Consider the following 144,179-nt stretch of genomic DNA (forward strand, 5'->3'; position numbering starts at 1 on the left):
TGTGCCACCCATCCATCGCTTAGGGATGAGCAGAGCCTGGAGATGGTTATTTTCAGTCCCGCTGAGTCAGGTAGACCAGCCTTTCCAACGACACCTTTTCCCAGCTTGTTCCCCAGTCTGCATAATGTATCTCATCATGGGCAGAGGAACCAGGAGGAGGAGGACTATAGAGGAAGGCGGGAAGGGATAGACAGAGGGGCTTTCCTTTACTGGCTGCGTGTTGGAAGTGGGAGGGAGACAACATTCTTTAAAGGAGCTAGGAGGATGTCAGGACTTCCTTCTCTTCCCCAGCACCTGCTTTGGGGTTTAAAGAAGAATAAACAGGACACAGCACTCAGAACCCTAACTTCGGGTACCCAGAATCCAGAATCATTTATAATCCAGGATCAAGATTGTAGAATCCTAGACCTCAGAGTTATAGATTATAAAACTGTAAACCATTGAACCTAGAAGTAAAGACCTCAGAGTCACAAAATTCTAAACTCAGAATTCAGAACCCAGAGTCACAGGATCCAGAACCATGGAATCTAGAGCAGAGAATAAGGGACCCTGAACATAGAATTATAGAGCTCAGATCCCAGAATTACGGACCTTAGAACACTAGAAACTTTCCCTCTCACTGAAATGCCCTCTGCCTCCTGTACCGTCTGAAATCCTTCAGCACCCACCCAAATACGTTGCCCCACAGGAAGTTTCCCTGGTGCCCTACCTTTGGCAGGCCTCTTTCCTTCGAGTTGTCTAGGCATTTCCTAGATCCTGTGATGCTGTCCACACCTGCCCTCTCCTGCCGCTCCTATTATATTGCCACCTGCATCCACACTGCATCCCTGCATTGGGTCTGACCCATTTCCATGCTCCTGGTAAACATTTGAGGCATGTTTGCGGAGAGAGTAAATTCTTGAATCATTTAACCTGAACTCCCTCAAGTTTCACAGGACTTGCCTAAAATCCAGAAAGGGAATACATTTTTCCAATGGTCACACAATATATCTGGAAATCTCAGAGAAGATCCTAGTCCTTCTTATTATAAACCTAGAGCTTCTTCTCCACCCCAGGTTATCTCTGAAGAACTAGAGAGTTGATATGGAAAGCTGTTATATCTCATTGCTTTATAATATCGCCAGTGTTGTTAATTTCATGCTCAAAAGCCTCAAAAACATTGGAGAAACTACTCAGTCTGGTAATGGCAGTGATAGCAGTAGGAATGAAAATAGGCTTCCTGGAGGGAAGGGCGGGGTAGGGGGCGGGGGAGCGGGGTGGACCGGACCTTGTGGGTGTGCAGGAGTCTATGCCAGTTAAAGAGCAGTGAAAAATCCCAGAGCTAGACGTATCCTGTGTTCAGAGACTACAGGTGGAGGGTAATCATAGGTCATATTACAGGAGACCCTGTAGGGTTTTATATGCCATCCTATGGGCGGAGGAGCCTGGTAGTCCATGGGGTCGCGAAGAGTCGGACACGACTGAGGGGCTTCACTTTCACTTTTCACTTTCATGCATTGGAGAAGGAAATGGCAACCCACTCCAGTGTTCTTGCCTGGAGAATCCAGGGACGGGGGAGCCTGGTGGGGGGCCGTCTATGGGGTCGCAGAGTCGGACACGACTGAAGCGACTTAGCAGCAGCAGCAGCAGGATGGTTAGGCCTTACCAAATGTATATCTTTTGAGGGTTTCCCAGGTGGCGCTAGTGGTAAAGAACCTGCCTGCCAATGCAGGAGACCTAAGAGACATGGGTTCAGTCCTTGGGTTGGGAAGAGCCCCTGGAGAGGGGCATGGCAAACCACTCCAGGATTCTTGCCTGGAGAATCCCATGGACAGAGGAGCCTGGCAGGCTACAGTCCATGGGGTCACACAAAGTCAGACACAACCATAGCAACTTGGCACACACAATGTATATCTTGTATATATTATATCCTTAGATTGTATATAAATTCTTTGAGAGCAGGGACTATGTTTTTCCCCCTAAAACTCAAGGATAAACACATGTTTGATCAAGAGAAAGATCAGTGAGGGAATACTGCTGGTCCAAGACTCAACTGAAGCAGCTCATAAGAAAAAGACTGGATGTCAAGTTAGAGCAGGTGGGTATTTATCAAGGGTAGCCTGAGTACGCTGAGGGGTAGGGATGAGTGGGGGGTAGGAAAAGGTGGGTGAAGGCCAAGAGAGTGGACAGAGTACATCTAATAGTCCTAAGCACTTTATGTGCATGAAACTGATGGCTTAGCATGTAAGAGGCCACTGAGTAATTACATCTTGTGTCTATAGGAGTCTCCATGTGAGTTTCAGGACCATGGACAGCTAACGGGGGGGCATTTAGATGGCTTTTCAGATTCCTGGGATCACTCATTTCCCATGGTTTTCTAGATGGACTTACCTGGTTGATTTTTACTTTTTCATAATTTGCTCCTGCAAATTGTGCATTTGACCAGGAATGAGGGAATGGGCTCTGAAGCCAGACTGCCCAAATTCAATTCCTCACTCTGCTCCTTACTATTAATAGTTACAAAATTTGGGGCATCCAGCACCCAACTATGTGTAGAATGTAGGATTTGGTGCATTTTTTTCCTCAGTGGGAGTAAAGAGCTGATCCAGCATCGCCCTCCTTGCAAAGGGCATTTAGAGAGTCAAATCCGAACTTGAGTCCCATCTCATTGCTTTGCCTCCTGGCTTATCCCTTTCTTTCCTTGGTCTGCTTCCCTCCTTTCCACCCTCCCTCACCCTCCTGCTCTCTGTTTTCTCTGTCTTAGCCCCGGACTATCTCCTCCCCTCCCCACCTCATCCCTGTTATTAAACGGCATTGTGGGATGCACTTAGTTTGTATTTGGTTCAGGGGCCAAAGAGGGTCAGCGGTCCTGTGTTCATTAAACTGTTTGTGTAGAAAGATGTAATGAACAGGTTTTATTACAATCTTGGCTCATCCTATGAGTCAATTTTGTTTTCATTGGAGGGGGGAAGAATCACAAGCCTTAGCCACCAGTGTTTGAGACTCGGGAGTAGGTGAGGAGAGGAAGGCTCAGATCTGAAACCAGGAAGGGCCTGGGATGCTAGGCACTGTGCTTGAGTGGGGAAGCAGGGAAAGAGAGGAAGCTGAATCCAGGTGAGTCCTGGACTTTTACTGCAAGGCTGTCATCACTGTGCCGTCAGAAATCCCTCTTGGTTTTAACTAGAACAAGGTCAAAGTCAGAGTGTGGCCATTAAATTCCTAGGGGTGATAATTGCAAGGAGTCCTCAAATCTGTCTCTTGTGCACCCAGTACTTGATAGCTCCAAGCACTTTTTGTACATGGAATTATAGGCTTAGCACATAAGAGGCCACCATTTTATTATATGTGTGCTACAGAAATTATAATGATGGAGAAATTCATTGAAAGCATTTCTGAATTCCTAGTGACTTCTGCCCACTATGTATTTCTTCAGTCACTGGTGTTGCACAGTTGTCATAGTGATATAATGAGAGCAGCCACCATCCAGTGAGCACTTAGTGATTTAGTAGACAGCAACTCTGGTGGAGGAGATAGTTATTAATATTATGCATCTTTTGTGGCTAAGGACCTGAGGCTCAGGAGTAAAGTGCCAAGACCAAGACACTGAGCATTAGACAGTGAAGGTCAGTGATCCCTCAGAGGCAGGACACAAAAAGCTGAGACCAGTGATTTCCCAGCTTCCTGTCCTGAGAGAATTCCCAGGCCAAGATGCTGAGAGGACTCAGCTAGAGCTGAGTTAAAGGGATGAAGCTGAGAAACCGGGAAGAACAAGAGGAGATAGGAAGAGAATTGTGGCAGGTCCCTCGCAGGTGTTCAGCGGAAAGCTGGTGAGTGACCCATTGGAGGAAACTGCCAACTCTGGGGAAAGAACCACCCAAAAGGATTCGAGTAGCAGTGCCAGAACTCACACAAGGCTGGGAATAATACCTGCTCCCGCTAGGCAGACTGGAAAACCTCATGGTTCACAGGGAACTGAGAAAAGTACATAGAGGGGCCTTGTCCAGGTGGCAGGAAGTAAGTTAGTCGGGGTGAAACATCTCTTCAGTTCTTCTAGTGTTAGTTGCTCAGCCTTGCCCGACTCTTTGTGACCCCCATGGACTGTATCCCGCCAGGCTCCGCTGTCCATGGAACTTTCTGGGCAAGGGTACTGGAGTGGGTTGCCACTCCCTCCTCCAGGAGATTTTCCCAACCCAGAGATCAAACCCGGGCCTCCTGCATTGCAGGCAGATTTTTTTACCATCTGAGCCACAAGGGAAGCCCTCTGTTCCTCGACCATTCTTAAAAACAAGACCTGAAAGGATCGAGTAATTTTTGCCAAAAAGTTCGTTTGGATTTTTCCATCAGATATTATGGAAATTAACAAGTAACTTAACTACACCCCAGAATATAGCTTAGGAAATTTTATAGAAATACAAAAAAATCAGCGTCCAACAAGGTAGAATTCATGATGCTTAGGGTTCAAATAAAAATTAGCAGGCTTTCAAAGAAGCAAGAAAGTGCAAGCCATAATGAGAACATTAAATGAATCAATCAAAATGAACTCAGAATTGACACAGATGATAGAATTCATAGACAAGGACTTTAACGGTTATTATAACTGTGTTCCTTATGTTCACAAAGTGAAGTAGAGACATGGAAGATATTAAAAAGATCAAATGGAACATTGAGAGGTGAAAACTACAATGCGTGAGATGAAATATACACTGGATGGAACTGACACAGATTAGAAATTGCAGGGAAAAAATCAATAAACTTGATACCATAGTAACAGAAACTATTCAAACAAAAACAGAGAGAAAAAATAATTTTTAAATGAAAAGAAAAAATAATATTTTTAGTAGATTGTGAAACAAATACAAATCCTCTACTGCACATGTATAACTGGAATCCCCAAAGGAGGGAGGGAAAAAATGCTTCAAATAACAATAGCCAAAAATTTATCAAACTAAATGAAAATGGTAATCCTAGAGGTCAAAAAAGTACAATAAAGCTTAAGCAAAAGAATCATGAAAAAAACTATAGGTTTTTCCTAGAAATTCATAGATTGATTTTAAAATTCTTATGGAAACACAAAGGTTCTACAATAGCCAAACAACCTTGAAAGAGAAGAATAAAGTTAGAAGACTAATATTTCATGATTTCAAGACATTATAAAACTATAGTAATTAGGACAGCATGCTGTTGGCATAAAAAAATAAAAATAAATCAGTTAGTGAAATAGAATAAAGTCCAGATATAGACCCACAAACATAAAAATACAATTGATTTTTGACAAAGGTACAAAGGCAATTCAGTGGAGAATGGGCAGTCTTTTTATCACCTGCTGTTGGAACAACTCAATATCCATATAGAAAAAAAAATAAAGGAAGTCAATCCATATATTAAAATGCCATATGTAAAAAATAACTTTTAATGTATCATAGACCTCAACATAAAACCTCTCCCATAAGATAATGCAGAACAGTTTTGTGATCTTGGGTTAGGCAAATGTTTCTTTCATGTAACATCAAAAGCAAAATTCAAGAAAGAACTAATTGATTAAATTGAACTTCATCACAATTTATAACTTCTGCTCTTCAACATAGAAAACTTATGGTTACCAAAGGTGAGGATGTGGGGAGATAAATTTGGAGTATGGGATTAAAAGACACAAATTGATATACATAAGCAAAAAGGATTTACTGTGTAACACAGGAACTATATTCAACATCTTATAATAACCTATGATACATTTATATGAACTTATATATATGTGTGTGTGTGAATCACTTTGCTCTACACCTGAAACTAACACAGTATTTTAAATCAGCTATACTGCAATAAAAACAAAAAGCTAAAAAAAAAACAAAAAAAAACTTCTGCTCTTTAACAGACTCTAGTAAGAGAATTAAAAAGCCACAAAATAGAAGAAAATATTTGTGAATCATATTCAGATAAAGGACTTGTATCCAGAATATGCTAAAAACGCATACAACTCAATAATACAAATAACCCAATTCATAAATGGGCAAAATATATGAATAGACATTTCTCCAAATGATAGACAAATGGCCAATAAATACATGAAAAGATGCTCAATACTATTAGTCACTAGGTAAATAGAAAATGCACATCAAACCACAATGATACATCACTACAAACCTATTAGAATGCCTGAAACAAAGCAACACTGACAGCAGCAAGAGCTGGCGAGAGTGTGGAGAAACTAGAACTCTCATGCTGCTGATGGAAGTGTGGAACAGTTTAAGCACTCGGTAAGGGTTTGGCAGCATTTTAAAATGTTAAACGTATGATCCAGGCATTCCACTCCTAGGTGAGAAAACAGTCTCAGGAGACAGCCCGTGGTCTCTGGTGGCCCTGCTGGGTTCCGGCTGGTCTGACTCCAGGGGCCCTCTCCTTCCAACAGAGAACCCAGCTGGCAGTAGCAGCGACTTTGAGATTGGAAGGGCTTGTTTTGGGATCTCACTCCAAGGAGCCCACAGATCCCTTCAGAGGGTGTGGAGCTGCTGCCCTCCCACTGCCTTCAGGGGTATGACCTCCGCCAGTCAGACCCCGGGTTAGATGCCTCATGAGGCCAGTGCCCACCACTCTTCTTACTTATTAGAAGCCAGACAGGTTAAAGAGTTCTGCTGACCCCTTGGATCAGAGCACAACCTTGGCCCCAGAGGCCCTTCCTCTGCCAGGGGCCCTTTGTAGACAAGATGTGTTAACTCACCAGCAGGGAAACAGCCGCACTGCTAACCATCCCTGGACATGTGAGCCATCTATGCCCGGTGTCCTGACATGCAGCGGGACCCATCCTGCCCATGGGACCTTGTCCTTTTCCTTCCTGAGCCACAGGAACCTGAAACCTGTGAGACCAGAAGGGTCTGCTCTCCCCCAGGACTGAGATGGGTGCAGGAGGGCACTTAGAGGAAAGCAAGGACAGAGACCCAGAGGAGGTGATCTGGCAGGAAAAGGGAGACCTCAGTGGCTAGAGAGGAGAATCCAGCTTTCCTGAGCACCTCCTATGTGCCTAGCGTTTATACATACCCCTTGTTAAGCCTCATCATCTTAGAGGCAGACGTCATCAATGCCATTGTGTGATTATATCCATTTTGCAGATAAGGAAGTCAAGGTCCACTGAAGGTCACAGAGTTTTGCTGTGGTGGGGCAGGAATTCAAACCCAAGACCCTGTTGACCCCTAACTTCATCTTTGTTCCAGCCTCACTGTCTTGGTTCGCTCCCCACTGCATGGGAGTCCCTGTGGCTACTCTAACTCTGCTGCCCCCGCCCAAAGCCACCAGGAAGATCCTTGCGAAAGAGAAGCCTCAGTAAATTTCAGCCTTCAACCAGAAGGGGCCAAGACCATCCCTCAGGAGGAGCCAGCATTTCCCGGCAGAGTAAATCACCGGCCTCTTTAGTCATGGCAGGTACAGACACTACCCTTCTTCCCCGGGAAGTTTGTAAATCAAACCTTAGACCTGGATTTGCAGAGTCTGCTGGGGGGATGAGTGAGGCAGGAAGCAGGGGGAGGGCTACGGGGAGAAGAGCAGCACCCAAGCGAAGCCCTGGGGGCTTTCACGGGGTGGGGGTGGGGGGTGGGCACAGCGTGGTTCTGAGGGGCCACTGCTCCCACCTGGGCCCCCAGGGGTGGTCCTGATGTTCCTGGGGTACTTGCCAACCCTGACCTTCTGTGGGTCCCTGACCTGGTGTCTGCATGTCTGGGGGCAGTTGGAGCAAAGGATCTGGGGCTCAAGGACGGAGACTAAAGGGGGGGCTTGGGAGGGGGCAGCAGCTCTGAGCTGAGCTCTGGGTAGGGGTGTTTGATGAGAAGAGGGGGCTGATGGTTAAAGAGGACAGGTCGGGAGAGGGGTTGGCAAGTAGGGCCCTGGGCCAGGAGGGGAGCAGCCAGAGGGGCAGGACTCAGCACCCTGGGCTTGAAGCCAGGGCCTGGCTCAGTTCTGGTACTGTAGCTGCCTCACCTGTAAAGTGAAGGTGATTATTCCTGCACTGGATGTGGGGCTGTTGAGAGAACTCAAGGAGGTCAAGGGACAAACAGCTGGTGGGAGGGACCATCGTGACCACTGTAGGCAGGCCTGGCTCTGCTCCACCTGCCTCTGCTTCCAGCCTCCTGGTGATTGGCCAGGTCCTGGTGTTCCTGTCCCTGAGGGCCCAGCTGACTGGATAAGATGTGGCCTTTAGGCAAATGAGGCTGCTCCCTCCCTCCTGCCCCTTCTCCCCTAAGTCCACGGGTCACTGGGGCTGGCTTGATTTTCCCCAGGAATGGCTACAGCTTTGTAAAGCATGTGATTTGTTTTGTCTAAATGCACAACAGCTCTGGCCCCCTCTCCCCAGGATCCATGCTGCTCCCCGAGGCCCACCACTCACCCTTCCCTTCCTAATCCCTGCCCCTCACCAGCTGTGTGACTTTGGGCAAGCACCTCACCTCTTTGAGCTTCAGTCTCCTTCCTTGTTAAATGAGGATGAGAATGTGTCTTGATTATTTACACTCTCCCGTGGTCCTTAGACAAATGTTTCTTGGGAGCCCCCCATGTGCCAGGCCCTGGTCTGGGCATTGAGGACACAGAAGTGGGCAGTGGAGACCAGGACTCTGCTCTTTCAAACTTCCATTGTGGTGGGTTGTTGGGTAGCCACAGTGAGGAGCTGGCAGGGAAGGTGTTTGCAATGGCCAAGAGCCAAGGCTATGCAGTGTGCATGGGTAACACACCCAAAATCAGGGGTGGGTTGTCCATGGAGCCCAGGCCAGGCTGGCTACAGAGCAGGCACATGACACACCTTATAATGGACTCACCATACGGATTTCCATTACTTTGCCAACAAAGGTCCGTCTAACCAAGGCTATGGTTTTTCCAGTGGTCACGTATGGATGTGAGAGTTGGACTATAAAGAAGGCTGAGCGCCAAAGAAATGGTGCTTTTGAACTGTGGTGTTGGAGAAAAACTCTTGAGAGTCCCTTGGACTGCAAGGAGATCCAACCCATCCATCCTAAAGGAAATCAGTCCTGAATATTCATTGGAAGGACTGACGTTGAAGCTGAAACTCCAATACTTTGGCCACCTGATGCAAAGAGCTGACTCGCTGGAAAAGACCCTGATGCTGGGAAAGATTGAAGGCAGGAGGAGAAGGGGACGACAGAGGATGAGATGGTTGGATGGCATCACCGACTCAATGGACATGAGTTTGGGTAAACTCCGGGAGTTGGTGATGGACGAGGAGGCCTGGCGTGCTGCGGTCCATGGGGTCGCAAAGAGTCGGACACGACTGAGTGACTGAACTGAACTGAACTGACGTGGATTTCCAGACCCACGTGTGAGGTCACTTCCTAGTGCAGGGACATCAGGCCTCAGCTCATGGTCAAGGCTGAGACCTTCTGGGTCCCCTTGTCTCCTTGGGTCCACCCAAGGGCTCACAGGCCACACAGGTGAGGATCACCTGGTCATGGGGAAGCACCTCTCAGCTTCCCTGTCCTGAACTCTCCGTCACCCTGTCCACCAGCTCCAGAACGCCCAGCACACTTACCTCAGGACTTGGGAGGCTTTTGAGCTGAAATCTTGTTATCAGAACATTCTGCTTTGCTCATCAACCCCCAGCCAGCTGTACACCCAGCACGTTCCTCCACGCAGAAGGTAACAGAATTTTTAATTATTATAATTATCACTTGAAATATTGCTTTACTACCACTGATAAATAAAATGAGATTTGGCTCCTCTTTGCCTGTCTCTCCCTTCAGCTTTAAACCTGACAAGGAGTTTTGTCACATGTCCAGAAACAAGAGTGGGTAAGAGAAAGCCCCCGGGGAGACTTTGTGCAGAAAGGATTTTATAGTAGTGAGTGTGAACGTGGACGTGGAGCCATATCTGGGCGTGAGGGCCCCTCGTGTTTGCCTGAGTGTGCACGAGGGTGTGTGTGCGGGCATGTGCTTGTGTGCACATGCAGTGATGGGGGTGGGCAGCGGCAGGGAGCACCGTGTCAGGGGCAGCGCATGGGATGGCGAATCAAGTGAAGGTACTTGGGGATGGGTGATGGAGGCAGCTGCAAGTCTGTGCCTAGGGGTAACAGTCAGTGTCTGGAGGAAGGTGGGCCCTGTGCCCACCTCCTGGTTGTTTCTTTCCCCTCTCCAAGTCTCTTCTTCTTCATCTCGAACTGGGCACAGTGACTGTTCCTCCTGCACAGGACTGTTAGTTGTGAGAATTATGTGAGATGGGCTGTGAGTGCCCTGGGAGGGTTAGTTATGAGTACTGGGGGCATGGTGAAGGGACAGTGTGATGACAGGTGACGGCATGACCATGGGTCGTGAGGAGTCAGGTCCGAGGGTCCAGACAGCAGGGCCAAGGAATTAGACTCACCTGAGCTGGGGGCACAGAGGCCCTCCATGGAGACACCTGTCCATCCTCCCAGGAGATAGTTTGTGGGCTTTAGCCAGGCCTTTTCTCCCGCCCCCAGCACTCCCCAGTGGGAGCTTAGGACCACAGCAGGGGCCATCAGGCCCAATGATGGAGCCCACCCTCCAGGAACCTCAGCTCCAAGATGGATGGGAAGTTACAACCGTTCCTGAGCACCTACTATCGCTCAACACCTGTGCCGGGGGTAGGTCTAGCTGGGCTAGGAATAGAGTAGCAGCTTGGCTCCTGAAGACAGTTTCCAGTCTCCCAACAAGCTGCCACTGCCCTGTTTTACAGAGAAGGAAACTGAGGCTCAGAACAGTTAAGTGACTGGCCCAGAGCCACAAGCCAGAATGGCAAGAACAGGGGTCCTCTGGAGAACAGGGCCCACTCCTCCCCCATGGTTCCTCCACTGACCACCCACTTGGGGGTCCTGGGGTGAGCCCTTGAGCCCCCTTCCCTCTAAATGTCAGGCTGGCAGAGAGAATACAAGGAGGGCAGGCACCCCCTCCCCAAAAGGGTGCAGATTCCACTGTGGGACTTTCCAGTAGGACCTCAGGCTGGTCCTCCCCTCCCCCTTAGTCTCACTCTCCTCACCTGTCATATGAGAACAAGGACCCCACCTGGGGGGCAGTGGGGTCCACATGGAGACGGCGCAGCGCAGTGTTTATACGCAGGGTGCTGAGTCCAACAGCCTGAATTCAGATCCTGCCCTCAGCACCCACGAGCCGTGTGAAGTAAATCGCTTAACCACCAATTTTCTCATCCGTAAAGTGGGAGGCCCTAATAAAATAATAGGTGTCTTGTAGAGGTGTCATGAAGATTAGCGAAGTCAGGAGCCTTGGAGAAGTTACAGCAGGGCCGGGCGCAAGGTAAATGCTCAATAAATGGGAGCATATTTTAATGTGATGATGGGTAATTACAAAGATTAAACATAACAGTAATAGCTGACACCTAGACAGCACTTCGAAAAAAGGATATGATGGTGAACATTTTATTCAAGACAAACTCAGGGACTGTCACTGTCCCCATCTCTGCCTGCCCACCCCAAGCTGACGTCTCCCTGGGCCTCGGGGGAGCCTGCCCACCAACCTTCTTTCACAGGCCCACACCCACACCCTCAGCCCTCAGAGCTCTGCCCACCTCCTCCCAGGACCGGCACACTGAATCCCGGAAACAGAGCAGTTTCCGTCTAATCATCCATCCAGTCCGACTGCTCAGCAGAGCCCGCCTCCCTGAGGTTTAATTACCCAGGCCTGCGGGGTCCCAGCTGCCTCCGTCTGCACCATTTCTGAGCCCAGAAGGCCCACAACTGCACAGCTGTGCTGGGTCACCTGGGCTGAATTCTCTCCCTCTTCGGGAGGGGGAAGATGAGGGGAGATGGAGGCGGGGGTAGGTCTAGCTGGGCTGGGAATAGAGTAGCAGCTTGGCTCCCAAAGGCAGAATGTTTGCTTTGGAATGAAGCATTTAAATGATGGAATTCTGTCCCTGCCCACCCCTCTGCTTTCAGATGGGGAAACTGAGGTCTAGGGAGAGCGAAAAACTTTCCCAGCGTAACATTAAGTGTCAGCTAAAAGCAGGGATTAGCACTTAGGTCACCTCCTCAGACCACTCTGACTGGGGGATTAAAAGACATATATGAGGGAAGAAATGGATCCGTTTGCTGCTATGGGGGAGAAGACGAGAAAGGGAGGCCCCGAATGTCAAGGTGAGGAGGGTGGACTTTTGTTACTTAGGCAGTTGGGAGTCGTGGATGGTTCTTGAGCAGGAGAGTGACATGGTCAGAGCTGGCTTCAGGACACTGTCTCTGGAAGCAACATGGGGACATGATTAGAGATGATGAGTCTGGAGACAGTAGTCCAGGAGGACTAGTGATGAGGACTGACCGTAAAACAGTGATGTGACCCTAGTGACCACGGCTATAGCACCTTCACACATTTCAGTGTACGCAACCTTCAACACAGACCCATTAATAACAGCCCTGTTTTTCACAACTCTGAGGCTCAGAGAGGTTAGTTGCTCCCTGGGATTCACACATGAATTAAGCGGCAGACCCCAGGCTTGAACCCCGTGCTGGCTGCTCCACGTAAAGGTGACATGTCTGAGACTGGCAGTGAGGGTGGGGAGGAGGGATGCTGCCACACACCTGACCTGAGGGGACAAAGTGACAGGGGAGGTGGCAGGGAGCTGGCAGGGAGCTGGCAGGGTTGGGTGAGCTTTAGAGGATCAACCTGGGAGTTTGCGCTTCGGAGGGGATGTTGGAGTGGAGCCTGGGTTTCAGGGGAAGATAGTGACCCCATTGGGCAGATGTGTGATAAGAGGCAGACAAATCAAGGGGCGTTTATCTCCCTCCTCTCGTTACTGGTGTCTTTGGTTCGTTTTGGTTTCGGTTTCGCTGGGTCTTCCTTGCTGCTCCCAGGTTTTCTCCAGTTGTGGCCGGTGAGGGTTACTCTTTAGTTGTGGGACACGGGCTCTAGGCACGCGGGCTCAGCTACGGTGTATCAGCTTAGTTGCCCCGAGGCATGTGGAATCTTCGTGAACCAGGGATTGAACCCATGTGCCCTGCATTGGTAGGTGGGTTCTTAACCACTGAACCACCGTCTAGTCAAGGCTATGGTTTTTCCCATAGTCATGTATGGATGTGAGAGTTGGACTATAAAGAAAGCTGAGCACCAAAGAATTGATGCTTTTGAACTGCAGGGTTGGAGAAGACTCTTGAGAGTCCCCTGGACTGCAAGGAAATCCAACCAGTCCACCCTAAAGGAGATAAGTCCTGAATATTCATTGGAAGGACTGATGTTGAAGCTGAAACTCCAATAGTTGGGCCATCTGATGCGAAGAACTGACTCATTTGAAAAGACCCTGATATTGGGGAAGATGGAAGGCAGGAGGAGAAGGGGACGACAGAGGATGATATGGTTGGATGGCATCACTGACTCAATGGACATGAGTTTGAGTAAACTCTGGGAATTGGTGATGGACAGGGAGGCCTGTTGTTCTGCAGTCCATGGGTTCGAAAAGAGTTGGACATGACTGAGCGACTGAACTGAACCAAACTGAACCACCAGGAAAGTCCCCCACATCAGTATCTTAAAATCTGAAGGAAGAAAAAGGTTTTAAATCAGTCACTAAAGACTCCCAATTTTACAGGAGCACTTCACTGAGTTCCAAACTCTGAGCTTCACATCAGTCAGATAAAGCTAGGATATGCTGGGGTAACATATATGCCCCAGATCTCAGTGCCTTAAGACTAAACGGGCTTCTTCCTCACTCGTGCCACCTGTCCTGCTTGGTTGGCTGGGACTTCTGATCCATGTTATTTTTCCTCCTAGACCCTGGATGCTGGGCCTAAATGGAGCACTTTTGGTCATTCCAGCAGAGAGAAAAAGGGACGGGGGAAACTGCGCACAGATTCTTAAATTCACACCTGTACATGTTACTTTCAGTCACACTTCATTGCATAAAGCAAGTCAATGGCTTCATTCGAGGGATGGTATGGGGAGGGAGGTGGGAGGGGGGTTCAAGATGGGGAACATGTGTACACCTGTGGTGGATTCATGTTGATGTATGGCAAAACCAATACAATATTGTAAAGTAATTAGCCTCCAATTAAAATACATACATTTATATTAAAAATTTTTTTTAAAGTTCAAGTGGACAGCCGAGTGCAATTCCAAGTGTCTGGGACCTGTGTGTGTGTGTGTGTGTGTGTGTGTGTGTGTGTGTGTGTGTGTGTGTGTGTGTGTGTGTGTGCCTCTGTTAGTTGCTCAGTCGTGTCTGATTCTTTGTGACCACATGGACTGTAGCCCACCCGACTCCTCTGTCTATGGAATTCTCCAGGTAAGAATACTGGGGTGGGTAGCCATTCCCTTCTCTAGGGGATCTTCCCAATCCAGGGATCAAACCCAAGTCTCCTGCATTGCAGGCATATTCTTTACTGTCTGAGCCACCAGGGAAGCCCACACGTCTGGGAGGAGACCAGGAAAATGTAGTGCACTGTACCAAAGCCCACCACAGCATGTTTGATATCCCCTGTTGTGCATCTAAGAGGCAGCTGGAACCCAACATATCCAAAATAGATACCTACCCCAAGCCTTCCCTGAGCCTGCACACTGCACCTCCATCCACCAGTTCATCAGTCTGAGAACCTGAGAGTCGCCCCTCCCACTACCTGTGTCAAGTTCATCGTCCAGTTCTGTTGATTCGACCTCCGTGGTGTGTCTGAGCTCCACCTGGTTCCGCCCACCTGCACTGCGGGCACCTGGTCCAGGCCCCCAGCTCCCCGCTGGACACCTCCAGTGCTTCCGCATCCCCCTGCTCCTTCATGCTCTCTGCACCCCACTACCCACCACAGTGAGCGTGGCCTCATAGAAACGTGCACAGCTGCTAACTCTCCTGCCTGAAAACCTCCAGGGGCTTCTGCTGCTCTGAGAATAAGTTTCAGAGTCCTCACTGTGGCCATGAGGTTGTGCGTGAAATGACAGCCATTCCCTCGGCCTCTTACAGCTCTGCAGCCCCTCATATACCACAGCTCAGCCACCCTGACCCCTGGATGACTCCAAGATGACACTGAGGTCACTGTATTCACCATTCTGACACTTGGGACAACCTCTCACCCACAGAGCTCAGCCTAAAGTCTGAAAGTCTTCCCAGACCCCTGGAGAAAGAATCCCCCACCCCAGGCACTCTCTACCACATCATCCTGCTTATTTATGTCACAGCCTGGGTTCAATCCCTGGGTTGGGAAGATCCCCCTGGAGAAGGGACTGGCTCTCCACTCCAGTATTCTGGCCTGGAGAATTCCATGAACTGTATAGTCCACAGGGTCGCAAAGAGTCAGACACGACTGAGCGACTTTCACTTTCACTTTCATCCACCACTTCAGAAGTTATCTTGCCTATTTGTTCATTGGTGTGGCTGCTGTTGTTTAATCACCAAGTCCTGTCTGACTCTGCAACCCCTTGATCTCCAGCCCACCAGGCTCCTCTGTCCATGGGATTTCCCAGGCAAGAATACTGGAGTGGGTTGCCATCTCCTTCTCCAGGAGATCTTCCCGACCCAGAGATCAAACCCACATCTCCTGCACTGCAGGTGAGTTCTTGACCACTGAGCCACCAGAGAGGCCCTGTTTGTTCCCTGGTGGACTTATTATCAATTTCCAGTACAAGGATGCAAGCTCTGCAGGGCAGGAATTTTTTGGTGCCCTTGCTGCACCTGCCTGCCCTGCATGGTGCCAGGCACATAGTAGATGCTCCAGAAATACTTGGCGAGTGAATGAACGAGTGAATGGGCCAGAGCCCAGCGCTCCTGCCTCCAGGGCTGGGCTCTCCCTACCCACAGCAATCAGGAAGGAGGGGGTTTTAAACACTGTCAGGGTCCTGGCCCACTCAGTACCTCCAGGGCTGGAAGACACAGTGGGAGCCTGTCTTCATGTTCCCTGGGCTCTTGGGGGCCCTTCCCCTCTTGACAAGGCCCTTCCCCTTCTCCAAGGGATCTGAGAGTCAGCAGGCAGCCTCCCCTCCATCTCCAGCCCTCCTTCCACATGTCTGCCAGGTCTGCGCAGAACCAGCCCGACCCCTGAGACTTCAGCAGAGTCCACCCACCCCCAGCCTGTTATAAGGACTGAAGACAGGATGTCTAATGGGGGAGGCTTGACCTCTGCCTTCAGGGAGGCCTCAGGTGGTGGGAGAAGGGACAGTCCTGACTTTAGGAACCCTCTCTGAGGGAGGAGACACACATTTCTCTCAGCAGCCACCAACCTGGGGACAGATTCAGAGACCTGCCTCAGGGAGTCTCCAGCCTCGTGGCAGCATCAAGGCTTGTCCTAGGAGACACTAACTCACTGGAGGACACGGCCCACCTTTGGAAGCCCGCTGTCAGCTAGGGGAGCCTAGTCCCCCCTGGTCAGGAGCCTCTAGAGAGTCTGGGAACTACTGAGGAGACCCGCTCCCTGCAAACTCACAGAGACGTGAGCTCACTGAGAGAGTCAGTTCCTCGGCAGGTTGATAAGTCCGGGGTCCCCAAGGAGGAGAAAGGGGTCTAGGGCTCTCCAAGCAGAGATAGGGGTCTGGAATTCTCAAGGAGGAGGAAAGGACAAATGTCTTTTATTTTTTTCTCCTCTACATTCCTTAGTCTTCAGTTCAATCCAGTTCAGTCGCTTAGTCGTGTCCAACTCTTTGCAACCCAGTGGACTGCAGCATGTCAGGCTTCCCTGTCCATCTTCAACTCCCAGAGTTTACTCAAACTCATGTCCATTGAGTCAGTGATGCCATCCAACCATCTCATCCTCTGTCATCCCCTTCTCCTCCTGCCTTCAATCTTTCCCAGCATCAGGGTCTTTTCCAATGAGTCAGTTCTTGGCATCAGGTGGCCAAAGTATTGGAGTTTCAGCTTCAACATCAGTCCTTCCAGTGAATATTCAGGACTGATTTCCTTTAGAATGGACTAGTTGGATCTCCTTGCAGTCCAAGGGACTCTCAAGAGTCTTCTCCAACATCACAGTTCAAAAGCACCAATTCTTCGGCGCTCAGCTTTCTTTATAGTCCAATTCTCACATCCATACATGACTACTGGGAAAACCATAGCCTTGACTAGATGGATCTTTGTTGGCAAAGTAATGTCTCTGCTTTTTAAAATGCTCTCTAGGTTGGCCGTAACTTTTCTTCCAAGGAGCAAGCGTTTTTTAATTTCATGGCTGCACTCACCATCTACAGTGATTCTTGAGCCCCCAGAAATAAAGTCTGCCACTGTTTCCACTGTTTCCCCATCTATTTCCCATGAAGTGATGGGACTGCATGCCATGATCTTCGTTTTCTGAATGTTGAACTTTAAGCCAACTTTTTCCCTTCCTGAAAACCTTCTGGCTAATCCCGTTATCTTAAAATGTATCTTGTGGGAGTGGGCCTGGGAAGACCTTTACAACCTTGAGACATTCTTTTGATTTATTGTAGTAACCAACTGAAAAAGTATATAACTCCCTTTACTAAGACTAGCGAGGGAGGCATTCTCTGTCCCTCTCTGATGTCTATGTCAGAAACATTTTCTGTCCCTTTTCACTTTAATAAAACTCTGCTATACAAAAAGCTCTTGAGTGATCAAGCCTGGCCGCTGGTCCTGAAGTTAAATCTTCTTCAGAGATCACGAATCCGACACCGTTCACCAGAAGCTATCATCACCATGTCCCAACAGAGACCCCCAGTGAAGTGGGCCCTCTCACTGGTGGGCCCTCTGCCTGAAACAGAGGGGCAGCTGGAGGAGGTGGGGACTACCTTCCCCAGATGAGTGGACCCTGGATCAGCTCTGCCAAGACCACTCTCTACTGGGAAACCAGACCCTCAGGATCCTCCCCAGCCCGGCAGATGGGAGCCTCACAGTGCCTGCCCCGACCCCCGCATCCTGTGTCATCACAGTCGGGCCTTGCCCTTCTCTCACCTCCCTGCCCCCTAGCCTCCCCACTTACCCCCTTCACCCCTGGTTCCTGATCCTACAGTTGCAGAAACAGAAACTTGGCTAATTTCTTGGTCCCATAAATCGCCCAATGGGGAGGCCGGGTGGGCAGCTCCCGCTCCACTCCATCACCCACCCTAATGCATCGTCTGACACTTTCAATTTATTTTTCTATTCCTTCACCATCAGAAATGACGATTAAATTTCCAGCGTAAATGCCGCTTTACCAAACTGAATTAATCACAGGAGAGGAGGAACAGACAGGCCAGCAGCACCATCAGAGCACCTCACGCATTAACCCTTCCCCCTAACTGAGGCCACACCGGGAGGGCGGGGTCTCGAGCCTCCCTGGGGCCACCTGACCCAGACCCCTTTGCCCTCTTGCAGCCGTTCTCCAGTGGGGGTCTGGGAGGAGAGTCTTGCCCAAGGTCACCCTCCCCATCAGGACAGGAAGAGTCAGGACACCAGTCCCTCATCCCTGCACCTGACTCCTTCCTGACCCAATCCCAGCCCCAGAAAGAGGACCTCCATATGGGTAGTATCTAGGATCTGCCGTTTTTCAAGCCACATACGGGGCCAGGGTTCCTGCAGCATGAGGGTGGGGGCCAACGTGATCCCAGAGCCTGGGCTGACAGGAGTCCTGGAGGGACGGGGTGGGGCAGCTTGCCATCCCCTCGCCCACGACCATCACCATGCCCCCGCCATGTCATAGCCACCCGTCAATCCAACCAACAGCTGCATTTGACATGCCTCCCCTGTTGTCCATCTCCCACCTCCACCCCCAGCCCAGCCTTCCCTCCTGGGACCCCCATGGCCTCCCCACTGATCTCCCCACTTCGACACCTGTCCCCCATCCGCCATCCTTCCATAGAGTCATCTGCTCTTAGTACCGCCCCATCATTTCCTGGCTGATAACCCTTCCCTGCGCTCCTCTGCTGTCAGGTCAGGTCCCCTCCCTTCACGGCCATGGATATTAGAGGTGCTGACTCCTTCTCCCTCAGGCAGTTCCTCCACCTGGAGGGCCCTTTCCTTCCTCACATCAAATTAGGTGTCATCTCCTTAGAGAACCTTCGCTGACCACCATCTCCCACCTAAATGAGGTTTTATCCTCTACCGTTCTATATCTTTTCCTCAGAGTACATAACACAAATGACAATCATGTATTTATTTGTGGGTTTATTTGTTCAATAGACACTTTAGGGAAGAGAATTTTTATTGAGCAGAGTTCCATGTGCCATATATTGTTGGTTATGCATTTTAAATATAGCAGAGTGTGCATGTCCATTCCAAACTCAGTAACTATCCAGGGAAGGGATTTTTGTCTGAGTCACTCAGCATTGCAGCTGAAGCCCCTAGAAGCTGCGCTGGGATGTACCAGATGATCCATGCAGACTTTCAGCTCATGATGACAGATGATTCCCCATCTCTGAGCTCCTCCTCCCTGGGGTTGAGGGGACAGACCCATGCACAGTTCAGTTCAGTTGCTCAGTTGTGTCCAACTCTTTGCGACCCCATGGACTGCAGCACGCCAGGCTTCCCTGTCCATCACCAACTCCCGGAGTTTACTCAAACTCATGTCCTTGAGTTGGTGATGCCATCCAGCCATCTCATTCTCTCATCCCCTTCTCCTCCTGCCCTCAATCTTTTCCAGCATCAGGGTCTTTTCAAATAAGTCAGTTCTTTGCATATTGGAGTTTCAGCTTCAACATCAGTCCTTCCAATGAATATTCAGGACAGATTTCCTTTAGAATGGACTGGTTGGATCTCCTTGCCATACAAGGGACTCTCAAGAGTCTTCTCCAACACCACAGTTCAAAAGCATCAATTCTTTGGCACTCAGCTTTCTGTATATTCCAGCTCTCATATCCATACATGACTACTGGAAAACCATAGTTTTGACTAGACAAACCTTTGTCAGTAAAGTAATGTCTCTGCTTTTTAATATGCTGTCTAGGTTGGTCATAGCTTTTCTTCCAAGGAGCAAGCGTCTTTTAATTTCATGGCTGCAGTCACCATCTGCAGTGATTTTGGAGCCCAAGAAAATAAAGTCTCTCACTGTTTCCTTTGTTTCCCCATCTATTTGCCATGAAGTGGACCAGATGCCATGATCTTAGCTTTCTGAACGATGAGTTTTAAGCCGACTTTTTCACTTTCCTCTTGCAGTTTTTCTTGCCTCTTTCACCCACACACAGACGGGGGAAACTTCAGGCAGAGAAGCGCCCTAATGGAGGGACAGAGTAGGAGCTCCTGGGAAAGTTCAGGAAGCTGCTTGAAGGAAGCCTCTCCCGCTTCTGACCCTCTTTCTGCTCTGTCTCCTCACCAAACCCCTGCCCGATTTTGCACCATAGATGCCCTCTGCCCTGACAGAAGGGCCCCCCACTGCCCTCCATTATTCAGCCAGGCTTGGGCAGGAAGGAGGAAAGCTAGCAGTGGCCCTCCTGCAGGAAGTGAGCCTGGAAAGCAGCAGGGGTTCCACAGGAAGCCTGCGACTCTGGGCTCCTTCCTGCCTTGACATGAGATGGAGCAGGCACCTGTGAACCTCAAGGCACCATGTCACCCCAAAGCAGGTGGCCATCTCTCTGGAGGCCTTGGTCTCATCTCTTGTAAACTGCAAAGAACTTCTCGGAGGCACCTTCCCAGCCCACCTGGGCCCCAGTCAGTCCTGCACAAGGGGAGAGCAGGCTGCTGGCAGAGGGGTGGTCATGCACTCATGGGAAAGCCAAAGTCAGCCCCTTCCCCTCCCAGAGCACTGAGCTGTGAGCCCTGGTTCAAAGCAACCCCACATCCCTTCCCACCACTTCACTTCATCTTCAAAGCAGCCTTGCAGCTGGAACCCCCGGTGAGGGCAATGCTGTTTACTCCTGAAAAAGAGGCCCAGAGGGGGAGGTGACAAGCCTAGGGTCACACAGCTGTTAGCGGTGGACCTGGGACCTGCAACCCCTCCTCTGATGCACCCGCATCCTTCCCCCTCTCCCTCCTCCCCAGCTCTGTGAATGGTTGAAGACCAGGCTCTGGCTTTCAAAGTCCCTGAGCATTTCCTGCCCTCTGGCCACCCTGCGGGGCCCTCTGCCTGCCCACCAGCCTGCCTCTTAGACTGAGCGGCTCCTTCCCAGGATCTGCCCTCCCTACCACCAGCCTGTGAAGTGACTGAGATCATAGTAGATTCCCCCAGAAGAGCTGTCACCCTGGCAAAGCTCACAGAGAGGAAACATTGACTTATATGCCAGTTCCTCTGGTATGCGTTAAGGACAGTGAAAGTGTTAGTTGCTCAGTCGCGTCCGATTCTTTGCGACCCCATGGACTGTAGCCCACCAGGCTCCTCTGCCCATGGAATTCTCCAGGCAAGAATACTGGAGTGGGTAAGCCGTTCCTTTCTCCAGGGGATCTTCCTGACCCAGGAATTAAATCCAGGTCTCCTGCATTGCAGGTGGATACCATCTGAGCCACCAGGGAAGCTCATGAGTTAAGGAATGTTTGAGTTAACGAATGTTTTTCTTAAATTCATTCACTCACCCACCCATCCACCCAGCCTCCCATCCACCCATCCTCTGATGAGCAGCTACCATGGGCCGGCACTGATCTAGACACTGGAGTGCATCAGCGGACTGAAGAGATGGGCACACAATAGGCTGTCGGGACACAAGAGCTGTGTCACCGTTACTGTTACACTTTGGTTATTATTGTCTGAAGACGGCCCCAGCTCTGAGGTCTCAGAAGCCATCAGCTTGAAGGGTGTGGGGTAAGCACTACCTCCCCTGGGTGAACCTGCTCCTCTTTGGCTGCCAGGAGCCACGGAGACCCCTGAGCTCCCACAGGAGGGGATTGCACCCAGGCACAGGGTCAATCCCTCCCCATCCCCTATCCTTGCAGAGGAGGCAGGTGGCTCCTGCTGACAGGCATGGCACCAGGAATCTGGGAAAGGTTTAATTAACCATGACAATTGACACCTTCACCAGATGTCTGCTGTGAGACTCCGGCTCTGATGATAAAATGTTCGGATAATTCTGTTGGAGCAGCACTTTCCAAGCCGTATGTTTTTCATCTGGGTCACCAGGAAACTCGGCTTGTTTTTGAGGGCACCGCCCAGGGAGGGCTGGCTGGTCTCTTGCTTCCCCTGCTGGAGGGTCACAGAGAATGCAGGGGCAGACGGGGCTGGACAGCAAATCGGCACGTCCACCAGGAGAACCACACCCTCCCTGGGCCTCGGGGCAGTTTCGCTCAATAACTCCCTCACCTCTGCCTTGCTTTTCACAAGGACTGCACAGTCACATAACTGTGGGATGCAGGGACTTCACCAGTTTACCTTCACTTTCCTCCTGCCCCATCACAGGCATATCTTGGTATGTTTGTTTCTGATGTGACGCCAAGCTCCTGGGACACTATCTGGCACATAGTAGGTGCTCAATCAATCGGTAAGTACATCCTTTTTTATTGAAATATACTTGATTTGCCACGTGGTTTTAATTTCTGCTGTACAGCAAAGAGATTCAGTTACACATATACACACATTCTTTTTCATATTCTTTTCCATTATGGTTTATCACAGGATATTGAATATAGTTTTCCTGTGCTGCACAGTAGGACCTTGCTGCTTATGCATTCTAGATAGACTAGTTTGCATCTGCTAATCCCAGGCTCCCAGTCCATCCCTCCCTCACGGCCCCTCCCCCTTGGCAATCTGTTCTCTGCTTTTACGAGTCAGTTTCTGTTTTATAAATAGGTTCATTGGTGCCATATTGTAGATTTCACATAGAAGTGACATCATATGGTATTCGTCTTTCCACCTTCAATTAACATGGTAATCTCTAGATTATCCATGTTGCTGTAAATGGCAATATTTCATTCTTTTCTATGGTGGTGGTGGGTTTAGTCGCTAAGTCGTGTTTGACTTTTGCGATCCCATAAATTGTAGCTTGCCAGGCTCCTCTGTCCACGGGATTCTCCAGGCCAGAATACTGGAGTGGGTTGCCATTTCCTTCTCCAGTATTCCATTGTATATGTATATAGCACGACTTCTTTTCATGAATGTGTGTGCTTTCTTAAAAAGATTTATTTATTATTTATTTTCGGCTTCACTGCGTCTTCACCGCTGCACGCAGGCTTTCTCTAGCTGTGGTGCACGGGCTTCTCTTGTTGCAGAGCACAAGCTTCAGTAGTTGTGGTATGCAGGCCTCATTGTCCCTCAGCATGTGGGATCTTCCCGGACCAGGAACTGAACCCACAACCCCTGCATTGGCAGGTGGATTCTTAACCACTAGACCACAAGGGAACTCTATATCATCTTTTTTATCCATTCACCTGCTGATGAACACTTAGGCTGTTTCCATGTCTTGGCTCTTGCCAATAATGCTGCTGTGAACATAGGGGTATATGTATCTTTTTTGAATTAGAGTTTGGTCTGGATATAGAGTAGTGTCCTTATTGACAACAGCACATGTACACTGAGTGCTTCCTGGGCACCTGGCCCCACACGCTTTAATTTAACCCAGTCATACATGTGACTCAGTTCACTTCAGTCGCTCAGTCGTGTCTGACTCTTTGCGACCCCACGAACTGCAGCACGCCAGGCCTCCCTGTCCATCACCAACTCCCGGAGCTTACCCAAACTCATGTCCATCGAGTCGGTGAGGCCATCCAGCCATCTCATCCTCTGCCATCCCCTTCTCCTGCCCTCAATCTTTCCCAGCATCAGGGTCTCTTCAAATGAGTCAGCTCTTCACGTCAGGTGATAGTGGGTAGCAATCATGGCTAGCATCTATTAGTCTGAGATATAGGCTGGCACAGTTCCAAGCGCTTCAAATGGATTAGCCCTTAATCCCAACAAAGCCAAAGGAGACAGGCACTAATACTAACTTCCACTTCCAGGTGCTGGAGAAGACTCTTGAGAGTCCCTTGGACAGCAAGGAGATCAAACCAGTCCATCCTAAAGGAAATCAACCCTGAAGATTCACTGGAAGGACAGATGCTGAAGCTGAAGCTCCAATACTTTGGCCACCTGATGCAAAGAGCTGACTCATTGGAAAATACCCTGATGCTGGGAAAGATTGACGGCAGGAAGAGAAGGGGAGGACAGAGAATGAAATGGTTGAATGGCATCATTGACTCAAAGGACATGAGTCTGAGCAAACTCTGGGGAGATAGTGAAGGACAGGGAAGCCTGACGTGCTGCAGTCCATGGGGTCACAAAGAGTGGGACACAACTTAGCAACTGAACAACAACTTCCAAGTGAGATGGCCCTTAAGTGAGCCTGATTGGTGCCGAGTGGCAGAGCTGAATCTCAAGTGTCCTCAAGTGTCTGACTCTGACTCCCCAGGGCTGTGTTATCTCCCGCATTTTTACAGATGGAATGCCAGGTTCGTCCAGGTGTTCTGGTTCTCTGTCACTATGAAACAGACTGCTTTGAAGCTCAGCAGCTTAAAAGTTTGCTCACAGTTTTCAGGCCCAGGAACCTGGCGCATGGAGGACAGCACAGGCGTCTGCAGTGACAGGCCGCAGCCAGCTGGCCAGCAGGGCTCAGTGGGGCTGTGTGTCTGGGCCTCGGTTCTGGTTGTCAGCAGCTTCAGTTCTTCCCCCAGCAGGCCTGCTGGGGCTACAAGGCGCCAGACACCACCTCCCCTCACCAAGCGTGTCACCTGAGATGGCTCAGCAGCCACAGCCGAGGTCAGCGGGCATCACTCTCCCCAAGCCGTCCCTCCCGCGGTTTCCTGGACTTCCTCGCAGCCCGTCAGACATGAAACTCTGGCCTCCCCCAGAGGGACGGTTATGAGAGGCAGGAAGAGGGAGCTGCTTGGGCCCAGAAACCAGTCCAGCATCACTTCTGCCATCTCCTACTGGTCAACGCAGCCCAAGATTGCCCCCGACCAGATTCAAAGGGGTAAATCACACAGAACCACCGCTGGTCTGTGAGTTCTGTGTAACAGATGTCACCCAGAGGCAAGCCCACCTGCCCTTCCAGTAAAGCCCTCTTCTCCCCATTCCATGAGCTCTGCACCTCCTCACACTTTCACCTGTGGCCTGCCAGACCCTGGCCCACTCAGGGTCCTCCAGTTCCAACCCAAAGCCCAAGAAGACACCCCAGGGGCCACCAAAGTGTGGTCTGCAGCCTCCTGAGTACGGGAGGGGCTTGTTTACATGCAGGTTCCCAGGACCCTCCCCAGACCTGGACACCAGAACTTCTGGGAAGGGGTGGGGCCAGGGAATCTGTATTTAACCACCTCCCTGGGTGAGTCTGCCTCACTCCAGCCTCTGGGAACCACTGTCCCCGTTAGTTCACTCCATTCCCACCTCCTCCTAGACCCTCCCATTAGTGCCAGCCCTGGCCGATCTCCACCCTGGGCCCCCTATCCCCTCCTCCCAGAAGCCCTGCAGCCAGAGCCAACACTGTCATTCTCGGGGTGTCAGGTGAGGCTCAGAGGGGGATTGATTGTCCAGTCTCTGCTCTCAGCTCCAGCCCCACCCCCTTTTCCTCCCCCTGGACCCTAACCCAGGATAGAGGACCCTGATGGGCACAGCCTCTGGGGAGTCCTGGGTGGGGAGGGCCCTGCTGACTCACTCACACTGGCTCCCCAGGAGGGACTCAGCTTCAGAGTCCTGCGGCCCCAGGAAGGAATCCAGAAGCCCTGGGTGTTTGTGACTTGGCCACCCCAGAGGTGCTCCACCACCCCATCTACAGCCCCCACTCTGTCCACACCTAGCCTCAATCCGGCCATGGGACCCGCATGCCCACAGACACATAGGCGCCCCGGTCAGTCAGGGCCCGAGCCTTGACTCTACTTTCTCCCGTTACAGCCTCCAGATCTCACCCCAGCGCCCAGGTTCATGGTTCCGTGAGAGACAAAACCACTGCCGAAACTTGCTTCCTAACTTTGCACCCCCAGGAGACTGAGGGGCTGATGGAAAGTTATGGAGGCCCTGAGCTCAAGGTCCCTGGAAGCTGACTTGTGCCGGGCTTATGGACTCCCTCTTCGTTGCCTCACTGAACCCTCGCTGCAGCCACGAGGGTCCTAGCTAGGGACACTGAGGCCCAGAGGGGTCTGCATCCCAGCCACAATGCACACGGCCTCACTGGGCACCGAGCAGGCAGTGGACACGGAGGCCCTCACCCTCCAACCCCTCACCCCTGCGACGCTGCCCTCCCTCCAGCCCCTCTGCCTCTGCCAGAGCCTCCAGCAGCCCCTTGGCCGTGATGGTGCCCCGGGCTCCACGCTTATCGGGAAGAGAGAAATCACAGCCCCACCCGTACACTATGTCTGCCACCCGGGTCGGGTCAGGGCTGTGGGAAGAGCAGGTAGAATCAGTCCAGATGGAGCCGCTGAATCAGCCCCACGTGCTCCATCCTGAGCCCCGTCATTTATTCTAAAGACCATGTTGTGCTTCCTCTTCACTTGGTAAATTTCAAAGTGGCCTTTGGCCAAAGCAATAAAATTCTGACCTAGAAAAGCGAAAAGGCCTTTGAAATTATGAGCCCGGAGTGCTGGCCTGATGTGTGGGTGAGGACAAGGTGGCTGAGGCTGCAGAGAAGGAAGAAAAGGGAAGCCACAGTTCTGGCTCCTCCAGGTCTGCACGGATGTCCATGGACCCGGAGCCCCAACCAGTGAGGAAAGGAAATCAGGGGATGGTGTCGGGGGCAGCCAGCTCGGGGAGGTGGGGGCATGTAGGTCTCTTTGTCCCTCCAACCAGGATGGCTGTGCAAACCAGCAGCCCATATGTAAAAGGGAGGTTGCCCACCTGCCAAGGCCAGGATGGTTCTCAATATATGGGGTTCACAGCACCACGGAATTTTTGGCAGCCCACTTAAAGGTGGCCCAGCAATCCAGCCATGATGACAAGGCCACGTTTTGCCAAGCCCACGGTTTCTCTTGCCCTCTGCTCTGGGTCTTTCTGTGCAGGCTGTTCTCCCACATCCTGACTATGCCTCTTGTAGGTGTTTTTAGCTTAGGCTCAAAACTTAGATGAGGCCTCTTTGCTCCCATGTGAGTTTGAGGGGAGTTTGGGGGGTTGTTTTGTTTTGTTGGCTGCATTTGGGTCTTCATCTGCTATGGGCTTTCTCTAGTTGTGGCAAGTGGGGGCTACTCTTCCTTGCAGTGGCTTCTCTTGTTGCTCTAGGAATCTAGGTTCACAGGTTCATTGTTGCGGGTGGAGAACTTAGTTTCTCCCAGGCATGTGGAATCTTCCCAGACCAGGGATCGACCCTGTGCCCCCTGCATTGACAGGCAGATTCTTAATCACTGCACCACCAGGGAAGTCCACTCATATGTCAGTTTTGAGATTAGTTTACATTTGGCTGACTATACAAGAGGGAAGGACGTTCAAGAAGGGAAGGGGGACATAGGACCAAGCTTGCAGTCTCTGACCTAACTTTTGGACAAAGTAGAGAGGGAGAGGTAAGCCCTGCCTACATCTGCCCACCACATGGGAGTTGCAGAAAGTGGAAGGGAAAGGCTACATGGGCTTGGCTGTAGCACAGTAGCCCTGTCCCCAGTGAGTGTGGTTCTGATGAATCAACTTCTCCTCCTCTGTGGGGTAGGGGTGGTCAGGAAGAGGTGGGTGAGGCTGGAAAGGAGAGAGAAGACTCCCTCCCCCCTCTGTCAATCATACACTCAGCAGATGCTGCACAGGTCCCAGGCACAAGCCCTCAACATACCCCACCCCAGATCCTGCCACTAGGATGGTCCAGCAAGCACCTGCAAGTCTCCATCTGAGGCCTCCTCTCAGCCTGCATGCCAGGCACACAGCCTTCCACCCAGAATGGGTTAGCCTTCCACCTGGAGGACCCCTGTGGGATAGCTGGCAGGCATGTTCTAGAATGTCTCCTAGCATTCTTCACTGGGACTGAGTTCCAGTTACCTCCAGCGGTAACTGTTCTGAAATGCACCTGGGTTGCTGACTTTGAATTGTTCTGGCTATGCCTTAGGTAGGTCACCTTCTGCTCTGACTTCAGTTTCATCCTCTTGAGGATGCCCACCTGGCAGCTTGCTGGGGAGATCTGTGGTCCTGGATGCCAAGTACTTAGACCGACATCTGTGGCAGCAGGTGCTCCACCCAGTGTGTATACTCCAGCAGGTATCAGTTCTTCACCACTTCAGTACTCGTGTCCTTTTATGCCAACAACAGTCCTTGAGTTGGGAGGGACCAAAGGTAACCCCTCCTTCTACTCTCAGTCTGTGGTTCTGGGTAGCCCCAACCAGTTAGAGGTTTATGTTAACTTGACCACAGTTATTGGATCAAGGATGGTCACATGGCCTTGATAAGATCCACGGAGATGCAATGAAACACTAACTGGGGGTGCTGAGACTGAAGCAGGTGCTTTGCCTCTGAAATTGAGCCTTAGGGGACAAAAAGGATGCTGCAACATTTTACCACCATTCAAAGTCTGAGGATGGAGCCGACGGGGCAGAACCAGAGCAGGGAGAGAGTGAGGCTCAGACCTTGTTTGACCTCTTGATCAAACCATTCCTGAAACCCTCCTCTTTGACTTTTTAGTTACTTTTGTCAACACTTCTCCTTTGTGCTGAAGTCAGTTTGATATGAATTTTCTTCTCATCATCTGTAACTGAAAGCAATGACATGGGTATTTTATTATTATTACTATTACTATTCACTCTCAGGCCTCAGTTTCACCATCAGCACAGTGAAAGTGAAAGTCTGACAGAATCTGAATCCAGCTCTGACGTGCTGGGATTCTAAGGAACCTGAGGGCCTGGCAAGGCTTGGAGCTCCCAGAAGTAGGAATGGGTTTTCCTTACTCAGGCCACAGGGAGGACGGCAAGCAGTGGGAGGGATATTGATAAAGATAAGTCATTTAGCTTTCGCTTGCTCACCTGCTGGGGGCTTTGGTTTGGAGAATCGGTGCCAGGGAAATAAACAAGAGCTTCCTGCTGAGCCCAGGATGCTCAGTGGTAACAATGATGCCCATGCTCACAGTAATCTCTCTCACCTGTCAGGTGTATAAAACGTATCCTAAGCCACTTGAACCTCTCCATTGCACCATGCAAGAAGCAGACCCCAGGAGAGGTTAAGTGTCTCACCCAAGGTCACATAGTCACTACAGAACTAAGCCTCTACCAACTGGGTAGTGATCCAAACAAGTGACTTCCCCTCCCCAGGATCAGTTTCCACATCTGACAGGTGGACATAGTCATGGACCTCACAGGGCCTGCGTGAAGAACAAATGAATTTGTGGTTGGGTGGAACCACTCTGAGATGCCAGAACAAGGCATCAGAGCACAGAAAAGGAAATGGGGTGCCCAGGAAGGCAGTTTCCCACTGCATTAGGTTCACACTCCATTCCTGTCCTCTCTCTCCCTCTAGGGCACAGAAGGCCAAGCTGAGGTCAGGGATTGTACAAATGCCAAAGGCTGTCATCAAATTAGCCATTTTGTACCCCGTGTGTTTGTGCAAACATTACATGGCTGTTGAGGAGGTGATTCTGGGGGTCAGGAGGGCTGAGCGGGAATTAGGCATGTGTTTCTCCAGGGGCCCCACATCTCTGCCTCCCAGGGCACAGCAGCGCCGAATTCCAACTTCTAAAGCCTGGAGTGGCTGAAGGACCAGGCCCCAGGGCTGTCTGCCCCAGGCCAGCCAGGAAGCAAAAAGGAAGGCAGGAGAGTTAGTTAGAAACTGAACCTCCATGAAACCTCCTCCCACTGGTTCCTCTCCTGCTTCCCACCTCCCACTTCCGCCAGGCAGCCTGGGTAATGTTCTAAAGAGTAAATCAGATCATGTGCTGTGGCCTCCCACTGCACTTGGAATAAAATCCAGCCTCTCACCACAACCTCCACGGCTTCCTGTCTGTCCACAGCCTGGAATGCTCTTCCCCAGCTCTCCAACCCAAAAGTTCCCCTGTCTTTGAAGTCTCAGCTGAAACAGAGTCAGCCCCACCTGTTCATTCATTTCATTTCATTTCATTTCAGTCGCTCAATCATGTCCGGCTTTTTTGCGATCCCATGAATCACAGCACACCAGGCCTCCCTGTCCATCACCAATTCCCAGAGCTTGCTCAAACTCCTATCCATTGAATCAGTGTTGCTATCCAGCCATCTCATCCTCTGTTATCCCCTTCTCCTCCTGCCCCCAATCCCTCCGAGCATCAGGGTCTTTTCCAATGAGTCAACTCTTCACATGAGGTGGCCAAAGTACTGGAGTTTCAGCCTCAGCATCAGTCCTTCCGATGAACACCCAGGAACAGTCTCCTTTAGGATGGACCGATTGGATCTCCTTGCAGTTCAAGGGACTTGCAAGAATCTTCTCCAGCACTACAGTTCAAAAGCATCAATTCTTCAGCACTCAGCTTTCTTCACAGTCCAACTCTCACATCCTTACATGACCACAGGAAAAACCATAGCCTTGACTAGTGGACCTTTGTTGGCAAAGTAATGTCTCTACTTTTTAATATGCTATCTAGGTTGCTCATAACTTTCCTTCCAAGGAGTAAGCGTCTTTTAATTTCATGGCTGCACTCACCATCTGCAGTGATTTTGGAGCCCAAAAAAATAGTCTGACACTGTTTCCACTGTCCCCATCTGTTTCCCATGGAGTGATGGAACCAGATGCCATGATCTTCGTTTTCTGAATGTTGAGCTTTAAGCCAACTTTTCACCCTCCTCTTTCACTTTCATCAAGAGGCTCTTTAGTTCCTCTTCTCTTTCTGCCATAAGGGTGGTGTCATCTGCATATCTGAGGTTATTGATATTTCTCCCGGCAATCTTGATTCCAGCTTGTGCTTCATCCAGCCCAGCGTTTCTCATGATGTACTCTGCATAGAAGTTAAATAAGCAGGGTGACAATATACAGCCTTGATGTACTCTTTTTCCTAATTGGAACAAGTCTGTTGTTCCATGTCCAGTTCTAACTGTTGCTTCCTGACCTGCATACAGGTTTCTCAAGAGGCCCCACCTGTACCACTCACTTATTCTCCATCCATGCCCCTGTGATCTGTCTCCCTGGCTGGTCAGCACCCTGGGAGAAATCACCAGGGCCCATGACAGGGGCCATGAGTGAAAGGAAGGATCAGCTAATTAATACTCTGAAGCAAAGCTGTTTTACTTACTTGAAGTCACAAGACTCAAATCCTTAACTCATCACTCCCAAGCCAGTCTCTCACTACCAACCGCTCTTAACTTCACTGTGAAAGTTGGGGGTGGGAAAAAAGAGGAGAGAAGGAGCCAAAGCAGAGATGTCAAATCCATCCGTGTCTTCCAAAATGAATTGCCCTCAATCCATGCTTCTCCAGTGTGAGAGAATTGGGGCCTGTTGGCTAGGTGGGCTGGGGGACATGACACACTCAGAGCCTCTTCTGCAAAGCCCATGGACTCTGGAGCCAGAATGACCAATATCCCTCATCTTCCAGTTACTAACTGTGTGACCTTGGCCAAGTCATCTGACCTCCTGTTGGGCTGAGAACCAAAGGAACCCAGGGAGGGGTTTCAACAGGAGGAGACTGGGTGGTGCAGCTGGGTTTGCAGAGAAATGGATTGGAAGGAGCCAACTTGGGTGTGAAGAGCTGTCATCTGTAATTATAGTCCTGACCTAAATAGGTTCCTACAGAGTGGGCTTATAGTGAATGTCAGCTAAGCTGGAGTCCATATGTCCCATCCTTTTCCCACACCTGGATGGCAAATACAGAGATGAACACCACCTTAGTCATGGTGTTTAGGCAACACTGCACTGTGCCCACTGTCCCCATTATCACCTCAGAACTGGCCATCTGCTTCTCACCCTCTCAGAGAGGCCTTCTCTCAGCTCTTCCTCCCTGCGGCCCTCTGATATCCTCTTGTAGTTTCTGCTAAGATAGCACCTAAAACCCCACTTTTGTCAAAACACCAGCTTTGATTTCATAGAGCAAGACACAATCTGAGATCTGATGGATGCCATCAAAATAATTCTAAAAGAATGAATTTTAATTTGGTAAAAATGGTAAATGTATAGTGTATACATTTAAGCAATATAGACTATTACAAAAAAAAAAAAAGACCAAGATTTGATGAATCTCATTCTAGGCACCTCTCTGTGCATATGTGTAGCCTAGAAGGAAAAACAGTTGAGGAAAAATGAAATTATACACTCTATTTTTAATAAAAGGTTATTAAATACAATTTTACTTAAATTGAACAGAATAATTTAAAATTGAGGTTAAATTGAAATAAGTATTAACTTCAGAGAGATGTTGCTTCATATTTTTTTTTCCTAAAAATATTTTTATAGTTAAGAAGAAAGTTAGTAAAAATATTAAGATGTTATGGTCATGCTTTTAAAAAGAACTGTATGTTTTTATTTTAGACTCAGTGTGTTGATTCCCAGTAATAAAAGTTAGGAAATTAGTGCACTTCTACTATATCTTAAAACATTATTATTACCTTGTCAGGGTTTACAACTGCTTCATGCTGTTATGGAAGCACAGTTCTCATGGCAATTTAGAATGAGCTTTGCATTTAAATAGAACCATTTCTCAGCCCCAATCCTTTCTTCCTTCCTTCTTTCTTATTTTAATTTTTAACTATATCCTTCCCTTTCCTTTTTTCTTTTTTACTTTCAATTTTTTGTTAATAGAATATTTTTCTCCAGACTCATGAATGTTGTTTCCTTAGCTCCACACATGTGAAAATGTCCCTGATACCTTTTTACTTGAAAGACAACTTGGCTGGGTATAAAATTCAGGACTTGTATTTTCTTTCCTTCAGAGTTTGTAGACATTGTTCCACTGTGTTCTAGCATTACTGTGGAGCTCTTTTGTGCCAATTTGATTTCTGCCTACATTGCGATTTGATTTTCCTACCTAAATGAACAGATGAACTTTTTATTTCTGAAGTTCAATTATTTCATTCAGATTTGTCTTAGAGATGTTATTTCTCAGTAGTTTTTCTGGGAAGATTGTGTGTGCTTTGGACCTGCAGATTCAGGACTTTATTTCCAGATTTTTATTTTAGTATAACTTTGAATATTTCTATACCATTTGTCTCATACAAGGTTCATTTGTTGGCTAACCTTTGTCTGTCTTTTATGCCTGTCATCAATCTAATCTTTGGCTACCCTCAAACGTTCTTCTTTTCTATTTAATGTTGCATGACTTTCCATAGTTTATCCACAATATTTCTTAATATAGGTTAGTCATATCCATTTTATTTGTTGGTGTTTATAATGTGGTTTAATCTCCTCTGCTTTTTTTTCTATTTCATTCCTGAGAACCACCAGCTTGATCTTCACTATTTTTACCAGCTTAATTTTCACTATTTTATAATCACTTGTTTCCGTTATTATATTTCTTATTTGCATCTTTTTTTTAAATTTTTAATGAAATGCAGTGTGGGAGACCTGGGTTCAATCCTGGGATTGGGAAGATCCCCTGGAGGAGGGCATGACAACCTACTCCAGTATTCTTGCCTGGACAGTCCCCAGGAACTGAGGAGCCTGGTTATCTACAGTCCATGGGGTCACAAGTAAAGAGTGGGACACAACTAAGTGACTAAGCATAGCACAGCATTGCTGCCCTAGGTCTTTGTTGCTGCTCACAGGTTTTCTCTAGCTCTGGTTTGTGGGGGCTATGCTTCATCTGCAGTGCATGGGCTTCTCATTGTGGTGACTTCTTTAGTTGCAGAGCTCTAGGACACACAGGCTTCAGTAGTTGTGATACATGGGCTAAGTTGCCCCATGGCATGTGGAATCTTCCCAGACCAGGGATCAAACCTATCATCCCTGCACTGGCAGGCAGATTCTTAACCACTGGACCACCAGGAAAGTCCTTATTTGAGTCTCTTAACGAGGCACTACCTGTTACTCCAGGTGTTTCTTGACTTCCTACTTTTGCACTCCAGTCCCCTATAATGAAAAGGACATCTTTTTTGGGTGTTAGTTCTAAAAGGTCTTGTAGGTCTTCATAGAACCGTTCAAGTTCAGCTTCTTCAGCGTGACTGGTTGGGGCATAGACTTGGATTACTGTGATATTGAATGGTTTCCCTTGGAAATGAACAGAGATCATTCTGTCATTTTTGAGATTGCATCCAAGTACTGCATTTCAGACTCTTTTGTTGACCATGATGGCTACTCCATTTCTTCTAAGGGATTCTTGCCCACAGTAGTAGATATAATGGTCATCTGAGTTAAATTCACCCATTCCAGTCCATTTTAGTTCGCTGATTCCTAGAATGTTGACGTTCACTCTTGCCATCTCCTGTTTGACCACTTCCAATTTGCTTTGATTCATGGACCTAACATTCCAGGTTCCTATGCAATATTGCTCTTTACAGCATACAACATTGCTTCTATCACCAGTCACATCCACAGCTGGGTATTGGTTTTGCTTTGACTCCATCCCTTCATTCTTTCCAAAGTTATTTCTCCACTGATCTCCAGTAGCATATTAGGCACCTATTGACCTGGGGAGTTCCTCTTTCAGTATCCTATATTTTGCCTTTTCATATTGTTCATGGGATTCTCAAGGCAAGAATATTGAAGTGGTTTGCCATTCCCTTCTCCAGTGGACCACATTCGGTCAGATGTCTCCACCATGACCCGCCCATCTTGACTGGCCCCACAAGGCATGGCTTAGTTTCTTTGAGTTAGACAAGGCTGTGGTCCTAGTGTGATTAGATTGGCGAGTTTTCTGTGATTATGGTTTCAGTGTGTCTGCCCTCTGATGCCTTCTTGCAACACCTACCGTCTTACTTGGGTTTCTCTTACCTTGGACATGGGGTATCTCTTCACAGCTGCTCCAGCAAAGCACAGCTACTGCTCCTTACCTTGGACGAGGAGTATCTCCTCACCGCCGCCCCTCCCGACATTGAATGTGGAATAGCTCCTCTAGGCCCTCCAAGCGAGAAGGCAATGGCACCCCACTCCAGTACTCTTGCCTGGAAAATCCCATGGATGGAGGAGCCTGGTAGGCTGCAGTCCATGGGATCGCAAAGAGTCGGACACGACTAAGCGACTTCACTTTCCCTTTCCACTTTCCACTTGGAGAAGGAAATGGCAACCCACTCCAGTGTTCTTGCCTGGAGAATCCCAGGGACGGGGGAGCCTGGTGGGCTGCCATCTCTGGGGTCGCCCAGAGTCGGACACGACTGAAGTGACTTAGCAGCAACAACAGCAGTAGCAGGCCCTCCAAATTTGGCCTTGGAATACGGAATGAAACAGGGAAAAGGCTAATAGAGTTTTGCCAAGAAAATGCATTGGTTATAGCAAACACCCTCTTCCAACAACACAAGAGAAGACTCTACACATGGACATCACCAGATGGTCAACACCAAAATCAGATTGATTGTATTCTTTGCAGCCAAAGATGGAGAAGCTCTATACAGTCAATAAAAACAAGACCAGGAGCTGCTGTGGCTCAGATCATGAACTCCTTATTGCCAAATTCAGACTTAAATTAAAGAAACTGGGGAAAACCACTAGACCATTCAGGTGTGACCTAAATCAAATCCCTTATGATTATACAGTGGAAGTGAGAAATAGACTTAAGAGACTAGATCTGATAGAGTGCCTGATGAATTGTGGACGGAGGTTCATGACGTTTTACAAGAGACAGGGATCATGACCATCTCCATGGAAAAGAAATGCAAAAAAGCAAAATGGCTGTCTGAGGAGGCCTTACAAATAGCTGTGAAAAGAAGAGAAGCGAAAAGCAAAGGAGAAAAGGAAAGATATAAGCATCTGAATGCAGAGTTCCAAAGAATAGCAAGAAGAGATAAGAAAGCCTTCTTCAGCGATCAGTGCAAGGAAATAAAGGCAAACAACAGAATGGGAAAGACTAGAGATCTCTTCAAGAAAGTTAGAGATACCAAGGGAACATTTCATGCAAAGATGGGCTCAATAAAGGACAGAAATGGTATGGGCCTAACAGAAGCAGAAGATATTAAGAAGAGGTGGCAAGAATACACAGAAGAACTGTACAAAAAAGATCTTCACAACCAGGATAATCACGATGGTGTGATCACTCACCTACAGTCAGACTTCCTGGAATGTGAAGTCAAGTGGGCCTTAGAAAGCATCACTATGAACAAAGCTAGTGGAGATAATGGCATTCCAGTGGAGCTATTTCAAATCCTGAAAGATGATGCTATGAAAGTGCTGCACTCAATATGCCAGCAAATTTAGAAAACTCAGCAGTGGCCACAGGACTGGAAAAGGTCAATTTTCATTCCAATCCCAAAGAAAGGCAATGCCAAAGAATGCTCAAACTACCGCACAAATGCACTCATCTCACACACTAGTAAAGCGATGCTCAAAATTCTCCAAGCCAGGCTTCAGCAATATGTGAACCGTGAACTTCCTGATGTTCAAGCTGGTTTTAGAAAAGGCAAAGGAACCAGAGATCAAATTGCCAACATCTGCTGGATCATGGAAAAAGCAAGAGAGTTCCAGAAAAACATCTATTTCTGCTTTCTTGACTATGCCAAAGCCTTTGACTGTGTGGATCACAATAAACTGTGGAAAATTCTGAAAGAGATAGGAATCCCAGACCACCTGACCTGCCTCTTGAGAAACCTATATGCAGGTCAGGAAGCAACAGTTAGAACTGGACATGGAACAACAGACTGGTTCCAAATAGGAAAAGGAGTGCGTCAAGGCTGTATATTGTCACTCTGCTTATTTAACTTCTATGCAGAGTACATCATGAGAAATGCTGGGCTGGATGAAGCACAAGCTGGAATCAAGATTGTCAGGAGAAATATCAATAACCTCAGATATGCAGATGACACCACCCTTATGGCAGAAAGTGAAGAGGAACTAAAAAGCCTCTTGATGAAAGTGAAAGAAGAGAGTGAAAAGTTGACTTAAAGCTCAACATTCAGAAAACGAACATCATAGCATCTGGTCCCATCACTTCATGGGAAATAGATGGGGAAACAGTGGAAACAGTGTCAGAATTTATTTTTGGGGGCTCCAAAATCACTGCAGATGGTGATTGCAGCCATGAAATTAAAAGACGCTTACTCCTTGGAAGAAAAGTTATGACCAACCTAGATAGCATGTTGAAAAGGAGAGACATTACTTTGCCAACAAATGTCCATCTAGTCAAGGCTATGGTTTTTCCAGTAGTCATGTATGGATGTTAGAGTTAGACTGTGAAGAAGGCTGAGCGCCGAAGAATTGATGCATTTGAACTGTGGTGTTGGAGAAGACTCTTGAGAGTTCCTTGGACTGCAAGGAGATCCAACCAGTCCATTCTGAAGGAGATCAACCCTGGGATTTCTTTGGAAGGACTGATGTTAAAGCTGAAACTCCAGTACTTTGGCCACCTTATAAGTAGAGTTGACTCATTGGAAAAGACTCTGATGCTGGGAAGGATTGGGGGCAGGAGGAGAAGGGGATGACAGAGGATGAGATGGCTGGATGGCATCACGGACTTGATGGACGTGAGTCTGAGTGAACTCTGTGAGATGTTGATGGACAGGGAGGCCTGGCGCGCTGAGATTCATGGGGTCGCAAAGAGTCGGACATGGCTGAGCAACTGAACTGAACTGAAAGAGGCATTGTGTCATTTGAAATTGATGAAGACTATAAAGAGCAATTGTTTTTCTCTGATTCTTTGGGCAATTCCTCTTGTAGAGTATTTTCCTCATCTGTTTTCATTTATGTTCATTTTCTCCCTTTTTGCAACATCTAAGCACAGTTCTGGCGTTGGTTACTTCTTACCTCAATTTTGAGTGGGGCCAGCTCTTTGTGGGAGGGAAGCATGGGAAAGGGTGGGAGGGATGGCTTGGGGAGACCACAGCTTCCATTTGGGTTTGTCATCTTAGACTATTTTACCACATCAGTTGTTTCCTTTGCTGTGGGAACACAGCTCAGTGTTTGACACCCAGTGATCAATGTGGCCCCTACAAAGCCATTAAGAAAGCTATGACAGTTCCAGTGCTCTAAGCCAAAGATTTTGGGGTAAAGTTTTCAGATTTGGGATATATCCTTCGAAGCCTCAACTTTCCTATCCATGAAATACGCTAGGGATGTTTGCATAGATTCTGTTTCCTCTGGGCAATGGTCTAGACTTCACAGTATTTGGGCAAGAAGGCTTCAGTGTGTGGTTTGGGGCTGTGGCAATTTCTGATTTCAACAAAACTTCAGGGGAAAAATTCCCCTATATTCCAGTTTTGGTTGTTGTTGTCTTGAGCTGATCTTGAGAGAGGAAAGTGATTCAAGTGTCCTTTAGCCATCATTTTTGCCTGGAAATTAAATGCTTTTTCATCCATTATCTCTGTTAATTCTAACACCAATCTTAAAAGGTGAACTATAAAGGTCATCGCATCCGGTCCCATCACTCCATGGGAAATAGATGGGGAAACAGTGGAAACAGTGTCAGACTTTATTTCTGGGGGCTCCAAAATCACTGCAGATGATGATTGCAGCCATGAAATTAAAAGACACTTACTCTTTGGAAGAAAAGTTAGCATAGCTAACTAGATAGCATATTCAAAAGCAGAGACATTACTTTGCCGACTAAGGTCCACTAGTCAAGGCTATGGTTTTTCCAGTGGTCATGTATGAATGTGAGAGTTGGACTGTGAAGAAGGCTGAGCGCTGAAGAATTGATGCGTTTGAACTGTGGTGTTGGAGAAGACTCTTGAGGGTCCCTTGGACTGCAAGGAGATCCAACCAGTCCATCCTAAAGGAAATCAACCCTGGGATTTCTTTGGAAGGAATGATGGTAAAGCTGAAACTCCAGTACTTTGGCCACCTCATGTGAAGAGTTGACTCATTGGAGAAGACTTTGATGCTGGGAGGGATTGGGGGCAGGAGGAGAAGGGGACAACAGAGGATGAGATGGCTGGATGGCATCACTGACTCGATGGACATGAGTCTGAGTGAACTCCGGGAGCTGGTGATGGACAGGGAGGCCTGGCGTGCTGCGATTCATGGGGTCGCAAAGAGTCAGACACGACTGAGCGACTGAACTGAACTGAACTGATGTTTTATTATCCTGGGCTGGGTGGCAGTGGCAGCAGGGCTGACAACTAGAAGACATTGATCCTGAGCATAAAACAAGAGTGCATGGTCATCTTAGGTAAGAGCAGCCTGCTCTGCCTCAGGGACAAATCCTGATATGTCAGATAAAATTCTCTCATAACATGGGTTTGGGCATCCACAAGACTTCCATGAAAAATGCATAGCACTCACTGCTGCTTCTTCGTTCATCATCCACAGCAGACATCACTAATCAACCAAGGTAATAATCTATTTTCTTTGCATCTTATCCACACTACATTGCAGGCAGACATTACCAGCTAACATTGGCAAGTGAAATGAAGCATATTTGCCACCCCAGTATTAGAGATTCTTTAGCTATATCAAAAAATAACAGAGGAGTCAGAAAAACCTGAGTTGAATTTTAGCTCTGGTATTACTAGCAGAATGACTTCAAACAAGGCTTTACTTCTTTGAGCCTCAACTTTCCCATCTATAAAATAGGGATCATTGTTATTACATAAAATTATTAAAGAAACCACATTAGATAGTGCAAGTTAGTCATGGTTACATTTTTTAAAAAAAATCCAGGCTTTCCCAGCGACTCAGTGGTAAAGGATCTGCCTGCCAATGTAGGAGACACGGGTTTGATCCCCGGTCTGGGAAGATCTCACATGCTGCAAAGCAACTAAGTCCATGTGCCACAACTATTAAGCCTGTGCTCTGGAGCCTGGAAGCCACAACTATTGAGCCCAAGCGCCACAGCTACTGAAGCCCTCACACCCTAGAGCCTGTTCTCCACAAGAGAAGCCACCACAGTGAGAAGCCTGAGCAGCACAACTACAGAAAGCCAGCACAGCACTGAAGACCCCGCAGAGCCAAAACTAAAATCAATGAAATCATTTTCAAAAGCTCCAAAACCTGTAACTTAAAACATAAGCACCTATTTATTTCCTGCATCTGCAACGTAGCTGAGGAATTCTTTCGGTCTGGAAAAACTTGGCTGACCTTACCTGGACTTGTACATCTGTCTGTGGTCAGCTGGCAGGCTAGCTTGAGCTGGATAGTCTAACGTGGCATTACTCAAACGAATGATAGTTATCCGGCTGTCATCCAGGGTAAGGGAAGGTGGGTGATTAGGCCTGAGGGAGTCTCTCATCTTCTAGGAAGCTAGCCCAGGCTTGTCCCGTGGTAGCGGCTGGATTCCAAGAGATTGGGTAGAAGAAGGCAGGGTCTCTTGGGGTGAGGCTCTGAACTGTCACATCCCTGCTTCCATCCCATTCTATTGGGCAAAGGAAGTCACAAGCCGGCCCAAGTACAAGATGGGAAGAAATAAACTCCACCGCTTGATGAAAGGAGCTGCAAAGTCATATCACAAAGGGCTTGATTACAGGGACAGGTGGAGAATTGCGGCCATTCTCACAGAGAGTCTAGCATAGCCCTTCACGCACTAATGGCCACAGTTGAAGCTCACTAGTGGGTTTGAGAGAAAAAAAATCTAAAGTCACAAATTGCCTACTTTTTCTCTTGGTTGATGGAGCTTATAAAGACTGGATATGGCAAATAGCTTTTATCTCATGAGTTAACTCCCATATTGGATAAGATTGTGAGATCCACGCTTAGTGGGATTGGTGCTGAAATCCATCAACAGCGTCTCGTGTCAATATGTGATAGGAGGCAGTGATGAGTGTGCCACGGTGTGCTGGGCAGTGAGACTAGAGCTCAGAGGAGGCAGCCCTGCTTTGCTGTGCCCTCCCCAGTGTGGGTCACAGGTGCATGCAAGAAGAGTCTTCTTTTGACAATGTGGCATTTTTTTTGCTAACCTGACGGCAGTGTGTTAGCCAGCGGTCCCCAACCTTTTAGGCACCAGGGACCAGTTTTAGGGAAGACAACTTTCCCACAGACTGGGGTGGGGGATGATTTTGGAATGATTCAAGCCCTTTACTTTTACTGTGCACTTTATTTCTAATCTAATGCCGCCACTGATCTGACAGGAGGTACTGACCCATGGCCTGGAGGTTGGGGACCCCTTCATTAGCTCACATTTTTTCACCAAAGCTGATAGGGGCCAGGACTACCAGGTGCAAGGTGAAAGTCACTGAGGATGGCATCAGAAAGCCTGTATTCTTTTCTTTTTTTATTTTCTTCTTTTTAAAAAAATCTTTTTATTTTGTATTGGGGTATAGCTGATTAACAAACAATGTTGTGATAGTTTCAGGTGAACCGTGAAGGGATTCAGCCATCCATATATATGTATCCCTTCTCCCCCAGACTCCCCTCCCATCCAGGATGCCACATAACAGTGAGCAGAGTTGCCTGTGCCATACAGTGGGTCCTTGTTTGCTATCCATTTTAAATATAGCAGTGTGTACATGACCATCCCAAACTCCCTAACTATCCTATCCCTTCCTCCCTTTCTTCTCCTCAGCAATCATAAGTTCCTTGTCTAAATCTGTGAGTCCCCAGAAAGCACACGTCCCATGGACCAGCTGTGGGATGTCAGTATGAGTCTTTTCCTACCTGGGGACTGAGGACATTAGGAAAGGGACAGTGGAGGAGAAGGAAGGCTACCTGCCTGAAAAATGGGATGAGCCCAGATGAACTCTGAGATGTGCAATGAGTCAGCCTGTTAAAGAGAAACTGCCACCAAATCACCCCACTCAACCCCAACCTCGACTCCCTCCTCCACCCTGCTCCCCCATTTCCTAAACAAACCCTAGAACATCACTGTTGGTCCCATGGAGTTAATGGGCACGAACCTGCCTCTTTATTTAATGCAAATCCCAGCTCACCTTATTGTGAAGGAGTTTCTGTTCATTTGTACTTTCTTGGTGACACAATCCATTCCTGTCTCCAGTGGAGCCTCTAATCCCTGCAATTTCCATGGTGTTAGTAATTATGAGGAAAAAGTCTGAAGCACAGAAATTCTGCACCCTGTCTATAAGACTGCACACTTTCTGGAGTTTATTAAATTTATTTTGCAGGAACTGAGAAGATTAAACTCACTGTGCAGCTCCAGAGGGCAAAACAAGGACCAGCTGGCAGAATTTTCCAGGAGGCAGGTGGGATTCAAAGGAAGAAGCACTTCTGATAATCAGAGCTGGTTGGTAACAAGCAAACTGTATCAGGAAGCCAGGGGCAAGGCCAGCAGTGTCCAGAGCCCAGTGTGGTCACTGTGGGGACAGTGAGGAGTGGGGACTGTGGGCTATGGTGGTGGTGGTTTAGCCACTAAGTCATGTCCAGCTCTGTGACCCTGTAGACTATAACCCACCAGGCTCCTCTGTCCATGCAGGTCTCCAGGCAAGAATATTGGAGTGGGTTACCATTCCCGTCTCCAGAGGATCTTCTTGGACCAGGGATTGAACCCATTATCTCCTGCGTCTCCTGCATTGGCAGGCAGATTCTTTACCACTGAGCCCCCAGGGAAGCCCACTGTGGACCATACCTGAGTCTATTTCTCAACTCATACTTCTCAGGAGTTTGGAAGAGTGAGTCAGCTTTCCTAAGCCTGTTTTTGCCTTTCCTCCTCTGTAAGAAGCTGACCTCCCTGCCTAGCACAGGGCTATATCCAGTGAGTGGCCATGCTAAAATGTCATCATTTGGAGTTGGAGGGGGGAGCTTTCCTCTCCCCTTGAGTTTGCCCATTAACAGTGTGGAAACTGAGGCAGAGAGAGGTTTGGTAAATTACCAAAGGTCACACAGCCAGCTAAGTGGTGGAAGAGGGGTTTGAGCTAGGGCACTCAGGTTGTAGAACCCATGTTCTTAGCCACTACACTGTTTTTCGGCAACAGAGGGGTGGGTCCATTTTGCCTTTGGGAAGAGTCTTCCAACAGCCAGTCTAGGTGGTCAATACAGGGACACAAAACCGGAACCTGGTGAAACAGGTTTAGAAACACACAACCACTGTCCAGTGAGCTGGTCACATCTGCTGGATCGTGGCACCATCTCTGGACCCAAATATGAATGTGTCAGGTTCCCATGCTGGCCTTAGGCCAGACTACCGGGAACCCCCCGAGTCAGTGATTAGCGGCAGATACATCACAGGGGCCACATGTGCTCCCCAGGACTGCTGTTGACAAAGACTCAGATGCAGAACAAAAGCTGGAAAGGCCTGGGTCACAGGGAAGCAACAGCCGGAGGCAGAGCGGCATTAGCAGATGCAGCCAGACTCTCAAACACGAGGACCCACAGAGCCTGACCCAGGCCAGCAGGAAGGGAGGGACGGAGACCCACACCCGCACCTGGATGAAGGGTTGTCACCAACTGCCTAGTGAAGAATTATTGGAAGCTCAGAGGTTTCATTCAGCCATTCCTTCTTGGAGACTTATTAGCAGCTTCTACATACTTGTTACGTGCTGGTGGTCACCACGGGAGTGGTCAAGACTGACCAGGCTCTACCCACAGGGAGCGTGTATTCTCCGGGACCCCCATCAGTCAGGATACTGAATGCTGGCCAACCCCATGGACACACCCGCAAGTCTCAACGGTTTACTAAAAATGTCCTTTGCATTCACATCACAGTATGATGTGGGTCTGTTGACTCTTCTCCACCTTGGAGCTTTGCTGTCTGGAACAGGTGGCCCCTGAGGTCACTCTGAATGGGAAGAGTAGCATGGAGTCACATTAGCTCTTTGCCATGTCAGCCTGCAAATGACATGTTACTTCTGCACATGGTCCATTGGTCAGAACGAGTCACGTGGTGAGGACTTAGCTGCAGGGGGGATTGGAAAATTCAGGACAGCATCTGGGTTTCAGCAGATTCAGAGCTAGAAAGACACCATCATAATGAGGAGCACTGCCAGGTACTGGAAAAGGGGCCATCCGGCAGGGATCAAAACTCCGCATCCTGGGGCCCAATCCACCATGAGCAAGACCCCAAGCAAGCTCTGGAGTGCTGCCAGCATTTCCCCACTCTGGTCCAATGATGTTGGTAACATCCACAACTCGGCAAGGCCTCGACCACAGGCTCCATCGAGTGTCATTCGAAGTTGCATTTAGTTTTATAGTTCATGTACTGTGACTTCTTAACAGTTCTCTTCACAGAGGCTGACCTTTCTCAAGGAATCATCCAGTCAATGTCCCAAAGCTCTTGGGTCTAGGAGCTCCTGAGATCACACCACACACAGCCTAATGGAGAGGCAGGCACCACAGGACCACAGTCAAGTTCAGGAGCCCAGAAAGGGCCACACCAGAAAGACAGCCCCTAGAGAATGTCACCTCAGCAAGGCATCACTTTTCCTCTGGCTGACAGACAACTTGAATGCCAATTTTCTCCTCGGTGTGACAAGAAGGGCAAAGAGAAACAAGATTGGGGTGAGGACTGAGTCTCTGAGAAGGGCCTCATTAGTGGGAAGGGTGTGGGTGCTAGCTCTGGAATGTTCCATGGCAGGCTTCAACCCTTCATTAAATGTGACGGCAGGAGAATTGGGAGACACAGCCAGCTCATCATGTCTCCTCACCTGAGCAATGCTAATGTTGCTGCGTGACCAGGGTCCCCTTCTCAGGAGGCTGCAGGAACCAGGAAATCAAAGGTCACAGAGCCATGGGCCTGGCAGGGACCCCAGCACAGTTGCCAGTCCAGGCCCATGCTCCTGAAATGCTCCCACATTCATTACCTCAAGAACCTGTGTGTGTGTGTGTTGGAGGATGGGAAGAGAAAGTTCTAATTATCTCCACATCTCTGAAAGAAAATTGATCCACAGAGAGGACATGCCTTGTCTAAGGTCACACAGCTGTTGTGTGGAGGAGTTGGGTGTGAAAACCAGGTCTCTGCTGGTTTCCATGCTGCTATTTCTCTCTGGGAACCAGAGAAGTGATGAGGCCTGAATTCACCCAGCAACAACAAGCCGTAATTTATCCTAGAGATATTGTTCGGATATGTGATTGAGGGATCCCCTTTCCAGCCCCTGAAACTTCATCAGTCAGGACAAGCAAAGCTCTGCTGCAATAACAAATAGTCCCCAAATCACCACATATCAAAAATCTATCACTCAGGCTTTGTGTTCACTGAGGCCCAGCTAGAGGCCAGCAGAGGCCCCTTGTGGTCTTCACTCAGGGACTTGGGCCTATGAGTGGCCACCATTTGCTACATTGCAAGTCCCTGTAGCAGATCAACAGAAAACTCTGGAGGGTCTCCCATCGATATTAAATGCTTAAGTTCATTGTCGGAACACTTCACTGTCGCAGTCAAATTAAGCTGCCATAACAAAATACTAGAATAGTACTGGGTAGCTTAAACAACAGGAATTTATTTCTCACATTTCTGGAGACTAGAAGTTCAAGATCAAGGTGCCGGCAAAGTTGGTGTCTGGTGAGAGCCCTCTCTCTCTCTCTCTCTCTCTCTCTCTCTCTCTCTCTCTCTCTCTTTCCCTCTCTCTTTCTATCTCTCAGTTATAGATGGCTACCTTATTGCTGTGTCCTCACATGACCTTTGCTCCTGCCTGAGTGTCGGGAGAAGGAGAGGAAACAAGCTCTGGGGTTTCTTCTTATAAGGACACTAATCCTATCACAAGAGCCTCACCTTCAGAACTTTATGTATGTATGCTCAGTCCCTCAGTCACGTCTGACTCTTTGCAACCCCATGGAATATAGCCCACAAAGTTCCTCTGTCCATGGGATTCTTCAGGCAAGAATACTAGAGTAGGTTGTCGTTTCCTCCTCCGGGGAATCTTCCTGAACCAGGGATTGAACCCATGTCTCCTACATCTCCTGCACTGGCAGGCAGGTTCTTTACCACTGAGCCACCTGGGAAGCCCCTTCAGGACTTCACCTAAAACTTATTACTTCCCAGAGGCACCATCTCCAAACACCATCATATTGAGGGTGAAGGTTTCAACCTATGGACTCTGGAGGGGACACAATTCAGCCCATAGTAAGCACTTTTGCTCACAACAAATTAGCCAGAATGAGTTGCTCGACTGCTCCCCACAAACCATAGGGGGCTGGGAAGTCCACCCTTCCTTGTGGAGAGCAGGAATCCTGGGCAAAAGGTGCTGGTGACCCCCACATCTAGCTTTCCAGCAGGGGTGACTAGGTGGCTGCTGCGCTGCCTTTTAGCAAAGTCACAGGACCCTGGAGCAGGAGAACAACTGAGGGAAATTTCATAATAATAATTTTCATTGAGAAACTGTCCCAAGTCAGGCCAGTGATATGTTCTATACATGACCTAATACAAACATCACATGTATGGGGAAGTGTGGTCACTCCCTTTTACAGGTTGATTTGCACGCAAATGGTTATTGAGCATCCTCTCTGTGCCAAGTTATGCTCTAGACAGCATGAAATAGCAGTGAGCAAAGCCAGCCCAATCTTCGAGTTTACATTTTACCACAGAACATGGATAATAACCAGATGAACAAGTGTGCTTATGATCCTTGGTGTCACAGAGGGACACCTACTAGAGAAGAATAAAGCAGAGGGCAGAGGGAGCCATGGGGAGGCTGTGGCCGTGGGGTAAAAAGGCCGGCTGGTGGGGGCACCTCTGAGCAGAGACCTGAGCGAGGCGGGTCCTGTGAATCCAGGCAGAAGAGCATCTGGGGCAGAGGGAAGGACACATGCCAAGGGCCCAGGGTGGGAACATACTGGGTGTGGTCACAGGACGGCCAAGAGATCAGTGGGGCTGGAGCAGAGTGAGGAAGAAAAGGAGGGGGGAGAGGTCACAGATGATGGGGATCGGGTCAGGTCAAAGCCAAGGAGGCCTCGAGAGGAGCCTTGGACATCATTCTGGGTGTCGGCTGACCTGGGGGTGATCCCGGTGGGAGGGCACCTGGGCAGTGTAATGTTGGCACTGGGCAATTCTGCTCCCAATCCTGGCTCTGCACTCCCCAGCTGGCTGCACTTGAGCAAGTGTGTCTCGGGTTCCTCATCCTCAGAGAGGTCATCCCACCAGCTTCAGGTGACAGCAGATTGAAAGTGAAAGTGAAGTCACTCAGTCGCTCTTTGCAACCCCATGGACTATAGCCTGCCAGGCTCCTCCACCTATGGGATTTTCCAGGCAATACTGGAGTGGGTGGCCATTTCCTTCTCCAGGGGATCTTCCTGACCCGGAGATCAAACCCTGATCTCCCACACCAAAAGCAGACTTTTTACCATCTGAGCCACTGGGGGAAGGACATTTAAATGACTCAGCATGGGCTGGCACACCACTGCTGGGGCCACTTCTCATGATGCTATTTCTGCCCCGCCCCCATCTCCAGACCACCTCCCGTCTCCAGAATTGTCACTGCCTTGTCGCTGCGAGTGACATTCTCCCCATGAGGGGTTCCCGGGGGCTGCCTTCCTAGTTAGCTTCCCGCTCCTGACTGTCCCACCACCCAGCAGGGAGACCCCCACAGTCTTTTTTGTGCATCACCCTGCTCCCAGCACAGGCGGCTGGACCTGGAGTGGTCACCTGACCCAGGCTGGGCCAGGCAAGAGTTTGGTAGCAGACCCACGAGTTAATTTTTCCCTTGGCCAGAACTGTAACGTGTTAACTGCCTAAACTCAAGTGGTCTGTGGTGGGGCTTTGTCATGAGCCTGGACAAGCAGGATGCGGGGGCCGGGGGGTGGGGGGGAGGTAGGCGGGGCATGGGGAGCCGTGGGGAGCACAGTGTGTGAGAGGAGCAGGGATCCAAAACTGGGAGGGGGAGCCCTAGCTCTGCCCACTCCCTGGCTCTCTGTTTTGGGGTCTGACCACACTCCTGCCCTTGGATCTGGGGGGCCACCCCAGGTCCTGGACCCTTCAGGTATAAGTCAGCCTAAGTGAGTTTCTGATTCCCGCCACCAAGAGAGCTTCATGGCCTACGACTGCACACCCTTCTTTCAAGGCCCCATTCATCTGTGGCCCCTCCATGGAGCCATCCCGACCTACCCCAGCTGGGCGTCTCCTGCCAACTCCAACTTCAACACCTTGAATTCTCCATGACCCTCTTGCTCATCAGTGGTGTTTGGCCATGTATCTCATCATTGCTGCTGGACTGTCTCCTCCTAGGGGGTCTGTGAATCCCATTTCCTGATTCAAACCCCCAAACCCCAGGCCCCAGCGCAGGGGCTCGGGGCCAGTCTCTTGAGCCAAGAGCTCATCAGAGCAGAGATGACTTCACTGGGCTTTCTCTGTACAGGCATTTGCACTTCCTGCCTCCATCGTCCCACTGAATCCTCATGAGGAGCCAGACCTCCTAGGTTCAAGTCTCAGCCCTCTCACCAACTAGCTGTATGACCTGGGCAAGTGGTGGGCCTCGATTTCTCATCTGTAAATTGGGAATAATCACAGTGCCTTCCTCATGAGGTTGCTGTGGGGATTAAATGAGTTAACAGAGGGGTGGGCTTGACTTGTCCCTGACACCAATAGGTGCAAACATCAGCTATTTTGAGGTTGACACAGACAGGGCAGCCTGAGGCCTAAGGTTATTGGGAACACGACTGCACATACCCTGCTCGGGAAATCTGGAGATGCTGAGCCCATCGCTCACTACCACTGGCACCACGCTGATGTCCAACTACAAGGCTGGTGTCCTGTGGGCCAGGCTATTGTGAACAGTAGCACACATGTGTTAATAAAGAACTAAGGAGGAAGTGTGCACAGACAAGCCTGAGGATGCTCTAAACCCCCGTGCAGATGTTGACCAGAAAGAAAAATGTGGGTGTTCTGGGCAGAGCAGCAGTCATCAGGGAATGTTCACCAGGAGGCACTGGAACAGCCAGAGCAGCTGGTAAAAATGCAGAAATGTGCCTTTAGTGGTAGCTATCAGCTGCCTTTTCATACTGTTCATACTCTTCATGGGGTTCTCAAGGTAAGAATACTGAAGTGGTTTGCCATTCCCTTCTCCAATGGACCACATTTTGTCAGAACTCTCCACCACGACCCGTCAGTCTCGGGTGGCCCTACACGGTGTGGCTCATAGTTTCATTGAGCTAGACAAGGCTGTGGTCCATGTGATTAGATTGGTTAGTTTTTTGTGACTGTGTCTGCTCAAGCTGGTTTTAGAAAAGGCAGAGGGACAAGAGATCAAATTGCCAACATCCTCTGGATCATCAAAAAAGCAAGAGAGTTCCAGAAAAACATCTATTTCTGCTTTATCGACTATGCCAAAGTCTTTGACTGTGTGGATCACAATAAACAGTGGAAAATTCTGAAAGAGATGGGAATACCAGACCACCTGACCCACTTCCTGAAAAATCTGTATGCAGGTCAGGAAGCAACAGTTAGAACTAGACATGGAACAACAGACTGGTTCCAATTAGGAAAAGGAGTACATCAAGGCTGTATATTGTCACCCTGCTTATTTAACTTACATGCAGAGTACATCATGAGAAATGCTGGGCTGGAAGAAGCACAAGCTGGAATCAAGATTGCCAGGAGAAATATCAATAACCTCAGATATGCAGATGACACCACCCTTATGGCAGATAGTGAAGAAGAACTAAAAAGCCTCTTGATGAAAGCGAAAGAGGAGAATGAAAAAGTTGGCTTGAAGCTCAAGATTCAGAAAACAAAGATCATGGTATCTGGTTTCATCACTTCATGGGAAATAGATGGGGAAACAGTGGAAACAGTGTCAGAATTTATTTTTTTGGGCTCCAGAATCACTGCAGATGGTGATTGCAGCCATGAAATTAAAAGATGCTCACTCCTTGGAAGGAAAGTTATGACCAATCTAGAAGCATATTAAAAATCAGAGACATTACTTTGCCCACACAGGTCAGTCTAGTCAAGGGTATGGTTTTTCCAGTAGTCATATATGGATGTGACAGTTGGACTATAAAGAAAAGTTGAGTGCCAAAGAATTAATGCTTTTCAACTGTGGTGTTGGAGAAAACTCTTGAGATACCCTCAGACTGTAAGGAGATCCAACCAGTACATCCTAAAGGAAATCAGTCTTGAATATTCATTGGAAGGGACTGATGCTGAAGCTGAAACTCCAATACTTTAGCCACCTGATGTGAAAAGCTGACTCATTTGAAAAGACCCTGATGCTGGGAAAGATTGAGGGCACGAGGAGAAGGGGAGAACAGCAGATGAGATGGCTGGATGGCATCACCGATGCAATGGACATGAGTTTGAGTAAGCTCCAGGAGTTGGTGATGGACAGGGAGGCCTGGCATGCTGCAGTCCATGGGGTTGCAAAGAGTCAGACACAACTGAGTGACTGAACTGAACTGGACTGAACTGTTCAGCTGCCACCCTGAGTCCCTGTGCACTCCCATACTGCCCCAGCCCCTCTCCAGGTGCCCTCCCCGCACCTACTCCAGTAACTAAATAGTTACCATCCAGCCCAGCAGATGTCTTTGGGGCCCCACCCAGCTCTACCAGCCTTCAAACCAATTGGTCAGAGCCTTGAGTCTACTGGTTGGTAAGTATTTTCAATCTCTCTTTTGTCTGTTTTATATATATATATGTTTGTTCACTTGTTTACTTATGGCTGTGTAAAGCTCAACATTCAGAAAATGAAGATCATGGCATCCGGTCCCATCACTTCATGGGAAATAGATGGGGAAACAGTGGAAACAGTGTCAGACTTTATTTTTGGGGGCTCCAAAATCACTGCAGATGGTGACTGCAGCCATGAAACTAAAAGATGCTTACTCCTTGGAAGAAAAGTTATGACCAACCTAGAGAGTATATTCAAAAGCAGAGACATTACTTTGCTGACTAAGGTCCGTCTAGTCAAGGCTTTAGTTTTTCCTGTGGTCATGTACGGATGTGAGAGTTGGACTGTGAAGAAGGCTGAGCGCCAAAGAATTGATGCTTTTGAACTGTGGTGTTGGAGAAGACTCTTGAGGGTGACTTGGACTGCAAGGAGATCCAACCAGTCCATTCTGAAGGAGATCAACCCTGGGATTGCTTTGGAAGGAATGATGCTAAAGCTGAAACTCCAGTACTTTGGCCACCTCATGAGAAGAGGTGACTCATTGGAAAAGACTCTGATGCTGGGAGGGATTGGGGGCAGGAGGAGAAGGGGATGACCGAGGATGAGATGGCTGGATGGCATCACGGACTCGATGGACGTGAGTCTGAGTGAACTCTGGGAGATGGTGATGGACAGGGAGGCCTGGCATGCTGCGATTCATGGGGTTGCAAAGAGTCGGACACGACTGAGCGACTGAACTGAACTGAACTGCGCTGGGTTTTCATTGCTGTGAGTGGACTTTGTGTAGCTGCAGTGAACAGGGCAGAGCAGGGGTGGTACTCTCTAGTTTAAGTGTGAAGTCCTCTTGCTGAAGCAGCTTTCCTTGTTTCAGAGTACAGGCTATAGTTGTGGCACACAGGCTCAGCTGTCCCGCAGCATATGGGGTCTTCCCGGACCAGGGATACCCGTGTCTCCTGCATCGTCAGGCAGATTCTTAACCACCAGCCCACCATGGAAGTCCCTATTTTTGCCTGCTTGAAACCCACTCCCTCTTTCTTTAGAGTATCACCTCCTCCATTTTCCTTTGGGGACCCTCTGACACCACATCCTAGGTCCTTGGTGGCTTGGGTTCAAGAAGATGAGCACATTATGTCAGTCTGGCCAATCAGTAATTAGAAACACTGCACATAACCTCTGGCCATAGCAAATAGCTTAGGGATAGGTGTATACCTCAGGACTGATCAATGAAATTCCATCCTGAGACTTTTTTGGAATTACTGAGCTAGTGAAGCTCTCCCTTCTGTTGAAACTTATGGGGGCTTCCAGAAAGAGAGGAGTTGTGTGGTTAGAGAAGGGGAAAATGAGAGCAGTAAGAATAAATTTACAGGAAGAGATGAATTCCTGAAGACCTCATCTGATCCCCTGGATCCAGCCATACCTGAAATTCCCTTGGACTTCTCACTTAATAAGCTTATAGTTCCTTTTCTGCATTTCTTTCCCTTATAATCAAAAGGATATTATTATTCCCATGAAATATTGTCCCTGGGAAGTAACTTACCTACAGTCATGCACGTGGTGACACAGAGATTCAAGTCCAAATCCAGCTGTCTCTACTGGTGATGGTCTTAGAAGAAAGCTTTAAGAGCTGGGCTGAGAGGGGACTTCCCTCCCTGGTGGTCCAGTGGTTAAGAATCCACCTTCCAATGTGTGGGATTCAGGTTCAATCTCTGATCGGGGAACTAAGATCCCACATGTCTCGGGGCAACTAAGCCATCGTGTGGCAAGTAGAGAGAAGCCCACCAGCCACAGCAAAAGGTCCCACAAGCTGCAACTAAGACTTGATGCAGCCAAAATATAAAATAAATATTTTTCATTAAAAAAAAAAGTGGAAAAAGAGTTGGGCTTCAGGAAGCAAAGTAACAGGCCCTGCTCAAGATGCAATTTGCAGAGTCTGAAATTACTCAGCGAGGCAATCTGATTTAAGGAGACCGAAATTGCCAGCAATCTCCACAATCTCCTGGAATCCTCACCACTCACCTCCCAGGGTCAGTCTGTCCATGTACCATGACAGTTCTGTTATCAGGCTTGGCAGGACACAAGCTGTTGCTGTGACTGCCAGTCCAAATAGATGGTGACGTACAGTGGAAGGTAATTTTCCTCTCTCTCACTTCCTGGAGAGCAGTTCCTCGGGTGTCAGCAGGACAGCCTGGTGGGGGATGGGAGAGTCTCCAGGAGGCCAAGGGCTCAAATGAACCCTGACAGGTAATCATTCCCCAGAGCAGCAGGTGAGTCGTGATTAGCGCTCCCAGGAAGAGAAAGAGATGGCCGTGCCTCGCCAGCTCCCTAGGACTCCAGCCTGGAGGTTGAGTGGATCCAGTGCAGGGGAGGGGAGACCCCTGGTGTGATGGGGTCATCTTCCTGGTACGGCCCAGGATCCCCCACCAAAGGGCTCCTCTAGGTTGGTCTCTGCTCGGGGATGTGAAGTTAAAGGTCAAGGTGAAGAAGAGACCACCATCATCTGTGTCACCTGTCTGGTGACCCCCTTGAAGATGGGGAGGGTCTCATCCCACTGTTGGCTCCTAAAGGCCCAGCACAGTGCTAGCACCTAGGAAAGCTTTGTTATGTATTTGTTGACTGATTGAATAAGTGGAAAAACAACTGAACTGAGAGGCCCTCACTTCACAGACAGGGAAATTTTTCAAGGTCCCTGCCAGGGTGGCTGTCTGGAGAGGCAAAGGAATCAGCAGCAGTGGAAAGTAACTGAGCTCAGCTTCCTTCTTTTAATTTTTTTTTTTTCTTCTTTTAAAAAATTTTGGCTGCACACACACAGCACATGGGATCTTAGTTCCATGACCAGGAATCAAATCCACACCCCCTGTATTGGAAACACAGAGTCTCAACCACTGGACCACCAGGGAAGTTCTCAGCTTCCTTCTTTTAATCCTCATGACCTCCTCCGATTCTCAACAGCTTCCCCACTCATTGAGCTTGCAGATGTTCACAGATGCTCCATGACAAAGGTGTCCCATGGCCAAGTAAGTTTTGGAAAAGCTGAGCTAAACAACCACAAACTGACTTTCTCACCATAGTGTTTCTTAATGCCCTTCCTACACTAACATGAGCAGCAGGAAGAAAGAAAAGACACTCTCCCAACACCGCAACTCCAAAAAGGAGTCAGCATGGGTTAAATCGTTATGTTAGTCCCCTTTGGTTTATGTCTTCACCCAGACAGGTAGTTCTCTGTGGCTCAGAATATTATTGAGTTAACAGGATGGAAGAAAAAAAATGCACAAGCATTTTATGAAGCTAAAGAGAAGCTCAGAATAAATGGCTTTTTGCTCTGTCAAGCAAAGCAAAGGGTTTTGATTTTGCAAACATAAGCCCTAAGCATACTGTGGGGTGGAAGTGGAGGTGGAAAAAGAAGAACAGACACTCAAGGCAAATGGATAAAACTGAGAAGGAAAAGGAAACCAGGAGAAGCAGTGATCAGGAGACCCTTAGCCCCAGGAAATTTTAGACCTCTTTGGGAACTCCCTGGACTTTGCAAAGAGCCTGAGCTGTGGTTCCAAGATGTTAAAGGAAAGGTGATCTGGACCAGATATCTGGAGGACAGGGGGCATCCCAGCTGAGCTACCTGAGACCTGGGTGTTCTCTGATTCTGAGTCTCAGCATTACAGTGGTAGGCTGGACTTTTGTTTCCCATCCTTTACTCCTTTCCTCCCTCTGTGATGTGGATTTGTAGAGCCCTAGAACAGGGAGGCTCACGATCTTGGCTTGGCCATATGACTTGCTTTGGCCAACGTAAAGTGGGTGCGAGTAACCACAACACTTTCAAACTGAGGCCTTAAAAAGGGCAGTACTTCCCTGGTGCCACAGTGGATAGGAATCTGCCTGCCAATGCAGGAGACACTGGTTCGATCCCCGGAATCTGGAAGATCCACATGCCACAAAGCAATTAAGCCCATGTACCACAACTACTGACCCATTGCTCTAGAGCTGAAGAGCCGCAACTACTGAACCCACCTCTGCAACTACTGAAGCCCATGCACCTCAAGCTTGTGCTTCACAACAAGAGAAGCCCCCACAATGAGAAGCCCGTGCACTGCAACAAACAGTAGCCCCCACTTGCCGCAACTAGAGAAAGCCCACACAAAACTAATGAAGACCCAGCACAGGCCCCCAAAACCAAATGTTTAAAAAAGCAAGTCAAAAAAATGATGTATCTTTAAAAAAAGACAGATTGGAAGCAGCTTGAGACAGTTGCCACTGGTCAAACCTGAGACCACCTACTGTCAAAGAGTGATGGTAACAGATGATAATCTGGGGGTCGGGGGTGGGGTGGGAAGTAAGGGGGCTGGGACTTCCCTGGTGGTCCAGTGGTTAAGAATCTGCCTTCCAATACAGGGGACATGGACACGGGTTTAATCCCTGGTCAGGGAACTAAGATCCCACATGCAGTGGGGCAACGAAGCCCGTGAGCCGCAGCTAGAGAAGCCTGTGCACCACAGTGGAAGATTCCACATATGGGAACACACCCACATTCTGGCACGAAGATCCTGAGTACCATAACTAAGACCGAATGCAGCCAAATAAATATTTTTAAAAATAGTAAGGGGGTCCTTGGGAGTCAGAGAGCATGGGAAAAAATGTGAATATGTGATCATATTCACAGGGAAGTGGGGAGTTTGAGAAAGCCATCCAATAATGAATGTTGGATATGTAGTCCTGGGCACAAGCTGGGCATGTATAGAATGGGCCCAAAAAAACTACTAAAGTCTTGGTGAGCTGAATTACAATGTAGTGTGCCCTAGGGAGAGGGGAGGCAGACACAGGGGGAATAATCTGATAATATTGCAAAGTCTTTGAAAACTTGGCTGAAATCGAAATGGCAGCCCACAGAAGATGGGTAAGGATTTGTGGCCCATGTCCTCCCAGACTGACTGCCTGCTTGAAAAAAAAAAAAAAAATCTAAATTCGCCACAAAAACTTTGAAAGATTTGAAAGAATCCAAAGTTACAAAATGCAGGATATACTCCAAAACTATTCAATATACAAAGAATCAGAAAATCTCAACAACTTGTAACAGGAAAGACCAGCAGTAAGAGCCAAACCTGAGATGATAGTAATGTTGAAATTATCAACAAAATTTTTAAAGCAGCTGTGATTATGACTGGACACCTACCGACTGGACACCTACAGACCTTGGGTGCTCATCTTCTGGTGTCATATCTTTTTGCCTTTTCATACTATTCATGAGGTTCTTGAGACAAGAATCCTGGAGAATACGTGATTACGATGTTTCAGGAAATCAGAGAAAATACTCTTAAAACAAATGGAAAGATGAAAATTCTAAGAGAAATAGAAGCTTAAAAAAGAATGAAATGGTATTATTAAGCCTAAAAAAAAAAAAGAAAGAAAGAAAATCCTGACATACTACAGTGTAAAGGAACCTTGAGCACATTTTGCTAAGTGAAATAAACCAATCCCAAAAGACAAATTCTGAATGATTCCACTTATATGAGGTACTTGGCACAGTCACTATCATAGAGGCAGACAATAGAATGATGGTTGACCAGGGCTGGGGGTAGAAACAAGGAGTTATTATGTAATAAGTATAAAGTTTCACAAGATGAAAAGAGTTATGAAGCTGGATGGTGGTGATGGTTGTACAACATTAGGAATGCATTTAATACCACTGAAATATACCTTTTTAAATGGTTAAGATGGTAAATTTTATGTCCTGTGTACTTCACCACAATTTTTAAAAAGGAAAAAAATAACAAAATGGAATTTTAGCGCTGAAAAAAGCGTAACTAAAGTTTAAAATGTCATTGAATGGGCTCCAAAAAGGAATGAATACGATAGAGGAATGAGTCAGTTAACCTGGGGCTAGATCAATGGAAGTTATCCAATATAAACAATAGACTGGGGGAAGGGGAAGATGACAGAATAACGAACAGAGCCTCAGGAAACTGAGACAATATCAAAACATCTAACATTTGTGTCTTTGCAGGCTTTCCAGGCAGACAAAAGAAAGAGATTTGTGTGTGCAGAAAAAAAAAGCATTTGATGAAATAATGGCTATACACTTCTCAAATTTGTAGAAAGACATAATTTTATGAATTCAAGAAGTTCAGCAAACCCCAAATGGGTACACTTAAGTAAAATCATGCCTTGATATATAATAGTCAAATTATTGAAGACCAAAGATAAAGAAAAAGTCTTGAAAGCAACTATGGAAAAACAACATCTTACATATAGGAGAAAAGTCATTCGAATGGCTATGGATTTCTAAACAGAATTCACAGAGCCAGAAGACAATAGAACATCTTTAGAGTATTAAAAAAAAAATTGTCAATCTACTATTCTATAGCTACTAAAAAATATATACTTCAGGGATGAAGACAAAATAAAGGCATTCTTACTTCAAATAAAATTAAGAGAATTTGTCATCAGCTGCTGCTGCTGCTGCTGGTAAGTCGCTTCAGTCGTGTCTGACTCTGTGCGACCCCACAGACGGCAGCCCACCAGGTTACCCCATCCCTGGGATTCTCCAGGCAAGAGCACTGGAGTGGGTTGCCATTGCCTCCTCCGTTGTCACCAGCAGACCCTCTCTAAAAAGAAATGCTAAGGGGAGGTCAGATGGAAAGGAAATGGTACCAATGAGAAACACGGAGCTTTAGGAATAAAGCTAGCACAACTGAATTGGTAAACACCCAAGGAAAAATAATAGACTATTTTTCTCCCTTTAGTTCTTATAAATATTAATGGCAGTTGAAAACAAAAGTCATAACATTATCTGGTGGGATTTTCAATTTATATACATGTAAAACATGACACCATAACACAAAGGATGGAGAGCTAAAGAAATAATGGATTGTAACATCTCTACATTTCACTTGAAGAAGTAAAATATTAATTTTAAGTATACTGTTCAGTATGTATATTGTATGTTAAATGCATATATTGCAATCCCTAGGGAACCACCAAAAAATTGTATATAAAGAGATGTAGTAAAAAAAGACCAAGATATAAATTAAAATAGAACAATAAAAATATTCAAATAATCCAAAAGAAGCTAGGAGAGGGGAGATCAAAGAACAAACACATAAGAAACAGGTGAAAACAAATAAAATGTCCGTCTTAAATCCAACCATACCAATGGTTACATTAAATTCTAATGGTTGAAAACCTCAATTAAAAGACAAAGCTTGCTAGATTGGATTTCTTTTAGACCATTCTACATGCTGTCTATAAGAAAACCACCTTTTAGATAAAAATATAGGTAGATTAAAAGTAAAAAGCTGGTCAAAGATGTACCATGCAAACACTAATCAAAAGAAAGTTGGCTTGGCTATTAATATTAGAAAAAGTAGATTTCAGAAAATGGAAAGTTTCCAGAGATAAAGCAAGATGCTACATAATGACAAAAGGGTCAGTCTACCACGAAGACATAGCAATCCTAAATATGTATGGAGCTAACAAAAGACCTTCAAAATACAGTGTAAGGAGAAATGGACAAATCTGCAGTTGTAGCTGGAGACTCAGCATTTCTCTCTGTATTTGGTAGAAAAAGTAAACAGAAAAATCAGTAAAGGTAGACCTCAACAATGTGGTCAATGTAACATAATTGTCATTTTTAAAACACCACAACCAACAACAGCAGAAAACATTCTTTTTAGGTGCACATAGAACATTCACTAAGACAGACCATATCCTGGGTCATAAAATGAAGTAACAAATTTAAAAGAATTGAAATCATATAAAGTAGTTCTCTGGCCATAATGGGAATAAACTATAAATCAATAACAGAAACATATCTGGGATATTCCTAAACACCTAGAAGTTTAACAGCATACTATGAATAATCTACAGGCCAAAAAAAAGAGTACAAAGGTAAGTCAAAAAAATTTTTGAGCTTAATGGAAATTTGTGAGAAATAGCTAAAAGCTGTCCTAGTAGAGAAATTTATGTTAAACACTTATATTAAGGGGGAAAAAAAAATCTCAGGCCAATAATCTAAACTTCCATGTTAAGAAAGTAGAGAAAAAAGAGCAACATAAAAATGCAAACAGAAGGAAGGAAATATTAAAAACAAAAGCAGAAATCAGCAAAATTAAAAACAAAAACAGCAGAGAAAGACAACAAAATCAAAATTTGGTTAATTTTAAAAGTCAACAAAATTGATAAAATTATCAATAAAGTGATAATTGATTTTCTTTGTCAGATTGATCAAGAAAAAAAGTGAGACTATACAAATTACCAATATCATAAATGAAAGTAAGGACTTCACTATTGGCTTCACGGACATTAATATGAGAATAAGCAAATATTTTGACCAACTCTACACCCATAAATTTGACAAGTTACATGAAACGGACCAATTTCTTAAAAGGTATTAATAATACCTTCTACCAAAGCTCACTCAAAAAGAAACTGATGATCTGAATAGCCCCATGTCTTCAAAAATTAAATCTATAATTACAAAACCTTCCAAGAAAGAAAATTTGAGGCACAGATGGCTTCGCTGTCAAATTGTATCAACATTTAAGGGACATAATAATACCAGCTCTACACAATCTCTTCTAGAATGTAGAAGAGGAAGGAACACTTCTTAACATACTTTATGAGGTCAGCAATACTATGATAACAAAATCAGACCAAGACCATGTAGGGGAAAAAAACTAAAGATTAATATTCCTTGTGAATATCGATGAAAAAATTCTCAATAAAATACTAGCATAAAAAATCCAAGAATATATAATCAGAATAATGCATTATGGCCAATGTTGTTTATTGCAAGGATGAGGATTGAAATTTGAGAGTTGATCAGGATTATCCACCATATCAACAAACTAAAGATGAAAGCTATATATAGTATACATATCTGTATGCTATATATATATATGTATGTGTATATATATATAATACATATGTATATATATAAACATATATGTGATATCAATGGATGGGGCTTCCTGGGTGGTGGTAGAGGTAAAGAATTTGCCTGCCAATACAGAAGACACAAGAGATGTGGGTTCAGTCCCTGGGTCAGGAAGATTCCCTGGTGTAGGAAAGGGCAGCTCACTCCTGTATTCTTGCCTAGAAAATTCCATGGCCAGAAGGAGCCAGGTGAACTACAGTCCACAGGGCCACAAAGAGTCGAACATGCTGAGCAACTGAGCACATATCAATGGATACAGAAAACATTTTGACATTTGACAAAATTTAACATATACTCATGATTTCTTTTTAAATCTCTCAACATACTAGGAATAAAAAAGAACTTTCCTAACCTGATAAAGGGCAACTGCAGAAAATTTACAGCTAACATCATACTTGATAGGGAAATATGAAAGACATTTCTGCTAAGATACAGACCAAGATAAAGATATCTACGCTCACTATTCTTATTCATCATTGTACTAAAAGTCCTAGCAGTCTAATAAGGGAAAAAAGATATATAGATTAAATGATTTCACTATGTGTGTGTGTATATATATATATAACACATATATACAAAACTTCAAGCAACACAGTTTAAAATATACAAATTTTGTTTGTCAGTAATCTCAATAAAGTTGAAGAAATGAATAACTCTTCTTATTCACAGGTGACTTGACTATCCCAAGGAATCTATTCTTAAAACTTTCCTAGAACTAAGAAGTTCTAGCAAGGCCACAAGAAACAAAGTTAACATATAAAAATCTCTATAATACTACAAAGAACAGCTAGAAATCAAAAATTTTTAAATAGCACCATGTATAATAGCTCCAAAAAATTAAAAAATCTTAGGTATAAATGTAGTGAAATGTGCTAACAACCACAAAAATAAAAATGATGAAAGAAATCAAAGACCTAAATAAGTGGAAAGACATATCATATTCATGGACTGAAAGACTCATTATTGTTAATATGTCAATTCTCCCCAAATTATTCTATAGATTTAACATAACCACAATCAGAATTGTAACAAAATATTTTATCATAGATAGATTAATCTAATTTTAAATTTTATATAAAAAGGTAAAGAACTGGATTAGTCTAAACAATTTTGTAAAATAAGAACCAAACTCTTAAGACTCAACCTTCCCAATGTTAAGACTTACTATAAAGCTATAGTAATTAAGTGTGGTATTAGTAAGAGAGTAAGCACCAGATAAGTGGAATGGAACAGAGAGCTCAAAAACAGACTCACAAGAAGATGGTCAATTGATGTTTGACAAAGGTGCAAAGGCAAGTCAGTAGATAAAGGATCACCTTTTTAACAAATAATGATGGAATCTGTGTGCAAAAAGCTGAACCTCAAAGCATACCTCACACTCTACACAAAAATTAATTCAAAATGGATCATAGGCTTAAATGTAAAATGTAAACCTATAAACTTTAGAAGAAAACATAGGAGAAAATCCTTGTGAACTTGAGTTAGGCAGAACTCTTAGATGTGACATCAAAAGCACAATCCATCAAAGAAAAAATGGATAAATTGGGCTTCATCAAAATTAAAAACGTACTCTGAGAAAAACACTGGTAATAGAAAGAAAAGACAAGCTATAGATTAGAGAAAAATTTTGCCAGTCACACATCCAGCAAAGAACTTACGTTCAGAATATATAAACAACTCTCAAAACACAGCCATATAAAAATGTACGGCCAATTGAAAAAATGGACAAAAGATTTGAAGACAAAAGTTGCTTCACCAAAGAAGGCATGTGAATGGAAAGTAAGCACATGAAAAGATGCTCAACACCATTAGCCATTAAGGAAATGTAGAATAAAACCATAACAAGACACCACTACCCATCTATCAGAATGGCTATTGATTTATTTTAAATTGGCGGTACCAAGTGCTGGCAAGATGTTGAGCTCTCAGTACAGAGTTGGGTCAGCGTGCAAAATGACGCAGTCCTTTTGGAAAACAGTCTTGCAGTTTCTAAGTGCATTCAGTTGAACACGCACTTGCCAGACAACCTAGCCATACTATTTCTACGTATTTGCACTAAAGAAATAAAAACTTAGCTTCACACAAAAACTTCTATATAAACGTTTCATTATTTAGTCGCTAAGTCATGTCCTTCTCTTTTGAGACCCCATGGACTTGTGTAGCCCGCCAGGCTCCTCTGTCCATGGGATTTCTCAGGCAGGAATACTGGGGTGGATTGCATTTCCTTCTCCAGGAGAACCTTCTCAATCCAGGGATTGAACTCGCGTCTCCTGCGTTGCAGATGAATTCTTGACCACTGAGCTACGGAGGAAGCCCATGTAAATGTTTGCATGCTAAGTCACTTCAGTCGTGTCTGATTCTTTGCAAACCTATGGACTGTAGCCCACCAGGCCCCTCTGTCCATGGGATTCTCCAGGCAGGAATACTGGAGTGGGTTGCAATGCCTTTCTCCAGAGGATCTTACAATGCAGGGATCAAACCCGCATCTCTTATGTCTTCTGCACTGACAAATGGGTTCTTTACCACTGGTGCCACCTAGAAATCCCATGCAAGTGTTTACAGCAGCGTTCTTAACCATTGCTGCAAGCTGAAAACAACCCAAATGCTCTTCAACAGGTGAACAAATAAAAGCTCCAGTAGAGTCAGCCCTGCAGATCCCTGGGCTCCACATCCATGGATTCCATGCGAATCAAAAATATTGGGGCGGGGGTGGGGGGGAATGCTTGCCTAGAACATTCCAATAAGCAAAACTTGAATTTGTGGTACACCAGCAAAGAGGAGCTACCCCGCTACCGAGGTCAGCGGCGGCCGGGAGGAGACACCCCGCGTCCGAGATCAGGGGCGGCCAGGAGAAGCCACCTCGCGCCCGAGGCCAGGGGCGGCAGCTGGGAGGAGCCACCCACGCCCGAGGCTAGGGCCGGCGGCCAAGAGGAGCAACCCGAGGAGTGGTGACTGTGCAGGCACAGGAGGGCCTAGAGGAGCTATCCCACGTTGAAGGTCAGGAACAGTGGCGGTAAGGAGGTAAGGAACAGCGGCTGTGCTTTGCTGGAGCAACCGTGAAGAGATACCCCACACCAAGGTAAGAGAAACCCAAGTAAGATGGTAAGTGTTGCAAGAGGGCATCAGAGGGCAGACACACTGAAACCATACTCACAGAAAACTAGTCAATCTAATCACACTAGGACCACAGCCTTGTCTAACTCAAAGAAACCAGCCCATGCCTGTGGGGCAACCCAAGATGGGCAGGTCATGGTGGAGAGGCCTGACAGAATGTGGTCCACTGGAGAAAGGAATGGCAAGCCACTTCAGTATTCTTGCCTTGAGAACCCCATGAACAGTATGAAAAGGCAAAATGATAGGATACTGAAAGAGGAACTCCCCAGGTTGGTAGATGCCCAATATGCTACTGGAGATCAGTGGAGAAATAACTCCAGAAAGAATGAAAGGATGGAGCCAAAGCAAAAGCAATACCCAGCTGTGGATGTGACTGGTGATAGAAGTAAGATCCGATGCTGTAAAGAGCAATATTGCATAGGAGCCTGGAACGTCAGGTCCATGAATCAAGGCAAATTGGAAGTGGTCAAACAGGAGATGGCAAGAGTGAACGTCGACATTCTAGGAATCAGCGAGCTAAAATGGACTGGAATGGGTGAATTTAATTCAGACAACCATTATATCTACTACTGTGGGCAAGAATCCCTTAGAAGAAATGGAGTAGCCATCATGGTCAACAAAAGAGTCTGAAATGCAGTACTTGGATGCAATCTCAAAAACGATAGAATGATCTCTGTTCATTTCCAAGGCAAACCGTTCAATATCACAGTTGTCCAAGTCTATGCCCCTACCAGTAGTGCTGAAGAAACTGAAGTTGAATGGTTTTATGAAGACCTACAAGATCTTTTAGAACTAACACCCAAAAAAGATGTCCTTTTCATTAAAGGGGACTGGAATGCAGAAGTAGGAAGTCAAGAAACACCTGGAGTAACAGGCAAATTTGGCCTTGGAATGCGGAATGAAGCAGGGCAAAGACTAATAGAGTTTTGCCAAGAAAATGCACTGGTCATAGCAAACACCCTCTTCCAACAACATAAGAGAAGACTCTACACATGGACATCACCAGATGGTCAACACTGAAATCAGATTGATTATATTCTTTGCAGCCAAAGATGGAGAAGCTCTATACAGTCAACAAAAACAAGACCAGGAGCTGACTGTGGCTCAGATCATGAACTCCTTATTGCCAAATTCAGACTGAAATTGAAGAAAGTAGGGAAAACTGCTAGACCATTCAGGTGTGACCTAAATCAAATCCCTTATGATTATACAGTGGAAGTGAGAAATAGATTTAAGGGTCTAGATCTGATAGATAGAGTGCCTGATGAACTATGGAATGAGGTTCATGACACTGTACAGGAGACAGGGATCAAGATCATCCCCATGGAAAAGAAATGCAAAAAAGCAAAATGGCTGTCTGCGGAGGCTTTACAAATAGCTGTGAAAAGAAGAGAAGCGAAAAGCAAAGGAGAAAAGGAAAGATATAAGCATCTGAATGCAGAGTTCCAGAGAATAGCAAGAAGAGATAAGAAAGCCTTCTTCAGTGATCAATGCAAAGAAATAGAGGAAAACAACAGAATGGGAAAGACCAGAGATCTCTTCAAGAAAATGAGAGATACCAAGGGAACATTTCATGCAAAGATGGGCTCGATAAAGGACACAAATGGTCTGGACCTAACAGAAGCAGAAGATATTAAGAAGAGGTGGCAAGAATACACGGAAGAACTGTACAAAAAAGATCTTCACGACCCAGATAATCATGATGATGTGATCACTAATCTAGAGCCAGACATCTTGGAAGTCAAGTGGGCCTTAGAAAGCATCACTATGAACAAAGCTAGTGGAGGTGATGGAATTCCAGCTGAGCTGTTTCAAATCCTGAAAGATGATGCTGTCAAAGTGCTGCATTCAATATGCCAGCAAATTTGGAAAACTCAGCAGTGGCCACAGGACTGGAAAATGTCGGTTTTCATTCCAATCCCAAAGAAAGGCGATGCCAAAGAATGCTCAAACTACCACACAATTGCACTCATCTCACATGCTAGTAAAGTAATGCTCAAAATTCTCCAAGCCAGGCTTCAGCAATACATAAACCATGAACTCCCTGATGTTCAAGCTGGTTTTAGAAAAGGCAGAGGAACCAGAGATCAAATTGACAACATCTGCTGGATCATGGAAAAAGCAAGAGAGTTCCAGAAAAACATTTATTTCTGCTTTCTTGACTATGCCAAAGCCTTTGACTGTGTGGATCACAATAAACTGTGGAAAATTCTGAAAGAGATGGGAATACCAGATCACCTAACCTGCCTCTTGAGAAATCTGTATGCAGGTCAGGAAGCAACAGTTAGAACTGGACATGGAACAACAGACTGGTTCCAAATAGGAAAAGGAGTACGTCAAGGCTGTATATTGTCACCCTGCTTATTTAACTTCTATGCAGAGTACATCATGAGAAACGCTGGACTGGAAGAAACACAAGCTGGAATCAAGATTGCTAGGAGAAATATCAATAACCTCAGATATGCAGATGACACCACCCTTATGGCAGAAAGTGAAGAGGAGCTAAAAAGCCTCTTGATGAAAGTGAAAGAGGAGAGTGAAAAAGTTGGCTTAAAGCTCAACATTCAGAAAACAAAGATCATGGCATCTGGTCCCATCACTTCATGGGAAATAGATAGGGAGACAGTGGAAACAGTGTCAGACTTTATTTTTTGGGGCTCCAAAGTCACTGCAGATGGTGACTGCAGCCATGAAATTAAAAGACGCTTACTCCTTGGAAGAAATTTATGACCAACCTAGATAGTATATTCAAAAGCGGAGACATTACTTTGCTGACAAGGTCCATCTAGTCAAGGCTATGGTTTTTCCTGTGGTCATGTATGGATGTGAGAGTTGGACTGTGAAGCAGGCTGAGTGCCAAAGAATTGATGTGTTTGAACTGTGGTATTGGAGAAGACTCTTGAGAGTCCCTTGGACTGCAAGGAGATCCAACCAGTCCATTCTAAAGGAGATCAACCCTGGGATTTCTTTGGAAGGAATGATGCTAAAGCTGAAGCTCCAGTACTTTGGCCACCTCATGCGAAGAGTTGACTCATTGGAAAAGACTCTGATGCTGGGAGATATTGGGGGCAGGAGGAGAAGGGGATGACCGAGGATGAGATGGCTGGATGGCATGACTGACTCGATGGACGTGAGTCTGAGTGAACTCCGGGAGATGGTGATGGACAGGGAGACCTGGCGTGCTGAGATTCATGGGGTCGCAAAGAGTCGGACACGACTGAGCAACTGAACTGAACTTAACTGAGCAAATTTTTACATAGCATTTACATTATATTAGATATTACATATTACAAGTAATCTGTGTGTGTGTGTGTGTGTGTGTGTGTGTGCATGCCCAGTCGTGTCCAACTCTCTGAAACCCCATGGACTATAGCCTGCTAGGCTCTTCTGTCTGTGGGATTTCCCAGGCAAGAATACTGGTGTGGGTTGCCATTGCCTACACCAGGGCAACTTCCAGACCCAGGGATGGAACCTGCAGTCTCCTGCATTTGCAGGCGGATTTTTTACCACTAGCACCACTTGGGAAGACTGTAAGTAATCCAGAGATGAAAACGTGTATGGGAGAATGTGCATAGGTTCTAGACAAATACTATGCCATTTTACATAAGGGACTTGAGTATCCTCAGATTTCAGTATTCACGGGGACCCTGGAACCAATACCCCTCAGAATCCAAGGGAAGCCTGTGCATCCATTCAATGTAACACTACTCAGCAGCAAGGAGGACCAAAGTACTGACACACACAACATGGGTAGCTATTAAAATAATTATGCCAAGTGGAAGAAGCCAGATGTAAAAAGCTACATGGTATGTGATTCCACTTGTATGACATTCTAGAAAAGACAAAAACTCTAAGCATGGAGAACACACCAGGGGGCGCCAGGCTTAGTGGTGGGGAAAGAGTATGACCAAAAAGGGGCACACAGGGAATTTGGGGGTGATGGAACTTCTGTATCCTGGTGCTGGCCGTAGTAATATTAATCCATGCATGTATCAAAACTCAGAGACCTGCACACTGCCAAAGGGTGGATTTTACTGTCTGTAATTTTGTTTAAATGTTTCAGACAAAATATTTGAAAAAGAGCCACTGAAGGTTCCTACTCACCCCTCTTAAGGTCTCTTCATTCTCTCTGGAGGAGCATGCCCAGGGGAGCTGCTGGCTCATAAAGGACTTAAGAATAGACCTGGAGCCCACCCACACCCTGAAGAAGAGCCATCTCACCTGCCGTGATCAAGAAAATACATGTTTGCTATTAACCCACTGAGATTTCCAGATGACTAACTACATTGCAAAAAATGACTAACAGTTACGCAAGCTGATTCGATCATGGGAACACCTGCTGGCATCTCTCAGCACTGCATGTCCCTTAGACCCTGCTGCTCCAGGAAGGGTAGACTGTTCTCCTTGTGATCAGAATGCCTCAGAGCAAGAAATAAAGGGGCCACATTAACGTCAGACAACAGTCCCTCACCCACCTGAGGATCACAGAACCTCCTGGGTCTCCCCAGGTGGCTCTGAGAATCTGTGGTGGGCGGGGCACATGCTCAGGGCTCCGCCCATCCTCAGCGTCCACTCTGCCTTCCTCCTGGACTGCTGGCCCCTGCAGGCCATCAGTGAGGCCTCCCACCTCTGCCACCAGTGCTGGTGTCTCCGGGAGTCTGAGCCTCTGCTGAGCGCCGGGGTCTCTTCCTGCTCCAACAGGCAGTGACTCTGGAAGGCACAGGAGGTGCTAGGCAGGTGGCCTGCCCTGGGGAGAATCCCTCATCTCTTGTCTGGATGCTACCTGGGCCCCTGAGTCACACTACTTGGGAGCTAAGGTTCACACAATGTGTCATAAATATAACCAAGCTCTGGCCTTCACTTGTCTCCCTATGGAACTGGAAAACTGTCCCTGCAGCCAGGAAAAGGAAAGAACACGATGCAGGCAGCCACCTCTCCCTCCCCCCATCCACCATCATCACTTCCCTCTTTTCCTGCAGGCACCTGCCTCCAGAAATAAATTCTCTGTTAATCTAATGTATTTGAATAATGAAAAAAGATACTTATGAAAGGGATGATCCCTAAGTTTACTTGCCAGGAGAATCTGGACCCTAGTTCCTATTCATCCAAAACACCTATGCCCATTTAACAGATGAAGAAACTGAGGCCCAGCAAGGCAACACAAGCTGCAGAAAATATGCCCAGCTGCTGAAAGGTAATGATGGGAATGAGCCAATAGTTCTATGCTTCCAAAGATCTTTTACATGTAGAAGGTTCAGGAGAGTGAAGCTGAAGGTGGGGGTGGAGGCAGAGGTCAATGAGTCATAGGCAATTTGAATTTCTGCTTGTTTTCAAAATTTTTATGATTCCATTGCATATCTATCTTGGTTTTAATAAAACATATGTCATATTTGTCACAGAAGGAATCACAGGGTTTTATCTGTTTATTAACGTCCTTCTGTCATGGGGCAGATCCACAGGGGTTAGCCTGCCCTGGATTGAGAATTCCAGAAGTACACACTCTGAAGGACTGATGCTGAGAAGGGGGTGACAGAGGATGAGATGGGTGGATGGCACCATCAATTCAGTGGAATGAGTATGAGCAAACTCTGGGAGAGAATGAAGGACGGGGAAGCCTGGCGTGCTGCAGTCCATGGGATCGCAAAGAATCAGACACGACTGAGCGACTGAACAGCCACAACACGCCCTGCTGACTGCGCATGGGCGGGGGGGAATGTGCCGGGGGCAGAAGGCACGGCTGATTGACCTGCAGTCAGAGGCTCAGGGGAATTAGGCTAAGGGGAAGGGGCAGGGCCTGGGTGTCATATGCCAGCACCGGGGGCAGAAACGCAGGAATTCAATCTGGAAAACTAGTGAATAGTCCTGAACTCTGATGCCTCCATTTTACAGATGCGGAAATTGAGGCCTGAACTCTGATGCCTCCATTTTACCGATGGGGAAATTGAGGCCCAGGGAGGGAAGGTGACCTGCAGAGTCATCTAGAGAAGTGGGAGCTGAATCTAGGCCAGATGGGGTCTTCTGGAACCCACTCCATGGAGTCCCGAGTTTGGGGCCACCTCCCACATTCCCTAGGCCATACAGGAGGGCCCTGGTGACCTGGCTGGTGTTGGTGCTAACCAGAGGTGAGTGGATTTGGGCTCTGTCCTCCAGGAGCTCCCAGATCAGAGGTGGGAGGGAGGGAAGCAGGCCACCTCCCCAGGCCCTGCTCAGCCACCTCCCAGCTGTGTGACCTGGGGCAGCAGCAGCCTCTCTGAGCCTGGGTCTCCTCGGGGTCTCCTCAGCTCTGACAGTGATGGACAGTGATGGTTGTGTGGGGGAAGGACCAAGGGACCTGGGGCAGGGGTCGCTGACCACGGCCCGAGAATGGCTGCTCTGCACAGGTCACTGTTTTCTTTCCCTATGACGTTGACAGTTGTCATCACGGTCACTCCTGGAGGCAGATTCAGGCTAAAGGAGAGTCTGGACCGCGCTTCAGAGCCAGAGGAGGGCTGGTGTGGTCGGAGTCCGGGTGAGTTTTACGGAGGAGCGTCTGAGCCAGGTCTGATTGGGCAGAAGCGAAAAACCTCAGTTCACAGGATGGAGGGCCCTAGCAGGCGGGGAAAGCCCTGCTTTGAGCCCGGAAGTAGTTGGTGGGAGGCTGGGGGAGGGGCCATATATCCCGGAAGTGAAGATGGCAGTGTGACCTGATGCGGGTCCAGGGCCTGTGATGTGCAAAGCATGATCTCCTCCTCTGCTGAGAGCAGCCATGAGGCAAGCATCATGCTGGGGCTCAGGGCAGGACACCCCAAGATATGCCAAAGTAGCAAATGCGTTAGTTTGAATTAAAGACCTTTGAGGAACAACCAGTGCAAGAACACTCTGACCCCCCTCTTTGTACGCTGAAGGCAGAAAATAAATCTCCCACGTGAAGGATGTACTCCTTGTGCCAAGAGGTAGAGAGACACCCTTATCACCAGATGCAGGGAATTTGGGGCCAAGGAGGCTATGTAAACAAACTCTGCTTCGAGAATTCATTAATTAGTACCCAAGCACAAGTTCCCTTGTCGAATCAGTTCTTCACAAATATTAAAATATTGTTTCTATGTCTAAAAGGCATAAAACTGCCTACTTTGGTCATTTTCTTTGAGTCTCACATTTCTATAAACTCCTGTATGTACAAAATTAGAATTTTCTCCTGTGAATCTGTCTCACATCAATTTAATGACTACATCAGCCAGAAGAACCTAGAAGGGTAGAGACAAAAATGTTTTCCCTCCCCAAATGTTGGCATAGTCAACTTAGATCCTGGGACCCCTGATAAGTGCAGGCAGAAGGTAGGAATTCTTACTGCCTCAGCCTTCTGGATCTCTGCCTACAGCAGCTGTTGCAAGCAAGAGCGGTAAGAGGCCTTTTCTTTATAAAAATTTTGATTATCAGAAGAAAATGTTTGTGGAACTATTTCCTTGAGACGTAGCAACTCTGGTCAAAACTCGGGAACAAGGACTCTCGATTTCCATTGATATTTTTCTTCCCAGAGATGGTTACTGTTTGTCTTTGTCTTCGTTGTGTCATTTGTCATCAGGAGGAAAAACCACAGAACAAAACACAGGCAGAAACCCTACAAGCTACTCACAGACTGGTAAGCTCACAGTTCTCAGCAGACTGGAGTTTGTTTAGGCAAACTCTTCTGTTTGTCTAAAACAATCCCCATGTAAAAACTGGATGATTTTTTCCTTTCTTCTTGTTTCATTTTCTGCGAGCTTGCTTTGCAGCCAATCAGAATATTCTCTCTGGTCTCTGCCATCCAAATAGACTGAGATTTCAAGACAGACTGTCTAGCTGTGCAGCTCTCAGGGGAGCTTGTCATGAGGGGTCCCAGTCCATAAGGAGACCTTGTCATCTCAATTTTCATTACTTCGTTAGTGCTGGGAAAATCCCATTCCAGCAGCACTCGCTTGGTGTCACAGACTCGCACATTTATAACTGGAGGTGTCTCATGCTCCCATGAGAGACAGAAAACAACATTCTCGCTACACCATCCTCACCACCTGTGCAATGAAGGCCTTTGCTTTCTTTGACTATCTTTGAAAATGAACTTTCTGGATCTAGTGAGGGTTGTACTTTCTTATGGGAAATCCCCTGCATCCTTGTTTATCTATAAAGGCTTATCCATTTGAGTTGCTAATAAGATTCTACTTCTTCTTGATGGCCAGACAATGGATGCTTTAAATTGAAAATCTAAATTAAAAAAAAAATTTATAGACAGTTGTCTTATTGGTATATATGGAAAGACTAAATTAAAACGTATAATGACCAAACAAAAAAATACATAATGGCTAGACTTTGTTGGTGGTGGTCAGACACTAAGTCATATCCAACTCTTTGTGACCCCATGGTGTGTAGCATGCCAAGCTTCTCTTTCACTATTTCCCAGAGCTTGTTCAAACTCAATTCCATTGAGTCAGTGATGCCATCCAACCATCTATCCTCTGTCACTGCCTTCTCCTCCTGCCCTCAGTCTTTCCTGGCAACAGGGTCTTTTCCAGTGAGTCAACTCTTCACATCAGGTATCCAAGTACTGGAGCTTCAGCTTCACCATCAGTCCTTCTAAAGGATATTCAGAGTGGATTTCCTTTAGGATTGACTAGTTTCATCTTCTTGCAGTCAAACTGCAAGGGACTTTCAAGAGTCTTCTCCAACACCACAATTGAAAACATCAGTTCTTTAGCCTTCTCAAGGTCCAACTCTTACATCTAGAAAAACCATAGCTTTGACTATATGGACCTTTGTTGGCAAGCTGATGTTTCTGCTTTTTAATATACTATCTAGGTTTGTCATAGCTTTCCTTCCAAGGAGCAAGCATCTGTTAGTTTCAGGGCTGCTGTCATTGTCCTCAGTGATTTTGAAGCCCAAGAGAATAAGATCTATCATTGTTTCCACTTTTTCCCCTTCTATTCGCCATGAAGTGATGGGACAAGTGTCATGATCTTAGTTTTCTGAGTGTTAAGTTTTAAGCCAGCTTTTTCACTCTCCTCTTTCATCAAAAGGCTCTTTAGTTCCTCTTCACTTTCCTCCATTAGAGTGGTTGTCATCTGTGTATCTGAGATTGTTGATATTTCTCCTGATAATCTTATTCCAGTTTGTGATTAATCCAGCCCAGCATTTCACATGATGTACTCTGCATAGAAGTTAAATCAACAAGGTGACAAGTTGATACAGCCTTGACCTACTCCTTTTCCAATTTTGAATCAGTCTGTTGTTCCATTTCTGGTTCTAACTGTTGCCTCTTAACTTGCACATGGGTTTCTCAGGAATCAGGTTAGGTGGTCTGGTATTCCCATGTCTTGAAGAATTTTCCAGTTTGTTGTGATCCACACAGTTAAAAGCTTTGGCATAGTGAGTGAAACAGAAGTAGATGTTTTTCTGGAATTCCCTTGTTTGTGATCCACTGAACGTTGGCAGTTTGATCTCTGATCCCTCTGTCTTTCCTAAACCCAGCTTGTACATTTGAAGTTCTTGGTTCATGTACTGCTAAAGCCTAGCCTGAAAGATTTTTGAGCATAACCTTGGTAGCATGTGAAATGAGTGTAATTGTACAGTAATTTAAACATCGTTTGGCATTCCCCTTCTTTGGGATTGGAATGAAAACTAACCTTTTCCACTCCTATGGTCACTGCTGAGTTTTCCAAATTTGCTGGCATATTGAGTGCAGCACTTTAACAGCATCAGCTTTTAACAACTGAGCAACTGAACTGAACTGAACTGAACTGAACAAGATGAAAGAATAGGAATCAAATTTAGAGCAAAATTTAAGTCCACATCCAACATTAATTTACCTTCTTAAAATCCAACTACATGTCCTCAACAAATTCCCTTAACTCCCAAAAATCCACCTTCCCCAGAAAATCCCTTAAACACCCAGATGTTTAATTTCCCTTTCCCTACAAGATTTATAAAGAGCACTCCAGCCTAATCTCCAGGCCTAGAGCATACAGGTTACTCATGTAAATATTAAAATCCAGGGGAAAAATTTTAATAGAAGCATCCAGGCAGAGAGTAAGGCTTGTTTTGCTGTCAGGCTTTGCCAGCTTCAGGTCTTCTTATGCAATATCCTTTGCAGGTAGAATCCTAGAATTCCACCCCAAAAATTCATGTTTCCAGGATCCCAGAATTTAGAAATCCTTTTAGTTCCATCTTCAGTTCATTTCAGTTCAGTTCAGTCGCTCAGTCATGTCCGACTCTTTGCGACCCCATGAACTGCAGCACACCAGGCCTCCCTGTCCATCACCATCTCCCAGAGTTCACTCAGACTCACGCCCATCGAGTCCATGATGCCATCCAGCCATCTCATCCTCGGTCGTCCCCTTCTCCTGCCCCCAATCCCTCCCAGCATCAGAGTCTTTTCCAGTGAGTCAACTCTTCGCATGAGGTGGCCAAAGTACTGGAGCCTCAGCTTTAGCATCATTCCTTCCAAAGAAATCCCAGGGCTGATCTCCTTCAGAATGGACTGGTTGGATCTCCTTGCAGTCCAAGGGACTCTCAAGAGTCTTCTCCAACACCACAGTTTAAAAGCATCAGTGGGAAATTTTCTCTCTGATATAAAAGGGAAAGTTCAAAATAATGTGATGGAGTAGGCAAACCAACTTCTAAGTAGTATAATGGAAAATCAGTTCAGTCGCTCAGTTATGTCTGACTCTTTGTGACCCCCATGAACCGCAGCATGCCAAGCCTCCCTGTCCATCACCAACTCCCGGAGTCCACCCAAACCCATGCCCATTGAGTTGGTAATGCCATCCAACCATCTTATCCTCTGTCATCCCCTTCTCCTCCTGCCCTCAATCTTTCCCAGCATCAGGGTCTTTTCCAATGAGTCAGCTCTTCACATCAGGTGGCCAAAGTATGGAAATGGCTACCCAATTCTTTGAAGATTGCTTGAAGGAATGGAAATGAAAGAGCTAAAATCAGCAATTCTTGATCTACAACTTGACTCTAGAAAAACAAATGTGTAACTCTGAAAAAAACTCAAAATCCATTCAGACATTTTCTTATTTCTCTTCAGAAATTTGCAGATATTTGAAAAATCAGGACATGAAATACAATTGTCCTGCACTTAAGAAAAGAAAAGGAAATTTTTAATAACAATTATTTTAAGTTTCTAATAATAGACAAATATACCTCAAAACTCTTAGGGGGAAAAAACTTGCATTCTTTCTCTGTCCCTTGAAGTTATACATCTTATCTTTGAAATATAAACAGAGCCCACAACTGCCTGAGACTAAAGGGAAGGAAAATAAAAGGGAAAGAAATCTTTTTAAAATAAAAAATGCAAAAAAAACTCTCTTGCCAAACTCTAGACCACAGGCTCCTTAAGATTACTTCAGAGACAAATACAATTCTTAAGTTGTCTCCACAAATAGTAAAAGCCTTTAGCCATCTGAGCAAGTAAATTTAATTTATTCCAACTTGCTGACTGAGAAAAAAGAAAAATTAACAACCTATGAGTTGAGTTGTTTTATTTGGCCAACAAAACTGAGGACTTAAGACCAGGACATAGCATCTCAGATAACTTTGTGGAACTGCTCCAAAGAGGCAAGGGTGGAGCCAAGATATATAGGAATGGTTCCAAAAAAGACTAGGTAGTTGGAACATTAAAAGATTACTGTTAATTAAAGAAAACCAGATATCTCCGAGGAAGAAATGTTTGGATAGCTTCACCAACTCAATGGATATGAGCTTGAGCAAACTCTGGAAGATGGTGGACAGGGAAGCCTGGTGTGCTACAGTCCATGGGGTCACAAAGCATTGGACACAACTTAGCAACTGAACAAGAGCAACAATAAGATATCTTAAGGAATTTAACATTTTTTATGAATGGGAAGTCTGGTCTCATTGATATTTTTCCCTTGATGTACACCTCACCTGTCTGGGCCCAGTATCCTGTATCTCATCTCACATCCCCTCAGGGGGCATATGGCGGGGGCAGGGGGTGGCTGTAGTGGCTGACTGCTAGATGGCAGGCAAATCCTACATCCATCCTGAGTTCCCTCAGAGCTCACTATTAGGCAGCTGTAATGTAGTAATTTGGGCTTCCCTCATAGCTCAGTTGATAAGTCATCTGCCTGCAATGCAGGAGACTCAGGTTTGATTCCTGGGTCGGGAAGATCCCCTGGAGAAGGAAATGGCAACCCACTCCAGTATTCTTGCCTGGAGAATCCCATGGACAGAGGAGCATGGTGGGCACAGTCCATGGGATCACAAGAGTTGGACACAACTTAGCGAATAAAACACACACAGCACAATGTAATACTTTGACGGTTGCAACATCCTTTGTTTACTGATATCATAGGCTGCATTTTTAGTGCACAAGCCATTACTTATACACTGCTGCTGCTAAGTCACTTCAGTCATGTCCAACTCTGTGCAACCCCATAGATGGCAGCCCACCAGGCTCCCCCGTCCCTGCGATTCTCCAGGCAAGAACACTGGAGTGGGTTGCCATTTCCTTCTCCAATTCGTGAAAGTGAAGTCGCTCAGTCATGTCCAACTCTTAGAAACCCCATGGACTGCAGCCCACCAGGCTCCTCCATCCAGGGGATTTTCCCGGCAAGAGTACTGGAGTGGGGCACCACTGCCACACTAGTGCATTTTAAATTGTTTTACAACAGAAGCTATAAGACCTCTGTAGGTTTGTGTTATAAATATGATATTTCTACCCCTAGATGGTATTGCCAAAATTAATTTGTAAAAGAGCTCTATTTAACCAACTTAAAAATAAACATTCATATAAATTTAGTATTTCTAAATTCTCAGAAATATAGAAATTAACCCAAATGCCTTCAAGTTCATGTGATCTGAGAAAAAAACCTTTGGTAAATAAAAACTAAACATGTTGTAAATGTTGGCAAAACTAATATAGACATGTCTTTAGAGTTATCAGCATTAAATATAGAACTTTTATTCTACCTAGGTTTCATCAAAAGATCATTTGAATGCTGAGCAACTTCCACAAAACAACTTCTGAATGCTGGTGGAGGAAACCAGGCACCCAGAAAGGCAGCCCCTTCTCTTCGAAAGGAGATAGACAAAATATAAAGACAAAAGAGAGACAAGAGTTAAGGACTGGAGACCTGTTCTGGGGAGGGAGTCGTGAAGGAGGAGGTTTCCACACAGTAGGAAACACTCTCACAGGTGGATCTGTGGAGAGTTTTAGAATCTCAGAAGGCAACATAACCAGGAGGGAAAAAAAAAAAAAATCGACAGAATACACACCTAACCACAACTGTGGAAAAGAGAACTTTCCCACCAAAGGCTCTAAGCTAACAACCTAACAGGCAGCCTGGCCCGCTCACAGAACAAAGGACTGAGGGAATACCACAGGAGAGCTAGCTGCTGTGACCCGGCTCCTCCCTGCCTGAGGCAGAGAGGCAGACTTACCACAGCCAGGGCCAGAAGGTGAGGGGCATCTGCATCTTCCACCAAACTGTGAGCAAGCTCCCAGCTGCTTACCACGTCCTCCTGAGAGTCTGTATGGTTGACATCCACCAGGAGGGTCACAGCCTGAGACCAGCTCCCCAGAGGAGACACACAGCACACCTGAGTTGATGCTCTCCCAGCGTACCCAGGAAACCAAGCCACAGGGACCAGGGAGGTGATTAAGACGCACGGCCCACCTGGGAGAGTGCGTGCACCAAGCACCTGGTCGCCTGAGCAGCTCAGACCTGGGAAGGGCACAAAACGCAGGCCCAACCCACAGAGACTGACCTGGAACTCTGTCTGAGTGTCTCCTATGGAGGTACGGGTCAGCACTGGCCTGCTGCAAGGGGCAGGGGCTCTGGGTGCAGCAGACCTGGGTATGGCATAAGCCCTCTTGGAGGAGGTCACCATTAACCGCACCATAGAGCTGCCAGAACTTGCACAGGACAGGGGAAACAGACTCTTGGAGGGCACAAACAAAACCTTGTGTGCACCAGGACCCAGGAGAAAGGAGCAGTGACGCCACAAGAGACTGACCCAGACATGCCCAGAAGTGTCCAGGAGTCTCCTGCGGAGGTGTGGGTCGGAAGTGGCCTGCTGCAGCGTCGGGGGCACTGAGTGCAGCAGTGCATGCCTGGGGCCTTTTGAAGGAGGTCGCCATCATCCTCCTTAACTCCACAATAGTTTGGCCTCAGGTCAATCAACAGGGGGGGAACACAGCCCTGCCCATCAACAGAAAATTGGATTAAAGGGCTACTAAACATGGCCCTGCCCATCAGAACAAGAACTAGTTTTCCCCTCAGTCAGTCTCTCCCATCAGGAAGCTTCCATAAGCCTCTTATTCTTCTCCATCAGAGGGCAGACAAACTGAAAACCACAATCACAGACTAACCAAATTAATCACATGGACCACAGCCTTGTCTAGCTCAGTGAAACTATGAGCCATGCCTTGTAGGGCCACCCAAGATGGACAGGTCATGGCAGAGAGTTCTGACAAAACATGGCCCCCTGGAGAAGGGAATGGCAAACCACTTCAGCATTCTTGCCTTGAGAACCCCATGAACAGAATGAAAAGGCAAAAAGGTATGACACTGAAAGATGAACTCCCCAGGTCAGTAGATACCCAATATGATACTGGAGAATAACTCCAGAAAGAATGAAGAGACAGAGCCAAAGAAAAAACAATGCCCAGTTGTGGATGTGACTGGTGATGGAAGTAAAGTCCAGTGCTGTAAAGAACAATACTGCATAGGAACCTGGAACGTTAGGTCTGTGAATCAAGGCAAATTGGAAGTAGTCAAACAGGAGATGGCAAGTGTGAACATCTACATTTTAGGAATCAGTGAACTAAAATGGGCTGGAATGGGTGAATTTAACTCAGATTACCATTATATCTACTACTGTGGGCAAGAATCCCTTAGAAGAAATGGAGTAGCCATCATGATCAACAAAAGAGTCCAAAATGCAGTACTTGGATGCAATCTCAAAAAGACAGAATGATCTCTGTTCATTTCCAAGGCAAACCATTCAATATCAGAGTAATCCAAGTCTATGCCCTGACCAGTAATGCTGAAGAAGCTGAAGTCAAATAGTTCTGTGAAGACCTACAAGACCTTCTAAACTAACACCCAAAAAAGATGTTTGCTTCATTATAGGGGGCTGGAATGCAAAAGTAGGAAGTCAAGATATACCTGGAATAACAGGCAAATTTGGCCTTGGAGTACAAAATGAAGCAGCTCAAGGCTAACAGAGTTTTGCCAAGAAAACACACTGGTCATAGCAAACACCCTCTTCCAACAACACAAGCGGAGACTCTACACATGGACATCTCCAGACAGCCAACACCAAAATCAGATTGATTATATTCTTTGCAGCTAAAGATGGAGAAGCTCTATACTGTCAGCAAAAACAAGACCAGGAGCTGTCTGTGACTCAGATCATGAACTCCTTATTGCCAATTCAGACTTAAATTGAACAAAGTGGGGAAAACCACTACACCATTCAGGTATGACCTAAAGCAAATCCTTTACAACTATACGGTGGAAGTGACAAATAGATTCAAGGGATTAGATCTGATAGACAGAATGCCTGAAGAATGACGGATGGAGGTTTGTGACACTGTACAGGAGGCAGTGATCAAGACTATGCCCAGAGAAAAAGAATGCAAAAAGGCAAAATGGTTGTCTGAGGAGGCCTTACAAATAGCTGAGAAAAGAAGAGAAGATAAAGGCAAAGGAGAAAAGGAAAGATACCCATTCAAATGCAGAGTTCCAAAGAATAGCAAGGAGAGATAAGAGATCAATGAAAAGAAATAGAGGAAAACAATAGAATGGAAAAGACTAGAGATCTCTTTGGAGAAGGCAATGGCTACCCACTCCAGTACTCTAGCCTGGAGAATCCCACGGATAGAGGAGTCTGGTAGGCTATAGTCCATAGGGTCACTAAGAGTCGGACACGGCTGAGCAACCTCACTTTCACTTTTCACTTTCATGCATTGGAGAAGGAAATGGCAACCCATTCCAGTGTTCTTGCCTGGAGAATCCCAGGGACAGAGGACCCTGTTGGGCTGCCGTCTATGGGGTCGCACAGAGTCAGACACAACTGATGTGACTTAGCAGCAGCAGCAGCAGCAGAGATCTCTTCAAGAAAATTAGAGATACCAAAGGAACATTTCATGCAAAGAAGGGCTCAATAAAGGACATAAATGGTATGGACCTAACAGAAGCAGAAGATATTAAGAAGAGGTGGCAAGAATACACAGAAAAACTATACAAAAAAAGATCTTCATGACCCAGATAACCATGATGATGTGATCACTCACCTAGAGCCAGACATTCTGAAATGTGAAGTCAAATGGGTCTTAGGAAGCATCACTACAAACAAAGCTAGTGGAGGTGATGAAATTCCAGTGGAGCCATTTCAAATCCTAGAAGATGATGCTGTGAAAGTGCTGCACTCAGCAAATTTGGGAAACTCAGCAGTGGCCACAGGACTGGAAAAGGTCAGTTTTCACTCCAATCCCAAAGAAAGACAATGCCAAAGAATGCTCAAACTACCGCACAGGTGCACTCATCTCACACACTAGCAAAGTAATGCTCAAAATTTTCCAAGCCAGGCTTCAACAGTATATGAACTGTGAACTTCCAGATGGTCAAGCTAGATTTAAAAGCTAGATTGCAAAGGCAGAGGAACCAGAAATCAAATTGCCAACATCTGTTGGATCATTGAAAAAGCAAGAGAGTTCCAGAAAAACATCTACTTCTGCTTTATTGACTACATCAAAGCCTTTGTGTGGATCACAAGAAACTGTGGACAATTCTTCAAGAGATGGGAATACCAGACCACCTTACCTGCCTCCTGAGAAATCTGTATGCAGATCAAGAAGCAACAGTCAGAACTGGACATGGAACAACAGACTGGTTCCAAATACGGAAAGGAGTAAGTCAAGGCTGAATATTGTCACCCTGCTTATTTAACTTCTGTGCAGAGTACATCATACGAAATGCTGGGCTGGAAGAAGCACAAGGTGGAATCAAGATTGTGGGGAGAAATATCAGTAACCTCAGATACACAGATTGACACAACCCTTATGGCAGAAAGGGAGGAGCCTCTTGATGAAAGTGAAAAAGGAGAGTGAAAAGTTGGCTTAAAGCTCAACATTCAGAAAACGAAGATCATGGCATCTGGTCCCATCACTTCATAGCAAATAGATGGGGGAACAGTGGAAACACTGTCAGACTTTATTTTGGGGGGCTCCAAAACCACTGCAGATGGTGACTGTAACCATGAAATTAAAAGACACTTGCTCCTTGGAAGAAAAGCTATGACCATCCTAGACAGCATATTAAAAAGCAGAGACATTACTTTGCCAACAAAGGTCCGTCTAGTCAAGGCTATGGTTTTTCCATGTGGTCATGTATGGATGTGAGAGTTGGAGTGTGAAGAAAGCTGAGCACCGAAGAACTGATGCTTTTGAACTGTGGTGTTAGAGAAGCCTCTTGAGAGTCCCTTGGACTGCAAGGAGATCCAACCAGTCCATCCTAAAGGATATCAGTCCTGAGTGTTCATTGGAAAGACTGCTGTTGAAGCTGAAACTCCAATACTTTGGCCACCTGATGTGAAGAACTAACTGATTTGAAAAGACCCTGATGCTGGGAAAGATTGAAAGTGGGAGAAGGGGACGACAGAGGATGAGATTGTTGGATGGCATCACCGATGTGATGGACATGAGTTCAAGTAGGCTCTGGGAGTTGGTGATGGACAGGGAAGCCTGGCATGCTGCAGTCCTTGGGGTCGCAGAGAGTCAGAAACGACTGAGCAACTGAACTGAACTGAGGTTTGTGTATGCATGCTAAGTCGTTTACATTTGTGTCCGGCTATTTGCGACCCTATGACTATAGTCCACCAGGCTTCTCTGTCCGTGGGATTCTCCAGGCAAGAATACTGGAGTGGGTTGCCTGCCACACCCAGCCAAGGGGATCTTTCTGACCCAGGGATCAAACCCGCATCTCATGTTTCCCGCATTGGCAGGTAGGTTCTTCACCACTAGCACCACCTGGGAAGCCCATCTACCTAGGTCTGCTGCTGCTGCTGCTGAGTCGCTTCAGTCGTGTCCGACTCTGTGCGACCCCATAGACGGCAGCCCACCAGGCTCCCCCGTCCCTGCGATTCTCCAGGCAAGAACACTGGAGTGGGTTGCCATTTCCTTCTCCAGTGCATGAAAGTGAAAAGTGAAAGTGAAGTCGCTCAGCCGTGTCTGACTCCAAGTGACCCCATGGACTGCAGCCCACCAGGCTCCTCCGTCCATGGGGTTTGCTAGGCAAGAGTACTGGAGTGCGGTGCCTTCGCCTTCTCCCTACCTAGGTCTCCCTAAAGTCAAATAAGCTTATGTTATCTGTTACAAAATTTGTCATCAGGAAAAATATTTTGGAATGATGGATGACTTTGTCTAATGTCTCACAAAGTTTTCATGAGTAGTCTAAACATAAATGCTAGGAGCAAATTTTATATATAAATGGGATAAGTGTTTATAGCTGAACTTTTTAAAGTAATTGTGTGCTATGGCATGTATATGTCTTCAAAATCTTTTTGGTAACTTGAAACTTCAAAGCTTTATTAAATTTAATGATAGGAATTCATTGAATGTCTTGATCATTTCCAAATAAGATAAAATACTGAAACATTAATTGCTAAATTAGTCTAAGTTTACCTACTTTTGATGCCTTATTACAGAACCTATAGACATTTTAAACATTAAAATGTTTCATTAAATGTTTTAAGCATTTTAAACATTAAAATATTTTATTAAACATTAATAAACATGTTTTGTGCCACATTTGAAAAAATGTGCTATGAGGAAATATATGTTTCTAGAAATTATTTAATGTATTCATAAATTTTCAAGTCTAAAAAATGCCAGTGTAACACTTTGCAATTGCTTGCTGCTGTGTGGCCGCATAGAAAAATCACTGGAGGTGTTCCAACTATGAGCCAGGAGAATCTCAGGTTGCTACTGCCTGCCCGTACTCCATCTAAAGATGCTTCAAGTCTGACATCTAGAAATCCTCTTGACTGGCTACCTTCTGAATTCAACAACTGGCTTATAATTTGCTTCAATAATTAACATTTGTTCTTTGTTTCCATAGCAGTGGCTCTTATTAAGCACCTCATCTCTTGTGCAAAATAACATAGGCCTAACTTTGGGAGCCCACTTACATCACCACCTCCTGAAATGAGTGTAACTAAACTGACCAGTTCTCAGGACTTAGTAATTGGTTCAGTGAAATATGGAATAAACTACCACTCAGCTACTAACCCGGCTTCTCGCCACTGCTGCCAGATCAGCTGTTAACATGCAGAACTTCCAGAGACATTTCAGAGGAGGCATCTGTTGGAGCTCAAGGCAGGTCACCCCAAAGTGGCATATTCATTAGTTTGAATTAAAGCTCCTTGAGGAACAGCCAGGGGAAGAAGAGCATACTGATCCTCCCCCCTCCTTTGTCCCCAGAAGGCAGGAAATAAATCTCCTGTGTGACAGGTGCCCTCCCCGTACCAGGAGGTAGCAAGGCGTCCTCATCACCAGAAATAGGGAACTTTGGAGCCAAGAAGGCTGTGTAAACAAATTCTGCTTTGGTAATTCACTAATTAATGACCCATCCTGAGTTTCTTTGTCTTTGCCAATTCTTCACAAATTTATTATTCCTTTGTTTAAAGCATACAAAGGCTTCCTGCTTTGATCATTTCTTTGAGTCTCACATTTCTATAAACTCCTGTACATACAAAATTAAAATTTAATTTTCTCCTGTGAATCTCTCTCGTGTCAATTTAATGACTAGACCAGCCAGAAGAATGTAAAAGGGGAGCAGAAAATTTTTTCCTCCTCAACCATTACATGTGGGGAAACTGAGGCTCTGAGAGAAGAAGTCCATGTACACAGTTTGAACTAGAGTGTTTGCCTCCGAGTCTTGGCCCTTTGAACAGGAATCCCAGGCTCTCTCCACTAGCCCAGATGTTGAAAATCAGTTGCCTCCAGCAGGAACCTGATCCTTGATGGAATTTGACATCCACAGTATAATAAAAATTTGGAAAATTTCATAGAAAAATGTAAGATTTCTGATTTCTCTTGAAAAATCAGGGAATTGAGACACTGCAAACTTTGGGAGATAGTGGAAGACAGGAGCCTGGTGTGCTAGAGTCCATAGGGTCACAAAAATTTGGACACAACTTAGTAACTAAACAACAACAACGTTCCAACAGTCCTACCTGGCAACAATTACAAGGAATCAAGCTCATCTTCAGGCTGAGCTTTGGAGTCCAGGTACCAGGGCGACCTTGGGCATCATCTTGGGCTCCAACTGTATTGTGTATATGATGAATATATCACTGATGCCTACCTCAAGGGCTGTCCTGAGCAATAAGTGAGTTTAACACATGTAAACCCAGGCAGGATCATAGTTAGGGTACCCTTGTGTTCACTCTGGCTCTCCTCTGATGGGACCCACCCTCTCCTGGTGCCCACAGTTCCCCCCTCTGCCTTTCATCTCCACTGCCTTCACCCTCTCACTCATGTATATGACCTGCCACCTGCCCCAAGCCATCAGATCTTGTGAACCCCGCACTCCCAGAGCCACTTCCCAACCCAATGTGAGAAAGACTTAGGCTGCAAAGGGGCAGGACTCTGATATGGATCAGAAGTGTCCAGGCCAGAATGCTCTCAGTGTGAGTTCCAAGCTGGATTCTGCTCTCAGACTGCGTATGTGAAACTGCGTCTGCACGTGGGGTTCCTTCACTAATCCACGCATCTATACACAGGTGGTATAGAGAGAATGGTCTGAAAGGGGCAAGAGAGCCTGGGAAATGTCAGTGTGACCTTGACGACAGGCACATCCCCTCCTGCATCCTTCCACCTGGGGCTTCTCCAGGCTCCGCCCACGTGATGCCTAGGATTTCCCTGAGCTCTCACTAGGGGCTCCAGGCCAGTGAGGGAAAAGAACCCCGGCTTCACTGTCCTGAAAAACATCCATCACCACCAACAGGATGGTATGAATGGTCCATCAGCTCCCATGGACACTGTCAGCGAAACCAAGCAGGGGGTCTGGGTGAACTTGGAGGGAGAAAGATTGATTTTCAGATTATCTCCCAATCCATAGTTGTCAAGGAAGAAAAAAGACCTGAACAATCGTAAAATTAAATCAAACGACTTTCTGGATGCTGAATCCTTTTTCTCCCGCCCAGGGACACCTCCCACTCATCCCTAGGGAGGGGATGATGAATGGGCTTGCCATGTGTCTATGCCCCTACTGGTCCCTCTGACCATCCCTGCATCTCTGCAGTGAACAGGGATTGATTGTGCCCCTACTGTGTGCTTGGGATTCCTTGGTGGTTCGGACGGTAAAGTGTCTGCCTGCAATGCAGGAGACCTGGGTTTGATCCCTGGGCCAGAAAGATCCCCTGGAGAAGGAGATGGCAACCCACTCCAGTTTTCTTGCCTAGAAAATCCAATAGAGAAGGAGGAGATGGGCTACAGACGGAGGAGCCTCGTGGGCTGCAGTCCACGGGGTCACAAAGAGTCGGACACGACTGAGCAACTTCACTTTCACTTTTCTCTACTGTGTGCTTGGCCCTGTGCTTGGTGCCAAGAATCTGGGGGTGAACAGGCAAACACCGCCCCTTCCTCATGGGTCCACTGACCAGGGGGCAGTGCCTGGCATTCAACAACCACCACACGTCCCAGAGGCCCTCCTCCTCCTCCTGTGAGTCTTCCTTCCAGAGTCTCCTCAGTGAGCCCACCCTGACCACCCAACTTGAAACTTCAGCCCCCACCCCCAGATCTTTCAAGCCCCCAACCTGCTCTTATCACCTTCAAACGTAGAGTATAATTTACTTATTCATTGTGTTTATTGTCTATCTGTAATACACACACACACACACAGGCATGTAAGCTCCAGATTAGTGAGGACTTTGTTGTGATTTGTTTCTGATATATCACCAGCGTCTGCAATGGTGCCTGGCGTGAAGCAGGTGCTCAGGAAATAAATGTGAAGTGAATGAATGATCATTGACCTAAGTCACTATTCTCATCACCTCATCACCCTCCAGAACAGTGACAGTGCTTGGCCCAGTGCCTGAGCTCAGCCCAGAAGTGGGTATCCTCTTTCTCAGTTGCCCCTGGGGGTCAGTGGTAGAAGGTGCTTGCAGCTCCAGAGGGGAGGGGAGAGGTGGGGAGGTGGTTTTAAGACTTGGGATACAATTGATGGGATGTTTTACTCTGTAGGAAGGGGAGTGAGTTTCAAAGAGTGTACTTGAGGGGTGAATGGGGAAGTTGAGAACATGCATGCAGCTGACGGTGGTGGTGGATTCAGGGAGGTGCTAGGTCTAAACTAGGCCCAGACCAGGACAGAGGAGAAGAGGAGCAGGGTTTGGGTCCAGGCCAGGCTGGGGAAGGGGCCAAGAAGGCCAGCAGGAAGCACCCAGCCTCTCTGTGCGATCCTCACTCCCCCTGTCTCAGGATGAGGTGGAGGGTGGCCGCCTGTCCTGCACAGGGGCTCGGGCTCCAGCACAGCCCTCCTCCCTGCCCCTTCCCCCTCCCCTCTGTTGCCTGCTTCACTTGCCCCTGGTCTGGGCTTAAGGGCCAGCTGAGGGCAGAGTGTGCATCACCTACCTCCAGGCTCTAAGACTAAAGTAAAATGAAGTGAAATTCGCTCAGTCGTGTCCGACTCTCTGCGACCCTATGGACTATACAGTCCATGGAATTCTCCAGGGCAGAATACTGGAGTGGGTAGCTTTTCCCTTCTCCAGGGGATCTTCCCAACCCAGGGATCGAACTCAGGTCTCCCACACTGCAGCAGATCCTTTACCAACTGAGCTATTAGGGAAGCCGAGACTGGCCTTTGGGCAACCCTAGTCTACCCCTATTGTACCTACCAGGAAACTGAGGCCCAGAGAGGGTGAGAAGCACCCTGGGTTTTTATCCTCCTTTCCCTTTCCTGCCTCTACAGAGTGGATAGACCTCAAATGGGAGACCAGGAGACCTAGATCTCTTCCTGCTGTCTGTCCCTTTTTACCTGTGCCATTGAGCAAGATATTACGCTGCCCCAATTTCTCTATCTTTAAACTGACCCCAAGAGGCAGTGTCTTCCCTGCTTTGAGCTGCACAAAATGGCACACTCCAATTTCTGCTCACACTAGATGATAATATATCTTTTGAATTGAACAGAACAAACCTCTTGCTTCTCCTTTGCTGGAGGGGAGAGGAACTTGGAGTTACTGAGCAGCTCCTACACACCAGGCTCATTCAGGCACGTTATCTTACTCACCACAGTCCTAGGAAGGTCTCCCACTTTACAGATAGAGAAACTGAGACTCAGAGGTATGAAGCAACTTATTTTGTTTAGTCGCTAAGTCATGTCTGACTCTTTTTTGCGACCCCATGGGCTGTGGCCCACCAAGCTCCTCTATCCATGGGATCTCCCAGGCAAGAATACTGGAGTGGGTTGCCATTTCCTCTTCCAAGGGATCTTCCTGACCCAGGGATTGAACCTGCATCTCCTGCAGTGGCAGGCGGATTCTTTACCACTGAGCTACTAGGGAAGCCCATGAAGCAACTTACCCGGCCACCCAAATCCAGTGGGTGGTAGAATGGGGCTCTGAACCCAGCTCTGGGTCAGGCCAAGTCCACTGTCCTCTTTGTGCCCACAGCCTCTGACCTCCTGTCCCACCTCTATTCCTACTCTAGGGAGCCTGGCTGCCTCCTCTGTTTCCTCTGCCTAACAAAAGTGAAGGACTAACTTCTCCCTGTCAGGCCCAACCCAGCTAAGCCCTTCCCTCGCTGCGGTGAGCATTCCTTTCCTCTGATCAGGTCCCTAAGCTTGCAGCGTCTTTGCAAATAGAGCTTAGAGATCTGTAATTTGGAATTGTGGTCAATTAGAGCCTCCTGACCCTCCCACCTGTGGCCAGTCCTTGGATGCCAGACTCACTTCCTGCCACCTCGAGTAATGTGGGCAAACAGGAAAAAAGTGAAAGGAGAAAGGATTTAAAGTCGTACATGCAAGACAACACCAGTTGAAAGTGCACACACATGGGTATGAGCACATACATGTGGATGGGCACATGCCCACACGCACACACCCGGCAGCCGCTGGCCACCGGGGCGTCGCTCAGAACAACCAGCTGTGGCTGGAGAAACGTCTGGGATAGGGAGGAAAGATGGCAGAGGGCAGGGCGTGTGTGAAGCGCCTGCTGCATCGGGATGCCTGTGGAGGCCCACCTAAGCGCACACCCAGAGGCTCTGGTCTCTGGTTTCAACTTCACCGCTTGGTGGCAGTTAACTTCTCTGTGGTATCCCCAGTGTAGGTTTTTTTTTTTTTTTCCTTTTTTTTTGGGGGGGGGGCCACATCCTGTGGCATGTGGGATCTTAGTTCCCCGACCATGGATCAAACCCATGCCCCCTGCAATGAGAGTGCAGAGTCTTAATCACTGGGCCACCGGGGAAGCCTCCTCAGTGAATTTGAGATGATCTTATTGCTTTTAAGTCAGACCATCCAAATGAAGCCTCCACGTTTGGTGAAAACCTTCGGAGCCATTTTCATCTGCTGGGATGACAGACAGACAGAAATTTAATTTGATTTACAGTCATTGGCAACCCATTCCAGTACTCTTGCCTGGAAAATCCCATGGACGGAGGAGCCTGGTAGGCTGCAGTCCATGGGGTCGCTAAGAGTCGGACACGGCTGAGTGACTTCACTTTCACTTTTCATTTTCATGCATTGGAGAAGGAAATGGCAACCCACTCCAGTGCTCTTGCCTGGAGAATCCCAGGGACAGGGGAGCCTGGTGGGCTGCCGTCTATGGGGTCGCACAGAGTCAGACATGACTGGAGCGACTCAGCAGCAGCAGCAGTCATACATTGGCCTCCCTGATGGCTCAGACAGTTAAAAATCCACCTGCAATGCGAGAGACCTGGGTTCTATCCCTGGGCAGGGAAGATTCCCCGGAGGAGGGCATGGCAACCCACTCCAATATTCTTGACTGGAGAATTCCCATGGACAGAGGAGGCTGGTGGGCTACAGTCCGTGGGATTGCAAACAGTCAGACACAACTGCGTGACTAAGCGCAACACAGCAGCATAGTCAAACACATAAAAGGAAACCTGAAATATGCCACAATATGAACAGTGGTCACCTCTGAGAAGCAGAGTATGGGTAACATCTTTCTAGTGTTTTCAAGAGACATGTGCTGCTTTCAGAGTCCTCTCCAAGCAAACCACACAAGAAGAGCTTGCCCTGCAGCTGGCAACTTCCTCTACCGAGTCACCTGCTCTTCCCCACCAGGTAATCAGAAACAGTTGATAGCGGTGCAGAGGTCAGGGCTGGGTCTGGATCAAGATTGGTACCCAGGTCAGGAACTTTCCAGAAAGGCAGGTGTTGTTACCTGCATCGTCACAGAATTGCTGCTGGCCTCTTTGCCCATAAACTCCACAGTTCCTGCCCCAAGTGGGCAGAGGGAGCAGGTGAGCCCTGGGGATGCCTGCAGCCAAGGCCGCAATGGCTGTGACTGGCCATATTCAGGTGACCCCTATAGCCTTGGCCCTACAATAAGCCTGCGAAGTAGACGGTGCTGGTCCCATTTGGCAGATGAGGAAGTTAAGGATCAAAGAAATGAATTGACTGGGCTGCGGTCACACAGCTAGGATGTGGCAACGTTGAGATGCCAATGTAGTGGCCACCAAGGCCTGATTTAAGGCTCAGAACACCCCGATAATCTCCATCATCCCCCGCAAGCCTCCTAAAATAAGAGTACTCATTTTTGTTGCTGTTGTTTAGTCGCTTCAGCCATGTCCAGTGCTTTGCGACCCCAGTGGACTGTAGCCCACCAATCTCCTCTGTCCATGGGATTTTCCAGGCAAGAATGCTGGAGTGGGTAGCCTTTCCCTTCTCTAGGGAATCTTCCTGACCCAGGGATTGAGTCCGCATCTCTTGCACTGCCAGAGGATGTTTTTTTTTACTGCTGAGTCATCTGGGAAATCCTAAAAATAAAAATATGGCCTAGGGTAAATGCAGCTCTAAGGCCAGAGCCCCACCCCATGTCCAAATCATGGAGCAGCCCAGGGAGCCCTGCTCCAAAGCCCAGATGCCCCCTCGTCTCTAGACAGATTCTCAGACTTGACCTTCACCGGCCTGGAACTTGACCGCCCCGAGCTCACTCCCTTTTTGATGAGGCTGGCAAGAGGGGAGGGGACCGCTGGCCGGACAGTAAGCCCTCAGCATGTCTCCAGCCATGGCCTCACTGAACTCTTCCCTCTTCACCCTTCCAAAGACTCTCTTGGGGAAAAGAAGGCAGCCCACCTCGGTCCTCTCTCTTGCTTCCATGCCGAGGATAGAGCCAGAGTCCTGGCACTTGCAGTGAGTTCTATCTCCCCGAACCCGCACTTTGGCTGCCCCTGGAGATTTTAGAAACTAGAGCCGATGAAGAGCACAATAATTTCTATGCCTGGAGGGACAGAGGATTTATGTCACCTGTGCTCTTGTACCTCTGTCTCATTAAACCTCATCATAACTGGGGCAAGGGAAGGGATTATTATCTTACTATCTCCCTTTTATTCAGTCCTGAATATTCATTGAAAGGACTGATGCTGAAGCTGAAACTCCAATACTTTGACCACCTGAGGCGAAGAACGGACTCATTTGAAAAGACCCTGATGCTGGGAAAGATTGAAGGCGGGAGGAGAAGGGAACGACAGAGGATGAGACGGTTGGATGGCATCACCAACTCAATGGACATGAGTTTGAGTAAACTCGGGGAGTTGGTGATGGACAGGGAGGCCTGGCGTGCTGCAGTCCATGGGACCACAAAGGACACAATTGAACAGGTGAACTGACTGATCTCCATTTTAAGGATGAGGAGCTTGAGGTTTAAAGGGGCCTGTCAGGTCACAGCAGCAGAACTAGCCTTAGACCCCGGCCAGAGTGATTTCTGGTGCCCATCCAAGAGTGGGCCTAGGATGTCTACACTGCAGGGCTCTTGGGGATTGCCATCATGAAGTTGCTCTCTGTGCAGGCTCTATTCTCAGTGCTCAATACGCCTTATTACCAGAGGCCATCTGCAGCCACTGTCACCTTCATGCTTGCACGTGTCCAGAGAGGTGGGCCATGTGGGGACATGATCCCCACTACACGGACAGGAAAACTGAGAAAGGACAGCGTGGGTGAGCCGTCCAATGTCCTGCAGCTTGTTTGACGCCAGGCTTGGACTTCCCCGATGGCTCAGACGGTAGAGCGTCTGCCCACAGTGCGGGAGACCTGGGTTCGATCCCTGTATTGGAAAGATCCCCTGGAGAAGGAAATGGCAACCCACTCCAGTACTCTTGCCTGGAAAATCCCATGGACAGGGGAGCGTGGTAGGCTACAGTCCATGGGGTCACTAAGAGTCGGATGCGACTGAGTGACTTCACTTTCACTTTCATTTTCACTTTGCTCTGCGTCCCAGAGCTCCAGCCCCACTGCCAAAGACGCTTGCAGTGAAGAAACCAACCACATCGTCCTCTACATCTCAGTCTCTCGGTTACTGAAGCACCACCCGGGGGTGAGGGTGTCTGTTAGAATACATGCTCTGGGGCCTGACCCAGAGAGTCTGACTTAGTAGAGATGGGGATGGAGCCAGGGAATCTATGTTTTACACATGGCATACCCCTTCCCCAAGGTGCTTCTGGCGGGTCAAGCACGTGTAGCCTACCCTCAGAGAAACACTGGCTTAGCGGGTTCAAGGCCCCATTCTCAATTCTGTATGGACAGTTTATAGCCCAGCGTTTAAGATCTAAGATCTAGATTCATCCAGTTTGGACTCAAGGACCACCTGTTCCACTCACCAGCTTGAACCCAGGGGAAGTTACCTCACTGCGCTGCATCCAGGGTCCCCACCTAAAAGCAGAGAGAATAATAGCACCTCCCTCATAAGGTCTTTGCAGAGTACACTGAGAAGTTGGAAGAGAGCCTGCGAGCCTGCACAGAATGAAGCCTGATGATGCAAAGCCCAGCATTCTAGGCCCACTGCTGGAGGATGCAGGCTTCGAGAGGAAATCAGTTGTATAAGGACACGCAGCCAATGAGTGACAGAGCTGGGACTCAAGGACCAAAGTGCTCCTGAGTGCTAGGTGACCCTGCTCGGATGGCACAGACTCCCCAGTCCCGCCCTTTACACCTGCGCCTGTTAGGGAAGCACACTGATTGAAACCGCCCACCCCACCATAGTAACCATTTGCATGAGTTGTTTTACGACAGGAGGTCCTGGTATGGGACATGGAACTAACAAGCCTCCACCAACCAGAAGAGTTCAGGAAAAGTCAAAAGGAGACACCACATGTCCAGCCACCTCCCAGAATCCTCTCTGGCATCCATCTTGGCTGAACAAGGCGTGCTCCACCACAAAGGACTCTGAGTCAGAATGATTGGCTAAAGACCACCTGGAAACTAATCCCATCACCATAAAACCCGAGACTGTGAGTCACATGGCAGAGCATTTCTTCTGGGTTCCCTTACCCTCCTGCTCTCTGCCCGGGTGCCCTTTCCCAATAAAATCTCTTGCTCTGTCAGCAGACAATTCATTTCCGAGTGTTAGACAAGAGCCCGGTTTCGGGCCCTGGAAGGGGTCCCCCTTCCTGCAACACACCCACAGGGCAGTGCCACACAGGAGGGAGTCAGGAAAGGCCCCTTGGTGCTAGGTAGAGATTTGCTACAGAGACCATGTTCTTCTTACCTACACCAAGCAACCAGCCCCTGGTGCAGCCTCTGCATTAGGTAAACAGGGAATCTGAGGTCCAGAAAGTAGGGAGAGACATGCCTGAAGTCACACAGAGAGAGGGCGCAGAATCAGGCCCAGGCGGCCCATCTCAGCCATCTCTGGCTAGGAGGACTCCTGGAGGCAACCGTAATCCTGGTAACCTGTGCGAACGTGACCCTGTTCTGCTAACATTCCCTGCAGCTCCCCCTCCTTGTCTAATGTTGATTTAACCTGTGGTTTTATGGTTAATCATCTCGTAGTAAATCTCTGCTTTAATCTCCCACGGGGCCACCCAGGCTGTCCTTTTATTAGGAAATAAATAGTGCGGGTATTTTGTGCCACATTGCGGCCAGTGAGGGGAGCTCGGTGGTGGGAGGAGAAGCCATGGACCCTGGAGGAGCTTTGAGGCCCTGAGAACAAAGAGAGGTGTGAGGATAATCCCCAGACATCGGGTTTGGGGGCATGGCTTGTGCGAGACACAAAAAGTGTGGCAAAGGACTTCCCTGGTGGTCCAGTGGCTAAAAATCTGTACTCCCAAGGCAGGGGGCCTGGGTTCTATCCCTGGTCAGGGGACTAGATCCCACATGCCACAATTAATACCCATTGCAACCAAATAAACAGAAAATACATTTTAAAATATGTTTAAGTTGTGATAAAATTGGCTTCTGCTCCAAAGCTCTAGGTGAAATTTTTAAATGAAATATCGGCTGACAGATAAGCCCCCCGCACTGCTGCTCATGTGCTGTGCTGCCTGAGGCTAGCCAGGCCCTCTCTGGGCCTCCTGGAGCCTGAGGAAGGGGTTTGGGAAGTGTCACTCAGGGGTCACCCACCCACCCAGTGTAGTGAGAATGAGCAGACAAAGGCCAGATCAGAAGGAAGGTCCCCTGACACAGCTCTGAGTAGCCCTGGGGTCAGTCTGGCCCCACCCAGCTTCCCTTCTCCCTGACCCTCTGCACAAAAGGATTATTGGACAGCAAGTCAGAAACCTAAGCCTCTTTCAGTTATGGATTTCTCAGGGTGTATGCCCAGCAGTGGGACTGTTGGTTCTATTCCTAAATTTTTAAGGAATCTCCACACTGTTCTCCACAGTGGCTGTATCAGTTTACATTCCCACCAACAGTGCAAGAGGGTTCCCTTTTCTCCACATCCTCTGAACCTATTTGCAGGACAGCAATGGAGATGCAGACATAAAGAACAGACTTGCGGGCACAGTGTGGGAAGGAGAGGGTGGGACAACGTGAGAAGTGAGACAAGTGAGGGAGTAACATGGAAACATACACACTGCCAAATGTGAGATAGATAGCCAGTGGGAATTTGCTGTGTGACACAGGGAACTCAACCCAGGGCTCTGTGACAACCGAGAGGGGCGGGATGCAATGGGAGATGGGAGGGGTGTTCACCAGAGAGGGGACACATGTATATCTATGGCTGACTCAGGTTGTATATGGCAGAAACCAGAAAAAGACTGTAAAGCAATTATTCTCCAATAAAAAATTACAAAAAAAAAAAAACTGAGCATCTGAAAAAATGCAGAAGTCTGCAAAGAACAGAGCTTATTTAGAGTCTTAAGAACTACAGTTAGGGAAAAAGAGATTGAGTTAAAACAGAGTATTCTGGGGGAGAGAAAGAGTCAAGGGCTTATTAAGAAAAAGGCCACAAGGCTGTACTCTGACACAAGAAAAGAAATATTTTTCCTGAGATGATGGCTATCAGGAGCTGTTTTAGGGTAAGGGTCCCAGAGTCATCTTGAGTTTCTGGCAGATGCTCTGGATGCTTTCCTAAAGATGGTAAGTGGTCAAAAGGTCAGATTCCCTCCCAGCTGGGATGAGCATAAGTCACCCTTCTTCAGCTGCAATTCAGAGAGCTCTCTTAGCCGTGCAAGTGGAAGTGAAAGTCACTCAGTCGTGCCTGACTCCTTGCTACCCCGTGGACTATATAGTCCATGGAATTCTCCAGGCCAGACTACCGGTGTGGGTAGCCTTTCCCTCCTCCAGGGGATCTTCCCAACCCAGGGACCGAACCCAGGTCTCCAACATTGCAGGCAGATTCTTTACCAGCTGAGCCACCATGGAAGCCATCTCGACCCCATTGTTATTTTCCTTTCACAAGCTTCAGCCCAGCCTGTATGAGATGATTTGCTGTGTCACCTTGGAGTAGGGTCTTCCTCTTTGGTGTCTGAGATATTGTGATATATATATATATATATAAGAAATATATATAAGAAATTTTATATATAAAATATATATAAATCTTTGGTCTTTACTGTTTCTGACACAGAGCTCCTAAAACTCTGGGAATTTCCTAAGCGTTGAGAGTAATAAAGGTGTCATGTTGTATGAATGAGATGACTTTTTTGGAAAGCACCTAGGTTAAACCTCAAGATGGGGACTGGTTGCCAGGGGAACCAGCCAGGTGATTAGAGGGTTAGAACTTTCAGTCCCTCCCCTTCCCCAACCCCCACCAACCTCCAGGGAGCGAAGAGAGGCTAGATTCCCAGTTCAATCACCAATGGTCAGTGATTTAATCCACCGCTCCTGTGTAATGAAGCTTCTTCCCACACGCCTTGCCCTGTACAATTCCGGAGTATATCTTTTATAATTAACCGGTAATCATTAAGTGTGTGTGTTCAGTTGTGTCCACTCTTGGTGACCCCCATGGACTGTAGCCTCCCAGGCTCCTCTGTCCATGGAGTTTCCAGCCAAGAATACTGGAGTGGATTGCCATTTCCTACTCCAGGGGATCTTCCCGACCCAGGGATCAAACCCACGTCTCTTGTGTCTCCTGCACTGCCAGGCAGATTCTTTATCAACTGCACCACCTAGAAAGCCCTCGAAATAAACTGGTGATCTAGTGAGTAAAACGTTTCTCTGGGTCCTGTGAGCCACTCTAGCAAACTAATCAAATCTGAGGAGGAGGTCTTGGGACCTTCCCATCTCTAGGCGGTTGGTCAGAAGCACAGGGGACAGCCTGGACTCGCCATTGGCATCCGAAGTGAGGTGGGCAGGGAGTCGAAGGAATGAGCCCCTCATCTGTGGGACCTGACACTGTTTCTGGGGAGATAGTGTCAGAACCGAGTCCATTGCTTGTGTGGGAGAAAGCATTTGCATCGGATGGCTCATCTGTAAAACGAGGGACGTGCTGGGGATGTGCTGGACCCCTGTGTTCCCCCTAGTGGTCAGGTGCCGAGATCCGCTGCAGGGTGGTCCACTCAGTGGGAGGAAGGTTTGGGGACTGGATGAGGCCTCTCTGCCCAGCTACCCACCCCCTCCTCTCCGTGCCCCTCCATCTCCCTCCCTCATCTTGGGGACCCCAAGATGCAATGCTCCCCAGATGCAATGCAAAGACTTCAGCGCAGCTCAGCCAGGATTCAGAGAACTGAATCTCTCTCTCCAGATGGCAATGTCCTCTCCTGCTCCAAGCCCTAAACTTAGACGTGTGAGAGCTGAAAACCAGAAGCTCTAGCTGCTCCTTCCGGTAGCTGTCAGCCCACAACCTGTGCTTCAAAAAGCGGTGCCTCAGAAGAATTGGAAGCAGGGTCGGGAAGAGCTCTCTGCACACCCACGGGCAGCATTACTCACAACAGCTAAAACGCAGCCCAACCGGCCATTGGCAGATGAGCAGATGAGCACAATGTTGTCTATCCCTGTGATGGATAGGGCCCAGAAAGGTCTTAAAAAGGAAGTTCTGACACATGCTATGACCCGGATGAACCTATGCTAAGAGAGACAAGCCAGAGATAAGCCTGGGGGAAGTGAGGGAAGGAGGGATGTTATTTAATGGGGATGGAGTTTCACTTTTACACAGTAGAATTATGGCAATGGATGGTAGTAAGGGTTGCACAAGGCTAAGAATGCATTCAGTACCACTGAACTATACCCTTAAAAATGGTTTAGATCAGGCTTCCTCCGTGGCTCAGTGGTAAAGAATCCGCCTGCCAATGCAGCAGACAGAGGTTCTATCCCTGGTCTGGGAAGATCCCACCTGCCTCAGAGCAACTAAGCCCATGTGCCACCACTTCTGAGCCTGCACGCTAGAGCTTGTGCCCAGCGAGGAGAGAAGCCATCCCCATGAGGAGCCGGGCACCGCAACTAGACATCAGAGCCCACTCGCCGCAACTAGAGAAAAGCCCACACAGTAACAAAGACCCAGCACGGCCAAAACTAAATAACATTATACTTAAGAAAATGGCTAAGATGGTAAACTTTACATTATGTGTATTTTACAACAACTTTTAAAAATTAAAGATTAATAATAATAACAACCACCTCTATTAACTAGTGGACATTTACCGCCGAGGTACTGGGCACCACTTTAAATAATTTACATGCAGGGATTTATTTACTGCTCACAACAAGCCTGTGAGAAAGAAACTTTTATTTCCATCTTACAGATGAGGAAACTGAGGCAAAAAGAAGCTAGGTAACTTGTCCAAGGTCATGGGGGCTGGTAATGGCTGACCAGAACTGGACCGGAGACTCAGACTCTTGCATCCTCACGGTGACCCATGGGACAGCACCCACTAGCCCTGATTTCCTGGACTGTTTGTGCATTTACCCAATAAGACCCCAGAGGGAGGCTCAAGGGAAGCTGGGGAGTACGGACGTGGATTCCACAGGAGGATGAGGATTGGCCCCCATCAGCTCCTTCCCCACGGTCCCCAGAGCCTCTCAGGGAAGCCCTATGGAGAGTGAACCACACTCAGCCCGGCCTCTGGAGCCCACGTCCTACAGCGTGGGGAGCGTCAAGTACTCGGCACTGGGGAGTCTGGTGGCTACTGGACTCACCCAAGGTTGGGGAAGCAGATTCTGCATTCAGTGGGGCTAGACCAGGAGCAGCTTGAAGCGTCCACAAGCCCTGAGAAGGAAAGTCACTGAGAGACTCGGAGATTTCCTGCTTTTAATAAAGGGAGTGACTAGGGCTTTCTGGGTAAGAGAAAGTTCCCGAGTTTGGTCACCTGCGAGGAGGCCAGAGGCAGTTCTGGCCGAGCCCATGGAAGTCAGATGTCAACTCTGGCCTCCCACCCTCAGGAAGGTCATCAGGCCTGGCCCTGGTCACCACCACCTCCAGGAAGTGACTGCAGCAGGGACCGGCTTTCTTCCCTGCGCCTGGTTAGTGCGCCCAGACCTTCCCACCCTGCTTCAAAGATTATTACTGTCTTAAAAAATCAAAAAACATAAGAGCTGCCATGGGACAGAAGGGAAAGAGGAGGGCCTACGGTCAGGCGAGTCTCAGTCATTTTCTAGCAGATGAACTTGTGGCCTCAGACAATTCACGTCTCACTTCTGAGCCTCCATTCTTGGGCTGCAAATGGAAACAATGACCCGACCTAGCAGACCACGTGAGGCTGAAATGTGATCACAGCCGGTGAGAGTGAGGGCTGACCCGCGCTTCCATCACCTCTTTGCCCTTGATGGAATGTCTTTTCATGACCCAGGAAGGGAGGAGATACCAGCCAGTGAAAAGGAACAAGAAAACATTTAAAAGTAAAACATTCCCCCATGCCTAAGCTTTGAAAGCCAAACCTTCCCTCCAGGTTCAGGAGAGGACCCCCCTACTGGGTCCTGGCTCTCTGCCACCTTCTTCCCACACTCAGGGGTTCCTGCTTTGCTTCTGTGCCTGGACCAGAGCCAGACAGACACTTGGAGCCAGGCCAGGCACTGAGCCGCTGCCCAGACAAGGGCCAGGCGCCCAAGCAGTGAGAAGGAGCCAGGAGAGAGGCCAGAAGCCAGCGGGGAAGATGGTGCATACGGGTGTGTGCATGTGTATGTACTCATGTGTGTGCATGAGACGGAGACAGAGAGACGGAAAAGAGAGAGTGACAGAAACGGAGAAACACAGAGACAGAGAATGACAAAGACAAAGAAGGAAAATTAACTGTGACCCCCTGTCTTGGCCTAGCACGCCCCTCCTCCCTGACGCCTTCCAACCCCATCTTCACTCCACCACCCCAATCCCACCCCCAGCTCTGGTAAGTCAGCCATTCTTCTGTAAAATAGTGGTGTTGATAGCACTGCCCCTGGGGTCCAGTGAACCATCGCACAGTAGGTCTTCAGCGAACATGACTCTTCCCACACCCCTCACTCAGGGGAAGATCTACTGGATGGAACCTGGGCTGCACGTCCCCAGGGAACAACTCACAGTAAGTAATCAGGATCCATCTGACGCCTCCATCACCTCGTCCAGAAAACCGGGACGGCTTTCAGTTGTTTATTTCTTAAATGTTTTGATGTTTCATTCATGAAATACAGTTTTTCCTGAGGCCTCTTGAAATACAGAGGCTGGAGTGAAGGATGTAATGAGAACTCAGGCCTGTGCTCCCTAAACGCTGCTCCCAGGAGGCTGTGTCTGTTCTCAGAGCAGGAGTCCCCATCCTAATTCTGCAAGGGGAGGAAGAGGGGGAGAACCCTCAGCTACAGGATGGAGTGGGGGTCATGGACCCATTTCACAGGGAGGCAAAGTGGAGTCACCTCAGCATACATAAACACACACAGTAGCTGGAATGTGGGTGATAGTTCAGACTTTTCAAAGCACCAGGAAGTGCACAGGGAAGACTGACAGAATGAATGAAGGACATCCATTCACAGATTTGACTTGGGGCCCAGAATGTCCCTGAGGATGGGGGAGGGCAGCTGTCAGTATCTCATCTTTCTGGACAAAGTAGCAAAGGCTCAGAAAGGTTAAGCTACTTTCCCAAGGACACACAGTAGCAGCATGTATTCCTGGCTTCTGGGGAGTACTGAGTCCAACTCTCCTTTGACAGACAGGGAAGCTCAGGTTCAGAGAGTGATGATGATGAGCCCGAGGGCAGTGGCCAGGGTGGTCAGGACCCACCCGCAAGGTTTCTCTAACTCAGAACAGGCTGAGTCCCTCAATCCAGGCCTTCTCCTTCTCTCAGACCCCTCTGCACTCTCACCATCTTGTTCCGCTCCCACCGAGGTGACCAGCCTCGTCCCAGCCCCTCCCTGGCCTTAACCTTGGGATCCAGATGTCTAGTGCTCCCAGGCCACTGGGGGGCTGTGCACCCTCTTCAACACCCTACAGCCTCCAGGAAGCTGGTCCCATGCCTCCTCCCCACCAGGTCTGGGAACACAGGCCTCCCCCACAGGAGTTCTGCATCAACCCAGGAAGTGGGCTGTGGCCCCTCCTGACCCCAGGACTCAGGTTGCCAAGTCCAGTATTGAAATACCTCTCAGAGCACTGCCACCAGGCCTCACTTACACACCTCCCCCAAGCTACCCACAACCGGGAGGCAGCCCCGACTGTTAGAAAGCTTTTCCTTAGACTAACCTGAAGACTGGCCCTGTGGCCTGACTGTTCTCTCCCAGACACAACTGTCGGGGCCACGCAGCCTGCATCCACTTTCCCCATGGCAGCGCTCTAAATATTTGAAGGCATGATCACAGTCACTCCTTCATTCATGAAACACTTACTGGAAGACAGCCACAGCGGCTGCTTTCACCCATTCACTCACTCATTCATTCATCTCACTGGGTGCCAGGCCCTGGGCTGGCTCCCCCAGCACAGCCGGCGAGGCAGGTGGGTGGACCAGAAGCGACACACGATTTTCAAGTGCCGTGATGCAGTGTGGGGAGGCAGATAGCTGTAGGGCCCGGAGCCCCGAGAAGGGGCCTTTAGGGAGGAAGCGGGAGGTGAAGGGAGAAAGTTTCAGGCAGAGAGAGCAGAAAGTTCCAAAGCCCAGAGAGACTTCGCAGCACCCTGGGGCTGGAAAACAATGGGGAGAAGGCTGGGGTTCTGGATGGGACAGTGATGAGGGAGAGGCGGAGGGGTGGGCAAAGCGAGACTCGGCAGGGCCCCGAAGCCGTGCTGCCCACAGTACCCTGCACCCCCTCTTCCCTAGCTCCATGACCCCCATGTCCTGGATGGTCCAAGAGGCCAGAATCCCCCTCACTTTGGTGTTCAGGACACAGAAGCCAGGAGCAAAATAGGGAAAAGACCCCGGGGGTCTCCATAGTCCAGGCCCAGGGGGAGCCCAGGTCAAAGCAAGAGGACACCGTGACCTGCTTCAAGCCCCCAGCACAAACGCCAGGCCTGGCTGGGTTCCCCATGAGCTGCAGCGAATCTGGTCATCATTGCAGTCCAGCAGGATGGAATCACTAACCCACCTGCCTAGGTGTTCAGTGAAGCACGTTCATTCATGTCCCGCGCTCCTGTGGGAGGGGATTATTGGTCCTGCATGGAGGCAATTATTGGTCCTGCATGGAGGTGCCGTGATTTGTCCAGGCTCACCCAGGTCCCTGATCCCAGCACTCAGCCTGGGTCTGGCCCCCACTGGGGCAATAAAAAGAGGCCAAGATGGGAGTGATAGGACAGCCCAGGCCAGGTAAAGGTCCTGGTGGCTAGACAAGAGCCAGCCTTGGCTCTGCCCTGGGCTCAGGCTCAAGTTCAGGCCCTGGCCATCCATGCCCAAGGCTTGATCTCTGGGGGCTGGGGTCACTGAGGTTAAGGACTCTGCCAGGGTCAGAGAGACCCAGGGTAGAGTTCTGTTTCAGAGATTCAGTGGCCGATCCTCTACTGCCTATGGTCTCCAGGGAACTGGAAGCTGAAGGGGTGGGATTACTGGCTGGGGGTTGTCAGGAGGGGTGCTGTCTGGAGACCTGAAGTGGTAGACAGGCTCTGGAGTCCCATGCTCCAGTTCAAATCTTGTCTCTGACCCTGAGCACGCATGTCCTAGGCAGGCCACATAACCTCTTGAGCCTCAATGTCCTCATCTGTAAAATGGGCTGATAGCAGCACCCCTCATAGTCTGGTTGTGAGAGGCCAGTTACCCACAGGGCAGGCATTCAGCAAAGTCAGAGCCCCGTCAACGTCATGTGATTCGCTGGCAGCCCTGAGGATGTCATCAGTGGAGAGAACCCTGGGAGGATGAATCTGGGAGCCAGGCTCTGGCTTTCACTCCCCTCCACACTGTGATCTTCCCCAAGGCTGTGACCCTTTACCTGTAGAAGGAAGGTGTCTGTGTGTGTGTGAGCTCAGTTGTGTCTGTCTCTTTGCAACCCCAGAAACTGTAGCCCACCAGGCTCCTCTGTCCATGGAATTTCCCAGGCAAGAATACCAGAGTGGGTTGCCATTTCCTTCTCCAGAGGATCTTCCAGACCCAGGGACTGAACCCACATCTCTTGTGCCTCCTGCATTGGCAGGTGGCTTCTTTACCACTGTGCAACCTGGGAAGCTTAAAAGGAAGATGGTGATGCCCATTTCCCAGGGCTGTGGTGGGGATGAGATGTGAGAGCCCCTCCTCCACCCCAGTGCCTGGCACCAAGGAAGGCCCAGTGAATGTGGTTGGCCCCCCTTTCCCCATGAACTTGCCCCAGGCATTGCTGCAAAGGGGTACCTGTCCCAGAGTCTGCATGAGGGGCCTGGAGCCAGGCCAGACTGGAAGGCATTTGGTGGGTTGGCTGGTTGGTAATCCTATAAGCTGAAAGCCAGTTCACTACCTGTGCCAGATAGAGAGCAAAGTGCTTTACACAGATACTATCCCCCGAACCCTCCCAACAGCCCAACCAGGCAGCCGCTGATGCCCTCACTTTAGAGATGAGCAGATCAGAGGTGAGCAGTGACTTGCCCAAGGCCCCACAGGTGGCAAACTGTGGATCCCAAGTAGAACCCAGCCAGGCTCCCCACGAGCCCACTCTCTCCGCCACCCACCCTCCCTGCCAGTAATTGCAGTGAGGAAAAAACAGGAGGTGACAGTCCCGGCTGTGACGATGAGGCCTGAAGGGACAGAACCCTCTGCTTCCCCTCCAGGAGGCCTCATGATTCAGCAGGAGGAGGCTCACCAACTGGCTCCACCCACAGATTCACTTTCTAGGACAGGTCTGCCCGGGACACTGTCTCCCACTGTTTTACCTATTGAGCTAAACAGACGGGCAGGACAGAAAATGGGTACAGCTAGCATCCCTACAAGATGGAGATGGAGGAGGAACGGAGGAGGGAGGCAGCTCTGCAGTCAGCACCAGATGCTGAGGACGCCTAGCTGATGTCAACTGAAAAAAATCATCCAGCATGAGGGCTGGGTTGTTGCTGTTGTTCAGTTGCTCAGTCATATGCGACTCTTTGCAACTCCATGGACTGTAGCACACCAGGCTTCTCTGTCCTTTACCATCGCCCACAGCTTGCTCAAACCCCAGGAGCAAGTGACTCAAACTCATTGAGTCAGTGATGCCATCCAACCATCTTGTCCTCTGTCACCCCCTTCTCCTCCTGCCTTCAGCCTTTCCCAGCATCAGGGTCTTTTCACATCAGGTGGCCAAAGTATTGGGGCTTCAGCCTCAGCACCAGTCTTTCGAATGAATATACAGGGTTGATTTCCTTTAGGATTGACCTGTTTGATCTCCTTGCAGTCCAAGGAGTCAAGAGTCTTCTCCAGCACCACAGTTTGAAAGCATCAATTCTTTGGCGCCCAGCCTTCTTTATGGTCCAATTCTCATATCCATACATGACCACTATAGCTTTGACTATATGGACCCTTGTCAGCTAAGTGATGTTTCTGTTTTTTAATATGCTTTCTACATTTGTCACAGTTTTTCTTCCAAGGAACAAGTGTCTTTTAATTTCATGGCCGCAGTCACCATCCACAGTGACTGAGTTTCAGTTTTATTGAAGGATCTTCTGAGGACTATAGCCTGGGAGACAGCGTCTCAGAAAGCCATGAGCAACTTCCCCAGAGAAGGAGGGGGAGAGGTCAGTTTATACGTGATTTCAGCTAAGGAGGATGTACACTCATGTACACTTCTCGGTAGAAGGTCACTGCTAGTCACAAGGACTAGATATCTCAGTTAATGATTTAAGTGCTTATATCACTCCAGTATTCTTGCCTGGAGAATTCCATGGACAGAGGAGCCTGAGGGCTAGAGTCCATGGGGTCACAAAGAGTTGAACACAACTAAGCAACTCACACTTTTACTTTCAGTGTGGGAAGATACAAGAATCCAAGTTCATGAAAAATTCTTCCTAAAATATATCTAACTATCTAAGGGCCTGTTTTGCCTATTTTTCTAAAGCACAGGGTACTTCATCCTGTTCTTTGTCCTGAATTCCTTTCAGTGTGTCTTGAAGGTCAGTGACTGCAGTGGCCAATGACTTGATCTTTGTAGAAGTAGGTTGCAGGCAACTTTCTTTGTTTTACACCAGGCCCCTCCTCCGGTGTCTTCCTCCACCCCTCAGCAATTCAGTGACCTTGTTCCTTCTCCCCTCATACTCTGCATGCTGAAACAGTTTCACTCTCAGTGTGTGAAGGTGGGCAGAGGGGAGATGGCCATTATTAAGGCTCACGGAGGGTTCCCTCATTTCATGGGATGGGGTTGGTGTTAACACAGGGACAAGCTTTGGGGTGTATCGGTCTCAAATCACTTAAGCATTTGGGGATCAGTTTTTTCATCTATAAAATGGCATGATATGTAGTGATACTTCTTGAAGATAATTGACAGATTCATGGGGATTTATTACACTACCCCTTCCACTTTTGTATGTGTCTGAGTTTAGTTCAATCACTCAGTCGTGTCTGACTCTTTGCGACTCCATGGATTGCAGCATGCCAGGCTTCCCTGTCCATCACCAACTCCAGGAGATTGCTCAAACTCATGTCCATCGAGTCAGTGATGCCATCCAACCATCTCATCCTCTGTCATCCCCTTCTCCTGCCTTCAATCTGTCCCAGCATCAGGGTCTTTTCCAATGAGTCAGTTCTTCACATCAGGTAGCCAAAGTATTGGAGCTTCAGCTTCAGCATCAGTCCTTCCAATGAGTATTCAGGATTCATTTCCTTCAGGATTGACTGGTTTGATCTCCTTGCAATCCAAGGGATTCTCAAAAGTCTTCTCCAACACCACAGTTCAAAATTTTGTCTGAAATTTTTCATAATAAAGTTTTTTTTTTAAATGGGATGATAAATCACACCTTGGCAGAAGGAAATAAGATAATAATGCGTGGAGAGTGCTCAGTGCTGGGCAAGCCTACCACAAATGCTCAGTGAGTACCAGCTGTTAAGATATTATTAAACCATCTGGCCCAAGCCCCTGTAATTGTGTGAAGAGGGAAACTGAGACCCAGAGAAATCAAGAGACGGGCTTCAGATTCCAAAGTTGTGAAGGGGGGTCCGGAAGGAAGGCCAGGGCCCTCAAGGCCTGCATCCCTCACCTTGCTGGGTCTCAGCCCCATTGGGTTGCTTCTGGGTGTCCTCAGAGAGACAAGCAAATCCTTGGCTTCAAAGGGTAATTTTCCAAGAGAGGCAGCATTCCCTGTCTCTGGTACTAGACACAGAACCATGTCAGTGCCCTCACAGAGCCCCTGGCTTAGGAAGGGTATTGTGGGCAGTGAGCTCAGACACCCACTGAGCATCTCCTGCATGCCAGGCATGATGCCAGGCTCTTTAAGTCAGACAAGGCAGTGCTCAGATCCCAGCTCTGCTGCAGGCTTGGTATGGCTTAGAGCAAGTCCTTTATCTCTCTGAGCCTCTGTTTTCTCATCTGTGAAATGGGAACATGAGTCACATTAAGGGAGGCTGTAAGAATTAATATAATAATTTTTATGAGGCACCTAGCACACAGTGGGAGCTCACACACTCTAGTTCTCATCCCCTTGGCACTGACTAGATGGGTGACCTGAATGACCCTTGCCCCTCGGCTCCATCTCCTCCCCAAGGGAACCAGCCTCAGAGCTTCATAATCCTCCCCCGCACAGCAGGTGTCTCGAACACCACATTTTCTCTGTCTGCTCCTTACAGACCAACAAGGCTCATCCTGAGGGCCAGGCTGGGGGCATAGTGGGTGCAGGGGCTGGCAGGGGGACAGGGAGGGGAGGCACTTTGAGAAATAGTCAGAGGAGGGGCTGGTAAGCATGACCGGGAACCAACAGAATCTACCCTTCACTGATTCAAGCCCGGATGATGGTGGTGAGGATGACGATGGTGGTGGTAAAGATGATGGTGGTGAGGATGGCAGTGGTGGTGAGGTTAGTGAAGGTGAGTCTCGTGGTGAAGATAACAGGGAAGATGATTAGCTCAGGCAGTTATGTGGTAATGCTGCGTGCTAGGCAGTGTTTTAAGTACTTTACATTTATTAATGCATTTACTTTTTCCAGCAACTCTAGAAAGCTTGCATCAATACCATCCCCATTTTGTAGCTGAGAACACTGCAGCATAGAGAGGTTAATAACTTGCCCAAGCTCATGCAGTTGGTGACTGAGAGTGTGAAGATTCGAACAGTCTACATGAGCCTACATATTTAACCCCAGTGCTATGATAATCGGAGAAGGCAACGGCAGCCTACTCCAGTACTCTTGCCTGGAAAATCCCATGGACGGAGGAGCCTGGTGGGCTGCAGTCCATGGGGTCACGAAGAGTCGGACACGACTGAGCGACTTCACTTTGACTTTTCACTTTCATGCATTGGAGAAGGAAATGGCAACCCACTCCAGTGTTCTTGCCTGGAGAATCCCAGGGAAGGGGGAGCCTGGTGGGCTGCCATCTATGGAGTTGCAGAGTTGGACACGACTGAAGTGACTTAGCAGCAGCAGCTATGATAATAATGACAGTACAATGGACACAAACAGTAAGAGAAGAGAAACATCATTAAATGTCGACAATGTGCCAGGGGCTGTTTGCTTTATAATATCTCATTTAATTTTCACTATTGAGCAAACTCTGGGAGATGGTGAAGGACAGGCAAGACTGGCAGACCATGAGGTCGCAGAGTTGGTCATGACTTATTCCTATGAAAAAGGTAGTATTCCCTCCATTTTACAGATGGGAAACTGAGACTCAGAGAGGAAGAATAATTGGTCCAATGGCTCAGTGATGAAGGTGGGGTTTGACTGTGGCCCTGGGAGACTCCCGAGCTTGTGCTTTTAACAGCTTTAAATGGCACAGGATGTAGTCTGGAGTCCTTCTCTGGGGTCTGGAGACTCAGGATCATGCTTGGCTCTGTTTCTCATTCACTGTGTGACCTTTGGCAAGCTGCTCACCCTCTCTGATCTCTGCTAGTTCTCAGAGTCCCTCCCATCCCTTCCAGTGCTGCGCCTGTATTTCACACGGGTATTCAGGACCCTCTCCCCTCCCCCTCCCCCATAGCTCACCTGTCTCTTAAATCCAGCCGTCCAAAGTCAACTTCCTAGACACTTCCCAGCAGCCCCACTCAAAGAAACTGCCCACCTGAAGTCACTACTCCTGGGTCTTCAGGTTTTGCGAAGTGTCTGGGGATCAGAGTAGACACGTTACCATCTCCAGGTCTGCCTTTTTCTCTCCTGTCCTCCCATCACCGCCCATTATATGCAAATTGAGCCAGGTTTCCCCTTAATAGCACAAAGAACAGAAGCACAGGCACTTCTTTGTGCAGACCCAGTCTTGAGAATCTCAGCTGTAATGCTTTCTGCGTGATCTTGGATAAGTTTCTTTACCTCTCTGAACCTCAGTAATATGCTTGCAAATTGCAGTTAACAATAGTACCTACATCATGGAGAGGCTGTAAGAATCAAATATAAAAAGGAAGTGCCTGAGTGATAGAAATTCTCAAGTAATGGTAGCTGCAGCATTATTATTCTCTGCCCCTCCTCATGTTCACCGTTCACCCCGGTTCAGGCTCCATCTCTCCTCCGTTCCTGCCTAATGACAGTGCCTCCTGCCAGGTTCCCTGCCTGAGGTTCCCCACCCTGCCTCTCCTCGTCCATCTAGCTCCCCGCTGACCTTCTTCTCCTTCAAGTCCTTCAGGGGCCCCCACTGCAGGGTTGCAACGTGGCTCTCGAGGCTCTGCCTCGTGGCCCCATCGGCCACTACCTGCGTTGCAGCTGGGGTTCCCACCACATCTCTTCTGGCGACTAACTGCCCCAGGCCAACCAAGCTCACCCTCAGGCTCCCTGACCAAGGGGCCCCACTGCCAGCCCTTTGCTCAGACTCTTCCCTGGGCTGAGCACATCCTTGTGCCCATCCCCACATCCCATCCAAACGTCAGGACCCAGCTTGACTCTGCTCTGATTGCTTACTTTACTCCTAAACCCTGGGTAAGAGTTGTCCTTCTGCTTCCCCCTCCTGACTTCCAGAACAGTTCCCTGCTCTTTCCCCATGTATAGCATGTATCACAGTCTATTTAAGTGTTCAGCTTACACACACACACACACACACACTATATTCTCACTATGTCCCCTCCCCTCCAATGTGAGCTGGCCTGTCCCCGCTCTGACCAAGTGTGTTTGGCAGAGGTGATGTGAAGCCAGCCCTGAGCCTTACCTTTCAGGGGTCTGGAAGCTCCTGCCATGATCTCTCACTGGCCCTAGTCTCCGTGTGAGCATTCCATCTCTCAGGATGTGGCCGCCCTGTGGGGAAATCCAAGGCAAATGGAGAGGTTCTGGAGGCGGAGATGCCCCATTGTCAGAGACGACAGGCCCAGAGCTCCAGGAGACCCAACTTGTGGTGAAGGAATGAAGTGGCCGTCTCAGGAGGGGTCCTTGGAGCCAGTATTTCCCCTGGCCAACCCCAGGCAGTCCAGCTGAGCCCTTCCCCAATCCCTGACCCACAAAATGGTGATCAAAATAAAATAGTTGTTTTAAACCACCAAGTGTTGGGGTAGTTGGTTGTGTAGCAATAAATAGCCAGAATAGAATCACCTTCCCCAGCCGAGCAGGACTCTGCTCCTCCCCCTCCTCCAAATTCTCAGGCCTAAGGTCACCTCCTCAGGGAAGCCCGCCTGGCCCTCCACGTGGGGTCAGAACAGGGCTCTGTGTGTTCCCCACCCCCTGCGCTCCTCCATCACGGTGTCTGATCGCCCCCAAGTCCTGAGGGTGTAGCATCACCTCCGTCTCCCCTCCAGACCATGCGCCCCAGCTGCATCACCAGCCCGTCACATACCAGGGTTCTGTAAATACACGGGAAGCAAGTGAGCATGTCTGTCTGAGAGGTGGTACCGTCTGTCCCAGCGCCACATGCTGAGCAGGACCAGATGACCCAGCTCTGCCTCCCAGCACCAGGCCTGATTCCCTCCAGATGACAGGCTGGATTCGAGGGTCTTGGTCCCTCTGCCAACCTTGAGGCCTGGTCCCTGGCTCTCCCCCTCCATGGAGCCCCTGGGAATGGCCTTCCCTGGGAGGGGACTGGGAGTGCTGGGGGTAGGGGAAGGAGAGAGCTGAGCCAGGCCAGGGACAAGGCATCAACCTCCTGCTGCCCTCTCCCCACAGCCCCCCAGCCAGTCTTGACACCACCTCCAGGAAGCCTCCAAGGCTCCTTCAAGACCACCACAGCTCCTCCATCTACCATTTCCCTGTGGGCCTGAGGCCACGCTGGGGCTGCCTTGGAGTCCTGACTCCTCCTCTATTTGTTGTGCCCTCCCCCGCACCATGCACTGTCCTCCAATTCTACAACAGCCTCCTTTTACTAATGAGGAAACCAAAGTTCAGAGAGGCTGAGCAACTTACCCAAGGTCACACAGGAAGCAGAAGAAGCAGGACTTGGGCTTTGACGCTCTGGCTCTGAGTCCAGAGCGTTTCCCACCATGCTGGGACAAGGTGACTCGGGAGCCCCCTGAGATTTCCAACCTGTTCCTTCCCTGAGAATCAACTGAGGGCCCCCTTCCTCAGAACATGAGGCCCTGAAATCTCAGTCCCAGACCCCCATGTTGGTGTCAGCAGCCAATACGGGGTGGAAGGAGTGAGCAAGTCAGAGAAAGAGTGTGCATGCTTGCTAAGTCGCTTTAGTCACAGGCGACTCTTTGTGACTCTATGGACTGCAGCCCGCCAGCCTCCTCTGTCCATGGGATTCTCCAGGCAAGACTACTGGAGTGGGTTGCCATTTCCTCCTCCAGAGGATCTCCCCGACCCAAGGATCAAACCCCTGTCTCTTGCCCCTTCCGCACTGGCAGGCAGATTCTTCACCACCAGTGTCACCAGAGAGAGAAAGAGGAATTCATTTGGTTTGTTGAGCAATAGAGACAGAAATATCAGGCAGCCTTTACAAAACGCAGACACAGGCTCACAGACACATAAACACACACCCATATTCACATGGAAGGAAAGAGAAACAAAAGGTAAGAGATGGGATGTGTGGAAATGAGATCTAGAGAAAGGAGGAAGAAGGCGGAGGAGTAGGTGGGCAAGAAGTACAGCTCTCTCCAAGGATACACCAGGAGTACACCTTCAGACACAGAAGTACATGCAGAACACCAGCTGAGACCGGACAGGAGTACCCAACCAGCGGAAAAGAACATACAGAACCGCACAAAACTCGGTAGGATGAAGGATCTAGGGGGGGAAACGAGAGTGTTAGCAGGACTGAATCTGCCCTCAGTGGGTGAGGGAACTGAAGCAGGGGTCCGATCCCCACATTGGGGCAACTGTCTGGCTCAGAGAAGAAACATTTAAGGCTGAGGGTGGAACAGCTGATATGTGGCAGCCTAAATGGGATGAGAACCAGACAGTCCTTGTGGCAGCCATACACACCCCAGACAGGTTCCCTGGAAGGTGCAGCAGCTGGGAGCTGGAGTTTAGGGACTGTGGAGCAATCCCAGGGTGAGGGCTGCTGCTGACTGTGGAGAGACGGATCGGGGGGACGTGAGGCAGGAGACTGTGGTGAGAAATGCCTGTGGAGGAAAGCTGGGCACCCATGGAAGCAAGGTGATACTGCTGAGGGGGTGGAGCCATCACCATAGCCTCTCCCCACACACCAGCATCAGCAGCTGAACAACAGAGAGGCTGACCCATCAAACAACCGAGGCACTAAACTGCAGAACAGGACCCCACCCAGGGTGCCCCTTTAAGTGCCTGATGCACCGGCCTACAGAGTAGGACCCCAGCCAGGGGGGGCCCTCTATGTGCCTGACACACTGAACGACAGAGAAGGACCCCAGGCAAGGGAGCTCTCTAAGTGCCTGAGTGGGCGGAGCTAGGGAGAAAGACTGGCCAGAGAGGTCTTCTGATAGCCAGCTACAAGAGGCTGGAACAAAGACGCTGATAGGGCCATAACTCCTGGGGTAGAGGCAGCCCGTGTCCCTGCACACTTTGCACCACCACTGTCCCTCAAGCCAAGCAGCTGTGCCACCTTCACACTCAACTCTCACGGGGGCAGAGCTGCCACAGGCCAAAAAAATATATATTGGGTCTATGCGCACAGGGTCACTTCAGTTGTGTCCAACTCTTTGCGACCCTGTAGACTGTGGCCTGCCAGGCTTCTCTGTCAGGGATGGGGGGTTCTCCAGGCAAGAATACTGGAGCGTATTGGCCAATGCTGGTTGCCATACCCTTCTAGAGCACTATATTTCCTGCTGCCCTAGCCGCCAACCACCCTGAGTACCTGGTGCTGCCAGAACCCCTGTGACCCAAGCAGCTGCACCACCTCCACACATGGGGGCAAACCCAAGTCCTTCAGGGCAGACTCGGGGCAATCCCCAGTGGAGGACCCACATGCAGAGGTGGAAAGAAAACCACAGCTGAAATCCAGGGGCAGTGCGGCTAAGGAAGAAGACTGAAAACCTTCCCACCAGCTGCACAAGCTACAGATTAAATCCACATGATCAACTAGGCAGACTCTGTGTCTGTGGAATATATGAAAGGACATTGAGAGCTCCCGCAAAAGAAAATGCACTCGTTCTGATAGCTGTGGAGACTGGAGGCAAGAACACACAGGAGTAGGACCAGATTAGAATCTCAGCTGCCCCCACAACAGTTCCAGAGATCAGCACAATGTTGGAGGGCATCCTAGGGAGGTGAGGTGGACTGTGACTCCCAGGGAGGGAAAGGACACTGACAGCAGTGACCCAAGAAAAACATTCGTTGTTCTTATGTTTTGACTTGTTCTGTAGATTCTTTTGGATTTTTTCCCCCCTCTGTTGTAGTTGTCAATTTTATTGGCACTATGAAATCTAATTAAGATTTTGAGCTTTTTTTTTCCTCAGTCACATTTTTTATTCTTGTTATAAACCTCTGCCTCTATGTTGGGCTTTTACAGTTCTGTGGAGTTTTCCTTCTCTCTCTCTCTTTTTAATTTTAATTTTTAAGCCTATTATTTTTCTACATTCATTCCTTTGCTTTTCCTACTGTTCTTTTCCCCTTGTAGTTAATTTTGACTGTATAGAAATCTTTCTCTACCTCTATCTTACTTTGTATATCTATTCTTTCTTTTCTTTCTTTCCTTTCCTGGCAATGTATTTGTTAGTTTCATTTTCATTGCTTTATTCTCCCGTTGGCACCTTGCTTTAGTTCTGTTTCCAGTTTGCCTTTAGTTAGTTTTGTTTTTAACAGGTGGATATAATTTTTGGTTTCCTTTGTTCGCTGGGTCAGTCTATTGTACTTTATTCTCATTGGACTGTTTTGATTTTGCTTATGGGTGTGTGTGTATATGTCTATATTCAGTCACACTTTTTATTGTTGTTATAAACCTATGCCTCTGTGTTGGGCTTCTGTAGTCTGTGGAGGTTTCCTTTTTCTTTCTTTCTTTCTTCTTCCTTTTTTTTTCTTTTCTTTTTATAATTTTAATTTTTTAAACCTCTTATATTTTTCTATATTTATTCCTTTGTTTGCCTTTCCTACTATTCTTTTCCCCTTGCTGCTGCTGCTAAGTCACTTCAGTCGTGTCTGACTCTGTGTGGCCCCATAGACGGCAGCCCACCATGAACTTTAATGTATATAAATCTTCTTCATCTACCTCTGTCTAACTTTGCATGTCTGTTCTTTCTTTTCTTCCTTTCCTTTCCTCTCAACATATTGGTTGGATTTGTTCTCATTGTTTTATTCCCCACGTGGCACCTGGCTTTAGTTTTGTTTTCCAGTTTGTCCTTTAGTTGGTTTTGTTCTGGTAAATATAATTTTATATTTCCTTTGTTTGCCAGGTCAATCTACTGAACTTTATTTTAGTTGGACTGTTTTGACTTTGCTTTAGCTGAGTGCTGAAGAATTGATGCTTTTGAACTGTGATGTTCGAGAAGACTCTTGAGAGTCCCTTAGGCTGCAAGGAGATCCAACAAGTCCATTCTAAAGGAGATCAGTCCTGGGTGTTCTTTGGAAGGAATGATGCTAAAGCTGAAACTCCAGTACTTTGGCCACGTCATGTGAAGGGTTGACTCATTGGAAAAGACTCTGATGCTTGGAGGGGCTGGGGGGCAGGAGGAGAAGGGGACGACAGAGGATGAGATGGCTGTATGGCATCACTGGCTCGATGGACATGAGTTTGAGTGAACTCTGGGAGTTGGTGATGGACAGGGAGGCCTGGTGTGCTGCAGTTCATGTGGTTGCAAAGATTCAGACACGACTGAGCAACTGAACTGAACTGAATGGGTGTATATGTATATGTGTATATTCCATTATTTTAATTATTATTTGCCTGATTTTGTAACTGACATTTGTCTGGGGTTCATCTTTGGTTTCTCGATTTTGGATATTTGTTTTAATCTCACTTAATGCCATAACAAACCACTTGTGGAATCTTTGTTTCTGACCAGAGATCAAGCCCTGAGCCTTTGGAATGGGAGCACTGACTCCAAGACTCTAGACTACCAGAGAACTAACCCTAGGGAGTATCAAATAGTGAGAGCCCACTTGAACACAGCACCTGGCATCACCCACCCACCAGTAGCACCCTGTGCAGGACACCTCATCTAAGCAAACAAAACTAAATTACAAACCCATTCATCAGCAGACAGGATTACTACCTCACTCAGCCTTGCCCATCAGAGAAAAAACAAGCAAACAAAACTCAGCACAAATCTCACCATATATGAAACTTACACAAACCTCTGGACCAAACGTAGGAGGGAAAAAACCAAAAAGAAGAAAGAATTCAATGTTGAAGCCTGGGAAAAGGAGACCTCAAACACAATAAGTTAAAAAATAATAATAACAATGAGAAGGCCGAGAAATACTACACAACTGGAGGAACAAACTAGAAAGACAGAAGTCCGGACAAATGAAGAGGAAATAGGCAGTTACCTGAAGAAGAATTCAGAATAATGATAGAAAAGATGATCGAAAACCTTGAAAACAAAATGGAGAAAATGCAAGAATCAGTTAACAAAGACCTAGAAAAATTAAAGAATAAACATACAAACAACACAATTACTGAAACTGAAAATACTCTAGAAGGAATCAATAGCAGAATCTCTGAAGCAGAAAAATGAATCACTGAGCTGAAAGATAAAATGGTGGAAATAACTTCTGAAGAGCAGAATAAAGTAAAAAAGAATGGAAAGAACTGAGGACAGTCTCAGAGACCTCTGCGACAATATCAAATGCACCAATATTCTAATTTTAGGGGTCCCAGAAAAAGAAGAAAAAAAGGAAGGGTATGAGAAATTTTTTGAAGAGATTATAGTTGAAAATTCCCCCAACATGGAAAAGGAAATAGTCAATCAAGTCCAAGAGGTGCCAAGAGTCCCATATAGGATAAATCCAAGGAGAAACATGCCAAGACACATACTAATCAAACTAAAAAAGACTAAACACAGAGAAAGAATATTAAAAAGTGGCAAGGGAAAAGTAACATACAAGCAAAACCCCACACTTTTACAGCTGATCTTTCAGCAGAAACTCTCCAGGCCAGAAGGGAACGGCAGGATATATTTAAAGTACTGAAAGGGAAAAATCTACAACCAAGATTACTGTACCTGACAAGGATCTCATTCAAAATTGATGGAAAAATTAAAAGGTTTTCAGACAAACAAAAATTAAAAGAATCTAGTACCACCAAACCAGCTTTACAACAAATGTTAAAGGGACTTATACAGCCAAGAAATACAAGAGAAGGAAAAAGGTCTACAAAATCAACCCCACACAACTAAGAAAATGGCAATAGGGACATATGTATCACTAATTACTTTAAATGTAAATGGATTAAATGCTCCAACCAAAGGACACAAACTGGCTGAATGGATACAAAAACAAAACCCATGTATATGCTGTCTACAAGAAACCCACTTCAGACCTCAAGACACGTATAGACTGAAAGTGAGAGGATGGAAAAATGTGTTCCATGCAAATGGGAAGCAAAAGAAAGCTGGAGTAGCAATCTTCATATCAGACAAAATAGACCTTAAAATAAAGAAGATTACAAGAGATAAGGAAGAACACTACATAGTGATCAAAGGATCAATCCAAGAGGAAGACATAACAATTGTAAATATCTGTGCACCCAACATAGGAGCATCTCAATACATAAGACAAACACTAACAGACATAAAAAGAGAAACTGACAGTAACACAATAATCAAAGGGGACTTTAACACCCCACTCACACCAATGGAAAGGTCATCAATAGAAAATTACTAAGGAAACACAAGTCTTAAATGATAATTTAGATGAGATGGATCCCATTGATATCTTCAGGACATTCCATCGAAATACAGAAGAATACACCCTCTTCTCAAGTGCACATGGAATATTCTCCAGGATAGACCACATCTTAGGTCACAAATCAAACCTCAGTAAATTTTAAAAATTGAAATCATATCAAACAACTTCTCCAACCACAATGCTATGAGACTAGATATCAATTACAAGAAGAAAAAAAAAGGTGTAGGAAACACATGAAGACTAAACAACATGTGTCTAAATAACCAACAGGTTACTGGAGAAATCAAAAGGGAAATCAAAAAATTTCTAGAAACAAATGACAATGAAAACACGCAACTCCAAACCTATGGGATGCACCAAAAAGCAATCCTAAGAGGGAAGTTTATAGAAATACAATCCTACCCAAGAAACAAGAAAAGCATCGAATAGACAACCTAACTTTACACCTAAAACAACTGGAAAAATAGGAACAAAAAAAAAATAGTAGAAGAAAAGAACTCATAAAGATCCAAGCAGAAAGAAATGAAAAAGAAATGAAAAAAAACAATAGTAAAGATTAATAAAACTAAAAGCGGGTTCTTTGAGAAGATGAACAAAACTGATAAACCTTTAGCCAGACTCTTCAAGAAAAAAAAAAAAAAAAAACAGAGAAAAATCAAATCAACGAAATTAAAAATGAAAAAGCAGAGGTTATAACAGATGATGCAGAAATACAAAGGATTATAAGAGACTATTATGAACAACTATATGGTGACAAAATGGATAACCTGGAAGAAATGGACAGATTCTTAGAAAAGTTCAATGTTCCAAGACTGAACCAGGAAGAAATAGAAATTATGAACAACCCAATTACAAGCACTGAAACTGAAGCTGTGGTCAAAAATCTTTCAAGAAACAAAAGCCCAGGACCAGATGGCTTCACAGGAGTATTCTATGAAACATTTAGAGAAGAGTTAATGCCTATCACTTCATGGCAAATAGATGGGGAAACAGCGGAAATATGGCTGACTTAACTTTTCTGGGCTCCAAAATCACTGCAGATGGTAACTGTCACCATGAAATTAAAAGACACTTACTCCTTGGAAGGAAAGTTATGACCAACCTAGACAGCGTATTAAAAAGCAGAGACATTACTTTGTCAACAAAGGTCCATCTAGTCAAGGCTATGGTTTTTCCAGTGGTCATGTATGGATGTGAGAGCTGGACTATAAAGAAAGTTGAGCACAGAAGAATTGATGCTTTTGAACTGTGGTATTGGAGAAGACTCTCAAGAGTCTCTTGGACTGCAAGGAGATCCAACCAGTCCATCCTAATGGAGATCAGTCCTGGGTGTTCGTTGGAGGGACTAACATTGAAGCTGAAACTCCAAAACTTTGGCCACCTGATGTGAAGGGCTGACTAATTTGAAAAGACTCTGATGCTGGGAAAGATTGGGGGCAGGAGGAGAAGGGGACGACAGAGGATGAGATGGTTGGATGGCATCACCAACTCAATGGACATGGGTTTGGGTGGACTCTGGGAGTTGGTGATGGACAGGGAGGCCTGGCATGCTGCGGTTCATGGGGTCTCAAAGAGTCGGACACAACTGAGTGACTGAACTGAACTGAAAGCCTATCCTTCTAAAACTCTTTCAAAAAATTGCAGAGGAAGGAACACTTCCAAACTCATTCTCTGAGGCCTCCATCACCCTGATACCAAAACCAGACAAAGGCAACACAACAAAAGAAAACTACAGGCCAATATCACTGATGAACATAGATGCAAAAATCCTCAACAAAATTTTAGCAAACAGAATTCAGCAACACATCAAAAAGCTCATACACCATGATCGAGCTGGGTTTATTCCAAGGATGCAAAGATTCTTCAATATATGCAAATCAATTAATGTGATACACCATATTAACAAATTGAAAGACAAAAACCATATGATTATCTCAATAGAGGCAGAAAAAGTTTTTTACAAAATTCAGCACACATTTATGATTAAAACTCTTCAAAACATGGGCATAGAAGGAACCTACCTCAACATAGTAAGGGCCACATATGATAAGCCTCCAGCAAACATTATCTTCAGTGGTGAAAAACTGAACACATTCCCCCTAAGATCAGGAACAAGACAAGGGTGCCCACTTTCCCCACTATTATTCAACATAGTTCTGGAAGTCCTAGCTACAGCAATCAGAGAAGAAAAGGAAATAAAAGTAATCCAGGTTGGAAAAGAAGAAGTAAAGCTCTCACTGTTGCAGATGACATGATACTGTACATAAAAAACCCTAAAGATTGTATCAGAAAATTGCTAGAGCTAATCAGTGAATTTAGCAAAGTTGCAGAATACAAAATCAATACAGAAATCACCTGCATTTCTATATACTGACAATAAAAAATCAGAAAGAGAAATTAAGGAATCAATCCCATTCACCATTGCAACAAAAAGTATTAAATATCTAGGAATAAACTTACCTAAGGAGACAAAAGAACTGTACACAGAAAATTATAAGACACTAATGAAAGAAACCAAAGATGACATAAACAGATGGAGAGATTCCATGTTCCTGGATAGGAAGAACCAACATTGTGAAAATGACTATACTACCAAATGCAATCTACAGATTCAATGTGATCCCTATCAAATTACCAATGACATTTTTCACAGAACTAGAACACAAAATTCCACAATTCATATGGAAACACAAAAGACCCCAAACAGCCAAAGCAGTCTTGAGAAAGAAGAGTGGAGCTGGACCTTCCTGACTTCAGATTATACTACAAAGCTACAGTCATCAAGACAGTATGGTACTGGCACAAAAACAGAAACATAGACAAATGGAACAAGACAGAAAGCCCAGAAATAAACCCATACCTTATACTTGACAAAGGAGGCAGAATATACAATGGGGCAAAGACAGCCTCTTTAATAAATGTTGCTGGGAAAACTGGACAACTACATGTAAAAGAATGAAATTAGAACACTTTCTAACACCATACACAAAGGTAAACTCAAAATGGATTAAAGACCTAAATGTAACACCAGAAACTATAAAACTCTTAGAGGAAAATATAAGCAGAACACTCAATGACTTAAATCAAAGCAAGATCTTCTATGACCCACCTCCTAAAGTAAAGGAAATAGAAACGAAAGTAAACAAGCGGGAGCTGATTAAACTTAAAAGCTTTTGCACAGCAAAGAAAACTATAAGCAAGGTGAAAAGACAACCCTCAGAATGGGAGAAAGTAATAGCAAATGTAACAACTGACAAAGGATTAATTTCCAAAATATACAAGCAGCTCATAAAACTCAACACCAGAAAAACAAACAATGCAATCAGAAAGTGAGAAAAAGACCTAAACAGACATTTCTCCAAAGAACACTTACAGATGGCTAACAAACACATGAAAAGACACTCAACATTGCTCATTATTAGAGAAATGCAATCAAAACTACAATGAGGTATCACCTCCCACCAGTCAGAATGGCCATCATCAAAAAGTCTACAAACAATAAATTCTGGAGAGGGTGTGGAGAAAAGGGAATACACTTGCACTGTTGGTGGGAATGTAAACTGATAGAGCCACTATGGAATATGGTATGGAGATTCCTTAAAAAAAAAAACTAGGAATAAAGCCAACATATGACCCAGCAATCACATTCCCTGGCATATACCGTGAGGAAACCAAAATTGAAAAAGATGCATGCATCCCATTGTTCATTGCAGCACTATTTACAATAGCTGGAACACAGAAACAGCCTAGAAGTCCAACAGATGAATGGATAAAGAAGCTGTGTATGTATACACAATGGAACATTACTCAGTCATAAAAAGGAATGCCTTTGAGTCAGTTCTAATGAGGTGGATTAACCTAGAATCTATTATACAGAGTAAAATAAGTCAGAAAGAGAAAGACAAATATCGTATTCTAACGCGCATATCGGAGAAGGCAATGGCACCCCACTCCAGTACTCTTGCCTGGAAAATCCCATGGACGGAGGATCCTGGTAGGCTGCAGTCCAAGGGATCGCGAAGAGTCGGACACAACTAAGCGACTTCACTCTCACTTTTCACTTTCATGCATTGGAGAAGGAAATGGCAACCCACTCCAGTGTTCTTGCCTGGAGAATCGCAGGGACGGGGGAGCCTGGTGGGCTGCCGTCTATGGGGTCGCACAGAGTCGGACACGACTGAAGTGACTTGGCAGCAGCAGCAGCAGCAGCAGCAATGAGCATATACAGAATCTAGGAAAATGGTACTGAAGAATTTACTTACAGGGCAGCAATGGAGAAACAGAGAATAGACTTATGGACATGGGGAGAAGGGAGGAGAGGGTGAGATGTATGGAAAGAGTAACACGGAAACTTACATCGCTATATGTAGAATAGATACTCAATGGGAATTTGCTGTATGGCTAAGGAACTCAAAGAGGGGCTCTGTATCAACCTGGAGAGGTGGGATGGGGAGGGGGATGGAAAGGAGGTTCAAAAGGGAGGAGATATAAGTATACCTATGGCTGATGCATGTTGAGGTTTGACAGAAAACAACAAAATTCTGTAAAGCAATTATCCTTTAATTTAAAAAAGAGAGAGAGAGAAAGAGGAAAAAACAAATTCAGACAAGAAAGGAACAACAAAGAATAAGAAGTAGCCAGAGGAAGATCAAGACAGAAACACACAGAAATGGGTTGAAAGGTACAAAATCACACGAACACACATACAGAGTCACAGACACACATGAAGAGAGAGTGCTATTGTGAAAGGAGGTGAAATTCAGATAGAGAAAGAGACTCAGAGACATACTGCCAGGCAGAGGTGGACAGCCAGCCAGCCAGCCAGCCATATGGAGAGACAGAGGTGAGTTACAATAGATACAGGCAGAGGGATAGAGGACTCAGTCCCGGAGATAGAAAAGGCCATAGTGAGACAGAAGAGTGATGGGGAGAGGCTGTGAGAGACACTGGGAGGCGGAGGTGGAGGGAGCCGGAGGGAGGAAGGAGCCAGCAGCGCCCAGAGCATCAGATGCTGGGAGCTCACCCCCTCCTCCGCTGCCCACAGCCTTCTTTTCTCCACCACCTCCTGACTGGCTCACAGGAGCCTGCACTGTCAGTGGAGTGGAAATGGTCAGCCTTCCAAGTCAAGCTGCCCAGATACGCTCTGCCCTCCACCTGGAGCCCTGAGGACCAAGAGGTGTTGTGGGGACATCTGCAAAGAGCTGGGCTTTCTCCTCTGTCCTCCCCTTGAACCAGCCTCCATGATGGAAGGACAGAGACCTCCCCAGCATCCACCCCACCCCCAGACCTCAGAGCCACTCGGTTCTCCCTGCTGGTTTCTGAGCCTCAAGGACTGGAGTGGGCACAACTGAGACCCCCAGCAAGCCTCTGCGGGCTCCCCTAGTGGGTGAGACACTGCCCCTGCCCCAGGGACACCCACATGGGAAGCAAGCAGCCCCACTCACATGCCTCTTGCTGGCTGCACGACTGTGGTGTCACCTGCCCTTTGGAAGCCTCAATGCCCACCTCTGAAATGGGAGATGATCAGCCTACCTCACAAGTAGGTAGTGGATGCCAGTGAAGGACCTGACCCAAAACCTGGCATATAGTAGGTGCTCAGTAAACACTGGCTTTCTTTTATTGGAAAAGTCTGAAAAATACAGAGATAAAGACAGAAGGTGAGGCATAGCCAACAAGGGTTAGAGAGTCCTGGGAAGGGAGAGGTCATTCTAGCTGGGTCAGAGGAGACATTGGTGGCATTTGAATCAGGCCTTGGCATATTTGGGGGCTTCCCTGGGGGCTTAGATGGTAAAGGATCTGCCTGCCATGTGGGAGACCTGGGTTCAATCCCTGGGTCAGGAAGATCCCCTGGAGAAGGAAATGGCTTACCCACTCCAGTGTTCTTTCCTGGGAAACCCCATGGACAAAGGAGCCTGGCTGTGTACAGTCCATGGGGTCACAAAGAGTTGGACATGACTGAGCAACTAACATTTTGAAATATTTAAAAGTGAGAGATAGAGATGAGAGGAAGGTGAGCATACACCATCTCAGGAGGGGTGATGCTGATGGACTTCATTCTGTTGACCACCTGGATAGGTTTGGATCTATGCGGGTGCAGTAGGAGCAGAGAGCTGGAAGGTGTAAGAGAGAAGAGCTTGGAGCCCCCAGAAGCCATCAATTAAGGGGAACGGGGAAAGAGAGCAGTGATGGATGGGAGGGAAATGGCACCGCTGTCTCAAGACAGGTCACGTAGGGTGAAACTGATAGGGACTTGGGCCAATGATTCCTAAATCTGAGGATGACAAAGGGACCCCAAGAAGCTGGCTTGCATTTGTGATCGTATACAAGTGCACACTTTACTAGAGAAAAGATCCATAGTTTTTACCAGATTCTCAAAAGGATCTGTGTTAGTTTGGACAGGCCAGATTTATGCCTAGTAAAAAACAGCCCCAAAGCTCCCTGGCCAGGAGTTTATCTCTTTATCTCTTATGAGTTCCACTGTGACTCTCCTTGAGTTTTAACCCAGAGACCCAGACTGTTTTGAGTTTATACCTCAACCATCTCAACATGCTGCTTCCATGACCGCCAACAAAGAAAGAGCTGGTATCTCCCATCGGCTTCTTACTGCTGCAGTCCATAGGACACGTCACTTCCAGTCACTATTCCTCAGTGACAGCTAGTCACCTCACTGTAAGGGAAGCTGGGAAAACCTCCATGCTCCTGGGAAGGAGGGAGAGGTCAGCGCTGATGAGCACCGATTATGTTGGGGACCCCCAGGAAAGTCAGGAACCTTAGTTTCAGAACAGTGAGTCCCACACTCTCATTTATAGACCACCTGCCTCAGATAGTATTTTGAAAGCTCTAGGTAAATGCCGATCCTAGGCTATGTCTTAGAGAGTTACATGTTAATGTCCAGGAACCTGTGTTTTTAAAAAGTTCATAGATGAATGTACCGAACCAGTTTGGCAACCCCTGGAGTGGAAGGTTCTCTGATCACAGGGCTGGTGGGAGTTGCCTCAGAGGTCATCCAGGTTAGAATCTTTGAAAACCTCCAACTGGCTTGCTCTCCTCTCCCTACATCTTCCAGCTGCTGGAGTGAAGTTACCAAACCCTCAGTCAAAGTTGATGCCTGCTGTCGCTTGGAATTCCAGGCCCAGTCCTGTGCTCCTCTGCCAACACTAAGATTGGGCCCATTTTACTGATGTGATAACTAAGCCACAGAATGTCATACTGAATCTGGGATTGCTGACCCTCATTCATGTCTGATGTAAGGAGAAGTCAATGTCTGGCCCCAAATGCCCTCGACTCCACTCCCAGTATATATGGTTCCCCGGTATTTTCCAAGACAAGTGGGCCTTTAAGACACAAGGTGCTCAAAAGTGCTCAAACACCCGCATTATGGCCAGTTCTCTCTCTGCCACCATTGTTTAATTCCTTCTGGAGAACAAGACTGGAAAGACAGTGCTAATTTAATTTGCCAGAATGAATAAAGATAAGACAGTAACCGAGGGTGATGAAGCGCTGGGAGCAAATAATTCACATCCCTGAAACCCGGCTCCTTCCATCACGACTGCCGTCCCCACACTCGAGCTGATTAAGCCAGGACGATGACAGTTAATTACCTTCCTCTGTCGCTGAGGAAGGCTGGCTTCCCCCAGCCAGGCCATGGGCATGAGGGGGTTTATAAATGGGCAAATGAGGTCAAAGGGAAGAAGGAAGGAGCAAGGGTCTGTGGACCCCTCCAGAGCCAGCAGTATGTGAGTGAGGAGGGTACTTGGAGAACATGTTCATTAGTTAGCAGTTCATCAGTCAGCCCCCAGGGCTTGGAGTCCAGTGCTCCTGGTAACTGCTTTTGCGTCCACCTGGAGGCAGGTTCATCACTGAGCCCAGCGACAAGCTAGATCCAGAGCACAGGCAGCAGCATCCATTGTGTTCATGGATGGCATCACCAGTGCTTGTGGGACATTTAAGCTCCCAGGAAACAAGAAGGCTTTTCATTGGTGCACACAGGGACCTGCCCTTCAGCCAAGCAATGAATATTTTCCTGGTACAAGGTGGGCGTTGGTGTGAGGGTGTGTGGGGATTCCAGGGGGCTGGTTCAGCACTTATCACATGGTGAGATGTAGAAGCACCCTTGCCCAGCTACTAACTAGTTGTATGACCTTGCCCAAGTTTCTTCTCTAAGCCTCAGTGTCTCCATCTGAGGAATGGGGACAGTCATAGCACCTACTTTATAGAATTCTGGGGAGGGTTGAGAGATTGTGCCTGGAAAGAGCCCAGCTTACAGGAAGGGCTCCAAGATCATGAGTGACCATCAGTGTCACTACCATGAGGATCCTGTGCATCCTTCCCGGGTGAACATGGGGCATGTCCTCACCGTGAAAGTGAAGGGAGGGGCCCACTCCTCTGGTTCATGGATCTCATGGGCAATGGCATTTAAGGCCACAGGGAGGGACCTCAGTGTCACCTCCAAGGTGCCTTGCCACCTTCCTCTGTGGCTCAGAGAGTGAGGACTCAGTGCCCAGGCGGGAGGGAGGGAAAGCAGGTGGAAAGCCGTCTCTCAAGAGTTTGGACTCTACGCAAAGCTGGAGACCTACTTTACTGGAACTGAAAACAATTTGCAGCAACACAAAAGGAGGCATTAAAGAGAGAGCCAGGCACCCTGCAAAGAAAGGGAGGAACTGATTGCGGGAGAGCAATTTAAATGCAACCAAAGCCTGAACACATTTTCCAGGGACCCGGCTTCCCTTCATGTAGAATTAAGTGTCTGCGTGATGTGGGAGCACCCCTCCCCACAGTTGCAGAGACTCTGTGAGCTGAGTTTCAATCTCCTTTTGTGTGGAGCCTAAGATGAAGACAGCTGGTCTTAGGACCTGGGATGCAGAGACCCCGGAACCTGGGTCAGATAAGGCTGGAATTTTTCTGGGGGTTAGGGAGGAGGCAGAGTCACAGCCAAAGATGAAAGGAACTTGGAGCTGAGAAGGCAGTACCAGGCATGGGTTCAGGGGTAACCTTGTCTGTGAGTGGGGAGTTTCAGGGGGCAGCAGCAGGTGAGACGGAGCTGAGTTCTGGGTTCAGAGCCAAAGGCTCAGGATGAGACTGTCAACAGTGAGGTGGTCGGAGGTAGTGCCAGGTATGTGAGGAGCCCAAGAGCTTAAAGAAACAGCGGCCTGGTGTTTAGACCCCCACCCCAGCCCCATCTCAAAACTGGGCTCTCTGACCCCTTGGGAAACTAAGTAGCCGTGGGTTGAGGAAACCCCCCTATTGTGAGATATCAACAAAGAAGACACAGAAGGCTACAAATAAAAGGCTTATTTGGGGTCTTAGGAGGCACAGTTCACAGACACAGATTCAGGTAAAAACCAAAAGAGTGCTCCAGGGGCAGAGAAAGAGTCAGTTCAGTTCAGTCACTCAGTCGTGTCCGACTCTTTGTGACCTCATGAATCACAGCACACCAGGCCTCCCTGTCCATCACCAACTCCAGAGTTCACTCAGACTCACATCCATTGAGTCAGTGATGCCATCCAGCCATCTCATCCTCTGTCGTCCCCTTCTCCTCCTGCCCCCAATCCCTCCCAGCATCAGAGTCTTTTCCAATGAGTCAACTCTTCGCATGAAGTAGCCAAAGTACTGGAGTTTCAGCTTCAGCATCATTCCTTCCAAAAAAATCCCAGGGCTGATCTCCTTCAGAATGGGCTGGTTGGATCTCCTTGCAGTCCAAGGGACTCTCAAGAGTCTTCTCCAACACCACAGTTCAAAAGCATCAATTCTTTGGCACTCAGCCTTCTTCACAGTCCAACTCTCACATCCATACATGACCACAGAAAAAACCATAGCCTTGACTAGACGGACCTTTGTTGGCAAAGTAACGTCTCTGCTTTTTCAACATGCTATCTAGATTGGTCATAACTTTTCTTCCAAGGAGTAATCGTCTTTTAATTTCATGGCTACAGTCACCAGCTGCAGTGATTTTGGAGCCCAGAAAAATAAATTCTGGCACTGTTTCCACTGTTTCCCCATCTATTCCCCATGAAGTGATGGGACCAGATGCCATGATCTTTGTTTTCTGAATCTTGAACTTTAAGCCAGCTTTTTCACTCTCTTCTTTCACTTTCATCAAGAGGCTTTTTAGTTCCTCTTCATTTTCTGCCATAAGAGTGATGTCATTTGCATATCTGAGGTTATTGATATTTCTTCCAGCAATCTTGATTCCAGCTTGTGCTTCTTCCAGTCCAGCGTTTCTCATGATGTACTCTGCATAGAAGTTAAATAAGCAGGGTGACAATATACAGCCTTGATGTACTCCTTTTCCTATTTGCAGCCAGTCTGTTGTTCCATGTCCAGTTCTAACTGTTGCTTCCTGACCTGCATATAGGTTTCTCACGAGGCGGGTCAGGTGGTATGGTAGTCCCATCTCTTTCAAAATTTTCCACAGTTTATTGTGATCCACACAGTCAAAGACTTTGGCATAGTCCATAAAGCAGAAATAGATGTTTTTCTGGAACTCTCTTGCTTTTTCCATGATCCAGCAGATGTTGGCAATTTGATCTCTGGTTCCTCTGGCCTTTGCTAAAACTAGCTTGAACATCTGAAAGTTCATGGTTCACATATTGCTGAAGCCTGGCTTAGAGAATTTTGAGCATTCCTTTACTAGCGTGTAAGATGAGGGCAATTGTGCGGTAGTTTGAGCATTCTTTGGCATTGCCTTTCTTTGGGATTGGAATGAAAGCTGACATTTTCCAGTCCTGTGGCCACTGCTGAGTTTTCCAAATTTGCTGGCATGTTGAGTGCAGCACTTTGACAGCATCATCTTTCAGGTTTGAAACAGCTCGACTGGAATTCCATCACCTCCACTAGCTTTGTTAGTAGTGATGCTTTCTAAGGCACATTTGACTTCACATTTCAGAATGTCTGGCTCTAGGTGAGTGATCACATCATCGTGATTATCTGGGTCATGAAGATAAGAGTCAGGGGCTTACAAAGACAATGCCATAAAGTTAAGTTTTCTGGAAAGAAATATGATCAACCATGACACAAAAAGGAAATACTTGTCTTCAAGGGATGGGCTCTCATGAGTTGCGTGGAACAATGACTGGTTCAAACTTGGGAAAGGATGTATATTGTCACTCTCCTTATTTAACCTATATGCAGAGTACATCACACGAAATGCTGGGCTGGCTGAATCACAAGCTGGAATCAAGATTTCCAGGAGAAATATCAACAACCTCAGATATGCAGATGATACCACTCTAATGGCAGAAAGTGAAGAGGAACTGAAGAGCCTTCTGATGAGGTTGAAAGAGGAGAGTGGGAAACCTGGCTTAAAACTCAGCATTCAAAAAATGAAAATCATAACATCTGGCCCCATCACTTCATGGCAAATATAAGAGGAAAAAGTGGAAGCAATGACAGATTTTATTTTCTTGGGCTCCAAAATCACTTCTTAAAAGATGCTTGTTTGCTGGAAGAAAAGTTTTGACAAATTTAGACAGCACATTGAAAAAGCAGAGGCGTCACTTTGCTGATAAAGGTCTGTCTAGTCAAAGCTATGGTTTTTCCAATAGTCATATACAGATGTGAGAGCTGGACTATAAGGAAGACTAGGCACTGAAGAATTGATGCTTTTGAACTGTGGTGCTGGAGAAGACTCTTGAGAGTCCCTTGGACTGCAAGGAGATCAAACCAGTCAATCCTAAAGGAAATCAACCCTGAATATTCATTACAGGGACCAATGCTGAAGCTGAAGCTCCAATACTTTGGCCAGGCTGATATGAAGAGCCAACTCATTGTAAAGACTCTGATGCTGGGAAAGATTGAGAGCAGGAGGAGAAAGGGGTAACAGAGAATGAGATGGTTAAATAGCATCACCAACCCAAAGGACAGGAGTTTGAGCAAGCTCAGAGAGATAGTGAAGGACAGGCAAGCCTGGTGTGCCGCAGTCCATGGGGTCAGACATGACTTAGCAACTGAACAACAACAAGGGCCCGATGAGTATCTTGAGTTTCTGGAACTTTGGACAGACATTCTGGATGCCTTTGATAAGACAGTAAGTGAGCAGAATGTCAGAGTCCATCCAAACTAGGACATCCATAAGTTTCACTCCCTCCATGGCCTTCTGGCTCTGTTTAGAGAGCTCTCTTAGCAATAGCAGCTCTGTTTTGATTTTCTTTTCACAGAGAATTGGGAATGGGAAAGTCTGTGGAAATAACCCAACCCAAAAACTTGACAGAAGGGATTCGCAGATTCAGGGATGGGGGGTGGGGGTGGGGAGTGACTGCCCAAAGTCTCTGTATCTGTTTGGATTCTTTTCAGCAAGTATTCACAGCCCTCCACCCTACTGATGCAGAGCTTGGCCGTGTGACCTATTTGGGTTCAGAGGATGTCAGTGGTTGTGACAGGAGGCGGTTCTGAGCCAAGCCTTTAGGGAGCATCCCATGCTTCTGCTCTGCCTCTTGTGTTTGCACCATGTTTGAGGAGCAGAACACACCTTCAGGGGCCACCGATCCACAGAGGTTTGTCTCAGGGCCCAGCAGGAAGCACAGGTGCGACAGAGGACTGGAGATAAACAACACAGGAGCCAATATCCAATTCATGCATCACTCAGTTTATTGCACACAATTAGCACATGACATGGGCTAGTCAAAGTAGGGGAAAAAAGGAATAAAAAATCTCTCCTGGGAGAAGTCTGGGATGGAGACGTCTCAGCATGAGCAGTGCTCCATGGTCCAGCAAGGATCTCGAGACTAACGTGGGTGTGGGGAGACACTTTCAACTCCAACAGGGCCTCTGGCAGCACCTCTCAGGAGCACGGAGTCAGACCCTCCAGGGAAGAGTTGGAGGAAGTCACTCAGCTTCGTTCAGTTCTTCAGTCGCTCAGTCGTATCCAACTCTTTGCAACCTCATGGACAGCAGCACGCCAGGCTTCCCTATCCTTCACCATCTCCCAGAGCTTGCTCAAACTCATGTCCAATTGAGTCAGTGATGCCATCCAACCATTTGGTTCTCTGTTGTCCCTTTCTCCTCCTGCCCTCAGTCTTTCCCAGCATCAGGGTCTTTTCCAATGTGTCGGCTCTTTGCATCAGGTTAGCCAAAGTATTGGTGCTTCAGCTTCACCATCAGTCCTTTCAAGGAATATTCAGGGCTGATTTCCTTTGGGATTTCCTGGTTTGATCTCCTTGCTGCCCAAGGGACTCTCAAGAGTCTTCTCCAACACCACTATTCAAAAGCATCAATTCTTCAGCACTCAGCCTTCTTTATGGTTCAACTCTCATATCCATACATGACTACTGGAAAAATGATAGCTTTGACTATATGGACCTTTGTCTGCAAAGTGATATCTCTGATTTTAATACTCTGTCTAGGCTTGTAATAGCTTTTCTTTCAAGGAGCAAGCATCGTGCTATCTTTTTAAGGAATAATGGTTATCCCCTGGAAGATGTCTTGATTCTATCAGCTTCTCCTGTTCAACTGATGTATATGATTCATCAAACTTCTTATCTAAAGAAACACTCTTAATTTATCACCCGAAGACACAGTCCCATAGAGAGCATGTCAAACAACCACACTGGCCACGCTGACTCCATTTGAACTACTTGTTGTTGTTCAACCACCCAGTCATGTCTGACTGTCTGAAACTCCATGGACTGCAGCATGCCAGCCCTCCCTGTCCCTCCCCATCTCCCAGAGTTTGCCCAACTTCATGTCCATGAACTGCTATGAACTACTTAACATAGCTTAAGTCCCATAAGTATCACACAAGATGAGTAGGAGATGATCAAACAGTAGGGGATGAGAGGCACATGGAGCAAAGTAAAACCCAGCCCAAGGTCTGGAGCCAAGGGCCTCCACCTCAGAACCCAGCACGGGCTGACCAGCCAGGGCACAGACCCTCGAACAAGAGAAGCCAGTGCCCACAGCTGTAGGTGCTGCAGGTGCCCCAGCACCATGATGCAATGGCTGTGTGACATTGTGATTTATGAGAAACAGCTGTTTGATCTTTGTTCCCATCCTTGGCAGAGTTCCTGATTCCTTTGGAATTTCGTAAGTGATGAGAGTGATAAAGCTGTTTTTGTTTGATTCAGCTGGGCCTGGTCTTACTTGCGGCCCGTGAACTCTTAGGTGCAGCATGTGGGTCCTAGTTCCCTGACCAGGGATGGAACCCAGGCCTCTGCTTTGGGAGCACAGAGTCTTAGGGACTGAACCACCAGGAACGATCCAAGGGTCTCTTTTATTATGTTAATGAGGCAATTTTTGGACCCCACCCAAGGATGAGATCTGGTTGCCAAGAGAACTAACCATGTGATTAGAGGATTAGAGTCCCATCTGACTTCCCTGGAGGGAAGAAGGGCTGAAAATTGGATCAATCATCAGTGATCAATGATTTAATCGACCATTATATAAAGTGCTGATTGTACTTGTATGCTCAGTTGCATCTGACTCTCTGTGACACCAGGGGCTGTAGCCCGACAGGCTTCTCTGTCCACGGGATTTTCCAGGCAAGAATACTAGAGTGGGTTGCCATTTCATTCTCCAGGGGATCTTCCTGACCCAGGGATCGAATCTGCGTCTCCCTCTGTCTCCTGCATTGCAGGCAGATTCTTTACCACAAAGAAACCCCAAAGGACAAGGTTCAGAGAGTTTCCAGGTTGATGAATACATAGAGGTGCCAGAAGGTTGGTGCATCTGGAAAGGGCCTGGAATCTCTACGTCCCTTCTCACATAGCCTGCCATCTGCGTCTCTTTCTCTGGCTGTTCCTGAGCTGTATGCTTTCATAACAAACCAGTGAGGAGTGGGATGGTGGTGGAGGAGGCGGGGGAGGGGGATAGGATGGAGGCTAAAGAGGGAGAGGCTACATATACAGTTATGACTCATTCGAGTTGTTGTAAGGCAGAAACCAACACAACACAACACACAATGTAAAGCAATTATCCTCCAATTTAAAAATAAATTAAAAAATAAAATAAGCCAGTAATCTAGTGAGTAAACTGGTTTCTGAGTTCTATGAAGGGCTTTAGCAAATCAAGTGAACCCAAGGAGGGACCTGTGGGAACCTCTGATTTATAGCCAGTAGGTCAGAACCATGGCGGACAACCTGGACTTTCCAGGTTCGTGGCAGCGGGGGTGGGGTAGTTGGCTAAGAATGGGAACTCTGCCTTGTGGGGCTGAGACTTCACCCTGTAGGATCTGAGATTATCTCTAGGTAGATAATGTCAGGATTGAGGTGAATTATGGGCCAAGCTGGTGTTGGAAGATTGCTTGATTGGGGGGGAGAACACACACATGTAGAACTGGGAGCAGAAGTACTGGCTGGCAGACAGTCACACAGCAAGTCAGGGGCTGAGCTGAGCCAACCCAGGCAGCCCCAGAGAGTAAAGCATACTTCCTCCTCCACTTCTGTCCCCACAGAGCATCACGCCTCTGACAACGTGCTAGCCGAGGTCTCCCTCGCAAGAGGCCGTGTTTGGATGCTCCCACTGGGTGCGCCCTCTCTGGGAAGCCCCCCATTAAAGGCTCAGGCTGCCTGGAAGGGATGTGCCGGCCTCTCTGTCTCTCCTGTCAGCCACGTGGGTCCCTCTCAGTCCAGGCAGCGACACTGCGGGGGCCTGGCAGGGTCAGCAGGTGGCCCTGATGCAGAGCAAGCAGGGAGGAGGGCTGGGTAACGGCACAGGGGCCAGTGCCCTTGGCCGGGGCGGGTCACAAGAGGCAGGAGGTGCCGGGTGCCAGGTGGGCGCTGCAACCAGGGGACCACGTTCCCACAGGAGTGAGCTCTGTAGGCAGGGGCTGCACCCTGCTCCACACACCCTCCTCTGTGACCCTGGGTGAGTGACCTCAATGCTTGGAGCAGGGAAATGGGAATAAAAACACCCCCCAGGACTGCAGGGCAGAGTAATGAATCTTGAAATAAGCAACAGGCCCAGCCTAGAGCCTGGCAGGTGGATGGCGTCTGACAGAGGGGGCTCCCTCCCACCCACTGCTGGCCAGGACGCCCCAGCTGGGGTCACGGCTCCACCATCACGCTTCTGGGATTTGCATGCTGCTCCCCTGGCTGCTGGCTGTGAGATCCTGGGCAAGCCCCTCTCCCTCCCTGAGCCTCAGTTTCCTCATCTGCAAGATGGAGATAACAATCCCACCTCCCTGCAGATCGAGGTGAGGACTCAGCGAGGTGATCATTGCTACGTGCCGGCTCACAGCCTGCATGGAAGAAACCGCCATCAGAGGCAGCTGCTGTCCCCCAGAGCAGGGGCTCTGCGGGGCCTCTTAGAGAGTGAAACCCTGGACCACAGGAGGGCTGTTGTTCCCAGAGTTATCATCCACTCTCAGCATCCCTTCTAAAATCCCCCGTGGGATCCACGGCTGTCTGTCTCCTGTCCCTAACACCACCTCTCTCCCTCCCCATCTAGCTTTGACAGAGCAGGTCTGGCTCTATGTGGAAAAGGATTCTCTCTTCATGTGAAAATTTCACAGAGAACAGTAATATCTTCTACCTGAAGACGACAAGAGCAAAAATATACCAGCATCCTTGCATTTTGCCTTTATGAACAAGCAAGCTGCCCCCATGTGTGAGGGACTCAGTAGAAACTATTCAGGAACACATGACTCTTCCTTTTAAGCCACATTATGTTAAAAGCAGTTTCCCCTCCACTGCATGTTACCTTCTCTCTCTCTCTTTTTTTTTTTTTTGGCTGTGCTATATCTTAGTTGCAGACACGCATGCAGGCTCTCAGTTGGGGCATGCAGAATCTACTTCCCTGAATAGGAATCAAACCTGGGCCCCCTGCATTGGGAGCCCACAGTCTTAACCACTGGACCACCAGGGAAGTCCCTTTCTTTTCTTTTTAATGAGAGAAACCCTTGTTCATAATTATGGACTTAATTATTGTTGTTTAGTCAGTAAGTCCTGTCCAACTCTTTGTGACCCCATGGACTGGGGCCCACCAGGCTTCTCTGTCCATGCTCTTCCCAGGCAAGAGCAGGAGAGTGGGCTGCCATTTCCTTCTCCAGGGGATCTTCCTGACCCAGGAATTGAACCCACATCTGCTGCATTGCAGGCAGACTCTTTACCACTGAGCCACCAGAGGGCCTGTGTGGACTTAATTAAGGTCTGCCCCAAAATCCTGCATTGATGCCCTAACTCCCACTGTGATCAGCATGATCGTATTGGGAGATGCAGCCTTTGGGAGATGATATGGGTCAGATGAGGTCATGAAGGGGGGGCCCCCAGGATGGGATTAGTGCCCCTATAAGAAGACACCTCAGATTGCTTGCTCACACACTCTCTCTCCCACCTTATGTGAGGATGGCAAGAAGACAGTCTCTGCAAGTCCCCTCACCAGGAACCAACCCTGCTAGCACCTTGATCTGAGACCTCCAGCCTCCAGATCTGTGAGAAATAAATGTCTGGTGTTTAAGTACCCATTTGTTATAGCAGCTGAGCTAAGACGTTCATTCTTGTGAATGATCTGTTAAGGGAGATGAATCTAGGAAATTCATGTACTGATGGAAAGCTATGGCTCTTTAAAAAAGCATTCATTTGTGGTGTAAAATACAGCTGAGTGAGAGTGTACAAACCCAGGCAAGGTCGATGGGCCATCACAGCACAGGCTGAATAGCTTTGCTGTAGAACTGTCTATAATTACCTGCTCCTAACTGGTGCTCAGGGCTTCTGTTTCTATTCATTCCGTGCAGGGAAACTAGAGGTCTGGTGGCGTCTGTCACTCCTTCAAGGCCCCAGCTGCGCTCTGTCACCTGCACCCTCTCTGCTGAGCTCAGATCCTTTCTCTGGTTGACTCCAGCCTTGGGGCTCAGGCCCAGGTGGCCCTATCTCTGGATCTTTATCCATGGCCTTGGCATGGGGCCTGTGGCCTTGCTCTCCCTAAGGACCTGGTGCAGCATCTTGGGTCTCTCCCACTTCAGAACTTAGCTAATGTCCTGGCACATGAAACAGAGCTCGACTTCACACCATCCCCCCACCTGGAGCAAGATAGATCCCTACCCCGGACCCCAGACATGAAAGGACCCTGCTTTTTCCCTCCTCTGGCCCTGCCTCTCCTCATAGGATGACAAACATGTATAGCCAAAGAAATATGCCCATTGGAGACTAACCCCTAATTTAGACAATGGTTTGATTTCTTGGGACCTAGAATTCTCTGCCCAAGTAGCCTGAAGCACTTCCTGACCCAGGTGGGCCTCTGTCCTGGGTCTGTCCTCCTGAGAGTGAATACACTGGGGAACATACCCCAGGCCTGAGGGATACTAAGGGGTACTGAGGGATACTGAGGGATACTGAGGGGTACTGAGGGGTACTGAGGGGTACTGAGGGATACTGAGGGGTACTGAGGGGTACTGAGGGATACTGAGGGGTACTGAGGGGTACTGAGGGGTACTGAGCGATACTGAGGGGTACTGAGGGATACTGAGGGGTACTGAGGGATACTGAGGGATACTGAGTGGTACTGAGGGGTTTGTGGGAGTCATGGAAGGAGTTCGAACATGTGCCCTGGGGCCTCTACACCCTCAGGGTGTGGGAGGCCCAGGAGGGCCCAGGGAGGGTTCCTCCTGCACCTCCACATCTGGGCTGGAACCCCGAGAGGCCCAAGAACTTTCAGATCAAACCTGGCCTCCTGATTTATTATACAGTTCACTGAGTCAAGATAAAAAATAGAATATATATTATTTCCAGTTCACTGGTGTGATTCGTCATTTTAAATATTTAGGAACGAGGGCCTCCACCAGGCGTGGTCTTGGCCCATCAAATGGCAGGGGTAGCCAGCAGCGCCTGTAGCACACAGACAGTGTGCTGGGCCCTGGGGTCAGTGGGGGAGAAGCGGGTCTCCGGCAGGTTATGCTGACCGCCTCATCTCTGAGTGGAGGAGCCTGATCTGGTCGAGAGGCAGGTGGAATCCTCACGGGGTCATAGGCTCTCCCTCTGCGGGCCCGGCGCAGAGCTCAGCCATCCATGGGGGTCCTTTTATCACACTGGGTGAGGAGTCCTGCTCTGCTTCAGGGAGCCTTCAATGCTATTCCGCAGAAAAGCAGGGCCCTGTAGGCAAAGAGGCTGGAGACAGTGGCAGCCCGTAGCTGGGCTTATGGCTCCATCCTCCCACTCTGCCTCATTTATTCCTCCCAACCAGCCCGCGAGAGGGTACCATCATCTTCCCATTTGCAAGCTAAAGCACCTGTCCTATCACACAGTCAGTACAGAAGCCCCCACCCTCCACTGTCAGACCAGGGCCCCTACAGGGACCAGCTGAGTGTCAAGAGCAAGTGTCAAGAGCAGGGTCAGAGGCTGATATGGGCAGGAGCTCGGTGCAGTGAGCAGATCCCAGTCACTCCTGTTGCACTCCCTGAACCTTTGGTACCCAGCACAGATATGGCAGAGAGGGAGCATCCCCTGAGACGAGAGGCTGGTGAGGGGATGAGAGCTGCGGGGCCCAGGTGAGGAGGCTCCTCCAGATCCCTCCAGCCTGGTCTCTCCTGTTTCCCCAGCCTCGTTCCATCACTGACCTCCCTACTCTGCTTCCTCTGCCCTCCAGCATCGAGGACCTTGTCTCAGTCTCCCAGGATGCACCAGGCTCCCACCCACCACAGGGCCTTTCCATGTGCCCTTCTCTCTGCCGAGATCACCCTCCTGGTCCACATAGCTCTTCTTCCTCTTCCCTAAGCAGGTCAAGTCATATTATCGTTCTTTTTTCAGAGCATCAGAGCCCTCTCCCACGTGGCACTCACCCCAGGTGCAATGAATTAAAGATATGGGCAGTGAGTCATCCAGCGCATCCCTCCTCCAGGGTCCCCAGGTCTGCCTCTCCAGGATCAGAATTCCTGCACTAGAAATATGGAATGGATGAACAAATGGGGAGGATAAGATCTGAGTGAGCGACTGCAGCCTGGAACCTCCCACAGCCCCGTATCATCAAGCTTCTCCAATCCCTAGTTGGAGCCCTTATCATTCTGCTTCATAGATGGTCCTGTGACTGCATTGGCCTCCCCATCCAGACCAGAGACTCTGAAGGGGGGAATTCCCTCCAGGGCCCCAGGGCTCACCCCAGTGCAAGACTAGGGTGGACTAGGGAAGGTGGGTACAGTGAGTGTGTGATGAATGAAAGGAGGGACTTTCAAGAGGAGGGAGGCCCCTGGCTCTACTCAGAGGCAAAAGCTCTGATCTTCAATGTTGTATGGTAGCCTGGATGGATGGGAGCTGAGTTTGGGGGAGAATGGATACATGTATCTGTATAGCTGAGTCCCTTTGCTGTTCACCTGAAACTACCACAACATTGTTAATCAGCTCTACCTCAATACAAAATAAAAAGTTGTTTTTTTTAATTTAAAAAAAAAAAAAGCTCTGGTCCTTTGCTCTGCAGTCTGAGCTATGGTGTAAACTCTCCCCAACACACACACACACATGCACACAGGCACACACACACATGTCTATGGCACAAATTTGGCTGCAACCCACAGAGGTCCTGGGGGAAGATACAGGAAACAAGATGGCACCCGGGAGCTGAGGGGATGGGAGAAGGGCTGTCAGGATAAGAGCATCAGTGAACTGGGGCCTCCTCTCTCCTCTGAGAAGAAGCAGGTGGTGGCATGCCTGAGACTGCTGTCTAGTGGTGTGGCTTCCATCACAGCTGTGGAGTTGGCAGTAACTGAGAGGCATTGGTGGAGTGACGGCTTCTAACTCATTCCCACCCCCTTGAGGCTGACATCTTAAAATTCATGGAATCACAGCACCTCAGGGCTGCGAGGACTCTCCTAGGCACTTACTAATAACCTGCCATGGCAGGAACTGGATTTATTATCATGTGCATATTTGCAACCGTTTACACACACACACACACACACACACACACATACTCATGAGAATTTTATCTTTACCCACTCAGCTTCTCACCTTCCCTTGCCCTCTAAATGAGAATGTTATCTTTGCAAGATGGTTTCTGATGTACGTGTGCACCCACTTACAACACAGAGAAGTGAGGGGGAAAACAAAGAAGAAATCAAGACTGAGGTGCAACGGGGAAGGGAGAAGAGGGGAGAGAGCAGTTCAGCAAGCTGCGGGCTGGAGAGATCTGAAAGGTTTGGCTTCCGTGAGGCTCTGCAGTTCCCCAGAGATGAGGAAGGGGACCTGGAGAAAGTGTTATGGAACATACAAATTGCATCCCCTTTAGATTCCATCATGAAATGGAAGTAATAAGAAGTGAAGTAAAGTGAAAGTCATTCAGTCGTGTCCGACTGTTCGTGCCCCCATGGACTGTAGCCTGCCAGACTCCTCTGGCCATGGAATTCTTCATGTCTCTTGCTGTCTTGCATATAGGGCTGTTGTTACCATCTTTCTAAATTCCGTATATATGCGTTAATATACCATATTGCTGTTTTTCTTTCTATCTTACTTCACTTTGCATGATTGTTGATTGAGGCCTCAGAGGCGGTGCCACAGAAGACACAGACCAAGCGCTCTTCTGCCCCTTCCCAGACCCAGCAGATCACCGCACCAGCACGTGCCCTCCCTCCAGCGGCCCTCAGGAGACTCTGCTGGGCCACAGCAGACGGCAAGAACGTCCGAAAGTGACAGTGTGGGAGATTCTGCCGTGGGAGACCTTCCGTGGTCCACAGACTTGTCACGCGACTTGGACAGATCTACCAGTCCCGGCCAGACAGTTCTGCACCGCTCCAGGCCCAGCGATAGGTGGTGACGCTGGACGAGAGCTTCCACTACATGATCCGAGTTTATCTGCTGCAGGGTTGGGACATCGTCACCAACGCCTTGGGAGTCTATCATCTAAATCTCTTCCTAGCTTTCCTTTCTCCAAAAGTGGATCCCTCCTTAATGGAAGATTCAGACCATGGCCCCCACATTACCAACCAAATAGAACGAGGGGTTCCAGCCCTTCATCTGGAGGCTCCCAGAGTTGAAGTTTGGGCACGCAGAGACCGAGGGCACCCTCGTGGCTGCGGTCTGCACCTTCTTTGAGGTGTTCTGGCCCATCCTGCTGATGTACTTCATCAGGGAGTTATTTTCTTTCTAAAAAAGAGCTTCAATTATTTGTAACTGAAATACCAGGTTCTTGAAGAAACTGGCATTTAAACCGAATCTCATTGATTTACTTTCCAATGCCTGTCAGGCGTGCAGACGCTGTAATAGAGCGTGGGCTGGGGGACAGCCAAGCGGGCTGGGAAGGTCGGGCAGCTGGCAGCCAGGGCCAGACCCATGGAGAGAACCAGGACGACTGGCTGATGCCTCTGAGGATGTCTCCCAAGGCCAGACAGCCACGTGGAGGATGCCCACCGTCCTGGGTGGGTAGATGCTCCAATAACTGCAAGTTCCAATGCCAGTTTCCCAATTTCATCTCAGGAGAGATGTGTCGAGTTGGCCTCTACCATAATGACTCAAAACTTTGTTCTTAATCACCATGATGGCTTTTGAGGTCAGTTATACATTATGTATTATAATTTGGATTTACAAATATATTTAAATATGTTATTATATTATATATTATAAGTAATTATATTTGTATATTATAACCTATTAATATTATAAATAGGTGGCGCCAGTGGTAAAAAACCTGCCTGCCAATTCAACTGACCTAAGAGACTTCAGTTTGATCCCTGGGTGGGGAAGAATCCCTGGAGGAAGGCATGGCAACCAACTGCAGTGTCCTTGCCTGTTGGCAGGACAGAGGAACCTGGTGGGCTACAGTCCATAGGGTCAACATGACTGAATCAACTTAACATGCTGCTGCTGCTGCTGCTAAGTCGCTTCAGTTGTGTCCGACTCTGTGAGACCCCATAGACGGCAGCCCACCAGGCATCCCCGTCCCTGGGATTCTCCAGGCAAGAGTACTGGAGTGGGTTGCCATTGCCTTCTCTGTAACATGCATGCACACAGTATTTATAATATAAATATTTGGAATTGTAAATATATATTTTAATTGTTTGTGATTATTTTGACACAGAAGGAAATGGCAACCCACTCCAGTGTTCTTGCCTGGAGAATCCTAGGGACGGGGGAGCCTGGTGTGCTGCCGTCTATGGGGTCACACAGAGTCAGACACGACTGAAGCGACTTAGCAGCAGCATTTGATATGTGAAAAGTTGTTTTAATTTAAACGTGTTCTCAAGCAGCAGCCCCGTTTTCAGAAAAGCCTGGCAGGAGTGGCCAGTTCTGTGGGTTTTAATGCACGCACAGCTTCTCTTTCCACAGGGAAGCAACTCTGACCTGCACATCAACTTTTTTAATGTAATAGAAAACCTATACTTGTTAACATTTTACCAAGTGACTTTTAAATTCCAACTTTATTAAAGACATTGTCCCTGCAAAAGAAAAATTGTTGATCACTGGACTGTTTCTTTGGATACAACACTGAGTTGAGACTGGGCCCCACGGAACCCCAGTTATAATCAGCTCATGGCATCATGAAGGATGCAGACACTTTTCAGGGGCAGAGGTGAGATTGTGGGGATCATCCCAAGGGCCCAGGACCTGCCGAGGCAGGAGAGACACTGCATTACTAAGCTCTGAACCAAGAAGAGACTTTACTTGTAGAAGTTCATTTTAAAGTCAGAGGTTTGTGGGACAAAAGTGAGGAATAAAAGCTATCTTAAAGAGGGTGGTCAAGCCAGCATTTGTTGGGTGCATCACGGAGAGGCAGGTGACAGTCTGGCCAGTGGATGTCACCTCCCCATCCCACAGAGGCGGAAACAGCCTCAGAGAGGGGAATAGACTCGCTCAAGGTCACACGACCTGGCAGTAAGGAGCTGGGTGCAAACGCCGCCTGCCTGGCTCCCCCTTAAGCTCTTTCCACTCACCCCTGGGGCAGAGGAGGGGGAGGCAAGGTGCAGCTTTGGAGGATCTGAGCAGGAGCTGAAGGAGTGGCAGAGGTCACGTGTGAGCCGGAGTTTGAAGAAGGCGAAGAATTCTGACCAACAGGGGCTAGGACATGGGTCATAGATGAGGGGGCGGCATTCCAGGTAGAAGAAGCTACATGAGGGTCAGCTCGGAAGTGGAGAAGCCCAGGGTATTTGGGGGTGGGGGAGGGGCAAAGAGGGGAGTGGGGTTTGGTAGGATCAGCAAAGGAAGAGGTGACAGGAAGGGTAGGGCAGGTGGGCCTTGACCAGGAAGTCCCCCCAAGGTCACAGCTTTGCCCAAATCTTCCAGTCCCCTGGAGTGAAATGGGTGAACTCAGCTTGAGTGTGAAAGCTTGGGCCTGTTTTTTCAGCCCTTCAGACTGCAGTTGTTTCCCTGCTCTTATCAGTAGCCAACTGCCAGCCCTCCCTCGGGGCCCTGACCTCTCCCACAGGCCCAGCTCTGCACATCCAGGTTTAGCCGGCCCAGCGGACTGCATCAGCCTGCCCTGGAGCCCGTCACCCGGCCTCCTCGGGCTCTGCATCATGGACAGCTCTGAGCCGAGTCACGGCCAAAGTCAGTGATGAGAGTGGCTATTGGAGGTGCTCACCCCTCCGGCCTATTGTCCAGATTAAAGCCGCATTTTCCAGAAGCACTGGCAGAATGAGACCCTCCCCTGCCTACAGGACCAATGGCTTCCCGTCCCAGCGTCTGTGGCCATTAAAGCCACCCATGCTCTCCCACCTCCCACTGCCACTGCCACCCTGTTATTCCCACTGTGGGAGGAAATCAGTTTTCAGGCTGTGCAGCTGCTGATTTACAACTCACTCCTGAGCCACCCACCAGCCATTAAGCAGAGGCCAGGATTACACACACTGTTTCCACCTGACCACTCCCCCAGGCTTCCCATCATCTCCTCTCCTCCAGACACAACCCCAGTGTCCCTGTGTTTCTCTGTGGTCCATGCTGTCTCCTGGGAGTCAGGCCTCCTGCTTTCCTTCAGCACATCTGCTGGTCTCTCTCCGGGAGCCCAGCCCAGGGCACTCCATCTCTGCCTGCAAGTCAAGGAGCGCTTCACCGTCAGCTCAGGGGCCACACTCAGCATCTCTCGGTGGGAGATCTATTCTGGCTGGTTGGCAGCCACCACCTGCCAGACCCCTGGGTCTCTACCATGCGCGTAGGGGAGTCACGGGGGAGTCCTGGGGAAGGCATTACTGTTGTCAGAGAACCCTTGTGAAATGCAGAATCCCCGTGAAAGGAAGCACATCACGCGCTCAGCGTTCTCCAACTTCCCTCCCACCCACCTGAGTGCTGAGTCCTGGAGTCAGGCCTTGTCACCAGGATCGGGTGCTAGGCTCTGGATTCAGCCGGGCCTGACTTCAAGTCCTGTCTCCGCCTCTCGAGCCCTCGGGCGACCTTTGATCGCTCTGGACCTCAGCCTCCCATCTGTTCTTGGGGCAAAAGATATGAAGGAAAAGACGGGGTGACACTGGCCACTTCGGAGGACAGAGGAGAGGATTTGGTGAAATGAGGCTCAGAACCACTGGCCCTGGGCCTGCGTGTAGGAGGAGCTCAGCTGTTGGCTGCTGTCACTGTCCCAGGGGCAGCAGGGTGGGGTGGTGACAGGCCGGGGGAGACCGTGGGCTCCACCCACCCTGGTGTGTGGCCAGGCAAGCTACTCAGTGGTGCTGGGCACCAGTCTCTGCATCTGTTGCATGGGGAGGAGGATGGTGCACCTGGCAGAGTCGCTGCGAGTATTCAGTGAGTTCTCACAGGTAAAGCACTTGCTCATGGCACCTCCATCTGAGCCCTCCCCACCGTATTCACAGTGGCTCTTTCTGGGCCGGTCAGCCTCACCCAACCCCAAGCCCCCCGAAGGCAGGGCCGGTGTCCCCATTCAGGTGGCCAGCTCATCCTGTTTTACCTGGGACTGTCCCAGCTTCAGCACTGAAGGTCTTATGTCCCAGGAAGACCCTCAGGACCCAGAAAACCAGAAGAGTTGGTCACCCTCTTCTCCATTTGTGCATTCCTCCACAGCCCGTTTTGTCCAGCTGATTCCCCAGCTTTGTCCAGCTCACATGTCACTGCTTCAGGGAGGCTGGGCCTGACCTGAGACGTATGTCCCCCTCCTTCCGCGTCCCTGTGTTGCTCCTCACATTAATGTCTCCATCTGCTCCCCATCCTCCTCCCCGGTTCAGGAAGGGAAGCTCTCTCCCCCTCCTTCACAGGATTGCCAGGACCCACTTAAGATCTGGTGTGTAACTGGTGGTGCTCAATACATAAATCAATGCCATTCATTTATTAAGCACCTAATATATGCCAGGCCCTGTCTAGGCACTGGGGACACAGTGCTGAGCAGGACAGATTTAACATCCTGGGGAGGCAACATGGGCAGTGGGCAGAGCGAGATGGGCAGTCCAGCCCAGTGGTGTCAGGGGCCTTCCTGGAGGAAGTGGTGTCTCAGGCAGGGTTGTGAGGATGAGCAGGGGTACACAAGTCACAGGAGGGGAAGAGGGTCCCAGCAGGCCCACCAGCGGAGCAAAGGCTGAGACGACAGAGGAGGTAAAAGGGTCCAGCAGAGACAGGGTCCCTGAAAATTCCAGAAGTAGAGTTGCCCACTGGCTGTGTGCTGGAGAAGGAAATGGCAACCCACTCCAGTATTCTTGCCTGGAGAATCCCATGGACAGAGGAGGCTGGTGGGCTACAATCCATGGGGTCACAAAGAGTTGGACACGACTGAGCGACTACCACACACACTGGCTGTATGCAGCTGGAGTCATTTTATGCAGAAGAGAGCCAGGCCTGGAGAGGTTAATGGGCCCACCCAGGTCAGCCGGGGGTCAGCGATGGAGCACTTGCCTAGGAGTCCACTTCCCCAGAACCCTGGCCAGGCCTCCTTCACCTTGGGTCTTTCTCTGCACCCCAGTCCACCCCAGCCTCTGTCACGCTGATCTTTTTCCTCTTCTCTAGCAACTCCTCTTTCACCTTCCACCTTGGCGGCTAAGGCAATTTCTCAATGTCCAGCCGAAGGGGTAATACTTATCGGATTTGATTTAAGTAATGAAACATTTGCTGGCCCAGCCATTCAGTTGGGAGAGCTGGGAAGAGCGGGACCTGGCCGCAGACACAGGCATCAGTCTTGCTGTTTTCCCAACATGAGGCCTCAGAGTGCTGACTGGGGGCTTTGGGGCCAGCGGCTCTGGGGGTGGATCCTCTGTTCCCCGGCTGTGTGAGTCTGGGTACATCTCTTCACCTCTGGGAGCCTCGGCTCGCTGCTGTGGAAAGTGGGGCACCACCATGTACCCTGCAGGTGTTGTCATAAGAACTGGAGATGTTGGGATGCTAGCTGTCTTGGTCCTGCCCCCCTTCACTAACTACCTCCTGCATCAACCAGCACATCTCAGGGTGGTTCTGTGTAGAAAGAAACAGGTCAACACACCTGTCCAAGTTCTCCAGGCCCCAGGATAGACCCTACCCATCCTCTGAGCCTCTGTGTGCAGGTGGGGAGGATGGCTCACTGGGCAGAGACTCAGGTTCAAGACCGCCCCTGCCCTGCCCCCTGGACCTGAGCCCCCCTCAGCTCAGACCACCAGGTCTCACCCTTCTCATAGTACAAGGGGGTGGTTGCCCCAACGTCCAGGGCTTGTTGGGGACGCAGACGCATAAAGGATGACCTCACTCCCAGTGTGGTGCTCCCCTGTGTTCCGTGATCGTCGTCACCCTTCTTGGCGTCTATGCCATCGTCTCCTCTGCAGGTTCTCTTGGGGCTGAAGCTCTTCCTCCAGGAGCAGGAGGTCCCTGTTCTCATGATCCTCCCCTGTCCAGACTCTGAGTCTCCCTCAACAGACCTTAGTACCCTTTTCCAGCCTGGAGGTATATCATTTCCTATTTGTTATTCAATCTAGACCAGCACTGCCTTAGAGATCATCTGGTCCAATTCCACCACCGTCAGATGGGGAAACAGAGTCACAAGACGTCATTCAGGGACTCAGAGCTGAGATTAGAGCCGGGGAAGCCCAGTGCCGAGTCCAGGACTGTCCACCTCTCCAGGCTGCCCCCTTCTGACGCAACCTCCCCTGAGACCTCCTCCTGGGGGACTCCACGAGCATCCTCCCCAGGTCAGGAGAGGGCGGGTCCACTGTGCCAACTCACAGTTTCTCCATCTATGAATCAGTTACAATCATCCCTGCCTCTCCAAGGAGGTGGGAAGAGAACCCTGCTCAGACCTGTCCCCATCAAGAAACACTGCCTGGATGGACACAGAAAATTCAGGAATAGTTTGAAGGGTCAGGCACGGTGTCTTCAAAGCAGCTAATGAATAAACCATGAGTCATTCAGAGGTATCTGAAGCTCATCCACCTTCGCTAGACTAGTCCTCCTCTCGCATGCTCTCCTTCCCTCAAGCAGAGGTGGGAGGTGAGAAATAAATAAATAGCAGCTTCCCCTGTACCACCACCCAACACACACACACATCTGCCTGTGTGCAGACATCACCCATCGGGCTAGCAGGGCCAGAAGAGAGAACCCAAGTCAGCCTCCCTTCTAGGATCAACACAGGTCAGATATGCCACGCATCATCTTATTTATCCCACAAGAAGTGATTTAAACACTATAATTAGCCTCAATTGACAGAACTGTAAGAGAGTTGGACAGTAGCACAGAAGAGAAACAACAGGCTCTGAGTCAAACTGGCAAGAGTTTGAATTCCAGCTCTTGCAGTTGACCATTGTGAGGCCTTAAGCAAGTTATTCAGCTTCTCAAAGCCCAAGTTTCCCCATCTCTAAAAAGGTGAGTAACCACCTCCCTGGGCTCTTTTGAGGATCTCATGAACAAGCAGGTCTGGGTCTAGTAATCATTCAGCACACAGTGGCCTCGGCTATTCATATTATCATTGTTGTCAAAGCATTGCTCCTGTGTTATTTCTTTCCCCCGTGCCACCCTGGCTGCCGCTGCTGGGAGAATTTGGAGCTGAAACCAACCAGAAAAAGAACATGAACTTCAAGTGGCTCAGAGAGTTAAGACTTCCCTGCTGGGAGGGAGTCAGCACACAGGCATGCGCACACGCGCACACACACACACTTTTCCTCGAGCAAGAAGAGGAGCTGCTGCTGCTGCTGCTGCTGCTAAGTCGCATCAGTCGTGTCCAACTCTGTGTGACCCCATAGACGGCAGCCCACCAGGCTCCTCCATCCCTGGGATTCTCCAGGCAAGAACACTGGAGAGGGTTGCCATTGCCCTCTCCTAAGAAGAGGTGGGATGGGGCCTTCTTCCTGATGGCAGCTCCTGAGCACTCTGCAGTTCCAATGGTTGCACACTCCTGGTGTGTTGCCCATCTGGGTCAGGATCCTATTTGCTCTGGCACCAAAAGGAAGGTAAATGAAGCCTGGGCAGCCAGGATGCCCAAGTGAGGATTCTCCTCTTGGGATCCTGCTTCCACTCCTGCTTCAAGAATCTGTTCTCTGAACTTCTCTGGTGGTCCAGTGGTTAAAACTGGGCACTAAACTCCTGTATCTGCCAATACAGGAGACACCAGTTCAATCCCCGGTCCAGGAAGATTACACATGCTGCAAGCTAACCAAGCCCATGCACCTCAACTACTGATCCTGGGCTCTAGAACCAGTGCTCGGCAACAAGAGAAGCCGCCACACCAAGAAGCCCAGACAGTAGCCGCTGCTCGTCGCAACCAGAGAAAGTCCGTGCACAGCAACCAAGACCCAGGGAAGCCAAAGATAAACACATAAACAAAAGCAAAAAGAAAAGAATCTGTTCTCGACCTGCAAAATTGTCTCAGTACTCTTCCCAGAACCTAGCACAAATGGGACAGTCAGAGATGTTTATTAAATGAACACGCAAAGTCTAAGATGCTATAGTTCCAGCTACCTAAGATTCTGATTCTCAGATTCTGTGGTTCAAGACTCTTAAACTGCTAGTGCTTTCAACCAAGGATCCCAGGCTCAAACACCAAGAGGAGACAGGCAGGGAACGTGTGAGTGAAATGGGCCAGATGTAAAGACAAACACATCCAACTGTGTGATGGGGACAGGCTGGGAGGGTCTGAGGAGCCCAGTCCCATCATAGCTATGACCTATATGAGAACAGTGTGGCCAGGTCTTTCGATTTTTCAGGGCAAAGCAGACAGCTAGACTTTTTTTTTTTTTCCTTTTCTCTATCTTGTTGTGGTTGAATAGCCTCATTTTTAAAACTGCTATGTTTTTAAAAATAATAATAGGAGAAACTGGGTATGGGGCTTATGGGAACTCTCTGGACCATCTCTGCAACTTTTCTGCAAATCTAAATCTATTCCAAAAGAAAAATTTTTATCAAAGGGAATAAAAACACCAGAAGGGCCAAAAGAAATAGACCTGTTAGCAGAATCAGCCCCCAGGCAACTGTTTGCAAACTCTATTTTCAATAGCAGTAAAACTGGGCACTAAAGTCAAAGCCAGGGCCTGCAGTCTGAACAGCTGACACACTCCCCATGACCTGGCCAGGCTGGGGAGGCAAAGCCCACACTTAGAAGACAGAGGCTGAAGAAGACAGAGGACAGGCAGAGAAGAGCAGGCGAAGGGTGTGTGGGGCTGGAGTAGGGGGTTCTGGGTAGACAGTTGAAGTAGAGAGGATGTGGAGAAAAGGGGACCCTCACGCACTGTTCCTGGGCATGTCGGCTGGTACAGCCACTATTGAATACAGCATGGAGTTTCTTCTCAAAATTAAAGATAGATCTACCATGTGATCCAATCATCCCACTTCTGGACTCGATCCAGGTCCACACCCTGACTCTGCTGCTTACCAGCTGAGTGACCTCAGGAAAGTCACTTCCTCTCTGTAGACCTCAGTTTCCTGGTCTGTAATATTATGAAGGTAATGATTTCTTGGCCTCGGATGCTACCTGGTCCACCGCGTCAGCACAGCAGGCACAGTTTCTCAGGCTCAGGGGAGCAGGGCCCCCAAAGGCAGATCTGGCTGGGGTCCCAGCTTGGCACAGCCGGGCTCTGCCTCTGGTTTAGCTGACAGCTGGCAGCCCTCGCTGGTAACACAGCCCGTTGTTCCCAGAATCTCAGCTCTGCAGTTTCTCTACTTCTCTGCCCCAGACCTTGCTTCCCTTGCAGAGTAGGGCTCTGCTCCTTGACTCTGGCTTGCTTTAGGCAGCACCTTTTACTGCAAAGGGCAGAGCACAAAGAGTTAGAGCGAAGGTATGAGGACTTATTGACCCAGAGAACTGGAACAAGCAGGACATGGAACTGGCTTCACAGGGATGACTAAGG

Source organism: Capricornis sumatraensis, chromosome 3 (genome assembly GCF_032405125.1).
Source record: "Capricornis sumatraensis isolate serow.1 chromosome 3, serow.2, whole genome shotgun sequence".
Lineage (NCBI taxonomy): Eukaryota > Metazoa > Chordata > Mammalia > Artiodactyla > Bovidae > Capricornis > Capricornis sumatraensis.